This window comes from Chionomys nivalis, chromosome 6 (genome assembly GCF_950005125.1).
Source record: "Chionomys nivalis chromosome 6, mChiNiv1.1, whole genome shotgun sequence".
Classification (NCBI taxonomy): Eukaryota; Metazoa; Chordata; class Mammalia; order Rodentia; family Cricetidae; genus Chionomys; species Chionomys nivalis.
Window position 1 is genome coordinate 10,818,530 of NC_080091.1, and position 121,264 is coordinate 10,939,793.

The window sequence follows — 121,264 nt, forward strand, 5'->3', positions numbered from 1 at the left end:
GTGGAGCCCGTGTGGAGGTCAGAGGACCGCTTCAGTCAGTAGTCGGTCTCGCCTTCCACCATGTAAATCGCCAGGATCGAACTCATGTCTCCAAGCTCGGCTGTAAGCTCTTTACCCACAGCCATCTCGCGGAGCTCCTAAGGAAAGATTCTGTCAAAGTTCACGGCTATCCTGGCCCGCGGGAACTCATAATAAATAAAATAGAGAATAAAATGGAAACAAATCTCTAAGGGGCTAGAGGGATCCATGGCTTGCTGTCCTGGCCGACAACCGGAGTTGGGTTTCCAGCACCCACATCACAATCGCCTGTAACTCCAACTCCAGGTCCGCCCTCTCCTGGCCGCGAGGATCACAGGTATCCCCGTAACTTAAAAAGCTGGTTCCAGACAGGCTCCAAAGAGAACCCCTGTCTCGAAAAAAATAACAAAGAAAGGACATAAAATCGTGTTTTAAAGATAAAAATAAAATAACATTAAAAACTCAACCTTAGAGAGTCTCCAGTTTAGAAGGCGTCTTCATTTGTCTTCCCGTGACTGAGATTAAATGTTCTGACAACAAGAACAAAATCAAAATGCTTGGTCAAAAGCGACCGAAACAAGGAAGGGTGTCTGCGGCTGGAATGTCGCCTCCTTGATGAAACTTCCCCAGGTTGACACCCGCACCTCCCTCATATCAACTGCACTATAGATTTCAAAACGTATACAGAATATGCCAGGTGTGGCACCTTTAATCCCAGCACTTGAAAGCAGGACGCATGGGTCTTTGAGTCTGAGGCCGGCCGGGTTACATAACCAGTTACACACCTGTCTAGTAGCTTGGAGATTAATAGTAAGTGGGGGTGATGAGTAAATAGATCCTAAGTAGGAACAGGAAGATGTTTAGGGTGAAAGAATTTTAAAAATCTGGTGGTGAAATTGCTGACACGTTTGAATGATTTCACGAAGCCAAGGAGTTCTGGAAGGTTCCAAATGACTCAACAGAATGCAGTGCAGCAGAGCAAAAGAACACGTATGTGTCATCCTTATTGGGCATGATTAAACGAGCCTTTATAAATAGTTCGGATTAAGAGTCGTTTTGGTTTTTTTGAGACAGGGTCCCATATAGCACAAGTTGGTCTTGAACTCCTGATCATCTTGTCTCACCTCCCAGGTGCTACAATGACAGGCCTATGACAGCATGCCTGATTTCAAAAACCATGTGAGTGTGTGTGTGTGTGTGTGTGTGTGTGTGTGTGTGGAGGGGGGGCGGGACTGGAGACTGCAGCCAGATTCCTAGCATGCCAGCAACCCACAGATTCACACAAGGATGTTCTTTATTTTATATGGGTTGTGAGATGGAGTATTATGGAGCCCAGGCTAGCCTCAAACTTCAGCCTACTTTGGCCTTTATTCTGGGTCTTCCTGTCTTCACCTCCCAAGTGCAAGGTTGATAGGCATACAACAACAGGATCAGCTCCAAAAGATCTGCACAATTCAGTCAAATTCTGCTGCAGCCAGCCAAAGATGTGATGAGGTCCAAGCAGTTCATACAATTAGTTTATTAGTCAAATAACCCACTTACTAGCCACAACATCAAGAAAAAAACTGGTATGGGTTCTGAGCTCTTTCCTGGTGAAGGAGTGAAAGGCTTCTTCCTTCACCTAAATATTTTAGAAACTGTTGGTGTGTACCAAGCCAGCAAGGCTGCATTGTGAGACCCTGTCTCAAAATAAAATAAAATAAAAAAGGCAATTAATAATTTTTTGATGCAGTGTATCGCTGGTTGGTCTGAAACTGGCTATGCAGACTTGGATGTCTTCGAACTCACAGAGATCCACCTGCCTCTGCCTCCCAAGTACAAGGATTAAAAGCTCCCACCACCAAACTTAATGAATAATTTTTTCAATTAATATATCTTCAAAGTAATTCACACTAAAAAAGCAACTCACGATTTAAAAAGATAATTTATAATTTTACAACGGAAGATTCTACTTAAAAATAAAGCAAATCGTAATTTTTTTCAAAAGCGGTTCATCATTTCACAAAAGCAACTCACAATTTTAAAAACGTAGTTTATAGTTGAAAGGGAAGTAATTTACAAGTTAACAATGAAAGAAAGTAATCTCCAATTTTAACCGCAGTAGCTACTTTCAACCAATCACTAATTAGGATAAACTCACTTCATATTCCTGCTTTAATCCGTAATTTCAAGTTGTCACTGGCACCGATCGTGACGTACTGTCCCGCCTTTTTCCAAGAATATTACCCAATAAAAGGGAGGAGCCTTAGATTGACATTTCTTAGGGCCAGTAGAAACGCGGCTCTCCCCAGCCACTCAAGAACCGCCGGAAAGGAGCCCTCCTCCTTCCACCTCCCGCGGGATTTTCGGGCAAACAAGCCACAGTTCTCGCGAGTACACGCCGAGCGCACCTCTTTTCCTGAGGCAGGGCTGTCACGTGACGTGTTCTTGTCCAATCGGCGCGCGGGCCGCGGAGGTTGCCGCGGTTCCCGCCAAATACGAGCGCGGCGGCACCGGCGGCAGCAGTGGCGGCATCGGCGGGAGGCGGAGAGCACAGCGGGGCCGCCTAAGTGAAGCCTGAGCCGCCGCCGCCGCGATGCTGGAGGAGCCGGACGTCGCGACGCCGCGAGCCACTGGTGAGTGAAGCTGGGCCAGAAGGACCGGGTCCGCTCCCTGGTGGCCTGGGGGGCCGAGAGGCGGAGACGGGAGGGCTCCCAAAGGGGAAACTGAGGACCCCCGGGCGGGGGGGGGGGAAGAGTCATCTTTGCAAGTTCCCGAAGGCTCTGTGTCGCCCAAACATCTAGGTCCTAGTAGCAGACGAGGAAACAGGCTCTGGTCGTCTTTGATGAGTCCTGAATGCATCTGTGTCCTCTAGTAGAGGGTGGGGAAATTGAGGCCGAGGACGGAGTTGAGTCAGTTGAGCAAGTTATTAAATGCATTTGTGAATTCTCGAGTGAGTCGGACCTTTGCAGTGGATGGGGAAAAGGGCCTGTGGTCCCTTGAGCTCTGGACACCAGAGAATCCCGCAGCTGTGCGGGGCAGCGCAAGCCCAGGATGGTGGAGGCTTTGGGTGGCAAGCGTGACCAGGAAGCTCTCTTTTGTGAGTGTGGTTTGGCCCTACCGGGTACGTGTTAGGAGTCTTTGTAGCATGCGGCAGGCTTCACTAAATGTGGGGTGTCCAGTCTCGCTGCTTGACTCTGAATTGTACTCCCAGCGGTTGGCACTGAATCCCACCCTGTGTGGGTTGAAGGACTCGGGGACTGGAAGGGATGGGGGCCGTCCTGATGAAGATTTCACCAACTGAGCACCACTTGGACATTTTAGGACGGTACCAGAAGGGACCAGTCTGCCAGTTTGGATGTGTGTGGGGGTGGGTGGGCAGTTTGAGCGATGGAGAGCAGTGTCCTCGATCTCTATCCTCTTCTGGGATAATGCTGGCCCCCCTCTACGGTTCTGACCACCAAAGATGTGCACCGTCCCCTCTCCCCAGCCGGGTATCCCAGGAGGACTAGAACTGTTGCTCAGACTGGCTTGGAATTTTATGAAAACATAATTAATATTCATAAAACTACCTGGACTATCATAGAGCATTGCTTTTATTTAACCAAGGCAGAACGTTTAAAACCAGCGTTGTTAGTAATAAAGACAATTTGGGTATGGTAGTTTATATCTGCAGTTCCAGCATCCTAGAAGCTGAGGCAGGAGATGATGAGTTCCAGATTGACCTGGTTTCTCACCAACTGAATTGTATTGTAGGTAGGAGAGAATCAATTCCACAGGCCTCCCTCGCAACAAACTAATCAAAATAATAATAAAAGTTTTTAAGGGAAGGATATCTTTCAGGGGGGAAAATCTATATTTTTTGCTAATAGAAAACAGAGCAATGTTGCTTTTCTTCCGTTCAAATAGAAAAAAAGAAACATGGATGTTCTGGGTAGGGTCCAAGTCTCTAAGCTGGAATGAACAGGCTGTCCCGAGTGGAGTCTGAATTCCATGTAGCATTAGTAAAATGTATAAAAATGCTCCCCAAATTACTGAAGGAGGGTTTTTTTGTTTTGTTTTGTTTTGTTTGTTTTTTTGGCCAATTAAAACATACTGCCTAGCAGGTGTGAGTTTCTACGCCAGAACTTTCTGTTTAAAGGCATTTACCCAAGGACAAGTTCTAAGCTAGGCGTGGTGGTGCACGCCTTTATTCCCAGCCCTTGGGAAGCAGAGGCAGGTGGATCTCTGTGAGCTCTAGGCCAGCCTCGTCTACATATCGAGTTCCAGGACAGCCAGGGCATAACAAACAAAAAACAGGTTCTATTTATTGTCCAACATGCATATATTTTGATGTGTTTAGATAGTTCCTGAGGGTTTTTTTTTAATAATTTTATTTACTTTTAATTTTATGTGTATTGGTGCTTTGCCTGCATGTATGTCTGTGTGAGGGGGTCAGATCTTGGACTTAGAGTTGTGAGCTGCCATGTGGGTGCTGACACTTGAATCTGGGTCCTCTAGAAGAGCAGTTGGTGCTCTTAACCGCTACCCAGACTTGGAAAGCGCCCTAACCCACTGAACCACCTCACCAGCTCTCACTAGTTTTTTGAGATAGCCTTGGGCAGTTTAGCCATAACTGACTTAGAATTCTGTGTAGCCCAGGGTGGCTTTGAAGTTGAGGCAATCTTCCTACCTCTACCTCATTAGTCCTGGGGTGGCAGGCATCACTCCGTGACTGGCTCTCCCCTTGTCTGTTCTCTCATGCCCTTGCTTTTTGCTCACTGTTCATCAGTTCCCAGTATATTCAAGTGTTGAGGAAGGCATTCTGGGTACAGCGTCGATCAGGTCTGACATCCAGTAGGGGGTATAATACAACAGTTTCTGAGCGAGGCCCACAGAGAAACTCAAAAGCAGGGGACCGAGTCTAGGGTAGAATTGTTCAGTGTTAACATTTTGAACCTAGTAAGTCTTTGTTGTGGGGCTGGCCTATTCATTGCAGGCTGTTTAAGGGGAGTGCTCAGCTAGAAGTGAGCAACATCCCCAAAATCTTACCCCAACCATAAAAACTGTCTCCATGGGCTAATACTAGTGCTCAAGGGTCAGAGTACCTGCTGACAAACTCGACCGTTGGGTGCTGTCACGACTACCCACACGTAGACTGCGAGGGAGGAGAGATGCTCAGCAGTTACAGGGGACCAGAGTTCAGGTCAAGTCCCAGCACTTACATCCAGCACCTCACAGATGCCTGTATCGCCTCTGAGCTCAGACACCCATGCACACAGATACACGTGCATACGTAAATAAGAAAGGTAAATGACAGCTGAGTGTGGAGTAGCCTTCATTACCAGCATTTGAGAGGCAGGGGCTGGCCATCCATGACTACAGACTGAGACCCTAGATGGAAAGCAAACTAAGAATTTTTTTTAGTCTGTAAAAGTAGGCTGTGGTACTTTGTGCCTGGGATTCCAGCACTTGGGAGGCTTGCTGTGAGATCCTGTCTCAAGAAGAGACAGGTCAAATGAAACAGGCAGGGGCATGGGAACCTCAATGGGGGCTGCTTGTGTGTGACTGCTGTGGTCATTCGCTGGCCAGTGACCCTCACCTTTAGTAACTGCTGCTCTTCTTTTACCCACAGCTATGGACTGCAAAGACAGACCGGGGTTCCCATTGAAGAGGTTGATACAAGGTAAATCTGATTCCTGACTTTTCTCCATTAGCTGCTGTGGGGTCCTCAGTAGCCTGTTAAGGAGCTGAGGGGAGGGCAGCAGGTGCTCACTAACCTTTGGAGGTCTCAGGGGTTTCTTACATCTTACCTCTTCAGTTTTGATGCTGGAACCCAGCCCAGGGCCTCATATGACAGCCAAACCCTGCACCACTGAGCTACACCCACCCCAGACTTGTCTTTGGGATATGTGTATATATGGTGAGCCTAGGTGTGCATGGGGCTCACTGTGAGTTTAGAATTGAATTAGTTCCATGGATGCTGTATGTACATGAGCTGAAGGCAATTGTGTGTTCATTTAAGAGAAAAATTTGTTGCTTGTTTATTTATTATGAGACAAGATCTCACTATGTAGCCCAGGCTGGACACTAGAACTCCAAGAGAGCCATCTGTCTCTGTATGCTGGAACTAAAGGTATATGCCACCATGCCCATCTTCCAGTTTTAATTTTTTTATTGATTTATTTTTATCTGTCTCTCTGAATGTTTGGCCCTGTATTTTATTTTATTTTATTTTATTATTTTTTTTTTTTTTTGGTTTTTCGAGACAGGGTTTCTCTGTGGTTTTGGAACCTGTCCTGGAACTAGCTCTTGTAGACCAGGCTGGTCTCGAACTCCCAGAGATCCGCCTGCCTCTGCCTCCCGAGTGCTGGGATTAAAGGCGTGCGCCACCACCGCCCGGCTTGGCCCTGTATTTTAATGTGCCGTCTGTATGCAGTGCCCACTGCAGGTGGAAGGTCCTTGCTACAGATGTTTGTGAGCCACCAAATGGGTACAAGATCCATCAAATTTTCTTTAATTAGGTGTATATCTGTGGGTGATGTGTGCACCACTTGCTTGCAGAGGCCATGGGTAGTCAGATTCCCGGGAACAGGATTTATGGGCAACTGTGAGCCACCTCGTGTGCTGGGGGGACCCAGCTTTACAAGAGTAGGAAGTGCTCTCAAGCCTTGAGCCACTTCTCAAGCTGCTGGGCTTTGGTTTTTGAGATGGGGTCCTACTCTTTAGCCCAGCTTACCTACAGCTACAAAGTCCAGACTGGACCGGGAGGCAGAGCTGCACCCCGGGGCAGAGTTACCATTTGATTTGTGTGCGTGTGTACACATGTTGGATGTGTGTGTTCTGAGGTGTGCATGTGGCAACCAGAAGACTGCTTGTGCAAGTCTTTCCTCCTCCTCCTCATGTGGGTCTTTGCATCAGGCTTGGCAGCAAATGCCTTCTTTATTCACTGAAGCATCTTTCCGATGCTTTGGTGGTCTCTGTACTAGGGAGACGTGCTCTGCTTGCTGTCTCTGACGCCCTGGCCCCTTCCCAGTAAGTGCCAACAGCTGCCCCCAAACAAGCAGCCAGGCACTGCCTGACTACCTGTGTGCAGAGTGCTGCTGGGCAGCTTGAGTGTCTCTTATTCCCTACGTTCACAAGCCATGCCCTTGCCCTTGGCCCCAGTGGAGTGGGATTGTGTCAAGGATCAAGGCTCCCGTTGAAGAGCCCAACTGTCCACCTGGTTGGCCCCTAGCATCTCCCTCTTCCCTTAAGACTCCCTACCAGACTAGCTTTGGCGAGATGTGTCCCAGGTGGGAGGAATCAGCAGAGCCTGAAACCTCAGGGCAGCTGTGTTTCATGAGCCGACCAAACGTAGGGAAAAGGTTGGTTTGGGTTTTTACTTATGTAGAATTAACCAGTGATACTTGGCATTTAAATGTATAGAGTGGGCAGTGAGCCCTGGAGCTCAGGTAAAAGTGATGGCTGCCAAGCCTCCCTGCTTGAGTTTGATCTCTAGCCTCCAGCTGTGCCTACCCCTTTTAAAATTTTCTGGGTATGGGTGTTTTGCCTGCATGTATATTGGTGCATCATGTGCATGTTTGGCCCTCGAGATCAGAAGGAGGTGTCACATCCCTGGAACAGGTTGTTGTGAGCCACCACGCGGGTGTCGGGAATTGATCTCAGGTCCTCTGTAAGAGCAGTCATTGTTCTTTATAGCTGAAGCCGTCTCTCCAGCCCACAACAGCTCCATGTTTAGGCTTGAAATTTTCACCACAGACGTCCTGGCCATTAATGCCCAGGCACTCAGATTTTGAACACAGGTTTATGGTCTCCCTCTGCTGTCACTGAAGATGTTGTTTTTCTTCATTTCAGCCCGCCTGCCCTTCAAACCTCTGAACCTTGTTCCCAAGGAGAAAGCCGAGGACACATCACCGAAAGTGTCTGTGGAAGATAAAGTTCCGGATCTACAATTGTCCTTGGACACTTTGGAAAACCGCTGTCACACAGGTTCTCATGTAGGCTTGAGTCCGAAGCTGATCAGTGGCCGAGGCCCCATTGATAGCTTCTTGAGGGCCACAATAAAACCAGGGCCGAGTATGGTCATCATCGACCTGACTGAGAACTCCAGTGACATTCCAGACAACCCTGAGGGCCCCAGTGAACCAAGTCCTGATGCCCCAGCAGAAGGAGCCGACAAGCAGCAGGGACCCTCCACAGTGGAGCAGTGTCTCCCAGAGACCCCTGCAGACATTCCTTGCCTTGTGGAGGAGGAGCCTGGGAGCCCAGGAGGCCCAGAGAGGACGGGTGACTGTCAGGCTGGCTTATTACAGAGCTGTCCTGAGCTGACCACGGGTTCCAGGACATCCCCCATAAAGGAGCCATCAGGCTGGAGCAAGGCAGGGGGTCTCCTTTTTATAGAAAAGGTGCCCATGGTGGTGCTTGAGGACATTCTGGCCACTAAGCCTCTCCACACCTCTCTTCCCACGATGTCCCTGGACAGGAGTGTCACTTCAGAGAGTGAGGTGCTGGAGTCCTGCCCTGAGGATGACTCCACACTGAGCCACTCCCCCACCAGCTCTTCTTCTCCAACCAGCTCTCCTGAGGGACCATCTGAACCCCCAGCACAGCTCAGTAGGACCAGCCCCCCCTCCACACCCATCTGCAGAGTGAGTACCCACCTCACATAATCTCAGGGTATTGACAGGGCCTTGCAGTGGATAGAGCACTGGTCCTGCATGCTTGGAGCACTTGGCTCTATTCTAGGCACCTCAGAAACTTATTATCTCAGCACTGGGGAGGTAGAGAGAGGAGGTCAGGGTCAGCCTCAGCTAAATAGTGAATTTGAGGCCAACCTAGGCTACATGAGTACATGAGAGTCTCTCAAGCTAGTCATAAAACCGTTATTTGGCTGACTGGTGACATGCACACCTTTAATCCCAGCAACTCGGGAGGCAGAGGCAGGTGGACCTTCTCAGTTGAAGTCCGCATAGTGAGTTCTAGGACAGCCAGGGCTGCATAGTGAGAACCTGTCTAGAAAAAAAAAAAATGGTTCACAGAGTGGAAATTGATTATTTGGTTTTGGGGCCCCTCTGCATCTCAGATGACAAACATTTGCAACAGATGCTCCTGAGCATTTGGGACAAGGAGTGCCGAAGCATGTTGTGACCAGGCTCACCGTTGCCCTTGTCTTTGAAGCTGAGCCTTCCCACGCCTGCCACCTTCCTGCTTTGTTCATTATTAAAGAGTAGTCGTCTGTCCAGGGGTGCCTTCCCTGATGCAGCCCAGATGGACCACCAGAACCTGGCAGTGAGGTCACCACTAGCCAGGTGTCAACAAGGCCTGGAAGAGTAACTCAGAGCTGGGCTACCTGCCTTACACATAGAAACCTGGGACCCAAGCCGGGCGGTGGTGGCGCACGCCTTTAATCCCAGCACTAGGGAGGCAGAGGCAGGCGGATCTCTGTGAGTTCGAGGCCAGCCTGGTCTACAAAGGGAGTTCCAGGACAGGCTCCAAAGCTACAGAGAAACCCTGTCTCGAAAAACCAAAAAAAAAGAAAAGAAACCTGGGACCCTCGCACATGCTAGGCAAGCACTTTACCGCTGAGCTACATCCCAAGCTGTCTTCATATCTGGTCCTGGCTGGCCCTGAATGCAAAATCGTCTTGCCTCAGCCTCCCAGACATTGTGATTATATATAATGGGTTTTGGTTGTTGTGTGCTTGTGTGTCAGGGTTTTTTGTTTTGTTTTCAAGACGGTTTCTCTATGTATCCTTGGCTGGCCTGGAACTTGCTCTGTAGACCAGGCTGGCCACAAACACAGAGATCCACCTACCTCTACCTCCCTAGTGCTGGGTTTAAAGGCATGTGCCACCACACCCGGCTATGAGCCTCCTTTTAAACCTGATAAGCCTCCTTCATTCAGCTGTTTGTGTTCCCTCAGACAGAGCTGAAGTCAACCCTCTCTTGGGGTGTTGGTGGCAGCTGTCAGGAGAGTGAGGTCGGGTATGGGATTTTGTACTGGTGATCGTGTCTTGGTGTTCAGGGAGTCTTGTGTTTGGGAGGACTTGGCATTTCAAATGTCGTGGGTGTCTCACTTTGTTGGCTTTAAATCTGCACAGTGACAGATGTATCAATTCTCGGCTGTCCTTAAGATCTCAGATAAAACTGTATAAAAATTCATCCAAACCAGACATGATAGCACATGCCTATAATCCCAGCATTTGGGGTAAGGCAAGAGGATTGTCATGAGTGAGGCCATCTGGAGTGTATGGTTGGACAAGAAGCCTTAAACAGTCAGAATCCCGAGATACTGTGGTCGTGTGGCACTTTCCGTTTGTTCCCATTAGATCTTGGTTTGGTGTGGACGCTTGGCGTGGGTGATTTGTTCATCCCTTCTGTAAGGTCTGCTCTATCACCAGTCTGGGTGGCCTGCTGCCTTTGTGACTTTTGATGTGTGGAATTACTTCATTTACTGAGAGCAACAGTCATCCTAAGAGATGTGGTGACCTGCTGGCTTGACAAACAACTTGGAGCTGCTGCCTGCTCCTCCAGCCTCATTGGCCATCCTGTCTGTGCATCGCACCTCCTGAGTCCAGCTTCATCTTCAGCTTGTAGGATCTCCTTATCCCGTGATGCATCGAGGTGTTTGCTGTGTCCATTAATCTTGTTTTTTTCTGCCCCTAGCTAAATCATAGATCTACCTTGTGAAGTTTGACTTGATTCCTGACCCCAGTAAATCTAGAACTCAAGGCTGGTTTTGACATGGGGTCTTGCTGTGTAGACCAGGCTGACTGGAAGCCAGGTGATGGTCAATACAGCTGATACAGCTAGGTGTGGCTCCTGCCCCTGTAACTTCTTAATCCCTACTTGGTCCCTAATGCCTGCATGTCTCACTGCTTTGGAAGTCACTGTAGGATCCTCTATTTTCACAGCCAGCCTGCCCTCTCCTGATCAGGGACAGCCATTTTCTCAGCTTTTTAGACAGTTCTTGTCTTCGTTCATTTTGGTTTTTGAGGGTCTCCATGTAACCCTGGCTGTCCTAGAACTTGCTGTGTAAATCAGGCTGACCTCAAACTCACAAGGATCCACCTGCCTGTGCTTCCCAAGTGCTGGTATCTTGTCTATTTTGTGTTTGAGAATTCTATACATACTTAGGATGTGTTTAGATCAAATACATTTCTTTCCATTTCCCTCCAAACAAATTCTTCTCTCCCCCTCAAATTCATGAGTTGGTTTTTGTGTTTTGTTTTGGAGGGGGGGGGTTTGTTTTGTGTTTTTGGAGGGGGGGGTTGAGACGGGGTTTCTCTGTGTAGTCCTGGCTATCTTGGAACTTACTCTGTAGACCAGGCTGGCCTCAAACTCACAGAAATCCACCTGCCTTTGCCTCCCAAGTGCTGGGATTAAAGGCGTGCACCACCATTCCCAGCCTTATGAGCTCTTATTTTTAAAATATATTTTTAATTAAAATGGGATTATATCACTTCTTCCTCTAATCCTTGCCATGTCTTACATACTCAAATTGGTACCCTCTTTATTTGAGAGAGAGAGAGAGAGAGAGAGAGAGAGAGAGAGGTGCGCATATGCACAAAGATATGTATGAATACATCCTATGGAGTTTTTGTTGTTTGTGTGGACGATCTCAGGTCTGACCACTCTGCACTGAACGATAAGAGGGCTCATTTCTGGGAGAGGCTAATTCTCTTTCTCTCAGCTGTCACTATTTGCCTGGAGCTGTTTGTCTAGAGGTAGGGCCCCTTGAGATTTTCCACGTTCTGTGTTAGCCTGTCCATTGGTGCTGCTGTTGTTCAGGTCTTGTCTATGCAGCTTTTTCTAGGAGACTCCGTCACAGCGACTCTCTGATCCTCTGGCTCTTACCATCTTTCCGCCCACTCTCCTACTGTGTTCCCTGAGCCACAGATGCAGGGGCTGCGTTGTAGATTATCCCAGGCTGGGATCCCCATGATCTGATGTCTGTGTTGTGCCCAGTTGTGGTTGCTGTGAGAATCGGCATCTTTGAGGAGAGGTGGCTATGCTTACCCAGGAAAGAAGGCTTGTACACAGAAAGACTTGGCATCTAGGGGTTTGGAACTAGGTCTGTGGGGTTTCAGGTGGCAAACAGTTGCCTGCTCTTGTTTTTTAAACCTACTGAGTTCAGTTAGTGCTCCCGTGCATGCATCACAGGGACCATCTACTGGCCTGAAGTGACCTCTCAGACCACATCCCTTAGAAGGCTTATCCTCCCCTTCCCTAAACTACAGGTGGAGATTCATGACTGTTCCCCATCTGTGCTGGAATTTTGTGTGGCTAGATCTGTGTGGGTCTTGTGCTTGCAGTCACAGCTGCTGTGCGTTCACGTGCACAACAGTGTTTCACTGCAGGTGTCTTCCCTAAGATCCCTGCGCCTTGATGGCAGGAGGTGATATAACCATCCCACGCAGAGCAGAGTGCCTCTGTCTGTCTTGCATGTAGAGGTTGTGAGGCTATCTGGCGGCATCTCAAAAAAGAAGCCTCTGGGGTGAGAGCTGACTTGTCTGTGGGTGTAAAGATAAGGACACAGCATACTGAAGGCTCAGGCCTGGAGACTACTTGCTCCTTAAGAGGACACAAGGCACATACATGGTGACAGACACGTGAAGACAAAACTTTCAAGTATAAACGTGTCTTTAAAAGAAGAACCTGAGGGGAATTAATTACCACAGCCAATTAGGGCAGCTCCGTTTAAATCCCGTGCGTGCATGAGCTAGGATGCTTCTGTATCACGTAGTCAAAGGCCTTGAGTGTTATTTACCACACCCCATTTAAGCCTCCTCTTGCTCCATATCCCTTCAATTGCTCTGCTGCTTTTCTGCCTTCTGTGAGTGTTCCAGTGTGGGCCTACCAGACTGAGGATTCAGGAATGGCATCCACAGATGGGAGACTGGTGGCATTTGTCTTTCTGGGTCTGGTTTCTCACCCAGGATGAATTTCCTGCAAATTGCATAATTTCTTTTTTTTTTTTTTTTTTCTTTTTCAGTTTTCCCAGGCTGGCCTGGAACTCACAGAGATCTACCTGTCTCTGAGTGCTGGGAAATTATGATGCTACCAGTGCCCAACATCATAGTTTCATTTTTCTTAGCAGCTGAATAATATTCCATTGTGTCAATGAATTGCATTTTCATGATCCATTCAGCAGTTAATGAAGAGCTAAGCTGATTCCATTTCCTTCTGGTATCCTAACCCAGGGTGCAGCTGGATCACAGCAAGGCAGAATAACCAATGTTAAGAGGCCCCAGGTGGGTGAGAACACCTCAGCCACGTGCTGCGTCTTTTACCCTCCTTCTCAAGAGGCCTGCTCACCATTTCCTATGTAACACCTTTTAATTTTGTGTGTGTGTGTATGCGCACACACACACATCAGGGTAGCATCAGGGAGTTAGCTTGAACGAACTCTGATGTTAGGCTTGCTCACAAGCACTTTGACATGCTGAACTGACTCCTTGGCCTTAATTTATTTTGTTTTAAGACTGGCTATTGTAGTAATATGAGCGGCGGGGCTGCATTGCATTCCCGGCGCCCTGCCGCCCGCATGGCTATCTTATGCCCCGAAATAATTACACGGAAACTGTATTCTTTTTTTTTTTTTTTTTTGGTTTTTTTTTTTTTTTTTTGGGTTTTTTGAGACAGGGTTTCTCTGTGGTTTTGGAGCCTGTCCTGGAACTAGCTCTTGTAGACCAGGCTGGTCTCGAACTCACAGAGATCCGCCTGCCTCTGCCTCCCAAGTGCTGGGATTAAAGGCGTGCGCCACTACCGCCCGGCCCGAAACTGTATTCTTTTAAACACTGCCTGGCCCACTAGTTCCAGCCTCTTATTGGCTAGCTCTTAAATATTGATCTAACCCATTTCTAATATTCTGTGTAGCACCACGAGCTGGCTTACCAGGAAAGATCTTAACCTGCGTCTGTCTGGAGTGGGAGAATCATGGCGACTGCCTGACTCGGCTTCTTTCTCCCAGCATTCTGTTCTGTCTACTCCACCCACCTAAGGGTTGGCCTATCAAATGGGCCTAGGCAGTTTCTTTATTAATTAACCAATGAAAGCAACAGATTAGAAAGAAATCACCCCCACATCATTTCCCCTTTTTCTGTTTAAACAAAAAAAGGCTTTCATTTTAGCATAGTAAGATTACATATAGCAAAACAGCTATCAAGCAAGAATTACAGTTACAATATTTATATCTATTTTATGTTTTGTTTTGGTTTGGTTTTTGGTTTTTCGAGACAGGGTTTCTCTGTGGTTTTGGAGCCTGTCCTGGAACTAGCTCTTGTAGACCAGGCTGGTCTCGAACTCACAGAGATCCGCCTGCCTCTGCCTCCCAAGTGCTGGGATTAAAGGCGTGCGCCACCACCGCCCGGCCTATTTTATCTTTTATCATAACTAAGAAAAACTACAACTATGTATCCATTTTTCAACTCCATCAAAGACTCCAGAAGTATATAATATTACCTAAGCAAACAAGAAATCCAAAATTCTAGAAATGACAGACATCTCGCTGCCTGGATAGTCACCCAAAGTTCCTCTGTACCATTGGGGCATCCATATTTGGCCTTCAGGCCCATAGTGTTCAGAAGACATTTCCATGAAGCAGGAAATTTCAAAGACAGTCAGTCACTATCTGCTGTGTCCTGTAGAATGTCTCGCAGACTCTTTTATGAATCAGGAACCCTGAAAGACCATCTCACCTTTAGGCAAGTTTAGCAGTCCTCTTTTTGCGGGTTCTTTGTGTCCAGTTTATGCAACACACCAGGCAAGTGCAGTTTTTTACCCAAATGGCTAACCAACTCCATAAGGAGCCTCTTCAATGCCCATCTTCCTCTTGAAGTAGATCGAAACAATATTTGGGAACATGGGCTCAGATTTTTCTCTCCAAACTGCTTCCTGTTGATTGGGTGCGCTGTTATTTAGGTCTTTTATGGTACAACTTGGCTGTTAGGTTTATCTCAGTCGGCAGTTGAGCAAAGTAATTTTTTGAGGGTGTTAACAGCAACCTTTCAGGAGGGCGTGGTCTATCATACCATATTGGGATAGAAGTAATCCACAGGGTCTCATCCTCTGTGAAAACAAAAGAAGACCCTCTCCAAAGCATTATATCCTTAGACCCAAATTGTGAAATCATAATACCCTTATGATATCCATTCTTGGCAGCCCATATAATGAAATGTCTCTCTGTACTTAGCTCCTTTACAGTCAAAAACTTTAAAGAAAACACAATAATACAAAAAATCCAGATTTTTCTGAGAATTTTTATTTTTACATGGCTTATTTTTACTCTATCACTTTATTTTGTCTCTTTAAAGACTTTACCCTTTTTTTTTAAAGGCATTAACTTTATTATTTATATTCTTTTTCTTCTCTCTCTCAAGCCTACGTACACTCATCCAACTTTGTGATCCCTTTACAGGTCTGAATCTGTCCTATTGTGGATCTGTAATTCTTTACTATCCAGGAGCTCTTTGTTTTGCGCTTTTAAATCCTTAAGTGCTTAAGAATCTAAGCTGTGACATTCCTATGTCAAAAACAGGTACTGCCAGCTTGCCCCGCCCAGTCCAACATGGTGGAGCCGCTCGTGCCTCTGAGCCGCAGCACGCAGTGACTTCCTTTTAGGCACACAGCGAGTCTAGTTGACATCAAACAAATCGTAGCACTTTACTCCAAATACTCCATTCAAAGACTCTGTCTACTGCAGGAGCCAGACAGAGATTGCAATGGCAGCACAGCCCAGAAGGCCGGCATTTTAAAACAGCCAGTTTTTTCCTGCTGCTGAGTCAGGACAATTTCTTTGCGGCATGCAACCCACAAACAGAAAAAAGCTGTCTTAAATTCTCTCTGTCCTTTTTAAGCCCTCCCAGGTTTTACGTGGAGTTCATTAGCACGTTGGGTGCCACTCTGTAGTAATATGAGCAGCGGGGCTGCATTCCTGGCGCCCTGGCGCCCGCATGGCTATCTTATGCCCCGAAATAATTACACGGAAACTGTATTCTTTTAAACACTGCCTGGCCCATTAGTTCCAGCCTCTTATTGGCTAGCTCTTAAATATTCATCTAACCCATTTCTAATATTCTGTGTAGCACCACGAGCTGGCTTACTAGGAAAGATCTTAACCTGCGTCTGTCTGGAGTGGGAGAATCATGGCGACTGCCTGACTCAGCTTCTTTCTCCCAGCATTCTGTTCTGTCTACTCCACCCACCTAAGGGTTGGCCTATCAAATGGGCCTAGGCAGTTTCTTTATTAATTAACCAATGAAAGCAACAGATTAAAAAGAAATCACTCCCCACATCAGGCTATCACTGTATAACCCCAGCCTTCCTTGAACTCACAGAGATCCTCCTGCTTCTGTGGCGCAGATGCTGGGATTTCTACTCATCCTGACAAGGCACGATTAGACCATCTGGTATCTTCTACATCAGGGAAGGTTCTTAGCATAGTTTCTCCACTGGCAGAGATCAGGTTTCTATGCTGTGAGACCAAGGTCTGGGCAGGAAAAATTCCAGAAGAAAACTTGGATCTGGAAACATCACATATTGGCTGTGAACATGTCCAAGCAGCTTCCCTTGTCATTCTGCCCAGAGCAGGAAGTGGTGCCCATCATGGTATGTGTCTGCAGGAGGGCACGCCAGGTGCTGTGTAGAGCTGTTGAGCTGTGTGGACAGGGAAGCAGGGTTACTCTGCTCCGCTTGCACTGGTGCTGAGGTACTGTGGCAGGAGGATCTTTTGAATCCAGGACTCGAGCCCAATATGGAAGCACAGGTGATTTTACCTCACACAAGTGCTTCAAAGCTCACCCAGAGCAGAAAGCCCTGGTGGGTTCCATCCCCAGCACCACAGAAACCAGGCCCCTTACTGGTAATGTTTCCCTGTAGCTACAAGGTCCCAATGAGCCTGACCTTGTAGGAAAGACAGGATTGCAGGCCAGCTCCTGTGAACACAGTGGGGTGGGATTGGAGGAGTTGGCTTCCTGCTTAGTGCTGCCCACTGCTGGCTTCTCTCTGTTCACTGACATCTTACCTGTGTTCAACTTATCTGAATAAGGCCTTTGTGTGCTGGTCCTGTTGTAACCTTTACTACTGTTGCTGGAAAAGACTTTTGCAACAAGGTTTTTTTGGTGCGGGGCGGGGGGGTTGATTTTTGGTTTTTTGGTTTGGTTTGGTTTTTCGAAACAGGGTTTCTTTAGCTTTGGAGCCTGTCCTGGAACTAGCTCTGTGGACCAGACTGGACTTGAACTCACAGAGATCTTCCTGCCTCCGCCTCCTGAGTGCTGTGATTAAAGGCATGTACCACCACTGCCCTGGCTTCCACAGTATTTTTGTTTCTGCTGTGTCTCAATAATACAGAAGGGGGGCGCTCCACCTCTGAGCACACTCTCAGCTCTTCTGGGTGATTGTACCTATGAACTATATCATCCTTGACAAACAGCCTTTGTGGGTTGGTTCCTGTGTGAGAGTGGAGGCCAGAAGACAACCTTCATCATTGATCATCAGGCACTATTCATCCTTTGTAGGGAGCAGGGCACGGGGTCTTACTTTGTCTCCCTGGCTGGCCTAGGTCTTGCCATATACACCACGCTGGCTGGCTGCTTCTGCCTCTCCAGTGCTGAAACTAAAGGCATGGCCACCACACTGAATATCTTGTCCCCTTTTTAGTCTGTGTCCACCACTTGGGCCTGGGCCAGTTAATTGAGGTAGGGATCCTCCTGTCTTTTGGTCCCTGGTGCAAGGGTTAAAAGTGTCTGTCATTGCACCTGGCTCTTTCTGTGTTTGTGCTTAATCAGGTCCTTGTGCTCCAAAAATCAACTGCTAATCACTTGGCTCTCCTGGGGCTTATATACGACACCCACGATGTTCCCTGCAGGCTCCAAGTCCTGCTGCCCTTCCCATGGGGTGGGATGGAGTCCCTCCGGAATATGATCTAAGTTCTTCTGTCTTTCTTTTCAGGATGACAAGAAACTCGTCAGAGGCTCCATGGAGAAGGGCAGGAGCAAACTGCACAGAGTAAGGCCCTCCTGGCTCTCCGAGCTTTGCACTTCTGCGCTCTGCTGCTTGTGCTACCACTGCACGACAGTGGTGATGGTCTGGGTGTCCTGAGTATGCAGGCCTTGCTTGGGCCTCTGCTAGCGCAATGTGGGTAGTGGGTATTGAGTTCAAGTGCTGCCGGGGCTATATACTGAGTCAAAAAAAAAAAGAAACAGAATCAAGCAAAATGCCTTTGTCATAGTCTCATTCTCCTTAGAAGGGTGTGAGTTAGGTTCACATGGAAGTGGCCCCAGACAGTGCAGAGGTGACAGCTGCTTATGGCTTTTCGATCTCTGGGTCATCATGTGGCCCATGGGGGAAGGGGACACTAATATGGAAAAGTTTAGGCCCTGCTATGCCAGCTAGTACTCCGTAGGCATTTGGTATTGGAGGGTTAGTATGGGAAAGGCAGGCTGTTTGCATGCTGAATGTGCTGGGCCTCTGAGGTACACCCCAGTCCCATCTGTCGTATCTCTCAGAGGCTCGCTGTGTAACCCAGGCTAGCCCCGGTCTCCCAGTGACAGATAACATGCCTGCAGCGCTAGGTAAAATTCAGCCTTTGTGACAGCACACGTGAAGGTGCAACAGCCAGACTAAGTCTCAGGGCTCTGTCTCCTTAGTAATGGCCAGGAACAGGCCAGTTCCCACAGTGCGGCCAGGCCTGTACTCCTGCCTAGTCCAGACTGCCTCTTTTGGCCACAAAGTAGAACTTGAGGGCTATGGCTCAGCACACAATTGCAAAACATGCTGGAGTCCCTGGTATCAAGAACCCATATAATATAGACCTGCTGCAGCAGTGCCCCCATCCACAGGCTCCAGTGTGGAGAGACCTGCTGGACTAGAGCTTAATTCCGGAAGGATCTCTGCTGGACATTAGGGTCCAACCCAGGACTCTGTTTAATACTCATCCACCAGGCTCCTGTTGAAATCAAGCCGTGCTTGAGTGTATGTAGGGGATCTGAGTCAACTTGGGCTATGTGGAGCACTTAAGTGGGACACCTTTGCCACTATCTTCACAGGACAGAGAACAGCAGAGGGAGGAGAAGGAGAAGCTAAGAGAAGAAACACGACGAGCCAAGGAAGAGGCTCGGAGGAGGAAGGAGGAGGAGAAGGAGCTGAAGGAGAAGGAGCGGAGGGAGAAGCGGGAGAAGGATGAGAAGGAGAAGGCAGAGAAGCAGCGGCTCAAGGAGGAACGACGCAAGGAGCGGCAGGAGGCTCTGGAGTGAGTGGTGGGGGCCCCCAGAGGCTCTCCCCAGCAGTATTCTGTGCCAAATCCTTTCTGTCTGACTGGAGAGGGTGCAGTTGACCTGTGTTCTTTCTGTGTGGCTGCAGGCTTTGTCTGGCAATGGTTCCCAGATTTCTGGGGGTTTTGGTTTTAGATGCTCTGGTCCCATCAGGATTTCTTACTCAGTTTCCTAGCTGGGCTGTTGCTTCAGTTAATGACTACTGCATCCTGTGAGGGTTTGACATGGAAAGCTCACAGCCACTCTTGTGCTGTGAGACATTTTTTTTGTGGTAGCACCGTTTGTTCTGTGTTTTTGAGACAGGGTTTCTCTGTGTAGCCCTGGCTGTCTTGGAGCTCACTCTGTAGACCAGGTCTGCCTCTGCCTCCTGAGTGCTGGGGTTAAAAGATGAGCGCCTCCATGCCTGCCCACTAGAAATCATTCTTTGTGCCATGCATGTAGGTGGTTGAGACTAATAAATGGCAAGTGAGTCATGTTGCTGAGGATGACCTTGGGGTTTTGATTCTCCTGCCTCCACCTAGTGCTGGAATGGTCAGCAGGCACCACCACATCTGGCTTTTGACTTGTTGAGGCTGGAACCCAGGGCCTCATGTGTAGCAAGCTTTCACTCTACCTCCTGAGCCCCCAAACCGTCAAGAATTTTATATTGTTGGGCGGATGCAGTGCAGCCTTTAATCTGTACTCACACCGGGGGATCAGCAGATCAGTTTTGTTTTATTTTTTTTTTTTTTTTTTTTTTTTTTTTTTTTTTTTTTTTTTGGTTTTTCGAGACAGGGTTTCTCTGTGGCTTTGGAGCCTGTCCTGGAACTAGCTCTGTATACCAGGCTGGTCTCGAACTCACAGAGATCTGCCTGCCTCTGCCTCCCGAGTGCTGGGATTAAAGGCGTGCACCACCATCGCCCGGCAGCAGATCAGTTTTGAATGTATAGTGAGACCCTATCTCAAAATAATAATTTCTTAAAAAGATTTATGTACACAGTGTTCTTCCTGTATGTACACCTGCATGCCAAAGAGGACAGCAGAGCTCATAGGTGGTTGTGAGCCACCATGTGATTGCTGGGAATTGAACTCAGGACCTCTGGAAGAGCAAGCAATGCTCTTAACCATCTGATCAGCCCCTCAAAATAATAATTTTATATGGAGATTTGGGATACCTGTAATGTTAGCACCTAGTCTGAGGCAGGGGGATTGCAGTTGCCAAACTAGGGTTGCCTAGGAAGACCGTCTCAGAAGCAAAGGGAAGAATTTTGTGATGCTGTGCATTTTGCTTTGTTGGTACCAGGGCCATAGCCTTGTCACAGCACAACAGGACGGTGGGCGGCTGACTTCTGGCTTACACAGCTTGTGTGTCCTGTCTCCCAGGGCTAAACTGGAGGAGAAGAGGAAGAAAGAGGAGGAGAAGAGGTTACGAGAAGAAGAGAAGGTAGCCTGGCTGCCTCCCTTACCCCTCTGGACACTGAGGCATCAGGGTGCTTTCTGTGTCTCAGTGTTGGGGCAGCGGGCCCCAAGGGGACTTGCTTCCTTGACTGCTGTCAGCACCGGTTCCTCACTGGGCGGATGTCTCATGGCTTGGGGTTTGGAGAGCCTGAAGCATAGTACTCCCTTTCCAGAGTGCCCTGGAGTAACTGCTGTCGCGTTCTCTCCATACCACAGCGCATCAAGGCAGAGAAGGCAGAGATCACTAGGTTCTTCCAGAAGCCAAAGACCCCGCAGGCCCCCAAGGTGAGCACCACCTCAGCTCTAAGTACAGCTGACTGTGTGTGTGTGCGTGCGTGTGAGCCAGATGCTGGTTTCTTCTGTTGTTCTCCACTTTATTTTCAAATTTATTTTATTTCTAATTATGTAAATTTGTCACCATTCGCCTATTTTGAGACCATCTCTTGGAACCTGTCGCCTAATTACCTAGATTGATTGGATCTAATCTGTGGCTGGCATCAAGGCCCTAAGTACAGAGAGGATCGGGGTGCTGGAGAATTGGGTGGCCTGATGCCGACCTTTCACCTAGCCAGCTCCCCTCACTGCCCACTCTCATGTCCCCTCTCCTGACACACTGTGGCATCTACTGCTCAAGCACTGGTCTCACAGTGGCTTGGGTGGCTTGGGTGTTTGAGGCCCTGGCCCTGGCATGTTAAGATCTAGTTGAGTGTCATTTCCCAGGCCATGCTAGAGTTGGCTGTGTAGGCTAGGTTAGGCTTGAGCTCACCATCCTCAGCCTCTGGCTGCTGGGATCGTAGGACTGAGCATGCGCCAGGGGACTGAGCGTGGTCTTACATTTGCATGCAATGTGTCATCTTGGTCATCTGGCCGGCATGAGACCAGGTTCCGTGGCAATTCCCTAAGGCTACTTGGAAATGGCCTTGCTTATTGGGAAAGCTGTGGTGACCCTGACCAGCACATGTGGGAACTGAGGCTGAAGGCGGCCCCCTCCCACCCTTCCAGGTATGGCAGCTGCTCTGTTACCTTAGCCTGTGAGTAACAGACATGTTATGACCTTGTCAGCTCATTGGAGCATCCTGTGTCCAGATGTGAGTCTGCTTTTGTCTCTACATCAAGTCCACAGCTAGTTAACCTGTAAATCGGGAGGCTTGGCTCAGCTGCAGCTTGTTGGCCTGTGGCTAGAGCCAGTGATAAAACTCTCTCACTTTATGATAGAAAGACCCTCACTGTGTTAGTGTCTTGCCATCTCCTCTATGCTTTGTCCCTTCCTGTTCTGCTGACTGTTGTTTTGATTTTTGCTTGGAAAGTCTTGTGTTCTGTGGTTTCGAGCTATGTGTTGTGGCATCCAAACTCAGGTCCTCTGTAAAGCAAACATACACACTTAACCCATGAGCCATCTCCTCTGACCTTGGTTTATGATTACTGGGTGCGGATGTGAGTGTGCACACATCACACACGTGGAGCTAAGAACACAATTTAAAGGGATCAGTTCTCCACTGTGTGTCCTGGGATTAAACTTGGATTTCTTTATTATTGTATATGTGTGTGCATGGACAGAAGTCAGAGGACAATTGTCTGTAGTTTTCCTCTTCCCATCATGGAGAGGTTCTCAGTCTCAAACTCTGGTCGCCAGGCAGGGGTGATGAGCTGTTAACCTGTTGAGCCAACCTGCCAGCCCTTCTTAGTATATTAGATCTGCATTCTACCCAGTGGCCCAGCTCTCAGCTTGGTTGAGCACTTGGATCACTGGTTTCCTGTCTTCTCTTGCTGCATGAGGCTCCTGGCCCTAGAGGAACAGCTGTTGGTTCTCTGCCCCAAGGCTTTGGGAAGTCTCAGGGACCACTGGGACAACATGCTGGGGCCTGACTGCCCTCTAAGGTCCCAAGGCCGAGCTTGGGTGGCATGTTTTTTAGGGATTCTAGGGCTCTCCACCAGCTAAGCAGACTGGCCCTGGTGTGGGCTGACAGTGGCATTCAGAGAACTTGAATTCACAGCAATGGCAGGATGACCAGTCCAGCCATCAGGTCACATGGCTGGATGTGGACCCTGTTGGGGACTCTTGTGTTTTCATTTTTGTTTGTTTGTTGTTTTGGTGTTTTAGTTTTGTTTTCAAGACAGGGTTTCTCTGTGAGTGCCCTAGCTGTCCTGGAACTCAGTCTAGACCAGGCTGGCCTCGAACTCACAGAGATCCATCTGCGTCTGCTTCCCCAGTGCTGGGATGAAAGGCGTGCACCACCACTGCCCAGCTGACTCTTGTATTTTCAATGTCAGACTCTTGTATTTCTGGGGGCAGAGGGTGAGTCAGGGCTTCCCTGTGTAACAGTCCTGTCTGTCTTGGAATTCACTTTGTAGACAAGGCTGGCCTTAAACTCACAGAGATCTGCCTGCCTTTGCCTCCTGAGTGCTGGGATTAAAGGCCTACACACCACTGTGGGGCGTTGTGAGACTTTTTTTTTTTTTTTTTGATTTTTCGAGACAGGGTTTCTCTGTAGCTTTTGGTTCCTGTCCTGGAACTAGCTCTCGTAGACCAGGCTGGCCTCGAACTTCCAGAGATCCGCCTGCCTCTGCCTCCCGAGTACTGGGATTAAAGGCGTGCGCCACCACTGCCCGGCCCGTTGTGAGACTCTTGATGAACCTGTCCATCATCCACCAGCCCACTGTCCCTATCCCCAGCGTTTTCAGAAGGAGGTGGTTCTGAGCTCTGCCATGTGCTCCCCTCCCCCCAAGCCTGAGCCACTGCTTGTCTATGGTCACATTCATTCGTTCTGGTCATCCAGGTTCACACATTAAAGTGGTTTTTTGGGATTGGAGAGAAGGCTCAGAAGTTAAGAGCACTAGCTACTCTTCCAGAGGTCCTGGTTCACAACCATCTATTACAGGATCTGATGCCCTCTTCTGGTATGCAGAGCACTCATAAATAAAATATAAATAAATAAAGCAAACACTGGTTTTTCAGAACTCTGTGACTTTTGACAGAAGTTGGAGGCCAAAAGGCCCTCACCATGATTTAGATCTGAAAGCTAGGATTAGGGGAGGCAGCTTGCATGACATGTAGAAACTCACATAACAAAATGACTGGAGACTTTGTGTGGATGTTTTGCCTGCATGTATGCCTATGCAACACATGCATGCAGTATCCACAGAGAACACAAGGACAGCATCCTCTGGAACTGGGATTTCAGACAGTTGTAAGCTACCATGTTGGTACTGAGATTTGAACCTGAGTCCTCTGAAAGAGCAGCCTGTGGTCTTAACTGCTAAGCTATCTCTCTAGCCCCTAAATAAATAAGAGACTATGGAAACCAGGTTTGTTAGCCCAGGTTCCAGCAAGGCTGTGTCTCCACAGGTGGGGTTGAAGTGCCCACAGGGTAGCGGTAACTCAAGTGGGCTTCTGAGATCCAGCCCCATCCCTGAAGACCCAGAGTCTTCCAGCACCCAAGTAGCTCCCTTTGGCCACTCTAGCCCTGTGGCCACCAAGTAGCAGTGCCCACAGCCGTGTACCTGAGCACCTGGACTTTCCATGGTGCACTCACCTGCCAGCATAGCATTGGATTGTTCCTGTTGCAGACCCTGGCCGGCTCCTGTGGTAAGTTTGCACCCTTTGAAATCAAAGAACACATGGTGCTGGCTCCGCGGTGCCGGGCTGCCTTGGACCAGGACCTGTGCGATCGGTTGGACCAACTCCTACAGCAGCAGACTGGGAACAGCTCCTTCCTCAGCGACCTGAAAGATCGGTTGCCCCTGAAGTCGGGACCCACCCAGGTCTGCAGCCGCAACACCAACATAATGAACAGGTGAGACCTGGCATGCCAGGTCCCAGGACCTGGAAAGTGGTCCCATGCTGCCCATGCTGCTGTCCCCTAGAGTCACCATCTCCCTGGGTGTCTTTCTTGGTTGCTAGAGTATGTTACAAGGGGCCTCTTGGGCACAGCATGGCACCTCCTATGCCCTGGGTGCAACAGGAAGGGCAGTCAGTCCTGAGCAGTTCCTGGACAGGCAGGTCCCATGGTGACCAGCCATGAGCACAGTACCAAGAATGGTCTGACCGCCACCCAGGGACGTGGTCATTGTGGAGAACAAGGTGGACGGTGTACCTGAAAGGAGGAAGTTTGGCCGCATGAAGCTCCTGCAGTTCTCAGAGAACCACCGGCCAGCATACTGGGGGACGTGGAACAAGAAGACGGCAGTCATCCGCCCCCGTGACCCCTGGGCCCAGGACAAGGTGAGCCCTGGGGTTGTCGTGCCCATCCCTGGAGTTGGGGTGGGGGTATGGCTCTGTGCTAGCTACTTTTGTGCCATGATGCTCATGTGCATTCTCCTTCCAGAACCTTCTTGACTATGAGGTGGACAGTGATGATGAATGGGAAGAGGAGGAACCTGGGGAGTCTTTGTCCCACAGCGAGGGGGTGAGTAACCCCGGTGGGGATGTGCGGCCTCTGCACCAACTGTGGGAGCCACTGTGCAGTTGGCTGCTGATGATGACAGACTGGGGGATCTGAAGTTTTGGTTTTGCATAGACTAGTAAGTGCTTGTTCGCCTAGCTTCCCCAGTCACACGGACAAACTATTGGAGCCACACTGGGCCCTACCAATCCCTTCCTCCTAGCTGCCCAGCCTCCTGTGACTTAATGGGGTTCTGACACCAACAGTTTTACCCATATGTATTGTGGCGCCAGAGATACGCTAGGGCCTGTGAAAGGCCAGTGCTGGCCCCTAGGCAGGCTCTGTAAACCCCTTAGTTCCTGCATGGGTACATGTATGTGAGACCAGGCTGTGTTTTGTGTGCGTGAGCTCTTCTTTCTCTTCAAGGACGAGGATGATGACATGGGGGAAGATGAAGACGAGGACGACGGCTTCTTTGTGCCCCATGGGTACCTGTCTGAGGATGAAGGCGTGACGGAGGTGAGGGCTCCTGCCCAGGCTGGTTGTGGGGTATTGGGGTGATCAGCTGCTGTGGTACCTGTCTGAGGATGAAGGCGTGACGGAGGTGAGGGCTCCTGCCCAGGCTGGTTGTGGGGTATTGGGGTGATCAGCTGCTATGGCTTGGGCTGTAGTGAGCAGGCATAGAACTTTCTCTGCTGCAGAGTGATTGACATGCAGCCCAGCCTATAATTCCCACCTTCACCTAGAGTTCTAACAAACTCCCCAAAGAAAGCACAGATTGCCCCACAGCTCCAGGAGGTCCCCATGCCCCTGCACGCTCTCCCATAAGAGGCCATGTTGAGTTTGAATGGTGTCCTTAGGCCCTGAACTCCAGGTTGTAGTTTTAGGAAGCCTGAACAGGGTGGCTGGGGTCAGACTGGCTGTGCCTTCTCGTGGTGATTTGGTCACCTGTTTACCACATCATAGAAGCCGTGAGGCTAGACAAGCAAAGCCACTGAAATATCCTGACTCATCATACAGCTCAGGGTGTGAACTGACCCCTCTGGTGTTGCTCTCAAAAGCTCAGTGCCAGTGCTGGGTCACCAGAGAGCATGAACATTAAACGAGGTCTGCTCCTTGTCCTGCTAGGAGTGTGCAGACCCCGAGAACCACAAAGTGCGCCAGAAGCTGAAGGCCAAGGAGTGGGATGAGCTCCTAGCCAAGGGCAAGCGTTTCCGCGTACTGCAGCCTGTACAGGTGGGATGCGTGTGGGCAGCTGAGGCAGCCAACTGCGCAGGCTCTGACTTGAAGCTGCTGCAGCAGTTCACCGCATGCCTGCTGGATGCAGCACCCCCTGAAGAGCCAGAGCCAAAGGCCTCCAGGCGGGAGAAGAGGGACCAGCATAGTAAGTGGGGTGCCAGTACATTGGGCCACGGTGCTTGTCAGAGTGTCCTTGTGGAGGTCACACGTCAGCAGACTGATAGGTTGTCTGCATGTACAGCAGGGCCTTCTCATCTATGTAGCAGCTCGTTGCCCTTTTGTTAAGTTTTGCTACCGGGTACAAAACCCAGGATTCGCATGTGCCTCCCAAGTGCTCACCACTGAGCCACACCCCAGTCCTGTTGTCCATGACTGTTTTAACTTTTAAAAGTTTTGTGTCAGTGTCTTGAGTTGTAACCCAGACAGGTTATGAAGTTATCAAGTGGCTTACAGTGTTCTTGCTTCCGCCCCCTGAGAGTTTGGATTTGCAGCCCAGGCCTGCCTAGCTCCTTGGTGATTATAAAAGTAGAGCTCACAGCAGAATTGAGACCTGGACCAGAGTGCTGTGCCACTCCCTCTATGCTAAACCCCGGGATACTGATGACGCAGAGAGCAGCCATTCTCAGAAGGAATGTGAGGGCACACAAGCTGACCACATGGCATTGCTCAGTGCCTCTAGGGAGCAGGCGTGTGGCGTGGCTTTCTTTGAAGCATGCCTTGGATGGGTCTCTCTCGGTGCTTATTCTCCAACCCCTGTCTCATCCCACAGTCCTGGCTCAGCTGCTTCCACTGCTGCATGGCAATGTGAATGGGAGCAAGGTCATCATCCGCGAATTCCAAGAGCGATGCCGCCGCGGCCTGCTGAGCCCCCCAACCCCCACTCCACACCCCCATATACCCAACTCAAAGGATACTGTGGTCGTGCCATCCAAGGCCAGGCTGAAGCGCCTCATCTCTGAGAACTCGGCCTACGAGAAGCGGCCTGACTTCCGTATGTGCTGGTATGTGCACCCACAGGTGCTCAGGAGCTTCGGCCAGGAGTGCCTGCCTGTGCCCTGCCAGTGGACCTACGTCACCGCCGTGCCCTCAACACCTAGGGAAGACACTGGCAACACTTCCGAGGGGCCTGACCAGGGCACACCCATGTCAATCAAGCGGAAGCCAGCAGCCACCATGTGCATTACGCAGTTCATGAAGAAAAGGCGGTATGATGGACAGGTGAGCTGCAGAGGGTATGGGCCTTGCTCACCTATGCCTATAGCAGACTGTGCACCTGCACACAGCTTGTGCCAGGTTAGAGGACAGCTTTGTGACACTGGTTCCCTCCCTCCATCACGTGGGATTTTGGGGTGGAACTCAAGTTGCCAGGTTTGTGCAGCAATCGCCTTTACCCACTGGGCCATCTCACTGCCCTGCTACAAGAGTTACGGTCGCAGCAGTGAGTGGGTGCATCTGTACACACAGCTGTATCTCAACTCCTCATGCTGATGTCACCCAGAGGCCACTGTTGGCTGAGGAGCTGGTTCTTAGTGACCCAGCATCTGTGACTGCCATCACAGTTACCTGGAGTTGCTTCCTTCCCCAAAAGCCTATGCCCCACCTGCCCCTCCTACACTAGCAGCCATGTGTTTGTTCATGTCCCTGAATGTCATAATCAGGGTCACACAGCAAGCAATCTCTGAGCCTTCTACTGCTTAGCTCATCCTTGCTTGATGGCCCCTTCTAACGCCAAACGGTACTTTGTGCACATGAACAGCCAAAGCACTGTCTACTGGGCTGCGTGGGCACAAGTGTGTGGCAGCATCAGAGCCCCGTGCAGCCCTGCCCCCTGAGGCAGTACAGCATTTTTTTTCTTTGAGATGTCCTTTCTGTCACTGGAAGTCCAGCTCGCTTACCACGTGTTGGCATTTCAGATTCTCTTCTGCAACTTTAGAGGGCTCTAAGTGTTCCTGGCGCTGGCACCACTGTGGATAGACACAGGGCTTGGTATCCATGGCACTGCCCCAGACCACAGCAGGGAGCCCTGAGAGCATTGCGTCTGGAGTCATTGATGGGATCATTCCCCTGTGGCCCCTAATGTCACTATCATTGATGGCACAGGTCCCCTCAACCTGGGATGTGGTTTAGTGTCATGGGGATGTGCCTAGAGCATTGTGCTCCAGCGAGTCAAGCTACTCTGCTGCTTTTCCTGTCCCCCTCCTAACGATCTTTGCCTTACTTTACATGAGCAGGGAGTGAGCCTCAAAGGCACACTTTGCTGTCAGCCTTAGCCCCGAGGAACCCCATGTGCCCACAGCGGTAGGTTTTTGGATTTCATGGCTGGAGGTGCTGCCTCCAGAAGACACAGGCCTAGGTGGTGCTCACACAGCGCCCTAGCCTGCCTGGGTGTGTTCCTTAGCAGCCCTGCCGCCCAGTGTTCCATCAGACTCTTCTAGAACTGCTATGAGGAGCAGGGGCTAGGTCTAGCCTTCCCAGGTGTCTGTGCCCCACCCCCCTTGGGGAGGGCTAGCTGTGCTCTTGAATGTTCTGTATTCATCTAGAGTGCAGCGTAGTTTAAACTTGAGCTGGAGCTGTGGTCACACCAAATCACACTGCATCACTAGCCCAGCATGCTCTAGTCTTGAGACTTGGTTTTCCCTGTTATAAGGGTTTTTCATGTTTTATGGGTGTGTGCATATGTAAGCATTGTACCCATGGAATCTCTCCGCAGCTGGGGATAAAAAAGCATGTGTGAGCAGCCATAATGGGTGCTGGGAACCAATTCTGGTCTCTTGATGGAGCAGCCAGGGCTCTTAACCATAAAACAACCCAGGCTGCCTTCAACTCTTGATCCTCCTGCCTCAGCTTCTGAAGCCACCATGCATGGATGTAGGCAAACATCTGCATAAGAGGCATTCAGACTTGTGGAGAAGCAGCTGCCTTCCCTGGGTCAAAGGCCAGTTAGCTATTTCCTCATCATGTGGGCTTACATCTATCTGGGATCCTCACGTCTTCAGGAGCCACCAACTCTAGACACCCATAAAAAGAAATGCCAAGAAAGTGGGTGCTCGGTTGGTTCTTTGAAACCAAGTTGAAAAGCCACTCAGTCCAGGTGTGGATGGCACACACACACCTATAATTCCAGCACTCGGGAAGCAGAGGCAGAAGCAGGCTAAACTTGGTCTACACAGTGAGTTCCAGGATAACCAAAGATACACAGAAAAGCCCTGTCTTGAAAAGAAGCAAAAGAAGCCACTCAGGTTGTGGTGGGGTGCTGCTGTTGGCAGTTTTTAGATGGGCGTGTAGCTCAGCACAGGGATTATAGCCATTGATCTGTGTGGACACTGTCACTGAGAATTGTCCAGGACTATGTGTGTTGGGAGTGCGTGGGTCAAGACGCTGACAGGCTGTATTCTGTGCAGGTTGGCTCTGGGGACATGGATGGCTTCCAGGCAGACACAGAAGAGGATGAGGAGGACGACACAGACTGTATGATCGTGGATGTACCAGGTGTTGCGGGTGACGTGTCAGAGGCTCCTGTGCCTGCGCCCACGCTTTGCAAATGATAGATGTCAAGTTCAAAGACCCAGGGACTCCTGGATAAAAGCAACCTGTGCTGCAGGGAGTGGAGTGTAAGCCATGACCTGGGCAGTGGTGGCCGCACCTTCCCTCGGCCTTGTAGAGCTGCTGAGGGGAGAGGGGATGAGCACCTGAGCAGCTGCCACCGGACTTGAGCTTCCTGCCGACTCCCATGTAAAGAGCACTTTGTCCCACACCCCAGGGTGTGGAGTCTGGAGGAGGCCAGAGCAGTTATTCTAAACTATAAAGCTGATATACCCTTCTTAGTTAAGCATTATTGACAGCTGATTGACAGGTGCCTGCTGTGGTCAAACACTTGCTAATGAATTGTGCCAGGGACACTGAAGCTGCTCTGCGGGCCCTGAGCAGACGTGGACATGTATAAACGTACTCTACCTGAGCCTGTCTGTCTTCTGTCACAACTACCATGTTACACTGATGTGTGTCCTACCTGTCCCTGCAAAGGTGGATGTCTCCCTCAAAAAGGAGCCCCTAGGCCCAGACTGCCCTAGTGTCATCTCCAGGGGAAGTGCTATTGCTGGCCTGTTCCGCCAGTGCCTCGAGAGGCTGCTTAGCCTGGACCTGGGTGGCTACAGGGTTTTCCACTGCCACGGTACTGCCTTGTGTGGCTTTGATGAAACACAGGGAGGCTGGGTTAAATAGCATGTTTATTTGGGCTCATTACTTCGGAATTACAACTCCATGCTGCCAGGCACCTGCCCCCTACTGTTGCCTCCATCCACAGATGCTATAAGCTCACTCTGCCACAGAGATGCCCATCCCACCTGTGCTGGGCTCCCAGGGGCTCCACACTCCTCGGGCAGATGTAAGCCTGTCCCTGCAGCCCAGAGGATTCAACTCTTGAGGCGGGACCCTGTTCCCAACTCTACTGTCACTAGTGTCTCTTCTATTGCCAGGGGCTCAGAAAGGAATGGGTTTGGGGACATGGGCATGAGACAGCCACACTGGGCCAAGTCTGCTTTTATTCAGGAGAGCTGCTCCATGGCTGCAAGCAGCTCAGGTCTCAAGACAGATGTGGCTGGTTCCACTCCTGCAGCCCTCATGTCCTCCAACACAGAAGCATCCCAGGAGAAGGTCAGCAGGGCAGACGGTACCTGCACACAGGCAAAATGTCACCCAGGGTATGATATCATCCATCCCCACACCACCTTCTCCATAGGATCCCTGCAGTCCGCTCTTTAGAGGTACCCTCCCCCGCACTGAGATGCCCCTGGCAGTAGGAAAGTGATCCAAAATGCTAAAACCTGTGAAGTACACCCCAGCTCACCAGCCCACATTCATTCAGGGCCAGGGCTTGGTCTTCCACCAGCCTCTGACCTCCTGAGGCCCGCAGCTCAAAAGGCAACCAGTCGTTCTGCAGTGCCTCGCGCACGAACTGGAAGAGCACAGGCAGCCGCTCCCTGGCGTAGAAGGTCCCTGTGGGGTACAAAGCATGAGCTAAATAGTACAGCCAACCCGCCGCCCGCCCTGAGCCAGCCCCAGGCCACACACCCTGCAGCAGGCAGCCGTCTGGCAGGCGCACACGCAGTAGGGCATAGGTGTATTTGCGCAGCTCCCGCTGCTCCTCCTTCTCCCGCATGGCCTTGGTTCTCAGCGAGCTCAGTCGCTCCACAGCCTCGGTTCTGTGTGGAGTCAAGCATGGTCAGGCTGCCACCTCGGGAAATGCACCCCTTCTTCCCCTCCTGACATGGGTCTACCTGAGCCTCTGTTCGCGCTTTGCCTCCTCGGCAGTGAGGCAAAAGAAGTCGGCAGGGAGCTCGAAGTGTGAGGCCAGAGCCGAGGGACGGAAGACGCGGCGCTGCCGGTCCAGTGTAGCACGCACTGGCTCCGCATTCAGCAGCTGCTGCTTATGCTGCTCCAGGCTCTCCGGCTGCGCCCGTGCGGCCTCACCCAGCACATAGAAGTCTTCGGAGCTCTCTGCAGAGGGGTCACAGCTGTCCCCATGTTCTGTGCACCACCCTTGCCCCCTCCCACCTGCCTGGCTGCCCGCTCACCCTGATCTGGAACCGGCAGTGTCACCTTCCTGAAGCCAATGGCTTCAAAGAACTCATGGGTGCCTTCCAAGCAGTTGATGCGCTCCTGGGGACAAGGCACTCATGTCAACCTGGCCGCAGGCCGGGACCACCTGAACCGCTGTAATTGATACCAAGCAGCTCCCATTGGCACCAGGCTAAAGACCCATAGCTGGTGAAGGGTAAGTAGCTCTTGGCTTTATGGCTGTATTTAAGACACTGCTATAGGCACAGGCTGGGATGGCTGCACCTATAAGCCTCATATGTGCGTTTGTAGGACAAGTATTCAGTTGAGAGAGGCTGCTCCAGGGAGACAGGTCCCCAACCCCAGGGACTCTCTCAATCATAGAACCTACATCCCAGGACACACGTGGTGGAAGGAGAGAGCCAGCTCCCAGTTCTTTTTGCTCCACACTCGTGCTATGACTCATGCACCCATACGTAAATTAAATACATGTGTGAGAAGAAAAATGGTGGTGTACTGCATGCCTATATCCTAACACTTTGGAAGCTGAGGCAGGAACATTTCCCCTAGTAGGTTAGGTTGGACTGCATACTGACATCTGATGTCAACAAAAGTAAAATGACCACAGACAAAACCAAGCAACACTGCCAACTGTGAGGTGCCTACCCCATGCCCAGTGACCCCGGGACAGCCTGTGGCTGCAGCGCACCTGGAACACCTTGTTCTGCAGTTTGATTTTCTGGTACCTTTCCTCCTCTGGATGCAAATGAATGTTGTCCAGGTACCTGTGGGGGGCAGAGGTGTACACAAGTCATACCTCATGCTCCTTCCACCCCTGGGCCTCACACTGAGAGCCTGGTACCCATAACACAGGGAGGACCACCCCCAATGCTCAGACCCCGTGGGTAAAACTGAGACTCACCCCAGCACTTGGGAGGCAGAGGCAGGCAGATCTCTGTGAGTTCGAGACCAGCCTGGTCTACAAGAGCTAGTTCCAGGACAGGCTCCAAAACCACAGAGAAACCCTGTCTCGAAAAACCAAAAAAAAAAAAAAAAAAAAACTGAGACTCACTTGGCAATGGTATCCACTCCCAGCTTCACCCGGTCCCGATCTCTGTTAAATGTATGTATCTTCATGATAGAGGCAGCCACAGGGTCTGTGGAGAAGTGCTGGGGGAGGGGAGGGAGGACATGCTGAGAGCCCCACAACACTGCAGGGGAATGGGCAGAGGGGCAGCAACTGCAGTTCATTGGTTCTCAGGTCACTGCAGTGTAAACTGAGGCCAGCTGTGAGTGCTTGATAGATGGCAAGGAGCATGCCTTCAGTGGAGGCCACTGTGCCTTTTACAATGATGAAAAAGCCAAGCAGGAAGAGGAGACAACATATCCCTTGTGGCCATACAGCTGTGTCTTGTGAACCATAATGGTACCTAGTAGAAGTTCCCATAGCTGCCAATCATGTAACTCCCAGATGCCGGACCTGTAACTGTGAGAAGCCAGGACCATGGTGGCTACAGTGGATGTCAGGTAGCAGAGAGGGACACGAGCCTGCCATTAACACCAGCAAATCCAAGAGGCCGGTATGATGCTGGAACCCAGGAATACACTGTGGTGGGCTGTGGGGTAAGGCAGTATTGGGGTTGCTAATCATGAGCAATCATCAGAAGACCCACAAATGGGGGAAGTCAGACAGCTGCCAGGAAGAGAAAGCCACAAGCCAAGGATGAGAAGCCTCTAGTTGCTGGGGAAGGCAAATCTGGAGCCTTCCCAACCTGGGTTTACCCCAGCAAGTCTGCTGGATTCCTGACACCACAGTTCAGGACAGAAATGCACACTGAAGCTACCAGATACTGTCAAAGCTGGTTGCAGGTATGTGGATGTCCCCTTATTCCCAGGTTTTTGTTTTTTTTTTTATTTACTTATTGTGTGTGTGTGTTTATGTGTGTGTGTGTGTGTTGCACAGGGTGACCCAAAATTCACAATCCTCCTTCCTCAGCCTCCTGAGTCATAGGACAACAGGAATGTATCACCACATCTGACTTCCCTCTATTTTCTGAATCTTCTATACTCTATGCCTCATGTGTGGATGGGGCAAAAACATGGGGTCAGATCATTGGCCCTCAGAGCACTCGCCAGGTGCAGTACTTAGAAAAAGAACGGCCACCACAGGCACGTACATTTGAAGGCTTAGTCACCAGGGAGCACTGCTATCTGAAAGGATTAGAAGGATGCAGAGGTATGTCACTGGAGGTGAGTGTGGAGGCATAAAAATCCCTTTACAGAGCTGGTGGCACACACCTTCAATCCCAGCACTCAGGAGGCAGGTGGATCTCTGAGTTGGAGTCCAGCCTGGTCTACAGAGTGAGTTCCAAGAATACACAGATAACCTCTGGAAAACAATAACAAAAAAAGCTCACAGCAGGCCCTGTCTCTGTCTCTTCCTGCATATCAGGACATGCAGTGCTCAGCTACTTCTCAAACACTGTGCCTGCCGCCACGCTCCCTGCCAGCCTGTGAACAGACTGAGCCTCTGGAACTGTAAGCCAGCCCCAATTAAATGCTTTCCTTTTTAAAAGTGGCCTTGGCCACTGTGTCTCTAAGACACCAGGCTTGATGGGCACCTGTGGTACTATGTGTCCAGGGGTTCAGGCCACTCACCGACAGGATAGCCTCCTTGATGTGCGCATCTCGCTGGTCCCTCTTTAAGGTGACGCCTGTGAGTGGGCAGATGAAATACACACCAGGCACTGCCAGGTGGGGAGAGATTTCCTCTTTGGGTTCAGGTACCTGAAGACAGACAGGATGGGGGCTCTCGCAGCTGACTATATAGACCCATGGCAGTCACCTCCTTCCAGGGTCCTTCGCCCCGCTGCCACAAGGGCTGCTCATGCCAGGCTCTGCAAGAGGCTCTCCCTCCCCAGGCAGTACCTGCCTCCACACTGCCCCAGCTAATCCCCAACAGATACCGTACCACGTTGGTCCCGGGAGCCCCTGGGCTGTTGCTGGAGGTGGCTTCGGCCTGAAGTTCCTTTCTCACTGGGAGTTAGAGTTGCAATGGGACAAATGTGAGAGCCCCAACCTGAACCCAGCGGCTGAGCCATACCCATCGCCCTCTCTGTAAACCTAGTCCTGGTCTCCTCAGTCTTCCTCAAGCCCACTGCTGCCTTTGTGAGCCTCTTCCCGTTAACACACTCTCACCCTGGTTCCGGATGGAGTCCTGAGATGTGGGCCCGCGGGCCCGAGGCTGCTTCTGTTCCAGCCGGGCCAGGGCAGCAGCGGCTGCCATCTGCGCCTCATCAGTGGGGCCCTGGCGGGGCTGCCGGAGGCCCAGCTGTGGTGACTTTTCTTTGGGATTCTTCTCTCTGGACAGACATGGGGACCCGAAGAGCGTACTGGGACTCCCACCTTGCAAAGAGGTGCATAAATCACAGACACCGGACCTCCAGTCACCATCCCCTCCCCTATCATCAACCTCCATCATGGGAGCTGCCCCACTATTTGTAGCTGGACCTCCCTTCTAGCCCTGGCCTACAGGCCCCTCCTCCTCCAGACCACTAGCCCCTGGTTGTCAAAGGCCCGCCTTCTCTACCTCCCTGCACAGTCCTACAGACTTCTTTCTGGTAGCCTAGAGCTGTCTCCAGCCTCAACCCCACCCCTTCTGGGCAGCTCCAGCAGCCCACTTGCCCACTTGCCATGCACCCATGCCTCACCTTCCTCTTCAGCACGCACAGCTCTCCAGGACCTCCAATGCTCCTGCGAGTACCCCAGCTGCCAGGGTCCCCAAAGACATCCCGCCCCTTCCTCCCAGGGCCTTCTAGGAGCATGCACCCCAACCCTACTCATCAACAGTCTGGAGTTCTCTGACCTCCACACTCCTCCAAGACCCTCCAATAACATCTCCCTCCCCAACAGCACCCAGAGTAGCACACTAAAGCCCTCCCACAATCCACACCCCCTACAAAGGAGGCAATATCTCATAGTCACCTCCCTTCGGTCCCTCCTAGGCCCCGCCCCCAGGGGGGGGATCCTTCCACCAAATCCCTGACATCGCACCGCTCCTCCCCACAAGCCAGGACCAGGAGTCTCCAGGCCCAGACCACCGCCCATTGCCCACCAGCCGGGCCCACCCCCACTGCACCACGCCCCGCCCCTCTCGGGCTACGCCCACGCCCCGGCGCTCCTAGGCCACGCCCATCTCCGAACCTCGCCCTCCCATAGGCTCCCCTGTGCACCGCTTGGAGGGGTCTCGGGCACCCCGCCGGCTCCCCACGGTCCCTAAGTTGTTCCCGCCGCCCAGCCGACGTCACGCACCCTGCGGAATCCGTGAGCTTCTGGCCGGGCCCCGCGCTCTTGAATTTGATGTCAGCCTTGATCTCCTGGAAGAACTTCTTCATGGCGGCGGCGGCCCGGCGGCGAGGGCCGCGGGGCGGGGGCGCAGGGCCCGGGTAGGGAGGAGCGGGCGGCCAAGCACCGGAAAGAAAATATCACGGCGCCGGAAGTCCCGCCCGCACACGTGACAATCGCCTCGCAAGCACCTAGTTTGCGAGGCGTCGCCTTCCTGTCTGCCGACGCTGTTGCCAGGGCGACGGACCCGCCTCCCTCAGGACCGCGGCGTGCTGCCAGGGGGCGCTAGAGAACATCGCAGCCACCGCGCGGCCTCCAAGTGTACCCTGTGAAAACTAGGCTGTACATGATGATTTCAAGACCAGCCTGGGCTAAAGAGAAAACTAGCCTGATGGGAGAACGGAATCTCTTTTGGGAGGAACAAGACAGAAAAAAAGGAGTTGACAGAGGGATTGGTGCAAGTGTAAGACTTTAAGACAATCCTGAAGCCATTTTTGACAATTCTGAATCCTCTCAGCCTCCGTGCCATAGTGCTTCCCCTCCTCCCCTGGGAACCAAGGACCTAACAGCTACACTCGCACGTACTCAGTTCCTGAACAATTACCCATATACGTATGTTTTGGTTCAGTCCCCTGGGAAACGGGGTCAAAATGACCTCTTACTTCACCTGATCTGTCAATTATTGGTAATAGCCCTTTCAAATAAGCCAATCATAATAGTCAAAGAACAACCCCCCTTGCTTCTGTGGCCCCTTTAAAAGTAGACTGTACCAGCTATTCGAGGTCCCTCGGCTTCCCAAATGCTGGGGGACCCTGTCATGACAGAATTAATAAAATCCTCATGTTTTTGCATGGGCTGTGGTGTATGAAGTGGTCTCTGGGGGCAACTCCTCCTCGGTGTTTGGACGCTAGAGTCCAATACAAGCAAGGTCAAAGCTGGTCCTGGACTACTCTGCTGGGGAGGTAGGTGAAAAAAAAAAAGGTGAATATTTTACTTAATTTGTGAACTTAAGATGGCATAAACAAAATATAGGTCTCAAAATACAGGTCTTTGCTTCCAGCAGAGGACCTCACGTAGCCTAGGCTGGCCTTGAAACTCTGATCCTCCTGCCTCTGCCTCCCAAGTGTTGAGATGATGGTTTTTTTTTTTGGGGGGGGGGGGGAGGTTGGTTTTTCGAGACAGGGTTTCTCTGTGGCTTTGGAGCCTGTCCTGGAACTAGCTCTGTAGACCAGGCTGGTCTCGAACTCACAGAGATCTGCCTGCCTCTGCCTCCCTAGTGCTGGGATTAAAGGCGTGCGCCACCATCGCCCAGCTGAGATGACGATTTTGTGTCACCTTGACAGGACAAAAGTGTGTGTGTGTGTGTGTGCAGTGTATGCACACATGTGGTATGTGAGGGTATGCATGTATGTTGTCTGTACAGAGACCAGAGGAGGACGATGGGCGACCTCACCCTTCAGCTTATTCCTGGGAGACAGGGTCTCTCACTGAACCTGGCGCTTGGCTGGCAAAAAGCCACAGCCATCCTCTGGTCGCTGTCTCACACAGTCTGGGTAACCCTGAGCACTGGGATGTCAGGCGTAACTGACCAGCTCTCTGTCAACCTTTTAGGTCCTGAGAGGTCCATGCAGCATAGACAGCCCACAGCTGTTAGGCTGTTTTCCTTTGAGATTGTACATAGAACTGTTAGGCCCAAATCCCTGGGTCCCCACAAAAGCCAACAAAGGAGATCGAGTCCCATATGTAAAAGCAAAGAGACTTTATTTTAATCAAGGAGGTCGGGTAATCTCGGCCTGCCAGGCATTGTCTCAGGGTAAATTATTGAGACTCTAGACTCCATTTAAATTCATCGGTGACCAGCGTCCGAGGTAATAATGGTTGGAAGAACTTCCTTTCTGCCCAGACTTAGATTATCATGGCTGGCCCTCACAAGAAGCTAAATAAATAAATAAGTAAATAAATAAAAACAGAAACAGCTTTTTTGTTTTATTTATTTATTTATTTTTCTTTTGCTTTGTTTTTTTGTTTTTCAAGATAGGGTTTCTCTGTGTAACAACTCCAGCTGTCATGGAACTAGCTCTTGTAGACCAGGCTGGCATTGAACTCACACAGTGTTAGGTTGGGAGTCTAGGCCCCAGTCCCTGGCTTGTTTTGATTTGGCTTGATTGGGAATTTTTGCGTTGTCAGAGAGCTCGCTTAGGAAATATTCCTAACACAGAGATCTGTCTCTCTCTGCCTCCCAAGTACTAGAATTAAAGGCGTGTACCGCCACTGTATGACAGAAACACTTCTTTATGGTGAGTCAGGATTCTGTAGTGGAAGATCCAGAAATCCCAAGGATCAAATAGTTCAGGTTAGGGAGGTCACTAACACTCACTAACTCCATGGGATTTTTGCGACGGCAGAGAGCTCGCGTTAGCAAATATTCCTAACAGGGACATGTTACATCGCAGACCCTCTTTTACAGCTGGAGAGACTGAGACACTGGGCACATTGTGGTTTTTGTTCATCATGGTATTGCATAGTTCGTGGCATGACATATAGTAGGTGCTCAATTACTGCTTTGTAAATAAAATAAGCGCTGGGATGGGGTTTAGCGAGTGGAGCACTCACCAAACATGCAGGACACCTGGGTTCCATCCCCAGCACCGCAAAAGCACTTGGGATAGAGTCAGAAGAGTCAGTTCAAGGTCAGCCTTAGCTACATACTATTCAGAAACTAGCCTGGTCTAAATAAGATCTGATCAAAAAATAAAATCAATGGAGAGCTGGAGAGATGGCTCAGAGGTTAAGGACACTGGCTGTTCTTCCAGAGGTCCTTAGTTCAATTCCCAGCAATCACATGATGGTTCACAACCATCAATAATGAGATCTGGAGCCCTCTTCTGACTTGTAAGCATACATGCAGGAAGAACACTGTACACATAATAAATCTTAATAAAGAAATAAATAGACAATGAATAAAACTAAAATACAGTATGAAGAACTGGAGAGATGGCACAGTACTTAAGAGCTGCTCTTCCAAGCTGGGTGGTGGCACACACCTTTAATCCCAGCACTCGGGAGGCAGAGGCAGGCGGATCTCTGTGAGTTCGAGACCAGCCTGGTCTACAAGAGCTAGTTCCAGGACAGGCTCCAAAACCACAGAGAAACCCTGTCTCGAAAAACCAAAAAAAAAAAAAGAGAGAGAGAGAGAGAGAGCTGCTCTTCCAGAGGACCTGAGTTCAATTCCCAGCAACCACATGGTACCTCACAACTGTCTGTGACTCCAATTCCAGGGGATCCAGCTCCCTCTTCTGGCCTCCTCAGGCACCAGACATGTAGGTGCATACATTCAAGCAGAACATCCATACACATAAAAGGATTTTTTTTTAATTTAAAAAAGTTGGGGGCTGGAGAGATGGCTCAGAGGGTAAGAGGATGGGCTGCTCTTCCAGAGGTCCTGAGTTCAATTCCCAGCAACCACATGGTGGCTCACAACCATCTATGAGGTCTGGTGCCCTCTTCTGGCGGGAAGGCATACATGCAGACAGAACATTGTATACATAATAAAAAAATTAATTAATTAAAAAAAAAAAGTTGGGTGGAGAGATGGCTCAGCGGTTAAGAGCACTAACTGCTCTTCCAGAGGACCCACATGGCAGCTAACAACTGTCTGAAGATCCAGTTCCAGGTGATCAATGCACATAAAATAAAGTTAAATAAACCATAAGAAGTATTAAAAAAAAAAAAAACAAGGTACAGTATAAAAGAAAATGGAAACCAGGCGGTGTTGGCCCAAGCCTTTAATCCCAGCACTCAGGAGGCAGGGGCAGGTGGATCCCTATGAGTTTGAGGTCAGCCTGGTCTATATAGCGAGTTCCAGGACAGGCTTCTGGCTCCTCACAGCTATCTTTGGACTTCTACACATGTTTTGTGGCATGTGTTTGCTTGCCCACACATATCACAGGTTTTTTTCTTTTTAATCTAAGAAATAAAAATAAACCGGGCAGTGGTGGTACACGGTTTTAATCCCAGCACTTGGGAAGCAGAGGCAGGTGGATCTCTGTGAGTTCGAAACCAGCCTGGTTTACAAAGTGAGTTTCAGAACAAAAGCTGTTACACAGAGAAATTCTGCCTCAAAAAACAAAAACAAGGCCGGGCGATGGTGGCGCACGCCTTTAATCCCAGCACTTGGGAGGCAGAGGCAGGCGGATCTCTGTGAGTTCGAGACCAGCCTGGTCTACAGAGCTAGTTCCAGGACAGGCTCCAAAGCCACAGAGAAACCCTGTCTCGAAAAAAACAAAAAAAAAACAAAAAAAAAAAAAAAAAAACCAAAAAAGTTATAAAGGTTCCACGTATAAAGGTTCTATAAATATAAAATAGAAATATGTTGCGTATTATAAACAAAAAATAAACATACAATTTAAAAATAAAGCTAGCATCTGCCCGCCCCTTTGTCAGCCCCGCCCTCTCGCGCTCCGCCCCTTATCCCACCAACTATTGGCGGGAGTTTGCTGCGCACCTTTGAACCTGTTCTCTTGTCATCCATTGGTCAAGCTGTAGCCAATGGGCTTCATTCTGGAAGGTCAATAATCCATCTTCTACGCTGACTGCGTACATGTCATCTGGTGGCCTCCAATGGCCTGTCCAGTACGGTTGTGTACGTCCCGCCCTCCTAGGCCCCGCTCCATCGCTTCTGGTTTCCGTCTTCCTTCAACCAAAAAAAAAAAAAAAAAGAGAGAGAGAGCGAGCTGCCCAGTGACCCGGAGGCCCCGCCCCCGCTCCCATCGAAGCCCCGCCCCGCCCCCGCCTAATTTATCTAAGCCTCGCCCCACACGCTGAACGCGTCCCACCCTAAGCCCCGCCCCATCATTCCTCTTTAGGCTCCGCCCTATAGCCCCTTAGGCCTCTGGTCCGACAGCCTCCAACCCGCCCACTGGTCCTTAGGCCACGCCCTTAGCTTCTGCTCCGTTATCCAATCCCGTTAGCTAACTCTGTTCCAACCCCTCCCTTTATTGGTCCTCGAGCTTCTCTGTGGGGATGAGCGACAGCATCGTCGGCCCATGGCGGAGGAAGGGTGGGACTTCCTGTCACACTGAACCCAATAAGTAGGCGCCGGCCGGCGACCCGTGCGGACGCCTCCGCCCCTCAGGCGTCCGACTCCCGCCTCCGGCCTCGTCTTCCAGCCGCCGTTGCTGCTTCCCGCGGCCTGGGCCTCCGCAGTCAGCATGCCGCACGCCTTCAAGCCCGGGGACTTGGTGTTCGCCAAGATGAAGGGCTACCCGCACTGGCCGGCCCGGGTGAGGCCGCGCGTGGACGGGCCCGACGGAGTTGGCCGCCCCGAGAAGAGGGGCGGCGGGCGCGCGCGGGGAGGCTGGAATGGAGGCGGAGGGGAGGCTGAGGAGGGGTTGGGACTGCGGGTTGAGGCGGATGCACTGTGGTTCTATGGGAGCTGAGGACCGACTTGCTCAGGAACCACAGCGCCTGCTTTCTGGAGGGTCTTCGGGGCGGTCCCTCAGGGCTGGGGTATGGCAGTGTTTGGTCTGAGTGACCTGCATGGTTAGGTCCTGAGCCTCAGAGACGCACGGTCCCGCAGGCAATGTTTCGGCTGTGGCCGCTATCTTTGACCTCAGAAACCTGTTTCCCTAGTCTGGGGTCCAAGACCTGAGAGATCAATATACAAGGGTCTAAAAGTGCTTTTAGGGATCCCAAGATCGTGGAGCCTGCGGGGTGTAGTCGGGCTTCGTGGGGCCTGAAGGTGTAGTGAAGTCCAAGGGATGCATGGGATTGGAGTGGAAGGGTCAAATGATGGGAAGAGCCTGTCTCCCAGGAGTTGAAGAGGCTTCGTGTGGTGGTTGGGGAGCAAGGTGCAGCCCCAGAGGAGGGGACCTCATCTCCATTTAGGTCATGGTGAGGGGAATGGGGGCAGAGGTTAGAAATCTTCTCTGGGGACCTGGAGCCAGGCCCTTCAAGGGATTTAGTGGAGTGGCTCACCTGGGAACAGACAGCTTCAGGCTGGGGACAGGGACTTTAGGGTTTCCTATTAGAGGAAGCTGGGGCCCTGGCGTGTAGGTTGTTTGGGGTTCACGGGTGATAGAATTCTGTCCCTGGCAAGGGAGGGCACATACACAGCGGCTTCTGTTGCCCCCAGAACTTAGGGCAGGGACCACTCCAAGGCTGCAGTTGGCGTCCATGTGGCAGGACTGAAAGAATTTTGAGTTGTGTAAATGTCGGCTGGTGTTCCAGGCCCTGATGCACAAGTCCAGTTGCGTAAAGACAGAGTTTTGTTGCCTTCAGTTTTTAGTTCAGAAGCCTGTGTTAGTTGTGTCTGCATGGGGGGGGGGGCGACTTCAAGGCTGGACATCGGAGTTGCCATGGGGATGCCCCAAGATCAAGCTGAACGGGAACCAGCTCAGGAGGTGGCCCCCTAATCAGAGGGCTGTTGTTGACTTTCTGAGCTGTGGGACCAGTGGGATGGGCACCCTAGCCAGCCTGGATGCTTGTGCATATGGCGTCTTGCATCCAGCCACCAGGGACCAGAAAATGAACTAGTAGGACCAAAGAGAAGTGAGGGATGATACAGGGTGCTGGCCAGGGAGGGAGACCCAGCAGTGCCCCAGGTGTTAGATGGGTGGGTGGGTAAAGCATCACCCAGCCCTGGGAATCCCACTGTGTGGGGAGACTGGGGGAGGGGTCAAAACTTTGCAGTGGCCACTGCCCTCTCTAGCTTAGCTCTTTGCGAAGCTCTTGTGCCCTCCCCCTTCCCAGCCTTTTTCCGCACAGAGAGAACATTTCCAAGCACCTGATTGGAAGGGAAGGGGCTGCTAGCCTCCTGTGGGAAAGTGACTGGCAGCTGCCGGAGCCCATGGCTTGCATGAAGAGGGTGGGACTTCCGGGATGCTCTGGATCTGGCTGCTGCAGCCCACCCCCCATCTTCAGCGTCCCTGGAGCTGCCAGCTCCACCTCTGGGGCGAGAGCAAACCTGACCTTTGTGCAGGAGTGTCGGTCGTGGGGGTGTGGGAGAAGCTGAGCCTAGTCGCACCCCGTGGGGGTTCCAAGTGGCCATACTGGGCCTGGCTCAGGTTAAGTACCTGTATGGGATCTCAGCTTTCATCTAGGTGTAGAAAGAGAGGCTAGCAGTGGGTATGCACCTTTAATCCCAGTGCCCTCTGCTTGGGAGGCAGAGACAAATCCGAGGCAAGCTTGGTCTCCATAGTACCAGGACAGCAAGGGCTACGTAGTGAGACTGTGTCCAAAAAAAAAAAAAAAAAAAAAAAGCCAAATTAAGGGACTAAGGAGCAGGCTTAGTGGACTTGAGTTGGGCCCTCCAGATTTGTGTTTGGAAGGTGCTATATATCTCCAGAATGTGCTTTTCCCCAAAGTAACCAGCCCTCACTTGAAGCCTCCTAACCATCCGCCTCTCACTACAGATCGATGATATTGCTGACGGTGCTGTGAAGCCCCCACCCAACAAGTACCCCATCTTTTTCTTTGGAACACACGAAACGTAAGTGTCTATTGCACAGACTGGCTTCTTTCCCAGGGTGCCCTGGCTCACCTGGAACTGGCCTGTGGTTCCTTCCTCCAGGGCCTTCCTGGGACCCAAGGACCTATTCCCCTATGACAAGTGCAAGGACAAGTACGGGAAGCCCAACAAGAGGAAAGGTTTTAATGAGGGACTCTGGGAGATCCAGAACAATCCCCACGCCAGCTACAGCGCACCACCGGTGAGTGCCTAGCGCCAGTGGGCAGTGGAGTATTTGAGGGCTCCTGGAGGTGGGCTTCCTCAGAAGCTTCCAGGCTGCTTTCTCATACCCTGCAGCACTGTGGGTGCTGTGGATTGGGTCTTTCTTTGGGGTGGGTGTGCTGGGCTCTCCAGGGTGTGGATCAGCATCCTGGGTCTCTGCTTACTCTACTTCAGGAGCTCCCAGGTCATTACCACAGGTGTGTCTAAATATTACCCAGTGTTCCCTGGGTACAGACTCATGCTTGGTGGAGACCACCATCTTGGGATGAGCCTGGAATTCAGAGCAGAGTGTTAACAGGTCTGATAGACACTTCTCTGACGTGAACTGCTTCCTTTGGCTAGCACTCTCCTCTGTCCCCGACTCCCTTTGTGGATTGAGTAGGGTAAGCCGTAGTTTGTGAATGTGAGAGCTCCTGGTCAGGGAGGAGAGGTAGCGCCAAGAGTCACAGAGACAGCATCTCCGGGCAGTCTGTCTGGAGAGCAGGATTCAGCAGCTGCTCATCGCCAACCTGATGACTGAGTTCCATCCCCACATAGCGGGGAAGGGGGCTGGTTCCTGCTTGTTACCCTCTGGCCTCCTAAACAAATACAATTTCTCTAAAATTGAAACTTAGAAGTTAAAACCAATAGAAAGCCGCTGTGGAAGACTGGGGGGGGGGCGGCCCATGTGGGCATTCTAGAGTGAGATGAGGGGAGAGGGTGTTGTGCTGCCTGGGGTCCATCACACTGCTGTCTGTTACTGCTGCTTTGGGTTGCTGATGTTGTTTCTATGCACGTGTGTGCATATCTGAGGCCAGAGGTTGACATCAGTGTCTTCCTGATCACTCTCCACCTTACATACTGAGCCACAGCTTCTCATGAGTACCTAGCTCACTCAGTTGGCTGAATAAGTTCCAGGGATCCCCTGATTGTGTCCTATGCACCTGGGCATACGATTGGGCTGCCTAACATCTCTGGGGATACCGAGAACCTGAATTCCAATGCTTTTGCTTGTACAGTAGGTGCTTTGCTGACTGAGCTATCGCCTCAGCCCCTGCTCTGGAGGTTTCCATGAGAAGTAGCTGGGTAGCGTCAGCTTGAGGAGGCTGGTTGTCTACTTGGGAGGTGGCCAAAGGGAGTGATCAAGCCAAAACTCCCTGTTGGTGAAGAAGGACCACCTGGGTTTGCTGATAGCGTGCAAAGCAGGACTTGATGAGGGTCAATCCCGGCCTTCCATTTTTTGGTAGAAACCCATAGAGTCTGTTGTGGTTGGACCTTGAGATCTTGAGGTGCTCGGGTGCCCCTCCTTCTCTAACTGGCTCATGCTGGAGGGATTCTCCCCAAGGAGTACTGGACATGGTTGTGTTGATACCTGCCAAGACCAGGATCACGCACTAAGTTGGACCGAGTCCTGGCTTCAAGGAGCGCGTAGTCAAAATTGTGGGATTCCCACTGCAGGTGTCTCCTAAGAACTTCTGCCTTGACCACCTTTTTCAAGGGGCTGGGGACATTTTACTTCTCTTGTGTATGGAGAGTGGAGTCGCTCTTTGTGTGTCCCTCCGTACTCAAGGCAGGGGATCTTGAAGTCGATCCTGTCATGATCTCTCCTGGCGCTGGTTTGAGCGTGCTCTAGTTACACATACTGAGCCCGTTGCCTGCCGGTGAATCATCACCGTATTTAATATTTATTGGACACCCACGACTTGCAGGCACCATGCAGACAGATGCCAGTCCTCGAGGAAACGCAACTTGAACATGAAGTGCTAGGACCATCCAATTTTTCACATGCCCCCGAAGCAGAGTAGCTGGAACTTTGAGAACCCCTGGCTGCCCTGTGGTTCCGTGTCCCAGGTGTGCTCTCAAGGAGGACATGAGTGTGGAATGTAGGTGCCTATAGGCCTGTCATCCCAGCATTCAGAGATGCTGAGGCAGAAGAATCACAAGCTTAAGGTTCGTTTGAGTTACAGGGTGAGTACAGGGTCAGCCTAGGCTATACACAGTGATACCTTGAATTAAACAAAAAGAAAGGAAGAGTTCTTGAGCCACTCTTAGAGTGGCCCTTCCAGACTTTGTTGAGATACTTTCGGCATGACATTGTGTATACAAGCCTTCAAACAGAAGCGTGATTTTGTTGTTTTTGTTTTGTTTTGTTTTTGAGACAGACTTTCTCTGTGTAGCCCTAACTGCCCTGGAACTAGCTCTGTAGACCAGGCTGGCCTCAAACTCACAGAGATCTGCCTGTCTCTGCCTCCCAAGTGCTGGAATTAAAGGTGTATGCCACCATCACCCGGCATGATTTTATGGGAAACTGAGCTGTCTCTTTTCCCTAAATTAGTCAGACAGGAATTCAAACTTGACATTCAAAAAGAACACTGTTCTCTGAGGAGCTGTTCTGCCTCCTCACCTCCGGTTACTTTGTGTTGTTTTCTTTCCCAGATAGCCCTGCCGCAGCGCCTTCCTACTTCACAGAAAATCATACAAAGCTTTCTTTTCTCTTCTTAAGATGTCTTTATTTTTATTTTATGTGTATGGGTGTTTGCCTACAAGTATACAAGTGCACTGTGTGTGCCTGGTCCCTGAGGCCAAAAAAAAGCTGCCAGATCCCTGGCACTGGAGTGAACAGACAGCTTATGGGTGCTAGAGGTTTCTTTTTTTTCTTTCTTCTTTTTTTTTTTTTTTCTTTTTCCCTCACTTTTCTTTGACACATATTCCCCAGTTTCTTCTGGTCAAAGTTCTTTGAGAACATTCCACCAGCTTTAGTCAGTCAGAGAGTAGACAGACCTGACTCAGCCGTCCTGTGATTAGCCCCGCAGATAGCATAGGTTTTAAATAGCATAGGTTTTAAACTGGCTGTTAAAGCTTCCACTGACCTTGTCAAGTCTCGACTACATTCATCTGGATACACATGTGGTCCTTGGCACCGATGATGTGTTTGCTTGAGGAGCGTTTCCATGGAATGTACAGGTCTACGAACTCATTAGCATTGTTCTGTATGTTGAGGTCTCAAGTGCCCGTCCAGATCCAGCAAAAGCACGGAATGGAAGTGGCTCATCCCCTGGCAACAGTACTGGGTCAGATGCTGGGGACTGAACCCAGGCCTTCTGCAAGAGCCAGTGCTCATAACCATTTCTTTTTTTTTTTGGGGGGGGGGGGGTTCAAGACAGGGTTTCTCTGTGGTTTTTGGAGCCTGTCCTGGAACTAGCTCTTGTAGACCAGGCTGGTCGCCACCACCGCCCGGCTCATAACCATTTCTTAAGCCCCAGCTTTCTTTCTTTCTTTTTTAAAGATTTATTCATTATGTATACAACATTCTGCCTCCATGTATGCCTGCATGCTAGAAGATGGCACCAGATCTTCTTATAGATGGTTGTGAGTCACCATGTGGTTGCTGGAAATTGAACTCAGGACCTTTGGAAGAACAGCCAGTGCTCTTAACCTCTGAGCCATCTCTCCAGCCCCAGCTTTCTTAAGTGTTGGTTCCAAGCTTTGCAAGCTCAGCTGGGATCCTGGCAGTTGGTCCATGCTGACAGACCAGCCTCCAACTTTTGGGGTAGTTGTTTGTGTGTGATATATGCACGTATGGAGGCCAGGGCAAGAACATGGGGAATCATTCTATGTGACTCTCTGCTATATTGCTCTGAGACAGAGGCTTTCTGCACTGGAGGCTTACAGTCTCGACTGGATTGGCTGCTTGGTGAGCTGGGAGACACCTGTCTCAGCCACAGACCCTCACAGCTGTGGCTTCTTATGTGGACACAGGTCCTCATGGTTACTAAAGGAAAACCTTTTATCCATGGAGCCCTCTGTTTCAAACCATCTTGGGTTTTTTGTTGTGTTTTTTTTTCGGGGGGAGGGGTGTTGTTGAGATAAGATCTTACCATGTAGCCCAGCCTTACTTCAAACTCACTAAAGAGGATGGCCTTGAACTCCTGATCCTCCCATCTCCACCTCCTAAGGGCTGAAATGACAGGCGTGTGTCACCATCTTACCCTCAACATTAATCTTGGTCTCTCCCCTCTTCTGGCCAGGATGCCAGATGGTAGCAGCACACTTAGGACCACAATGCCTTTCAGCCCTGCTGTGGTCCTCAAGTGGGTAGACCTTTATTTTATGCTTGATACCCAGACAGTTTGCTTGGGCACCAAAAGGGGTCCAGCTGGGTTCTGAGGCCACTCAGACTTAAACAAAACTATTCAACCACAGCGCATTTTTTTCCTTTTAGTTTTTTGTTGTTGTTGTTGTTGTTGGTTGGTTGGTTTTGGTTTTTTCTGAGACAAGGTTTCTCTGTAGCTTTGGTGCCTGTCCTGGAACTAGCTCTTGTAGACTAAGCTGGCCTTGAACTCACAGAGATCAGCCTACCTCTGAGTGCTGGGGTTAAAGGCCTGCACCACCACTGCTTGACTTCCTTTTAGTTTTTAGTTATGCGCATGTATGCCTTGTGGCACTTTTGAAGGTCAGAAACAACTTGTGATAGTTTATGTTCTCCTTCCGCGTAAGGGTTCTGGTGATCAAACTCGGGTTGCCAGGCGTGACAGCAAGCGCCTTTATCCACTGAGCCCTTTGACTGGCCCTGATACAGTTTTTCAGGTGGGGCAGACTGACTCTCTGGTAGAGTAGACTTTGTATATCAGAAAGCCAGGCCCAGCAGCACCCTGGCCTGGCTTGAGCTTGAGTTTGTGCCTGTCCTACATCAGCCTTGCAAGTACAAGATTACGGGTATGGGACTCATTGTCATTCGTGGCTGTGAGCCAGTTACCTTAAAGGGGTCCCACTGAGTTGGAGAGACAGCTCATTTGGTAAAGTAGTTGTCATGAATCAAGAGGACCTGAATCCCAGGCAGGTGTAGGGCATGTTTGGTCTCCACACTGGGGAGACAAGCGGTGGGGGCCTTTGAGCTCCCACCAGCTGACCTCACCACCTCAGTAAGTTCCAGCCCAGCGCACACAGCCTTGCCTCAGAAAGCAAAGTAGCCAGCTCCTACGTAGCAACAGACAAGCTTGGCCCATTCTAGGCACAACCATTTTTCATCGTTCTTGTTTGTTATGTTTTGGCTATGATTTATGTAAACACGCACACGCGTTGAGGTCAAAGGACAGCTTGTAGTAGTTGGTTCTCTCTTTCTACCATGTGGGTCCTGACGATCAACTTCAGGGCATTAGACTTGGTGGCAGGCAGCTTTACACACTGAGCCCTGTCACCAGCCCTGTAATATTTATGGTTTTTTTACCATGTAACCCAGGCTGAATTCAATCAGGACCTCTGCTCCGCCTCTCTCGATGATGGGATGAGGAATAGAAGCCCCAGACCTGGTTTCTGTTCAGGGCTCTCAAGCTAGTTAGCAACACAGTGGGCTGGGTGCACAGTGCGGACTCCTGATGCTAGGCATGTTCCTTCCCTGTCAGCTGGCACCTGTGCCCACAGGCTGCTGAAAAGGGAGCAGTTGGTATAGAGCCCGACTCCAGAGGCACTCAAGCCCTGGGTCTCTGTACCACACCTACATGCTGTTTGCCTCTCTGTCCTACCTGGCCCCCAAGGTTAGGGACAGTGAGGGCAGCACTCAGTGAACACTGGGCATAGCTACTGTCTTAGGGTTTCTTTTGCTGTGATGAGACACCATGACCAAAAACAGCTTAGAGACAGAGGGTTTATTTGGCTTACACTTACATCACTTCTCCTCTTGAAAGAAGTCAAGACAGGAACCCAAACAGAGCAGGAACCTGGAGGCAGGTGGATCTCTGTGACTTTGAGGGCAGCCTGGTCTATAGAGTGAGTTCCAGAGCAGCTAGATTTGTTATGCAGAGAAATCCTGTCTCAAAATACCAAAGCAAAACAAACTAGCTATCACACCATCCTCCAGGGCACACAGCTGGGCTGGACTGCCCTGCTGTGGTCACTTCTTAATTCATCCAGGCAAACACTGAACACTGTCTATTTTTATTTTTGAAATTTTGAAACAAGGTTTTATGGAGCCCAAGCTGGCCTGGAACTCATGATTCTGCTGCCAGTCTCTTGAGTACCAGGAAGACAGTTATGTACCGTGATGCTCAGCTTTGAGGTGCAATGTTTTGGAGATAGGGTCTTGTGACACCTGTAGCCGTTGTGCAAGTGTGAGGTTAGAAGACAGCCTCTGTGTCAGTCCTCTCTGCCCTACATGAGGTAGGGGCTCCTCTGCAGTGACCAGGCTGCCTGCCAGCTCCCAGGGATTCTCCTGTCTTCATCACAGTAGGAAGGCCTTGATTGCAGCTGCACACCACATCCAGCTTTCATGTGTGCTCTGGGGGTTTGAACTCCAGTCCTCACGCTTGTACAGCAATGCTTTTCTCCCCCACCATGGCATCTATCCATTGCCCAGGTTTCAAGGCGACAGTGGGCCTGGGCTGCAGGTCTCGTACTCACCTTGAGTTGTAACTGATGCACAGCCTCTCTGTGCCCTTGTCCTGCAAGATCAGGACACCCTACACTCGTCATCCATGAACCGCAGAGACTCTCCATGGTATGATACTGCCCTATCCTTCCATGAGAGTCACTCAGCATTGTCATTTCTTGGGAATGAGAGGAAGGGAGAAGATAGAGTCCCGTGCCCTCCATGGGGAAGGTGTGTCTCGCAGTCCACACAGGCCCTCATTTTCCCTCTCCAGGTGTTTGGGTTAGGGTTCACCCTACTTGAGCATCACACAGTTCAAAATGGTTCAGGCAGGGCTGTGTCGCAGCACTTTGGCTACATGTGAAGCTCTTTGGCCCTGGGAAGGTAAATGCTCTTTGCATGGAACAGCTCGGTCAGGCCAGCGCCTGGCTTTCCTTTGGTGGGGTCATTAGCCTGGGCTAGGTCTGTGCTGAGGACTCAACCTCTGCTCTCAGCTGGGGAAGACGGCTGGAGAGCCATTGCAATCCCCCACCCTCACTGCCATCTCCCTCCTTCCTTTGCTTTAACTCCCTTTGTGGCTGAAGGTGACTTTAGGCTGTTGATCCTCCTTTCTTTCCTCGCACGTACTAAGTGATGAATCTGACCTGTGTTTCCATGCTATGGTGTGAGTTTCCACATCTGGGCTCATGCTAAAGCACCTGGGAGACCTGAACTACTTTATCTCCCATTCTGGTCACCTGTCTCCAGCTGTAGCTCATTTCTGCTCTCATCTGTGTGTGCCCATCATGGCTCCTGGAATCTTCTCTATAGCTTTTTCTCTCAGCCTCTGCAAGACTCCATCTGCCATCCCTGTTCTTCAGGCCCACTGCAGTGCTACAACACTTATGAAGGTCAGGTGACAGACAACTTTTGGAATAGGTTCTCTCCTTCCACCATATGCACCCTGAGGCCCAAGCTCAGGTCACAGCAAGTGCCTTTACCAGCCGAGTTTCTCCCTAACCCTAACCCTAACCCCTAGATTCTTGGATGTATAAGCACTCTGGAAGCAAAGGCAGGTGGATCTCTCTGAGTTCAAGGTCAGCCTGGTATAGATAGTGAATTCCAAGACACCAGGGCTACATAGTGAGACCCTGTCTCAAAAAAAAAAAAAAAAAAAAAAAGGATGGTCAGGGTTGTCCATGAGGTCCAGGTCTGCAATCTCACCCGAGGGTAGCAAGGGCACACCATTTAGCTACCCCTAAAGCATCAGGTAAACTGTATCCTCTTCAGTTCAGTTCCTCTTTAACAGGCTTTCACCACAATGTGACTGCAGCACCCTCCGCTCTGCAGCAGTGTGGCACTTGCCCTGCCCTTGGCACTTTGTTTTTCCACCCAGATTCACCCACTGTAGACAGAGACCCACACTGCAACACCGTCATCCTAAGTAGCCCAGGCTGACCTGGAACTACAATGTAATTGGGATTTTAGGCCTGTGATGTACTCCAGTGGCTTGCTATCTCTGGCTGTACCACATCTTTCTCATTCCTTACTTGATGCAAGTTTGAGTTTCTAGACATGGTTCTAGAAAAATGAACAACTGCCCCCACCTCTACCCTTAGGCAGCAGTTATATAAAATGACAGTGACGGGCTCAAGTGGCTGTGCCGGGGGAGGTCCAGTACTGTTACTGCTTTTACCTGTTGTCTCCTCTTAGATTGAACTCCCTGAGGTCCAGACCAAGTCTGACTTCTGGCACATAGTAGGTGCCCCAAGTGTATATTGGATGAATGAGTGTGGGCTGAACACAACTGGGGCTCACACATTCTCCCTGTACCCTGAGACTTCTTGTGCCACCTGACCAATGGTTTCAGAGCCTCAGTAAATCCATGCACGAGCTGACCACAGCCTCATCCTCAATCTCATTGCCATCGGTGCCTTCTGTCTGTACCCTGACATCCCAGCCTCTTCCTTTTGCTGAGAGGATCCTCACTCCATCATGCCCCTGTGAACTGCATCTTGCCCATCCTGCTCTATCTCTTGATGGCCCTTCCTGAGTGCCCAGTGCAAATCCTTCACTTCTTGGTACTCACAGCTACACAATGTTTCTGTCTTCCTAGTCACTGTTTAGGAGCCTTGTGTGGTCCGCTTGTCCCTAGGTCCTCAGCTCCTTGGTGGGACAGGAGACCAAGCTGCAATCATTGTTCTATACAGAGCCTGTGGTGTAGTTGGCCTGTGGCTGCTGCCTGAGCAGGCATTGTGAGGTGACGAGTTCAGTAGTGCCCCCGAGGCTGGCTTTCTTCTCACAGTACTAGGGTAGCTTGAAAGAGAGCCAAACCAAGCCTGTTTGGGCAGGTCTGTCATCCAGCGTAATGTCAGGGCCAGCCCAGGATGAAGAGTATGTCCCAGGACACAGCCTGGGCTTCATAGTCCCTGTCTAACATGGAAAGTAAAAAGAGTGCAAATTGTAGGGTTTTTTGTGTGTATGTGTGCCGCTGGGGACACAACAACAGGATAGTGCCTAGCATGCATGAAGACCTGTGTTGTGTCCCCAGCGGCACACATACACACAAAAAACCCTACAATTTGTATGATCTCTTGCTGTGGTTTACACACTACCCTGACTTCATGTGATGGCTCTGTGTTACCTTCAACAGCCTTATGGAGTCAAAGCTGTGATCTCCCTTTCTCAGATGGAAACTGAGGCACAGAACTAAAGCACTTACACTGCATCCTACCACCTGACTGTCATGTCCACCATAGATGTCTCCATCTTGACTCTCCTGCCTCAGTTCCCCAACTCATGAGTGAGGTGGCCATACCCTGAACCTGGATTCCCTACATTAGATGCTGTCTACCTAGTTACCAGGGGGCTAGGAAGTCTACCTGGCCCCTTGATGCATGTGTGTCACCCCAATCACAGCCCGTGAGCTCCTCTGACAGTGAGGCCCCCGAAGCTGATCTGGGTGGTGGCAGCGACGGGGACAAGGATGAAGAGGCCCGAGGAGTCATGACCGTGACAGCTGTGACCACCACAGCCACCAGTGACAGGATGGAGAGCGACTCTGACTCTGATAAGAGCAGTGACCACAGTGGCCTGAAGCGGAAGACACCAGTCATGAAGGTAGTGTGAGACGGGCGGTCACTTGGGGCCTGACCTCTTGTGACCCTTCATCTTCTCCTGCCCCTCACCATAGCCATTGTTTTTGTTTTGTTTTGTGGTAAGGTCTCCCTGTATAATAGCCCAGTTGGGCCTGAAACTTGTAATCCTTCTGCCTCAGTACTCATTTTTGACAAGAACTGAGATGAAATTCAGATTTCAGATACCTTGAAATTAATCCCTAGGGAGGCAGGATATGACTCTCAGTAATGTTCTGGATCTCTCTGTGTGTGATATGTACACATTTCTGTCCCTGTGTGTAGAGAGAGGCCAGAGGTTGGCATCAGGTACCTTCCTCAGTTTCTCTCAGTCTTGTATTTTGAAACAGTCTCTCCCTGCACTTGGGAGCTCATCATTTCCACTAGGCAGCCAGTGAGCCTGGGGACCTTGTCTCTGCCTCCCCAGGTCTGGATTACAGATGTGGGTTTGCTTTTTTGTTTTTCTCTCTTTTTTTTTTTTTTTTTTTTTTTTGGTTTTTCGAGACAGGGTTTCTCTGTGGTTTTGGAGCCTGTCCTGGAACTAGCTCTGTAGACCAGGCTGGTCTCGAACTCACAGAGATCCACCTGCCTCTGCCTCCCAAGTGCTGGGATTAAAGGCGTGCGCCACCACCGCCCGGCTGTTTTTCTTATTTTCTGCATATGGATCTTTTACCTGCACGTCTGTCTGCATACCTCATTTGTGTTTGATGCCTAAAACTAGAGATACTGTTGGATCTCCTGGGACAGAGTTGTAAATGTTTTGTTTCTTCGAGACAGGGTCTCACTATGTAGCTCTGGCTTCCCTGAAACTCACTATGTAGAACAGGATGACCTTTAACTCAGAGATTCCCCTGCCTGCCCTGAGTGCTGAATTAGAGGTGGGCATTACCACTCCTAGCTTTGTGGTTACTGATAGCTGTGAGCAGCCTTGTGCATGCTGAGAACCAAGCCTGGATCCTCTGGAGAGCAACTAGTGATCTTAAGTGCTGAGCCATCGCTCAAGCCACAACCTCTTTTTAAAGTCTATTTTTCATCATGTCTGTGATTTGTGCCTTGGGGGAGGGTGCACATGCATGCAGGTGCCTATGGAGTCTAGCGGTGTCTAATCCCCTAAGACTGGATTACAGATGGTTGTGAGCCTCCATGTGGGTGCTGGTGACCAAGCTTGGGGCCTCTGTGAAAGCAGCTGGTGCTCTAACCATGGAGCTCTTGCTCCAGCCAGAGATGGGACATTTCTGTGTGAGTGCAAGGGATGGACTCAGGTCCTTGGGCTTACACAGTAGGTGTTGTCGCTGCTGAACTGCCACCCCTGTTCTTTACATACTGTTTGTGTGTGTTGGCGTACTTCTCTTGGCCACAGTGAGCTGCACTGCCTCCCTCACAGTTCCTACCGAGGATCTACCTCTCCACTACCATGTGTGAGTGTGTGTGTGTGTGTGTGTGTGTGTGTGTGGTTCTCCTTTTGGGTTTTTTTTTTTTTTTTTTTTTTTTGGATTTTTTTCGAGACAGGGTTTCTCTGTGGCTTTAGAGCCTATCCTGGAACTAGCTCTGTAGACCATGCTGGTCTCGAACTCACAGAGATCCACCTGCCTCTGCCTCCCGAGTGCTGGGATTAAAGGTGTGCGCCACCATCGCCCGGCTTGATTCTCCTTTTAATACAGAACTTGTGTCTATCCAACCTCATCAGAAACTGTCCTCGTCAAGCCCCTGGAACCCACCGTTACACACACACACACACACACACCACACACCACACACACACACTTCTCTCTCTGGTTCTGATAACTGAAGGGATAAGAAGCTCCTAGGAGTGAGACCGGCAATACTGCAATAAGTGTGTCTCTGTATGTGGCTCGCATCACCATCCCAGAATTCAGGAGCACCAAGGCACATAGGAGGGTCCCATCTGGAACCAGGACTGTCCAGCTGCTGACCCAGCCTGGCCCTGCCTTCCAGATGTCAGTCTCTAAACGAGCTCGGAAAGCCTCCAGTGACCTGGATCAGGCCAGTGTGTCCCCATCGGAAGAGGATTCTGAGAGCCCATCTGAGTCAGAGAAGACCAGCGACCAGGTGAGTGGACAATAGCCCCTAGGACAGCCTGGCATGCCAACCAGTACCCCTGACGTTTCTGTCTCTTTACCCAGGACTTTACCCCAGAGAAGAAGACAGTGGCCCGGGCACCACGGCGGGGTCCTCCAGGAGGACGCAAGAAGAAGGTAAGGGTGCTGTGCCTAGGTCCTGAGAAGTCACTAGCAGCCTGAGGGGCCATCTATGGCAGTGGCACCTGGGACCCAGGTATGCAGTGATACCCCTGGGGCTTGCAGGTCATTGCTGCCCCTCTCAGGGGATCCTACTACCAGGATTGAAAAATCAGGTCCTGTATGCCAGAATGTTGTGGCATCAAAGTTCACGTGTGCTACGTGCATGTGGGGGTGTGAGGACTTGGGCTCACAAGGTTGCTCGTGCATGTACAGGTGTGTTCATGTGTCTGTGGCCATGTGTGTGATGTGGACGTTGCATGTTGTACTGTGGCATGCATGCTGTGGAAGGACAGCTGGGCAGTAGGAGGCAGGGCTGGCCTATGCAGGTTTTCAGTGCACACCTGCAGTTGAAAGCCCCTGGGCTTGGCCCTGATCCTGTTCCCAGGAGCTATCCAGGGTGTCCAGGACCCATGTTCCTTCTGTGGGTGAGGCACAGAAACTGTGTCCCTTGAGGACTGGAGCTGCCTCTGCCCCCTTACTCTCACCCTATGCGATTCCCCTCTGGCTCTGCCTGTCCCCAGAAGGTGCCTTCAGCCTCGGATTCAGACTCCAAAGCCGACTCAGATGGGACCAAGGAGGAGCCTGTGGCTGCAGCACGGCCATCCCCATCCTCCTCCTCGTCCTCTTCATCTTCCTCCTCCGACTCAGATGTATCTGTCAAAAAACCCTCTCGAAGCAGAAAGCCAGGTAAGGCCTGAGCCAGCCTCGATGCAGCCCTGTGAGGCCATGGAGAGAAGGTCACCCCTCATTTTTCACAGCCGAGAAGCCACCCCCCAAGCCTCGAGGGCGGAGACCAAAGCCAGAACGGCCGCCTTCCACGTCCAGCAGTGACAGGTGGGTATCTGCTGGTGATGTGGGGGCTACAGGGTATGCTGGGGTCCCTGCTGATGGACTTTCCATCCTAGTGACAGTGATAGTGGTGAGGTGGACCGCATCAGCGAGTGGAAGCGGCGAGATGAGGAACGGAGGCGTGAGCTGGAGGCGAGGAGGCGACGGGAGCAGGAGGAGGAACTCCGGCGACTTCGCGAACAGGAAAGGGAGGAAAAGGAGCGTCGCAAGGAGCGGGCAGAGCGTGGGGGCAGCAGTGGGGAAGAGCTGGAGGATGAGGAGCCTATGAAGAAACGCAGCCGCAAGGCCCGGGGTCGGGCCACACCATCCTCCTCTGACTCAGAACCCGAGGGGGAGATGGGGAAAGAGGTATGTGGTGCCCCCTATTGACGTGAGGCCCCAGGCACTGGCCCTGAACTCCACTCCTTTATTGAGCACCTATTGTGTATTGGGGCTCATCCTGGGTCTTGGAGATATGTCAGTAACACAGAGCCCAGGGCCCTAGCCATGGAAGATAGAGATAGCCATTCGATTATAAGGCTTGCCTGTCAAATGGAACATTGGATTCCATACATCTATATAAGACCCGGGAAGCCATAGCCCACATGTGCTGGGTGGGAGTGGGACAGGCTGCTTTTGAAGCAGCAACCCTGTCCTCTGGCTGCTGTAGGGGAAGAAGTTGGCCAAGAAGTCCCAACTGCCAAGCTCAGAATCTGCAAGGAAGTCTGGGCAGAAGGAGAAGAGAGGGCGGCCAGATGAGAAGCCACGAGCCAGGTTAGCACCTGTCCTGAGCCCTGGACTTAGTCCCTTTCCCCTCAGCCTGGCTGTTGAGTTCAACCTTGAAGCCGCGTTCATCCGAGGGTCCCAGCTCTTGGGTACACGTCTCCCCTGGGGCCATGTGTGACTGTCTGACAAGGACCTATAAAGGGTAGAGGCCAGCAGCACTGCCCAGCACCCTGCAGGGCCCAGGACCTAAAGAGCCATCCAACCAGTGTCCACAGCACCCAGGGGACACCATGCCCAGCACAGTGGCTTTAACTCTGAGAGGTGCAGCTCCTCTGTGCTTTCTAAGTATCCCAACTATTGCTGATCAGAGCTGCCCATGGGGATCAGCAGTGCGGCTTGGTGGCCACACAGCACAAGATGTGATATGCTCACTGGGCTTCTCATGGTTAGCCTGGTTCACAGAAGCAGAGAAGGGTCCCAGGCCCCTGGCCTCGCTGTCTGTCTTTACCTTGGGCCTCCTGAGGTGACCTATCTGATGGGAGCCTCTCCATAGGCCTGTGAAGGTGGAGCGGACGCGGAAGCGGTCAGAGGGCCTCTCACTGGACAGGAAGGGGGAGAAGAAGAAAGGTGAGCACTAGTGTGGTACAGGATTCCATGGCTGTAGTGTGGGCCTGTGGTGGTGGGAGGTTCTGGGCCACCTTGTAGCCAGGGCCAGAGCACCCTGTGCAAGCCAGCATCTCTCCTGCCCAGAACCTTCCGTAGAGGAGAGACTGCAGAAGCTTCACAGCGAGATCAAATTTGCACTGAAGGTCGACAACCCAGTAAGATGCCTGCTGCGCAGCCACAGAGTCACAACCCCACGCTGTCCTGAGATGGGTGCTTTCCTTAGCCACCTCCTTTCAGGCTTCTTGAAAGTCTTGGGAAACTGAGGCAGGGTCCCCCAGATGGGGGAGTGGTTCATAGTGGCCCAGGAGACCCCACCCCCACTCCCATACCCTGCAATCTCCTCTGGGGACAGCAGGCAGCACCCTAGGAGACAGCCAGAGATGCCTCCCCAATCTTCCTGCCCTGCAGGATGTGAGGAGGTGTCTGAGTGCACTGGAAGAGCTGGGGACCCTGCAGGTGACCTCTCAGATCCTTCAGAAGAACACAGATGTGGTAGCCACACTGAAGAAGGTATGGCATGGGGCACCAGGACAGAGTACCTGGAAGGTGATATTGGTGTCCAGTGGGAGGACTTAGGGGCACAGCCAGCAGCCCAGCTAAGATTGACCTCCTGGTGGCCAGATTCGCCGGTACAAAGCCAACAAGGATGTGATGGCGAAGGCAGCAGAGGTCTACACCCGGCTCAAGTCTCGGGTCCTGGGGCCAAAGGTTGAGGCTCTCCAGAAGGTGAACAAGGCTGGAGCCGAGAAGGAACGGGCTGACGGCGAGAAGGTGGAGGAGCAGCCTGGGGAGCAGGCTCCCAGAGAGCTGGTGGAGGATGAGCCCAATGCCGGTGAGGGCTGCCTGCACCCGGCCAGAGGGATAGGCAGGAACTGCCCCAGTAAGCTTACTAGACCCAACCATATTCTGAGATAGTTGGCATAAGGTTTGCCAGCTCCACTGGGTGCCAGCAGTTGGATGTTGGCAGTGCTCTTTAGGCCACACACCTACATGTACCTGCCCTGCTTGTCAGCCTGACTACAACTGGGCAAGGAGGGTCCTGGTGAGAGCAAGCAGTGTGCTCATGACAACCCTGTTACCCTAGATCTCTCAGCGCCTGTGAACGGGGAGGCCGCATCCCAGAAAGGGGAAAGCACAGAAGACAGAGCACAGGAAGACGGGCAGGACTCAGAGGATGGCCCTCGGGGCGGCTCCTCAGAAGAGCTGCATGAGTGAGTGTCCCTGGGGCATCAGGCACACTCCCTCTCCCCGCCCCTGCCATGTGCTAGGCTAGCCAGCACACTGATTGTGGCCCACACCACGCCACCCAGGCTTCCAGCTACTTTTGCTGTGGGAAGGGCTTCCTGATGACTGTCCAGGGGTGGCGCAGGTAGCCACCATGAGCACCAGCCACTGGACTGAGCTACAGTTGACCACACCAGGCACTTGTGCCAACAGCAAGGGCATTACCCTTCTTTGGCTGCCCACTTATCCAATGGCTCTGTGGTAACACCAGGTAACTGCATCCTGATCAACCTTTACTGTGCCCCCAGCAGCCCACGGGAGAGCTCTGACCCCGTCAGGCCTGGGACTGAGCATCAGGAGCATGAGAGGGTGCAGCTGGCCTCCGAGTCTGCCGATGATGATGATGACAGCTGAGCTCCAGCTGCTGTGGCCATGGTGTCATGTCCGTCCCCAGCCTCCCAGGGAAGTGCTGCGCTGTTTGTATTTGTCGCCTGGGCCTTTCTGCCTAGTTCTGTGATTTCGATTGACATGAAATGGTTATAAAGGGTTTTGTAATGAAAAAGAAACAGTTTTTATTGGCTTGGTGTCCTGATATGAAATGTAGCTGGGCTAAGGCCAGAGCACTGTGCCTGACACAGGGCTGAGGCACCAGCCACTGTGAGCAGCATGGAGAGCCAGGCCTGGTACAGGGCAGGGTTAACACTTACAGGGCAGCAGAGCTCTTCTTACATTGAGTAGCCTGTTCCACCATCATGAGAGTAACAGACATTAAGGACGGGCCAACAGGAGACTCAACCACCATTCCATTCCCCAGCTATGCAGGGACCCCAGCATAATGCCTCTGGGGCAGCTCAGCATTTGGGCTGGAGTGTTGGAGTCCACACCATCCCAGCCTGCTCTCGCTATGTGGTTTTTCTGCTCTGCTTGTGTTCTGTGGACTCAGGTAGGGTACATGCCTTTCGGTGTATTCCACCTGCCTCCATGGCCACCATGGAGCATGATGTAGTGAGGCTCATCTAGAGGCATAGCTGCAGGCCCTGGGCCCAGTCTAGTGTTGTATCCTGATGCTGAGAGAGAAAGGGAAAGGCTCAAGAAGGCTCCTGTCCTCTCTGTCATGGCCTCTCCGCCATGTCCTCTCCTAGGCCACAGCTAGCCCAACCTTAGAACTCAAGGACATTGTTACTTTCTAAGAGTGCACAAAAAAAGGAACTGGAAGATTGGGAGTTGCTAGCACTGCTGGGGTTCAGGTAGAGCTGGACTGTGGCCTTGGATGGCCAGTCCATAGGGGATTGCCTTGTACCCCATCATCTTCTGTGCTTTTGTCTTGGATGCATAGGACGAGGGAGAAGGGCCATCACCTGCCCGTGTCTCTAGTCAGTACTTCAACCCTAGGCAGGCATATCCTCATGCAGACCACAGTTTCAGCAGTGACGGCCCTGTCAAGTGGTCCCTGTCTCTGTGCAGTGATACATGTGTGACCCTCCTTTCCCAATAGAGCTGGTCAGACTCAGGCCCACAGCATGCTGGGATATAAGTGTGGTTTTGAGTGGCTTTATACCCCACTATGTATCAGAAGGGGCTGTGGGAGCTTGCCTTAGGGTGGCTGTGCATTCTAGTACATTCTAGTGCTGGGGAACAAGTTGCCTAATACGTTAGCTAAGACCTCTGGATACACTGCTCAAGGTGGGGTTGAGTGACACCACCCATAGAAGAGAGCTGTGGGCCCCTGAAGGTAGGGTCAGAGCCCAGAGGCTGGAAGGCTTGTCAGTGAGGATAGCTGGAGGACCTCCTAGATTTGACTCTGCTTCCGCTTTGCTCTGTCATCGGGACCAGTGTGCTGCTCTCTGAACAGACTTGGTGGCTAGTTTGGAAGAGGGGCTATCAGTTACTGGAAATAGCAAGAGCCATGACTGGTTTCAAATTGACTTTCCGAGGACCCTCTGCTCTCCCTTAGTCCAGAACTTTGGGGTTGTGAAGCCCTCAGGTATCTATAGCTGGTCACCAGGCATCAAAGCAAATGGTCCTACCAGCCAGCTGAGTGGGGGGCTCTGCTGCAGCCTGTCCAGCAGCACCTCCAGACCCTGCCATGCCTGTACCACACCAGCACTGCTCTGGGCCAGGTGCTCTGCCTGCAGCTCGCCGCTTCTCTCAGAGGACACAAGACCATACAGTTTGCAGAGGCTGTGCCGTGCCAGCCCTGCCTGCTGCTGCACCTCTGGCAGGCCCTGCAAACTGGCTGCCAGGCCGCTGTAAGCTGCATGGAGCTGGCAGGCTAGCGTACACAGCCTGTCCTGAGCCCTGGAAGCACACACCTGCAGAGGAAGAACAAGGTAAGTACCTTGGGATGGGACATGTGCTAGGTGCTGGGGAGGGGCCCATGCCACACACACCTCATGGGTACCAGCAGCCTCCGCCGTGGAGCCCAAGCTCTGGTTCCTGCACAGCTGCCCACCTGAAGCCTCCATGGTCATGTCTGTCTGGAAAGAGAGCCACAGGAGAGGTGGTGGCTCTAGTGGAGGTAGGAACACTCAGTGCTGTCCCTAGATCTTGAGTCTAAACCTCTTCATACATGGTGCAGCCAAAACACAAATTCCACCTGAGGGCATCTGGAAGGCCAGATGCTAGTTCCTCTGTGTCCACTCATCTCCTACCCCACTGTTCCCCTTTGCACGTCCACACAGGTTCCCTTCTGTCCCCCGGGATCTACCTCCCGTGTATACCTCACCACGCCTGATCTGTCCCTCCCATGTTTCTAGTGTTCACTTAGGAGAGGGGCTTCATGATCAGGGAGGGGTGGGCAGATGACAGGAATACCACCCAGCCCCCAGAATACCAGGCCTGGGTGTCCATAATGCCCAGCCTGGAGACAGGACTAGGGGTGAAGAACCCTTGCTAGGGCCCTGTCACCCTCACTACCCTCTCTCTGTCTTGGGTTCACAGCCACACACCCAGCTCACTAGATAAGGCTAGTACATGCCGCAGCTCCCTCTGTATGCAGGTGGCTTGACCCGTGAACAGTTGGAGGTACACAGGGTGGGAACTGGAGATGCTCTTACCACCTGGAAGACCTCCTGGAGTTGGGCCAGTGTAGCTCTGGCTTGGAACTGCTTGTGCTGTATATGGCTCAGGGCATGTTCAAAAGCCCGCTGGCGGAAGCTGGGGGCCAGGTCACCTAGGCGGACAAAGTAGCTTCCCTGGTCAGCAGAGAACACCCGAGGCCCTGACTCTGAGGCCGCCAGCTGGGCTGGAAGGAAGGCAGTGAGACTTAGTCTGAGAGGTCTAAGAGCTGGGGCTGGGGACCTGCGATGGTGACAGACAGGCACTCACCTTGTTCCTCAGCTGTCATGGGCTGGAAGATGTCCCCGAGCCCTTCCAACTCATCATGAAGTGCAGCAAAGCTTGTCGCAGCCAGCTGACCATACTCCTCCTCAGTCTTGTTAGCTGCATGGACAGATGAAGCCACACTAGACACAAGGCCTTTGGTGGCAGCTATGGGTTCTGTGACAAGCCCCAAGCCACAGGTGTCTGCAAGGTTGCTGATCTCAGAGCACAAGGATTCTGCAGAAGTCAGGGTAACATGTTCCACCCCATGGGTGGTGGCGTGAGAGCCAGAGAGTGAACGTAGGATTGTGTTGACACCTGTGTGGGTGGCGTTAATAGCCACATTATCTGCCTGAGACCGCACGGCAGACCATGTGTCCTTGGGAGTGTGCAGGCCCTTCTGAAAGACACCTTTGGCCATGTTCATGGCCCCAGTGATCCCAGCACAGACAGTATCCTTCGTACCTGTGAGCATGCTCTTGCTCGTGTCCAGGCCTGTCTTCATTGTCTCAGTGGCCATATTCATGGTGCCTGAGAGGCCAGCCAACATTGTAGTCTTGGTATCTGTAAGGACTGCTTTAGAAGTATCTAGGCCCCCCTGGGCAGCCCCTTTGGCCACATTAATGGCACCTGTGACCCCAGCACAAACGGTGTCCTTTGTGCCCGTCAGCACACTCTTGCTGGAGTCCAGCCCTGTCTGTACTGTCCCTTTGGCCACGTTCATAGCCCCAGTGAGTCCTGTGGTCACCGTGTCCTTGGTGCCCATGACCACAGACTTGGTGGTGTCCAGGCCTCCCTGGGCAGCCACTTTGGCTACATTCACGGCCCCTGTGAGTCCTGTGGTCACCGTGTCCTTGGTGCCCATGACCACGGATTTGGTGGTGTCCAGACCAGTCTGCACTGTCCCTTTGGCCACATTCACGGCCCCTGTGAGTCCTGTGGTCACCGTGTCCTTGGTGCCCATGACCATGGACTTGGCTGTGTCCAGACCTCCCTGGGCAGCCCCTTTGGCAACATTAATGGCACCTGTGAGCCCTGTGGTCACCGTGTCCTTGGTGCCTGTCAGCACTTTCTTGCTGGTGTCCAGACCCGTCTGTACTGTCCCTTTTGCCACGTTCACGGCCCCGGTGAGTCCTGTGGTCACCGTGTCCTTGGTGCCCATGACCACAGACTTGGTGGTGTCCAGGCCTCCCTGGGCAGCCACTTTGGCCACGTTCACGGCCCCGGTGAGTCCTGTGGTCACCGTGTCCTTGGTGCCCATGGCCACGGATTTGGTGGTGTCCAGACCAGTCTGCACTGTCCCTTTGGCCATGTTCACGGCCCCTGTGAGTCCTGTGGTAACCGTGTCCTTGGTGCCCATGACCACGGATTTGGTGGTATCCAGACCAGTCTGCACTGTCCCTTTGGCCACGTTCATGGCCCCTGTGAGTCCTGTGGCCACCGTGTCCTTGGTGCCCATGACCACAGATTTGGCTGTGTCCAGGCCTCCCTGGGCAGCCCCTTTGGCAACATTAATGGCACCTGTGAGCCCTGTGGTCACCGTGTCCTTGGTGCCTGTCAGCACTTTCTTGCTGGTGTCCAGACCCGTCTGTACTGTCCCTTTTGCCACGTTCACGGCCCCGGTGAGTCCTGTGGTCACCGTGTCCTTGGTGCCCATGACCACAGACTTGGTGGTGTCCAGGCCTCCCTGGGCAGCCACTTTGGCCACGTTCACGGCCCCGGTGAGTCCTGTGGTCACCGTGTCCTTGGTGCCCATGGCCACGGATTTGGTGGTGTCCAGACCAGTCTGCACTGTCCCTTTGGCCATGTTCACGGCCCCTGTGAGTCCTGTGGTAACCGTGTCCTTGGTGCCCATGACCACGGATTTGGTGGTATCCAGACCAGTCTGCACTGTCCCTTTGGCCACGTTCATGGCCCCTGTGAGTCCTGTGGCCACCGTGTCCTTGGTGCCCATGACCACAGATTTGGCTGTGTCCAGGCCTCCCTGGGCAGCCCCTTTGGCAACATTAATGGCACCTGTGAGCCCTGTGGTCACCGTGTCCTTGGTGCCTGTCAGCACTTTCTTGCTGGTGTCCAGACCCGTCTGTACTGTCCCTTTTGCCACGTTCACGGCCCCGGTGAGTCCTGTGGTCACCGTGTCCTTGGTGCCCATGACCACAGACTTGGTGGTGTCCAGGCCTCCCTGGGCAGCCACTTTGGCCACGTTCACGGCCCCGGTGAGTCCTGTGGTCACCGTGTCCTTGGTGCCCATGGCCACGGATTTGGTGGTGTCCAGACCAGTCTGCACTGTCCCTTTGGCCATGTTCACGGCCCCTGTGAGTCCTGTGGTAACCGTGTCCTTGGTGCCCATGACCACGGATTTGGTGGTATCCAGACCAGTCTGCACTGTCCCTTTGGCCACGTTCATGGCCCCTGTGAGTCCTGTGGCCACCGTGTCCTTGGTGCCCATGACCACAGATTTGGCTGTGTCCAGGCCTCCCTGGGCAGCCCCTTTGGCAACATTAATGGCACCTGTGAGCCCTGTGGTCACCGTGTCCTTGGTGCCTGTCAGCACTTTCTTGCTGGTGTCCAGACCCGTCTGTACTGTCCCTTTTGCCACGTTCACGGCCCCGGTGAGTCCTGTGGTCACCGTGTCCTTGGTGCCCATGACCACAGACTTGGTGGTGTCCAGGCCTCCCTGGGCAGCCACTTTGGCCACGTTCACGGCCCCGGTGAGTCCTGTGGTCACCGTGTCCTTGGTGCCCATGACCACGGATTTGGTGGTATCCAGACCAGTCTGCACTGTCCCTTTGGCCACATTCACGGCCCCTGTGAGTCCTGTGGCCACCGTGTCCTTGGTGCCCATGACCACAGATTTGGCTGTGTCCAGGCCTCCCTGGGCAGCCCCTTTGGCAACATTAATGGCACCTGTGAGCCCTGTGGTCACCGTGTCCTTGGTGCCTGTCAGCACTTTCTTGCTGGTATCCAGACCCGTCTGTACTGTCCCTTTTGCCACGTTCACGGCCCCGGTGAGTCCTGTGGTCACCGTGTCCTTGGTGCCCATGACCACGGATTTGGTGGTGTCCAGACCAGACTGCACTGTCCCTTTGGCCATGTTCACGGCCCCTGTGAGTCCTGTGGTAACCGTGTCCTTGGTGCCCATGACCACGGATTTGGTGGTATCCAGACCAGTCTGCACTGTCCCTTTGGCCACGTTCATGGCCCCTGTGAGTCCTGTGGCCACCGTGTCCTTGGTGCCCATGACCACAGATTTGGCTGTGTCCAGGCCTCCCTGGGCAGCCCCTTTGGCAACATTAATGGCACCTGTGAGCCCTGTGGTCACCGTGTCCTTGGTGCCTGTCAGCACTTTCTTGCTGGTGTCCAGACCCGTCTGTACTGTCCCTTTTGCCACGTTCACGGCCCCGGTGAGTCCTGTGGTCACCGTGTCCTTGGTGCCCATGGCCACGGATTTGGTGGTGTCCAGACCAGACTGCACTGTCCCTTTGGCTATGTTCACGGCCCCTGTGAGTCCTGTGGTAACCGTGTCCTTGGTGCCCATGACCACGGATTTGGTGGTATCCAGACCAGTCTGCACTGTCCCTTTGGCCACGTTCATGGCCCCTGTGAGTCCTGTGGCCACCGTGTCCTTGGTGCCCATGACCACAGATTTGGCTGTGTCCAGGCCTCCCTGGGCAGCCCCTTTGGCAACATTAATGGCACCTGTGAGCCCTGTGGTCACCGTGTCCTTGGTGCCTGTCAGCACTTTCTTGCTGGTGTCCAGACCCGTCTGTACTGTCCCTTTTGCCACGTTCACGGCCCCGGTGAGTCCTGTGGTCACCGTGTCCTTGGTGCCCATGACCACAGACTTGGTGGTGTCCAGGCCTCCCTGGGCAGCCACTTTTGCCACGTTCACGGCCCCGGTGAGTCCTGTGGTCACCGTGTCCTTGGTGCCCATGACCACGGATTTGGTGGTGTCCAGACCAGACTGCACTGTCCCTTTGGCCATGTTCACGGCCCCTGTGAGTCCTGTGGTAACCGTGTCTTTGGTGCCCATGACCACGGATTTGGTGGTATCCAGACCAGTCTGCACTGTCCCTTTGGCCACGTTCACGGCCCCTGTGAGTCCTGTGGTCACCGTGTCCTTGGTGCCCATGACCACAGATTTGGCTGTGTCCAGGCCTCCCTGGGCAGCCCCTTTGGCAACATTAATGGCACCTGTGAGCCCTGTGGTCACCGTGTCCTTGGTGCCCATGACCACGGATTTGGTGGTGTCCAGACCCGTCTGTACTGTCCCTTTTGCCATGTTCATGGCCCCTGTGAGTCCTGTGGTCACCGTGTCCTTGGTGCCCATGACCACAGACTTAGTAGTGTCCAGGCCTCCCTGGGCAGCCACTTTGGCCACATTCACGGCCCCGGTGAGTCCTGTGGTCACCATGTCCTTGGTGCCCATGACCACGGACTTGGTGGTGTCCAGACCAGTCTGCACTGTCCCTTTGGCCACGTTCACCGCCCCTGTGAGTCCTGTGGTCACCGTGTCTCTGGTGGTGCTAAGGACAGTCTTTGAGGTGTCCAGGCCTCCGTGGACAAGACCTTTGGCCATTCCTACTGCTTCTGTCGCACCTCCAGACACTGCCTCCTTGGTGCCCACAAGGGCTGACTGGGTGGCACCCAGGCCACCCTGGATCATTCCTTTGGCCATGTCTATGAAGCCGGCACCCCCAGAGGAGAAGGCGTCTTTCCCAGCAGTCACCCTGGAGCTTCCCACATCCTTGTTCCCAGCCGTGGTCTAATGAAAAAGGACACAGGTCAACACTTCACAAAAGACCCTTTAGGGTGACTGCTGTCCACACTCTGTGCAGGTTCCAGGGACTTCCCACCTCCCTTAGCCAAACATCCCACTGTCATCCAGCTGCAAAGTAATGTCTGGGGACTAGCTATAAAGATACTTTTCAAGTTGGGCAGGTGATCCTGCCACGAAAGAAGCTGAGGCCAGAGGACTCAAGTCAAGGGCTGCCTGGCTATACTATGAGACCTTGTCTCAACTAAAATGCAAGTTGGCAGAGACCCTATCAGTATCCAGTGTCCTCTGGGCACCATCTCCATGGGCCCGCGGCTGTTGTCACTTTGCTGCTGTTTTTTTGTTTTGTTTTGTTTTGGTTTGGTTTGGTTTTGGTTTTTCGAGACAGGGTTTCTCTGTAGCTTTGGTGCCTGTCCTGGAACTAGCTCTTGTAGACCAGGCTGGTCTCGAACTCACAGAGATTCACCTGCCTCTGCCTCCCAAGTGCTGGGATTAAAGGCGTGCCCACCCCCGCCCGGCTCACTTTGCTGCTGTTTGATACCAGTCTCATATAAACCCAAAATTAGCTATGTAGGAGGACTTGCTGGTATGTCAGCAACACGCTGCCTGAGCAGCCTAGGGGCCTCTGAGCACACCTGGAGACACTGTAGCTGTGCCAACAGGAGAGGGTAGAGGCCCAGCCCTGCATGCAACCCACAGTATAGCCCAGTTAGCTCAGTGCTCACCTAGCATTCTGTAGTGGCTTGAGTCCCCAGCGCTTCCTGCGCTTGTGTGATGGAAGACACCAATGGTGTCTTACCTCCCCACTAGCCTGCTGCCCCCTAGAAAATACACTGCTGCCTGCTGGGGCTGACGCTGCAGCTCATGGTGGAGGACACAGCCTTCAATCCAACCTTTGGAAGGCTGAGGGAGGGAGGTCGGGTGCTCAAGGGCAGCCTCAGCTGTAGAATGAGGTACCAGCTAGCCTGGGCTACACGAGACCCTGTTTCAGATACAAAAGTCCACCTCCTTCAAGGTCAGGCTAGTGGATGAAAGATTCAGAGGGACTGGCAGGAGGCCTTGGCTACCAGGAATGTATTTTGATTGAATCTACAAGGTTCAGTCCCACCATTTCTGGCCCAGGTGGTGCTTTAAGGCAGTCACGGGAGTAGGGGTGGGGTTTCTCAGTACCTGCCTTGTGGTTTTGTGGGGTACAGCCCTGTCTCCTTGAGGGGGAAGGGGAAGGCTAACATCTAAGTGCTAAGCATCAAGCCGCAGGACTGTTGAGATCTTGTGCTCATTTTCCAGATGTAGAAACTGAGGCCCAGGGTAGAGACTGTGCTAAGGGCACCACCTTCTCTTTGTCCTTTGAATCCCCATTTCACGGAAGGAGCTAGAGCCCTCTAGACCTTCCTGTCCAAGGCCTACCAATCCTGCTCACCTGTAGAGACTGGAGCAGCCCCGCCGCACCACTTGCCATCTGCTGCAGGTCGGTGGCCACTGCAGAAATAGAAGCAGTTCGGGAGTGAGGGGCGGGTCTCCAGCTGGAGCTTGCTGCTGTTGTGCAATTCCAGGCATGGCCCCAAAGGACAGGAATGTCCCAGCCTCAGGCCGGGGACTGCAGAAGATGGCATCCACAGGCAGGAGCCAGGCCTGGCCTCCTTCCCCCTCCCTGCCAAAGATGGCTCTGGCCGCTGTGACACAGGGCTGTGGGAGGACTTTCTGTGCTGGACATCCACCCTGCAGCCTTGGGGCCCATGGAGCCTGCAGTTGGTGAGTGGTGCCTTCCTGTCTGCACCATAGCCCCCAGCAGCCTGACACAGCTGTGTGGTCTTCAAGGCAGACAGTGGCCTGCTGCAAGCACCCCAGCTGAGTCCTAGGATGCTGTGTGACCCCAGGGCAGCTGCTGACTCTCTCTTGAGACTTTATCGTTGACACTCAGACAAGCACAACACTCAGCCAGGTATCCGGTGCAAAGAGCAGAGGGGCTGAGGCGTATGCTGCCCGGTATCTGTGCCTCGGTCTCCTCATCAAATGAGATAATGCAGACACAAGGTCAGCAGGATTGCCGCAGGTCCCTCCTGGGCAGTCTGCATGGCTGCTCCGTTCCCACCACCTCCCTTGTGCCCCTCACCTGGCGACGGGGGGGCAGGAGTCCCTGCAGGGTCTGGGACTGGTCCCATATCCTTTGTGGGGCTGTGACTGTGGGACACCAGGTTCCGGGCAGAGCTGAAGCCAGGCAGAGACCCGAAGAAACTGCTCAAGGTCTGTACGGGGTGGGTGGAGGCAGCGTGAGTGGACACTGGGGTCACCTTCCCTGGGTCCCTGGTGGGGCCCCCTCTCTGTTCTCTTACCTTGCCTTTGGATTTGGGGGGACCCCTGGTTCCATCTCCTGAAGCTGACATGATGGTAACCTTTGGGGGTAGAAGTGGGCAGACAGTGTTACATGGTGGGGATCCCTCCTGAACTGTTCCCACTCTGGGCCCCATAAGCACCCCCCTTCACCCACCTGGAGGCAGCAGTCGCTGAGTGACACAGCTGGACTCACCTGGATCGTGCAAGGTCCCTCAGAGCAGGGCCGCTGCTGGCAGTGCCTCAGCTCCTGGTTCCCAGGCCTTATAGGGTCTGGGAGGGTGCAGGCTTGGCCGGCCCAGGCAGTCAGCCAGAGAACTGGGCGGGGGGGGGGGGGGCAGTCACATGCCTGCTCTCCTGGGCCAATATGGACCCGGCCCAGCACCTTTTCCCTGCTCTCCACCTCGGCCCAAGTCACCTCTGCCCACGGTGCCCGCCTGTAGGCCCAGTGACTAACAGCCCAGCTGGGCTCCCTGAGGGACCACATGCACTCTGCCTCTACTTTTCTGAGATGGAACGCCTGATCAGGCACCACCTTTGGGGCTGAGTTCCTCCTTCCAGAGTCATCAGTGGACTTCCTTGCCTCTGTCCTCACACTGTGCTCTTGGATCCGCCTTTAACACAGGAGGACCCTTTCTTGTCCCAGGGCCTTTGCACAGGCCATGCCCCTGCCTGCTACACCTCTCTCTAGGTTCCCACACAGCCTAACCTGCCATCCTGTTTATCTCCTGCACCCAGGATAGTGCCCGGCACACATCAGACACTTAAGAAACATTTGTCCATAAATGGGGACTGTTAAAGGTCCGAACACGTTTAAAATGAGGTTATACATGATTATTAGTCAACAAACACTACCTTACATTACCAGGCAGAAACAGGGTCTCCAAGGGAAGAGTGTCCTAAGGAGGGCAGTGACATGTCCCCCTACTGAAGGGACATGGCTGAAATGTAGAGCAGGAGGCACCCTGGGGGTGAGAACCCAACCGTGGTGGGCCCAGCCTAACCAGCGTGTGCCCTATGGGCAGGACTCAGATCCTGAACTTCGTGTCTGCCAAGTGGGCAGAGTGACCACCCCCCCCCCTGGGCCCTGTCCCAGACTTTTACCCTAGGAACAAGGATCCCGACCTCAGCAACTCTGGCACTGAGTGAGGGAAGGGTTCCAGGCAGGGTGGGATGAGGGGCTGGCACCCCTGGGTCATTTCCTTGGAGCCTTGGTTGTGTTGAGCTACAGTTCTGGAGTAGAAGTTGGTCTCCCCAGCTATTGCTCCTGAGGGCATGGGTGGGGGCGTTGCAGCCAGCTCCCTCTTGGGTCTCCAGCTAGCGCCTGCTCCTCCCCCAGTCCACAAGGCTCCCTGGAGAAGGCGGCCTTGGGCACAGGGGAGGGTGTTCCTTTTGGACAAGATGGGCACTGGCAGGTAGGCAGGAAGGCAGGTAGAGAGCACTAGGGAGCTCTGGGGTTTCTGCAAGTAAAGTCCAGAAATACAGCCCAGACTGGGTTTCAGGGAGGTCGGGGGGCTGCCCTGACCCGGGAGCCAGAGGTTCAGGCAAGAATGCAGTGAGAAGCCAGGAGGGCCCTGTGGGACCATCTCGGCCTCTGCCCTGCTTCTGTTTCCCGCAATCCTACGCCAGTGTAGCCTGCCAGGTCCAGGGCGGAGGGGGAAGAGAGGACATCTCTTGGCAACCCTCCCCCACCCCGGTCACGCACATGCTTCCTCTCCTGCTGCCAAGAGGGTCCAAAAACTGATTTATACTACAGTATGAGTGGCTTCCACGTAGGTGTACTGAGGGGCAACAGTTAACCTAAGCTCCTCCATGCGGCTCCCTAAGAAATGCGTTGACCCTGAACACTAGCTGGAAATTTCATCCTCACACCCCAAAAAGTCATACCTGAGTATAAACCCCAGCACCTGAGTTACAAGACCCACCTCAGACCACACCAAACATGTTTATTCTGGACCATGAACAGCAAAGCAAGTGGGTCTCTGGCCCAGGAGGCCTGGATGGACATCTTGACACATTCCTACCCCTCCCCCAACACACACACACAATGATGTCCCAGGACACCACGTGTTCCTCAGAGGCCAGGGCTGCATTTTTCTAACAGTCTTGCTAAGGCGACAGCTCAAGCTTGCCTCAAATCTCAATCCTTTTGTCTCAGCTTCTCGAATGCTGGCGTGATAGCTGTGTGCCAACTTTGAAGGCGGGGGACAGGGTCACAAGAGAGGGAGAGTGGCCTCCGCGTCGAGTCCACGGCCCGTCAGGGTAAATGCGGTCACGTAACCACCAGGGGGCAGCAGGGGCCTCGTTGGTCAGAAGTCCAGCTCCGGCATCAGTCTGTGCCTGGGCGGGCCACTCGGGGGTTCGGCCTGTTCCCGCGAGTCTGCGTGCTCGGCCTCCCAGGCCCTCTGCTGGGCCGGCCAGTCCATGTGCGCCCAGCGCGGGTCGGGGCCGCCCACCACCTCGTCCACGCAGGCGGCCAGGTCGGCCAGGGGCTCGGGCCGCTCCACCAGGACCGGTGCAAAGGGTCCCACAAGCCAGGGCAGGGGCACGGCTCGCAGGACCAAGTCCAGCAGCTCGTCCACGCAGGCGTGCGCCCGTGCCACGCGGCCCCGACCCTCGGCTAGAGCGGCGGGCGCCACGTCCCGCAAGCAGCGCGCATCGGCAAAGGCGGCCTGCAGGGCATCCACGCTTCGCTGCACCTCGGCCACCTTGGCCCGGGCACCGGGTGGCAGGCCCCGCACGCAGCCCGCCAGCGCGTCCACTGCGCTCTGAAGCTCCAGGGTCAGGCTGCGCGACAGGGCCAGCGTCTCCAGCTCCACCTGCAAGGGCCCCGCCTAAGTTTTCGCATGCATCTAATGCGGGGTTCTCAACCTGTAGGTCGCAATCCCATGGCTGTTGAAGGACCCTTTCACAGGGGTCCCGTATCAGATATTTACATTGCGATTATTAACAGTAGCAAAATTACAGCTATGAAGTAGCAGTGAAATAATTTTACGGTGGGGGTCACCACAACATGTATCAAACAGTCGCTGCATTAGGAAGGCTGAGAACTAGACTTAGTGGAAGCTTTGACCTGCTTCAGCTTCCCCATGAGATCTAATGTGAGGGCCTTGCTTGCCTCAGTTTCCCCTATGAACAACAATGGAGGCTGCAGCTCTACCGTACTTTACCTCATTGGATACAAGAGTATGTGCTTTACCTCAGTTTCCCTCATGGACACCCAACCTGAGAGCACTTGAGTCGGGGTCTCTGTCTGGTACCTAAAGTAGGCCCCACCTTCCCGTGGCCCCTCACCTGGCTGTGTCTGCGCCCATTCTCCGGCCATGGAGTCCAGTCCTCCGACAGCTCCCGCACCTTTGGGGGATGGCGAGTGGGGATGGGGCTCACCCCACTCTGCATATGGTGGATCTGCGGGACGGACACCGGGAGTCAGAGTCAGGCTGGAGGTCTGGGGCGAGTGGGCCCACCCTAGCCTGCAGCAGCCCTTAGTGAGCACTGTCTGAACACAGCCAGCCGTTCATTCTATTGGCCAGCAGGTCCCTCCCCCCTGCTCCTCTTGTCTGCCCAGTGTCACAGCCCAGTCCACAGCGGTCCCTGCTTTGCCGAGCATAGTCTCCCTCCCTCGCCTGCCAAAGGTGAATGGCCACGCGGTGTGGGATATCAGTATTCAGTATGCAGCCAGGAAGAGGGGAGCTGATGACTGCTCCCCTGTGGGTGGTCCTTGAGATGGGGCTCAGTGCGGACAAGGCGGGGCACACAGCACAGATCCCACACCCACAGAGACAGGAAGTAGGAGGGCGGGAAGGGGTGATGGGTGGACATGGAGTCAATATTGACAGGGCCAGAGCTTCACTGCGGCAACAGCTGCAGGACTGCCTGAGTGCTGGGGCGACGAGGCCTGAGCCCCCACACCCCGGTGATGCCATACAGCGGGGGCTTGAAAGCGGGGTGATAATGCAAGATCCCGTGGCCCCACTCGGCTGGTGAAACACGCAACTGTGGCCAGGTACACAGTGAGCTTTCTCAATAAGCATTTAGTAACCCGATGATGTCCAAACCGCCCACCCGCCCCTGTGGGCATGGCTCACTGCTGAGCACCTCCTGCCCAGCGTGTGTGAAGTACCCATCCCATCCCAGCACTGGCAATGGGGAGAATCTGGAGCACAGGAAGTAAGGACCACACGGGCACAAGGCGCGATATATATAGTATAGGACCCACTGCAAAGGCAGGGCAATCTAAGTGGGTACAAATACAGGATATGTGTTTTGTGGAATACTATTCAGGCAGGAAGAGGAGGGAGACTAACACCTGCTCCCACACTGATGCAAAAGCACAAACTTTGGGGTCAAGGGCCCTGGGGCAGGGTAGGGCCTACTGTGAAGCTGTAGGAGGCAGGGGGGAGGGGGTGGCAGGAACAGGAGGACAAAGACTGCTCACAGGTGCCCTCTGGTGCGTCCTCTATGAGAAGCACACGTGTGTGTGTGCGTGCGTGCGTGCGTGCGTGTGTGTGTGTGTGTGTGTAAAGAAGCGGGTGAGTGAACTGGGCAAGAGTTTTGGCGGCAGAGGCCCTATTAGCCTCGAGGAATGCAGGAGGGGGTTGGGGCAGAAAATGCAGAGGGAGACAGTTTGGGGTGAAGGCTGAGGTGAGATTTGGGACCTGGGGTTATGTGTCAGGATGGGGTCTCCTCCTGAGCCTAGTAGACTCAGATCCCTGGGAGCCTCCGCACCCACCACCGGCCCCCTGCACCCACCCCGCCAGCAGGAACCCCGCCCCACCCCAGCGGGAACTCCCATGCCTCCGACTACCATCCCTGCCTGCTCACCAATTCCAGGGTCTCCTGCAGCTGGGCCAGCGTGTCCTGCGTGCGGTGTTTGCTCTGCCTCAGTTTCCCCAGAGAGTGTTCATAGGCCAGATGGCGTAGGCGTGCTGACAGGGATCCCAGTCGCACAAAGTAGCCCTGTTGTCGCCTCTGCTCCTCCAAAGAGACCACTTCTGGGCCCTCGGCCTCGGCTGCCAGGGCCGCTGGGGATGGGGACACCGGGGACTCTGCTCACCCACCGTCCAGAGCACCCAGGTCCCCAGCTGTACAGCATCCCCGTGTCACCATTACCCCTCTAACTGCCCAAACCCTACAGAGTGAACATGTAGTCCAGGCTAGCTTCCAACTCACTATGTAGCCGAGGCTGACCTTGAGAGCTGGGGTGACAGGTGAGTGCTGCCACGGCGGTTCATGGGGTGCTGGGGATGGGAGCCGAGCTGGGCTTTGTGTCCCAGCCCTGGCACCTGCGCTGTACATTCGAGGAAACTGAGGTAGGTCAGTGGGGTGGCTCAGTGATGGTAGAAGGACTCCTGGAGGTATCCTCCAACCTCCTGTGCCTGCCGTGGCACACTTGCTTGCACACGTGCACACACACTGTTGTGTGTGTGTGTGTGTTTGTGGTTTTGGTTTATCAAGACAGGGTTTCTCTGTTTTACTTTAGAGCCTGTCCTGGAACTCGCTCTGTAGTCCAGGCTGTCCTCGAACTCACAGAGATCTGCCTGTCTCTGCCTCCTGAGTGCTGGGATTAAACGTGTGCACCACCACCGCCCAGAGCACATACACTTTTAGGCTGAAGTATTTTAGCAGTCCTGAGGCAGACCCAAGACTTGAACCCAGGTTTTCTACCAAACAGCCAGGTCCAGTGGTGCACGCCTGTCATTCCAGCACTTGGAATGCAGAGGCAGGGTGGCCATGAGTTCAGGGCCAGCCTCGGCTACAGAGTGGAACCCTGTCTCAAAACAACAGCAACAGACGACATGAAATGAATCCACACATCCGCAAGCCAGATAAAGCCGTTTTCAGGGCCACTACATGCAAAAGCCCTGTGTGTCCTTGGGGTGTCCAGGTGTCTGATTTTCTGGGTGCAGAGTGGAGGGAGCGATCCGACCTGGGCTCGAGTTCCAGGTTTCCCTGTGCGGAGTGTTGCAACCTCGGGCAAGCCCCAGCCCTCTCCGGTCAGTACCTAGCTCGTCCTCAGTCATGGGCAGGAAGTGGTCCACCAGTTCCTCCGACTTGCCCAGCACCATGTCCATGGCCTGGCTCATGGAACGCCTCAGCTCCCCGCTCCAGCGCCGGCCTCGCTGGGCCAGGCCCACCACACCTGTGACGCCGTGGGCCACTGCGTCCTTGGCTGAGCTCACCACCTGTGGGGAAGGTGTCACTCTGGGCACCGTGGGCTTGCAGCTCCATTTACTCCCTGGGAACGGAGATCTTCCTAGTTCTGTACCTCAGTTAGGTGGCCCTGAAGTGGGGTGTACCTCCTACACATCTGTTTCCCCAAGGTCTCTCTCTCCCCCTTCTTGACCCTCAGGGTCCCCTAGGCCTGGTCATTTCTAGTACCGTGTCCGACGGTTGCTGCAGGAACGGTAGCTTCTCTTCCAGTTTGTCCAGTCCCCTGCAGGCAAGATTGTTCACAGTGGCCACTGAAGAGAGAGGGGAGCCATGGAGAACTGAAGGGCTGTGGCAGAAGTGCCTGCCCCCCACCCCATAGGTACAAGAGAGGCCACAGAGGGGCCCTGGCTAGGGGGACATGGCAGACGCAGGGAAGAGGACCTAAGGCATTCAAGCCATTGACCCCTGTCTCCTAGTCCCCTGCTGGGTATCTCAGCGAGCTGGGCTCAGAGTCTTGGGAACAACAGAGGAGTTGGGGACCCTCTTCAGTCACACAGTCGGCCAAGGGGCTCTTGTCCCCCTGGTCAGGTGGGTGCCCTGAGCTGGCGACCCAGCCTTTGGAGACAAGGAAGGTGTAGGAAGGTGGGAACGAACAGAGGGGACAGAGTTAGGGACCAAGAGGGGACCCAAGAGGGAGTCTAGACTGACTACATGTGGATTTGATCCCAGCCCTTGCAAAATCTGGGAGTGCTGGCGCATGCCTATCATCCCATCACTCAGGAGACTGAGGCAGGAGGATTGCTGTGCATTCTAGACCAACCTGGTGGGCCACAGAGCAAAACTCTGAGTCAGAAAAATGAAAAAAAAAAAAAAAAACAAGGGGGGGAGGAGGTGGCGTACACGGAGGGACACCTGGTTCTGGGGTGGTAAAGACTCCTCAGACTCACACTGAGGCTGCAGGTGCTCCAGCAGCGGCTGTGCGTGGTCCAGGGCGCAGGTGGTCACACTGCACACGCAGTGCTCAGCAAGGCGGCATGCTGATCCCAGCAGCGGGTGCTTGTCCTTGGCCGCATTGTAAGCATCAGACACGGCCGTGCACGTGGCCCTCACGAGGGGTAAGGCCACCACACGCCTCACCACGTTCTGCAGGCACCAGTGACATCAGGGCTCGGTCCCACCAGGGGGCACCTCCCGGTGCTCCTGGGATCAGCTGGGTGATGACCTCCAGGACAGAAACCTGACCACCGAGGCCTCAGTTTCCCCATAGGTTGTAATGTGGGTGGTGTGTACCCTGAGTTTGGCGACACCAGCTACGAGAAGAGAGCTGGACCTGGTGTCTCATTGCTAGTGCCTCCCACAAGGGATGTGAGGGAACCCAGCCCTGAATCCCCCCTCAAAGGCACTCCCCCTCTCCCAGCCCCTCACCTGATGGTCCGTCTCCTCGTGAACTGTCTCATCGGACATCCTGGGAAGACAGGACACACAAAGAGAGGACCCCTGAGAGTTAGCCCTGTGGAATGTCCTGAGGTGCATAAGTAAGGCATGCATAGGGCATGCACAGTATATAATGAAGCTCTATGGTTTTGTGGGGGACAGGGCGTGGGCCCGGACGAGACGTGGATGAGTTCAGATTCCATCATTACCTGCGGTGTGGCGTTGGACTGGAGCCTTCATCTCTCTGGTCCATTTCCAGACCTACACACCAACTCCACTTGCTGAGTGGAGGCAGCGGCCGCAGAATCAGGTGCCTTTGACAGGCAGGTAAATTGAGGCACAAGCTGCACGTGGAGCTCCGAGGTCACCCTCAGCTGTCCAGGGTGACAGGGACGCTGACATTAGGGCTTGCATGCGCCCTGCGCCTCCCCATCATGGCCGTCCCACTGTCCTCTGCGCCTGGGCCCCGCCCAACTGGGTCCTGGGCCCGGGGCCCACTGGGCCAAGGGTCCCGCCACCTGCCACGCCTGTGGCTCTGGGCATGCGCGCCCCGCCCCCTCTGGCTCCGCCGGCAAGGTCCGGGTGTTCGGGGTCAGTGCCTAGTGCGCCCTCACCTGGGTACAGAGCAGACCCCGCTGGTGTCCCCGAAGCCCCCACCCGAGTCAGTCCGTCGCGCCCTTATAGCAGCTCTGGGCGGGGCCTCCGGGAGCAGGCCAATGAGGCGCCGGGGTGTGTCTCGTCCCCGTCCCCACCCCCACCACCCCACCCCCGTGGCCATAGCGACCAGGAACGCTGGTGTCCCTGTCCGGTCACCATATCTGACCTCCGACTAGGACCGAGGTCTTTCTTACTCTTGACTTTCGTATGTACGCTTGTTTTTCTGAGTCAGAGTCTCACTCTGTAGCCCAGGATAGCCTGGGCTCCCTGAGGCTCCCCAGACCTGCTTCATTATTATTATTATTATTATTATTATTATTATTATTATTATTATATTTATGTGTGCGGGTGTTTGTATGTCGGTCCCTCATTGTGCTTCGCCGGGTCCTGAGGCCAGAGAGGGCTACGGCCGCCTGTGACTGCAGTGACAGGTGACTGAGCCATCGTGTGGTCGCTGGCACTCGAACCCTGTCTGGAGCCCTTCGCCACTCTACGGGGGTCTCTGCTGTTTAATCCTGAGAGGAGCGGATCCTGTCAGCTCTGACCCCACTTTACAGATCAGCGAACCGAGGCTCCAAACTTAACCCACTCTCCTCAGCTTCCTCTGCAGGACTGTCACCCCCGCGCCAGGCGGCAGAAGCAGGAGAATCATGAGCTCAGAGCATCCTAACATAACAAGTTTGAGGCCAGCCTGAGGAACATGAGACCTTGTCTTGAAAGAAAGATGGGTGGTGGTGGCGCACGCCTTTAATCCCAGCAGAGGCAACCCCCCCCACCCCCCGCCAGGAGGCAACGGCAGGAGGATCTCTGAGTTCGAGGCCAGCCTGGTCTACAGAGCTAGTTCCGGTCAAGCCTGGGCTACACAGTGAAAAGGGTCTGGAGAGCAGCCTAAGTCAGTAAAGTGCTTGCCACGGAAGCCTGAAGACCTGAGTCAGAATCCCCAGCAGACACACTGTGGGCGAAGGAAACCGGCTCCTGCAAGTTGTCCTCTGACCTCCACAAGCTCGCTGCGGTGCATGCGCATAAAATAAATCTAAAACAACAGGGAACTGTTGAGCCGGTTTTACTAACTGCTTTGGTGACTGGTGACCCCTAACAGGGTGGCCTGGGGTGTGGCAGAGAGAGAGTGCGGACAGCGAAGAGCTCGGAAGGGGTCAGGGAACCTCAGTCCCTGAGATAATGGGGAGCCCGTGCCCCAGTCACCAGCCTACGGGGACCCCAGCTCCTCCACATCCAGCAACCGCCGTCCCCTCAGGGCCTCGGGCCCCGCGCAGCGCGTGTCGTTCTGCGAGAACATCTTATGTCTGTTGGCGTGCAGCCAGCGACACAGGTCCCGCAGGTCCTCGTCGCAGACCCAGGGGTTGTGCGACACGTCGAAGCCGTCCTGCATGTCGCGGGCCGGTCTCCCCAGCGACGCCAACAGGCCGGGGGGCGTACTGGATAGAGAGTTGTTGGACAGATCCAACATGTCCAGTCGCCGGAGGCCCCGGAAGGCGCCGGCCGCCACCGAGGCCAGCCGGTTGTCGCTCAGGAACAGGACGCGCAGAAAGGGCTGGGGCGCGAGCAGGTCGTCCCCAAGCCTCCGCAGCCGGTTCCCTTCCAAGTGCAGGCGCTGCAACCGCCTGGGGCCCCGCAGGAGGCCGGCGGGCAGAGTCTCCAGCAGGTTGTGGCCCAGGTCCAGGGTGCTCAGGGCGCGCAGGCCAGTGAGGAACCCGGCGGGCAGCGCGCGCAGCTGGTTCCCCGCCAGGTCCAGGTGGCCCAGGGCGCGCAGGCCCCACAGCCACCGCGCGCTCGCGTCCCGCAGCCGGTTGTCCCGCAGGACCAGGGTGCGCAGGGCGACCGAGGTGAGGAAGAGCCCCAGGGGCAGGCGGCGAAGCTCGTTGCGCGTCAGGTCCAGGACGCGCAGACCGGGCACGGGCGCCAGCAGCCCCGGGGACAGCGCCTGGAGGCGGTTGCTGGAGAGGTGCAGCTCCCGCAGGCGCCGACACGCTCGCAGGGCGGCGGCGGGCAGCTGCGTCAAGTTGGAGAATTCTACAGACAGATGGACAGTATCAGCCGGGAGGGGACTCGGGAACTCGGTGGCACCGTGGCACGTGACGGTGGTGCCCTCAGCCGACGGCAGTACCACGCAATCCTTGAGGCTGGACGCAATGCCCTGGGCTGAAGTCACCAACAGGACCAGGAGGAGCAAGATTCTGGGTAGGCAGGTGTTGAGGTCCTGGGGGCTGCGGTCAGGGAACCATGGTGAAAATATATCCCCTTATCCCCCGTGGCCACCATGCTAGACTGAGACGATAAAGGCCTCACGGTTTGTTTCCTGCGTCTATTTTTGTCCTTTAGCTAGGCTGAGCTCATTGGCAGAGCTAGTGAACTCCTATTCATCCGGCAAAGCCTCAGACACACTGTTTTCATTATCACCTACTGCCTCCCCTCTGCTTCCAGAAGCAGCCCTTGTCCAACAGCAAATCTCACCTCATGCTTAAGTTGCTTGAGTTCCTGGGTCTGACCCTACACACTTCCAACCCACCCCTGGCCCTAACAGATGATCAGTTATTAATTATTCCCAGCCCAACTACCTTGTTAATTCTAATCTGGTATGTATCCTGGGTCTATTCCTATCTCCCTCATTATGAGTTTGGAAGGGAGAGTCAGTGGACTTCTGCTCATCCTGCAAAGCCCCAGTCGCAATGTCCGGCTTTCATTAACCCTTCTCTGTCATTCTCAGGAAAGCAGAAGCTCCCAAATTGGGCTCCTCCTTTCTGTCCAGCCCCGGTTTGGGTTGTGGCCATCACTGGGTACTTCAGGAGAACTCAGGGTCCAGGTGAACAGAGTCCATCTGTAGTCAGGCCTGGCTAAGTCCTACCACAGCCCTGGAGCTCTGGGTCTTCCCTACTACACCCCCCCATGCCTGCTCGCGGGGCCTCTGGGTGTCTGTGTCTTCAATAACAGCCTGCAAGCTTCTGTCCTGGCGACGTCCCCAGGGCTCTGCCTGGCCTGCTGCCAGGTCTGTCCAGCACAGGCCAGGGGAGACCTACCTCCTTCCTTGCCAAGAGGCCATGACGGCTCTTCTGTGTCCCTCCTCCTCTGTTCCTGTGGCCCCAGGCAGGTGGCTTTATACAGTCCCCACCCCACCTCAGTGCACAGCAGAAAAGAGCCTGGGGACAGGTCAGCATTGCTACACCCCTTCCTGGCAGTGACCGCTGCTTCCTGCCCCTTCCCAGAAGGCCTTTCTCCAGCTTTAACTTCCTGGTCTAGGGACTGGGCCTCCAGGGCTAAGCCTGGCACGCGTTTTCTTTCTATGCTTCTTCTTCTTTTTTTTTTTTTTTTGGTTTTTCGAGACAGGGTTTCTCTGTGGTTTTGGAGCCTGTCCTGGAACTAGCTCTTGTAGACCAGGCTGGTCTCGAACTCACAGAGATCCACCTGCCTCTGCCTCCCGAGTGCTGGGATTAAAGGCCTTTCTATGCTTCTTTAAGGCACTGAGCAAGGAGCAGGGCCTGGTTCTGAATTCCAGCTCCTACACAACGTCCTAAAGCAGGTGGTTAGGGTCCCAGGACTCAGTTTCCCCACCTGCACAGCTGACAGTCTTCAAGAGAGCCTCTGATGACTGCATGTATCCGAAGCTCAGCACGTACAGGTGTCTGCTGTGAAGACTGTGTCAAACACAAAAACTACAACAGCGAAATCCATTTCGAGGCTATGAATTTGCCTTTGAGGACAACTCTGGCTGTGTGACAGGCACACACACACTTGCAGTGGCCACGGGTCAATGCTGCCTTTCTCTTAGCTCGCTCTCACCGACCCGAGATTGAACTAGGCTGACAGAGTCCCAGAGATCTTCTTGTCTCATCCTACCCAACACTACAATTACAATTACTGGGTGTGCACACCACCATGGCCGGGTTTTTCTGAGAGCTAAGGGATTCAAACTCAGGTCCTCACGCTGCCACAGGAGGTGTTTTACCCACGCAGCCATATCTCCAGCGCTTAGCAAGTTCCTCGGTGTTATTAGAGTTTCCCAGGTCTTCACAGGTCTCCCTGACCTCTCCTCCCAGCCTGGGCTCTGAGAGGCTTAAACCCCCATTTGTCTGTGAGCCTGACTAAGAGCAGGTATTCCCAGTCACCCAAGAAAACAGAGCTGACCCAGAGTCGAGGGGGCCGGTGGATGTAAACAGAGTTTTATTGACGGGGATAGGGCTGGGAAGGGTCCTGGACTCAGCTGGCCACGTGGCATGCACGGTCAGCTGGTGGTCAAAGAGGGGACGTCACAAGGGGGGGGCGGGTGGCATGGGCCTCTCTGACCACCCCAGGGCTGTATTTACAGGGGGTCTGCCCACCTCCACCCCCCTAAGACCCCCACAAGCCCTTTAGAAGCAGGTTCCCCCATCTCCCAGCCTGGACCGCAGGTCCCCTCTGCAGAAGCAGGATTTGAACTCCAAACCGGCACCTCGGAGGCCCCCTCCCCCCGGATTTTCTCCAGAAGTCCCAGCATTGGCTCAGCCAACGCCAGGGTCTCTGAGGGCGCCACCACCCACATTCTGAGTCGCACACACGCACACCCACGGCGGCCCTGTCTCACACACACGCACACACACACTTCTGTCCCGGGCCCTTGCACACGAACAGACCATGCACACAGACACACACCCACACACGCAAGGACCCGGGACCGGGGAGGGGGTCCCTTCTGCGGAGAATGAGTTGAGGCGGGAAGGCTCATATCTGCAGCTCTGCCTCCCCTCACCCCACGTCCTCACCCCCCACCCCGGCTGCCACCCCAAGAACGGGGCTGTGCAATTTCTTAGAAAAAAAAAAAAACTCAAAATAAACAAAAAAAAAAAAAAATCAAAGTCTATGGGCAGAAGGTCAAAGGTCGGCCTCCTCCCGCCCACCCCGGGGCTTCGTGTCCTGAATCCTCCGAGATGGAGGGGGCTCTTGTGCTTCCCTGTGGCGAGGGGACCCCCACACATGTGGGTGGGGGACGGACGCACCCCACTCGGAGCCGGTGGGGCCCGGTGACCTGAGCTCGCGCCCCTCCCCGCCCCGGTCGCTGTGGTTGGCACCATTGAGGCGTCCACCCGGCCTAGGGCACGGGAGGTGCAGTCCGCTCACCTGCCCCGCAGGGCAGCAGGTGCGTCGAGTCCGCGGGTGGGTGGCGGCGGGGACGGTGACCTCCGGGCCGGGCCTCGCCACTGTTGAACGTGTGCGTGCGCCTCAGGGCTGCTGCGGGGGGCCCGTGGGGACCCGGCCTCCGCAGGCTGCTGGTCGCGGGTGGGCTCCAGGGCCCGGGCAGGCCGTCGCCCGATGGGTCCAAGGGGCCCGTGGGTGCGGACACCACCCGCCGGCGGTCCGGGCTGGGGTGCGGCGTGAGCGGGAAGTCGCCGGGGTGTGAGGCCCGGCCGGGTCTAGGGGCGCAGAGGCGACCATCGGGGCCCGGCTCCGCCGGCACCGGGGGCTGCTCAGGGGCGCGGGCGGGCGCCAGCAACAGCAAGGAGGTGGAGGCCGAGGCCGACAGCAGAGCATGGCTGTGGTCCCAGGCTCGCGGCCCCAGGGCGTGGGCGTGCGGGTGCGGCGTGGGCAAGCGCTTCTGGGGCAGAGGCGTCTGCTCCGGGGTGGGCAGTAGCCCCGAGTCCAGGTCGTGAGGGCCACCATGCAGCAGTGCTGCCTTCGTCCAGCCGTTCTGCATGAGCGGGGCGAGCAGGGCCTCCGGGGGACCCCCGGGTCCGCCGCCGGCTCCTCCGCGGCCCCCGGGCCCTGTCCCCCTGCGCTCGCCCAGCCGGCTCACGCTCAGCACTGCCTCGCCGCCGCCGTGCGCCAGGATGGCCTCCTTGTCCTTGCGCCGGGCCAGCTCCCGCCGCTCGCGGAGACCCACGAACCAGCCCACGCTGAAGCCAGACACCACGGCGCCCACCACGAACGCCGCCACCGAGGACGTCACCAGCAGGTTCACTGACACCAGTCCTGCACGCTCATCTGAGAGGCTGGCGCGCAAGAGTCCTGGGGACAGAAGGTGGCAGTGGGGTCCCAGCCTGAAAGTCAGTCTGTCTGCGCTAGACAGGTACTGAGTCACACGCCCATTTTTTTTGGGGGGGGGGGCTCCACCCTGACCAAGCCCCCAGTTTATCTCTGGGGGTTCTAGACCCTGGCTCTACTCCGACCACACCCCCAGGCATGAGCTTTAAGTCTGAGCCACGCCCCTTGTCCGTGTTTTTTCTGGAGTCCGTACCTTTTCCTCATCTCCCAATCAGGCGGGTCTCATTTTCATCCCTCCCTGCAGTCGCCACCAGAGGGCGCCCAGGAGCACAGAGTCACTGTAACTGCCCAAAGCCTTCCAAGCGCACCTACCCCCAGACACAAGTCCTCAGCTTGTGTCAAAACACACAGGGGAGTCCCTTTCCCAGCTTACCTGAGCAGTCCCCTAAACCTGAGGTGCTGGCCCCGGACACATCTTGCTCAAACGTGGCACTGAGGTGGGGGAAGGGGACAGAAGTAGACTTAGCAGAGAACCTTTTGCATCCAGCATGGCACAGGGAGGGGGAACGTGGACCATGGATCCTAAGATGAGCCCCCCCCCCCCCATGTCCTCCTTTCCCGTACCTGGTTCCTGGTCTGAGGAAAATGCAGGAGCCATCGGGGGCCCACCCGCAGTATGGATCCTGGCTACCAATACAGTTCCTATGATAGAGCATGGAACAGCTGCTCAGGGGACCTGGACCATGTGTCCTCCCGGTCACCACAGCTGTATGGCACTGGGCTGGGCTGAGCCCACACAGTCTGTCCTCCCTGCAACAGCCACACAGTCTGCCTACTGCTCCTCCAACACGGGCTCCATCCTGCCCCAGGGCCTTTGCACAGCTGTGTGCGCAGACCAGTTCACCTCTCCATAAACCAAAGCTTTTCAGTGACATCTGGCTGTCTTCTCTGCCATCCCCTCCCACCCTGTACCAATCTTGGGGGGGGGGAGGCACTTACTTCATGCACCCCGAGTGGAGCTGGCAGCGGGCGACAGGCACACGGACCACGCAGCGGGGGAAGGCCGCCAGCAGGCCACCTGAGGCTGTGTCCAGCTCCAGGCTCAGCAGTCGCTGCCCCCACTCACCACCGCTGCCGGATCGTCCACACCTGGGCACACAGGGTGGTGAGTGAGGCTGGTGTGCCCACCCTGGCGTCCAGCCGGCCGCTCCCACCTCCCTGGTTATCCCCAGACCTGTCAGGTCGGTAGGTTTCAAACTCCTCCAGGAAGACACTGGGCCCGGTGGTCCCTGAGACACTGGCATTGGGCCTCACGAGGAATTTGAGGACGGTGCCCACCTCGGAGCCAAGGAAGACTATTGTCTGATTGCCCCATGGGCCCGCACCCACGTCCACAGCCACTCGGGTCAGCTGGTGCCTAGAACACAAGATGGAGTTGGAGGTCAGGTTGGCCCTGAAGCCCTGCAGGCCTCCCACCCCAGGTATCAGGCATCTCCTAAATTGAGGGGTGTAGGAGTAGTTACACAGATACACACCGACAGTTACACAATGATGCACACAACACTTAGAAGCCATGCTCGGTCCTGCCTTGGGCCCTCTGCATAGGCTGTGCCCCCGACTCCCTACCCCTGGGCATTTGCGTGAGCTGCCCTTGCCCAGCATATCCTTCAATCAATGAAGGTCCTTGACGGAGACCCATGCCCCCCCACGCCATCCTGAACTACCCCCTCCCCAGCACTGACCGCATCAGAGTCCTCACGATCCAGGGAGCATGGCCCAGAGAAGGTACCGCTTCGTCCATCAGTGGGTGAGTCTTCACAAAGTTGAGGATCTCATCAGGCAGGGCGCTGGAGGCGTTGTACTGCATACCAGGAGCTGCACAGCACCCAGGCCTGGGGGAGGACAGAAGAAGGGGAGTCAAGGAGGGTTCGGAGCACCTGGGGTCCAGCTTGAATGGCTCCCCACTCTGACTCTAACCCTCTAAACTCTTTGGAGCTTCAGGACCTCTGCTTTCTGATCTGATTTGCCCCGAGGCCTCACACAGGCCATGCCCTCCTCCCCAGGGCCTTTGCCTGGCTTATCCCTTGACAAATGAAGGTCGGTGATGTTGACTAAGGCCCAGCAGACCCTCTGGTGTTGCTTCCTCCATCATCTCCTCTCCCAAGCTGGCCGTCACTGTCACCTGGGCCGTGGCACTTGGTCTTCAGGTACTGGTGTCCAGATGGACTCCGGTGACTTCTGCTCTCGGAAGCGGCCTTCAAACACAGCAGCCACTTGGTTCATGTCGAAGGCGCAGACAGCTGAGCCAGGGATGCTGCGGAGGAGGGGAGAGACATTGCTGAGCCAGGTGGGGATGGAGCAACATAAGCCTCTCTACCTCCCGAACACCACCAGGGCCTTTGCATCTGTTCAGTTCCCACCATGGCTTGCTTGACTGTCTAGTGTTCCTCGTCTGCTGACCTCTCTCTATGGATCGTCATTTGCCTGTGGCTCCCTTGTGCTCTGAGACCCAAGTCTGAGTCTTGCCCCATGTGGGATCCTCCATCATTCCAGCATATTTCTTGATCCCTCTGGCTCCTGCGACAACTGACATATGAGCCTCCTTCGCAGACCACCACATAGCCTCTGAATCTTCATCTATGCTGTTCCCTCTTCCATGCCCCAATGTCCCTTCTTCAGGAGCCCTTCCCGCCATGTCCGGTGGGACCACAGGACTCTGGGTGTCTCTTTTTTTTCCTTGGCCCTGGCTTGGCATGGAGGTCTCCTGGAACCGATGCCACCCAACACAGGACTCAGAATGTTTGCTGGGTGAATGTGCAAACCCGGGGATTCTGCTCACCAAACACCCCTAGTGGGTGCCCTGTGGCATTGGCTGACCTGTTGCTGGGGGTGGAGAAGACAGCGAGGATCACCGGCCGGCCGCCCAGGCTCACTACACCTGTCACAGCCTGCAGTACGTTGAAGTAGAAGTGCGAGTCCCCAGGCACAGAGCAGTTGAGCCGGGCCTTCAGGAAAGAAGTCCACTGCTTCTCCAGCACCCGTGGGGAGCCACCCACGTCATTCTTGCACACACGGGCCACGCGGGATACCACCACCTGGACAAGCATCAGGAACAACGTGAGTCAGCGTGATGTAGAAACAGCTGCTGCAGGGCTGGAGAGATGGCTCAGAGGTTAAGAGCATTGCCTCCTCTTCCAAAGGTCCTGAGTTCAATTCCCAGCAATTGCATGGTGGCTCACAACCATCCATAATGAGGTCTGGTGCCCTCTTCTGGTGTGCAGTATACACACAGACAGAATATTGTATACATAATAAATAAATATTTTTTTTAAAAAAGAAATAGCTGCTGAATAGCTGCTGCAAGCCATGCAGGACAGAGGGAACCTCTGTTATAAGAACTAGAGGGGACCTGCCACATGGGATGCCAGACACCAGGGATATTGATGGCACAGGTGACAAAGCAAGAGATAAATTGATGGGTGGGTGAAAGGGTGGGTGGATGGGTGGGTGGATGGGTTGGATGGGTGGGTGGGTGGACTGATGGATGGATGGATGGACAGATGGTGGGAGGGAGGGAGGGAGGGAGGGAGGGAGGGAGGGTGGATAGACAGACGGACGGATGGATGGACGGACGGATGGACGGATGGGTGGACGGAGGAGTGGATGGGTGGACGGACGGGTGGATGGATGGGTGGACGGACGGGCGGGTGGGTGGGTGGACGGACGGGTGGGTGGGTGGACGGACGGACGGGTGGGTGGGTGGACGGACGGGTGGGTGGGTGGACAGACGGGTGGATGGGTGGGTGGACGGATGGATGAGTGGGTGGATGAGTGGATGGATGGACGGGTAGATTGTAGCCGACTCAGGTTACTGCTTCCTTGAAGGACTGAAGAATAAATAGTATGGTTTGTGGTGTTGAGGGATGGATGGCAGCCGAAGCTGTGGGGTCTCATGACATCCTCTCTACAAAGATTTCAAACTCTACAGTTACTCACTAAGTGTCTTCCAGTCTCAGAGGCCTGGGCCTTGCTGGAGGGGAGACTATAAAGACTGAGCCCTCTGACCCAGGTGGATTCCATGGTTAGATCTCTTGTCCACCTTCCCTGATGTGAGCTTCTCAACTCAGTGTCCCCTGCCCAGGCATCCCAGGGGTATTTTTGTCACCTTTTCCAGGTAGTTAAACTCCATGGCGATTTCCCGGAAGAAGAAATAGACATGACTTCCCCACTCCACAGCATGGACAAAGGAGGGCTCTGTGGAGAAGAATCGGGGTCCAGCCTGAGTCGTCAGGAAGGGGCTCTGGGGTCAGAATGTCACCAGCGCACACTGTGAGCTGTGCCTTTTATTATGAAGAGGGGGCTTAGAGTTGCCACTTAGTCAATATGACTTCACTTTAACTCTTTTTGGGTGAGTGGGGTCATAACTCAAAAAAAATCACTGAGTCTATGCCCCCTAAGCTAACTGTGCTGTTTTATGACCTATGTCCTCCCTATTTGGTGGAGAACTAGGCCCCGGGGTCTGCTCTCCTGTCCTTCCTTGAGGATCCTCAGCCACCCACTTCTAGCATGTTCTGCTTTACATGAAAATCTTCATCTAGTTTCATCTTTAAAAAGATCAACAGACTCCAAAACGGAGATCCCAGTCCCTCTGCTCCTGATCTCCTCCGGGGCTCTTCCTTGTTAGGGAATGTCAGGTAAATGCCACATCTACAAGGCTTACACTCTGTTCTTAAGGGTCTCACCTTTGAACCACTTGGAGTCATGCTTTACTGTGCGCAGGGTGGGCCGGTCCCCGAGGCTGCGGTAGATGACAGCATCGATGGCTAAGAAGTCAGTCACCGTGGCTGTGAAGAGCATCCCATCTGGATACAGGGGACCAGAGTGCGAGAGGAGCAGATGGGGAGTTAGACTGAGAAGGACCAGAGAGAAGGCAGGCATGGTGGCACACCCCTGAATCCCAGCACACGGGAGCCAGAGGCAGGTGAATCTGTGAGTTCAGGGCTAGCCTGGTCTACAGAGCGAGTTCCAGGCCAGCCAGGGCTACACAGTGAGCCCCTGTCTTGAAAAACAAGAAGGAGGAGAAAAGGAGAAGGAGGAGAGAAGGAGGAGAAGGGGAGGAGGAGGGGAGGAGGAGGAGGAAGAGGAAGAAGAAGAGGAGAGGAGGAGGAGGAGAAGGAGGAGGAGAAGAAGAAGAAGAGGAGGAGGAGGAGGAGGAGGAGAGGAGGAGGAGGAGGAGGAGGGGAGGAGGAGGGGAGGAGGAGGAGGAGAAGAAGAAGAAGAAGAGGAGGAGGAGGAGGAGGAGGAGGAGGAGGAGGAGAAGAAGAAGAAGAAGAAGAAGAAGAGGAGGAGGAGGAGGAGGAGGAGGAGGAGGAGGAGGAGGAAGAGGAGAAGGAGGAGAGGAGGAGGAGGGGGAGGAGGAGGAAGAGGAAGAAGAGGAGGGGAGGAGGAGGAGGAGAAGAAGAAGAAGAAGAAGAAGAGGAGGAGGAGGAGGAGGAGGAGGAGGAGGAGGGGAGGAGGAGAAGGAAGAGGAAGAAGAAGAAGAAGAAGAGGAGGAGGAGGAGGAGGGGGAGGAGGAGGGGAGGAGGAGAAGGAAGAGGAAGAGGAAGAAGAAGAAGAAGAAGAAGAAGAAGAAGAAGAAGAAGAAGAAGAAGAAGAAGAAGAAGAAGAAGAAGAAGAAGAGGAGGAGGAGGAGGAGGAGGAGGCCCAGAGGGGGGTGGGGCAACAACTGGAACGTCAGCCTAATGTGGCCTGTCACCAGACTGAGCCTGGAACCCATCATGATCCCAGGCTGAGTCTCGGCCCCAGGTTCAGTTTCTTCCCCTATGCTCAGCCTAGCCACCATCCTGACCTTGACTCTGACTGTGTCTAGAGTCTGTCCATTTCCCAGCTGCCTCCGAGTGACCAAGACTTTAGGAAAGGAAAATGCCTCTCTTCGGGCTGGATGGGCCAACGCAGGAATTGCTCACCTGAGAAGAGGGCGACATTGGCATGCTTGGGGTCGTAGGGGCAGCGGGCCATGCCGCTGATGTTGTCCCCGAGAGGCTGCAGCGTGTCCATCTGCATGGAGGATGGAGTCTGAGCAATGGCTGTCACCCTGCCTGGCAGCTCCTGGCTTCCCCACTCCCCCACTCCAGAAAAACCATAGCTTCATCCTGGATTACTGTGTGACACTGGCCAGTCAATTAACTTCTCTGGGCCTTAGTTTCCTGGTGTGTGAACGGCCCGAGCCTATTATAGTCAGTCTTACAGGAAGAGGGGGAAATGCCGGCAGGCCTAGCATAAGGGTACGTGTGGCTGGGAGGAAACCCTGGGCACATGGAGGCGAAGCAGACCTCTTAGGGGCTCAGAAGGGCTGAGACTCACACTGTAATTGGCGCAGATAGGGTTGAACGCATTGGAGCCACACACAAAGAGCGTGGACTCGTCACGAAGCAGGAGCACCTTGACGAAGTTCCGACACTCACCCTGGGGTGGAGAGGGAGGAAGGAGGCATGAAGGGTGTCGTCCGGTCCCTGTGAATATGGCGAAGGCTGGGAAGTCAGCCGAGGCTGACCTAAGGTTTGGGGTTACGTGATGGGATGAAGCTTGGGCATGTCCTGGGTAGACGGGGAGAGGCAACTGAAACGTCCCGCCTTCGGGGAAACCATCAGGAGGTGGGAAGAACCTCCCTGAGCCTGGCCAGGAGAGGATGGGGCCCGGGAGGGCAGGGTGGGCTAGGCCACGGCCGGGCCAGGTCCCTCTAACCTCTTGCTTGCCCTTCATCCGACACACGTTGATGTCACTGGGATTGGAGCGCCAGGTCAGCTTCTGCCGACACAAAGAAAGTGGGGTGAGGTGAGTGTGGTCCTCAGCACCCCTCAGATCCCTCCTCTCAGCCGAGTTCCACCTCCCCGCTTGCAGCCCCGGTACTGGCGCCTTCCTCACCCTCTGGTACCGCAGCTCTGTGGATGTGGACGGTTCCAGCTCTACCTGGTACAGGTTGTCTCTATAGGAAGAGCATGGTCTGTGAGATTGGGGGACCCCACCACCGTCAGTCCTACCACAATACACATGGGGCCCATCCGGCACCCTCGCCATCCCTGGCCCGATCTGCGGTTTCTGCCTTTGAAATCTATGCCATATCCACCCCTTTCTCACTCCCAGCACGCTGCCACCTCCTCCGGCCCCTAAACCTGACAGCTTGGTCACATCCAGGGCTCAGTGCCAACCTGCCACCAGGAGGCGCCTGTGAGCCCCGAGTCCACTCCTTTGCCGCCCGCAGCCCCTGTCACTCCCTCTGCCAAGCCTGAGTTCCCCTCTATCACTCTCTCTAGGCACCCAGTAAATTGTGCCCAGACATTGTCCCCAACCGTCATACCCAAGTCAACTGTAGGCTCTACTGCAGAATCCAATGCCCTTAAAACTCAGACTTGAGGGGCTGGAGAGATGCCTCAGGGGTTAAGAGCACTGGCTGCTCTTTCAGAAGACCTGAGTTCAATTCCCAGCACCCACACGGCAGCTCACAACTGTCTGTAGCTCCAGTTCCAGGGGCAAAACACGCCTTTAGTTCCAGCACTCGGGAGGCAGAGGCAAGAGGATCTCTGTGAGTTCGAGGTCAGCCTAGTCTACAAGAGCTAGTTACAGGACAGGTTCCAAAGCTACAGAAAAACCCTGTCTTGAAAAACCAAAATTAATAATTAATTTTAAAAAAGAACTCAGACTTAAAGCAAGCGATCCCTGTGAGTTCGAGGCAGCACAGAACAAGTTCCAGAACAGACAGGAGTACACTGAGAAACCCTGTCTTAAAAAATGACAGCAAGAACAAAACCAAACAAAAATCTCAGGCTCAGGCGTAAGCGCCTTCAAACAGCACTCGGTACCCTGAACGCTGGCGTTTGCTCCGGAGATGGCTCAGGGGGTAAAGTCACCAGCTGCAAAGCTAATCCCTGGCCCCGAGCAGAGGGGAGGAGACCCGCCCCGACAGGTCGTCCTCAGCACCGTGCGTGCACCTTAATACATTTCCTATGTCACACATTACGTACGTCACACAGACACAAGCACGAAATGTAAACCGGGTGATGGTGGCGCACGCCTTTTATCCCAGCACTCAAGAGGCAGAGGCAGGCGGATCTCTGTGAGTTCCAGGACAGCCAGAGCTACCCAGAGAAACCCCCGTCTCAAACAAACAAAGCCACCCAGCATTCAGCACCCTTAAACTCAGTGCTCAATAGTCTTACAACTCAGTTCAGCACCCTTGAAACTCAGCATTCAGCACCACAGGTCGCGCATTCCAGCCAGGTAACAAGCCCATCACGTAGACGCCCAAACACTTGCGTACCTGTCCCCGATGAACAGTGTCCGGTTAACGCGTAGCACCCGCTGGATGTTGAGGTCCTCGGCACCCTCCGCAGGGCTCAGACGACCAGGCCCGCTGCCCACGAACACGGGGTAGTGGCTCAGGTCTAGGGGAGGGCGTGAAAGGAGGACGTATTTGGGAACAAGATCCCGCCCACCTGGGACCCCGACACTCCCCACCCGTCGATTTCCTAGACTCACAGTCCCTGGGGGCCACGCTGAGTGGAGGTGGTTCTTCCGGGAAGAGACCTTGAGCGACCCCCAGGAGCAGCAGCAGGAGCAGCAGCAGGGCTGGGCGGGGAGGGGGCGCTCGCGGGGTCCGCATGGCGAGGACCAGGTGGCCGCAGGTGACACCTGCAAGTCAGGACTGGGGTGAGTGGCGCGGTCTGCAGTTCCAGCAGCAGCCGGCAGGGGGCGCGCGAGCCCCTTCCTCTCAGACTAAAAGTAAAAACATTGATAATAATAAGGACGCTCAGACGTTGTTTAATTAACAAGCGACTTTACGACCACATGTGAGTAAAAATCTCAGGAAACAGCTGCAAACGAAAATGCATTAGGTAATTAAAAATTAATCACGAGAATTACAATAATGGATATTATCTTAAAACATGCGCTTTAGAATCCAATTTCAAAAAGCATTTAAAAATATCATTCAAATTAAAACACGAAAAGGCTGTGAGCCTGGCGTCGTTGCGCAGGCCTGTCACATCAACCCCGGAGAGGCTGAGGCAGGAGCATCATTAGGTCTAGGCCAGCCTGGGCTTAAGAGCAAAACCCCACGATAAAACCAAATCGCCACAAAATTAAAACAAAGAGGGACATGATTTTAAATGCAAAGGCTGAACAAAACATAAGAGAATTAAAAGCCCATGGTGCTTTATAAACCACAGTATAAGCGATGGGGTCCCGGAACATCCCACGAGACAGGGCCTGGTGTCCCTGGTGAACTTGACTTTCTGTTCCCTTGGGCCAATTCCTCTTGCTCTCATCCATAACTGAGGAATCCTGAGGTATGTGAGTTCACACAAGGGACCCCAGCCCTCCAAAACTGGGGATCCCGGGGCATGGCGGCACCTCCCTACCAGAAAGGGGTGCAGTCCAGGTCCCAGGCACCCCTCATGGGACTCTCAGCAGCTTCGTCAATCTTCAACCAGCTCTGGGCCTCAGTTTTCCTCATCCAGGCAGCAGAGATTTCTCCCAGCCCTCCCTCCCCTCGCGATCTTGCGTCTTGGGGATCTGGAGCCCCAGTAGGTGGGGGCTATGGAGGGAACATCAGTCCCAGAACACAAGGCTCTAACGTTCAGGGCCAAAAAACAGGAAGACCTTGCGTGGCTTCCTCTCCCTGACCCTGGCTTCCAGGATTTGTGACTCAGAGGACGCGTGTCCTCGGACACGGCCTACTTCCTCATGAGCTTCCTACAGGGCTCCTCCCTGCGCTGCCCCCTCTACCCACCCATGACCCCAGACTGCAGGAGGCTTATCTCAGCACTTTGGTCGCCCTGACCCCTGGCTATGGGCCCCCAGCCCATCACTGGGGATTCTAGGCGGGGCTCCACCATGACCACGCCCCCAGCACGCTCACTAGGGGATTCTAGGCGGGGCTCCACCATGACCACGCCCCCACCCCCTCACTGGCGAATTCTAGGTCTGATTCTGTAGCTCTGGACTCAGAGTTCAGGGAACACAACCACAGGAGTCGCAATGGGGAGCTCTGTTTTCAACAAAAGTCCCTGTCCCCCAAAATAAGATGTAACATTAAATTTAATTTTTTTTTTGAGACTGGTTCTTACTATGTAGACCAGGCTGGCCTGACCCTCCCTGAGATTCACCCCTCATCCCTGAATCTGGGTCTTCAAGGCAACACTATTGAATCGGGGTTCCAACCATTCTCTGACACACTGCAGCCTCCTTGTACCCCAAGGCTCCTCCACACCATCCAGGATGCCTCCCCTCCCCGCTCCCTCCACTCAGCTCAGGGTCACCCACACTTGTGACACATTTTCCACTCATCCACGAAGTTCTTCAGCACACGGGAGCAAAAGACACTGTGGGTCTATCTCCTCCAGGCTCCCAGCACCTCCCCCGACCTCAGCCCACTTTCCCCCGCCCCATCCCCCTCCTCCCTCTCTGTGCCCCTCCCCACTGCTCCTCCAACTGCACTAGGTGCCCACAGGACTCTCCTACGGTCAGGTATACCTTTGGCACTCAATAGTCACTGTGTGTGAACACATGATCACCACCAAGAGCTGTGCCCTGCTGCCTCAGGGTCCCCTAGTCCCCTGACATACACCCACGGTCACCCCATCACCAAACCTGTCCTAGTGTGAGTGACCACCCACACGTTTCAAATGTGTCCCTGGGTGCACCGCCACCCCCGGCACCTGCCTGTGTGCCTCCCCCACGTGGCTTCCAGGGACTCTGGTTCATGTGACAGCCCAGTCTCACTGGCTGTGTGGAGAAACTGAGGCCCGGCACATGGGATGGGCAGGCCCAGCCAGAGGCCAAGGACCATCATTTCCCGGACTCTGCCTTCAGAGACACAACTGCAAATGTCCCAGAGGTCCCAATTGAGCCTGGGGGCAGAACACCTCCAGCTGGTGGTAGTATCTGGCTGCCCAGCGGTCTTGGCTGACCCCCAACCCAAACTCCCATCCCCACCCTCACCCAACCCCATCCCCCTCCCTCAGTTTATCTTACACCTCCTCTCCTCACCCACCACCCAAAACTCCTCACTCCCTCACCCCTGAATCTCCATAAACAAGTTCTAAATTCAGTCCCTCTTGATTTCAGGGGGACTGGGATGCTGTGGAAGGGTCCCCCCACCTTCCTGCCTCCCCATTCCTCATGACCACCAAGCAAGTAACAGCTGGGCTCTCCAGACTCTGCCTCTCACCTGGCTGAGACTCTGACAGACCCTCAACTGACAGCAATCCCCTGCCTCCTCCTGCCTCCTGCTTCCCCAGTGGCACTGGCTTCCCCAGGGGGATCAGATGACTGGCGGCAGCCAGAGCTGGGCAGGTCCGGTTACTGGCTCCCCTTACAGCTACCCCCAGCTGCTTTGTGCCCCACTTGGCAAAGGCAGGGGGGGACTCAACCTCGTCCCCTCAATTTGAACCCGCTTCCTGACTCCTTAGTTCCCTCACCCATGAGGCGAGTGACAAGCTGACGGCCTACACCGTCTCCAGTAAGTTATCCACGTGTATGCGAGTGGTGCACAATGGTTGCTTAACTGTAAGGATATCTGCCGGGCAGTGGTGGCGCACGCCTTTAATCCCAGCACTCGGGAGGCAGAGGCAGGCGGATCTCTGTGAGTTCGAGACCAGCCTGGTCTACAAGAGCTAGTTCCAGGACAGGCTCCAAAGCTACAGAGAAACCCTGTCTCGAAAAACCAAAAAAAAAAAAAGAAAAACCAAAAACAAAACCAAAACCAAAACAAAACAAAACCAAAAAACAAAACAAAACAAACAAAAAAAAAACTGTAAGGATATCTGAGCTTGCTGTGTCCTCCCTCTGGGAAGTGAGGTCTGGCCTGGCAGCCACTGCTGTGTCCCCACAACACGAAGCCAGCATACAGTAGTTGCTCAATAAATACCAAGTGAATCGGTGCCCTGAGAAGAGCATTCCGGCAAAGGCAAGCTCACTCCGGAGTTTCTGAGCACCGACTCTACACCAGCACGGTCAAGGATCCAGCCATGATCCAAATCACACATGCCCTTGGCACCATGGCGGGTATACAGAAAGTGGTCAATAAAGGACATGCAAAGCCCCTCCCACGTGTGACCCCAGAGCTCAGAGAGGTTGCATCACTTGGCCTAGGTCACGCGGCCTAGGTCACACATCCCAGTGGACAGTGGGGCAGAGAGCAGAGTGAGGGAACCTGTGAGTCCACTCCCGATGGACACCTGAGATAAGCACGGGTGGGGACAGGCTCCAGGGCCTCACAAGGACTGCTGCGAACAGGAAGTGAGGAAGACAGGCAGAAATGGTCCCCGGGGAAGACCCAAGTGACCGCCCATGGTGGGAGTCAAAGCCAGGGTCACCCCTGGGTGACCCCAGGACCGCGGCACCCCAGTCCCAGTTTTGTGTCTTCCCAGCACCTGGGAGCCAGCCCCTCTGAAGGGGTCCACACAAACACTTATGGAGACCCACGGGTTCCCCACTCGCATCTGGAGACCTACTGTGTTCAGAACTCACATGATGAAGACCCACTGTGTTCAGGATCACATGATGGAGACCCACTGTGTTCAGGATCACATAATGGAGACCCACTGTGTTCCCAGCTCACATCTGGAGACCCACTGTGTTCAGAACTCACATGATGGAGCATCTACTGTGTTCAGGATCACATGATGGAGACCCACTGTGCTCCCAGCTCACATGTAGAGACCCATTGTGTTCAGGGATCACATGATAGAGCACCTACTGTGTTCCCAGCTCACATGTGGAGACCCACTGTGTTCAGAACTCACATGATGGAGACCTACTGTGCTTCCAGTTCACATGTAGAGACCTACTGTGTTCAGAGATCACATGATAGAGCACCTACTGTGTTCCCAGCTCACATGTGGAGACCTACTGTGTTCAGAATCACATGATGGAGACCCACTGTGTTCCAAGCTCACATGTGGAGACCTACTGTGTTCAGAATCACATGATGGAGACCCACTGTGTTCCAAGCTCACATGTGGAGACCCACTGTGTTCAGAATCACATGATGGAGACCCACTGTGCTCCCAGCTCACATCTGGAGACCTACTGTGTTCAGAATCACATGAATGGAGACCCACTGTGTTCCAAGCTTACATGTAGAGACCTACTGTGTTCAGGGATCACATGATAGAGCACCTACTGTGTTCCCAGCTCACATGTGGAGACCCACTGTGTTCCCAGCTCACATGATGGAGCACCTACTGTGTTCCCAGCTCACATGTGAAGACCCACTGTGTTCAGGATCACATGATGGAGCACCCACTGGGTTCCCAGCTCACATGTGGAGACCTACTGTGTTCCCAGCTCACATCTGGAGACCCACTGTGTTCAGAACTCACATGATGGAGCACCCACTGTGTTCCCAGCTCACATGTGGAGACCTACTGTGTTTAGAGCCCTGTGGTGGTGTGTCAGAGAATGTCTACCTCAGTTCCTAGAGTAGGGATTGCCCGGACTTTTCACCTGGGAGAAGACTAAAGCCCAGAGTGGGCATAAGGAGCCTGCGATTGAACAGCCACAACTACTGCCCACGAGGACCTACCTAGGGGTGAAGCTGTCCCCAGTTTCTGGGATCCCCAGAGTCTGTCCGTACTCCCCACAGCCTGTGCCCTCTATGCTGCTCCCTTCTCCCTCCGCGCCATCACAGAGGCCCTCCTCCATCACACCAGACTACATCATGCAACCGGTTCCCTTCTACTGCAGCAACCCCTGCCCTGGGACTTAGCAAGGCCCTCTGTCCCCTGCCCTGGGGCCTGTCCACAGCTGTGTTTCCCGCCCTGGGCCTCTGCACTGTCAGCCCGAGGGCTGAGGGCCACATCCTGGGAAGGGATCTCTGCTGCCTCTAGTGTGACTCTCAGAAAATACGTGACCACCACCACCACCCCAGGCGGACTTCCAAACAGCCGGGGCAGCTCCAGCTGCAAGGCCCTTCTCCATGCACCTTCCCTGATCCACAATGCGAATTCAACCTTCCCTAGCTTCAGTTGCTCCCTCCACTCCAGCTCCAACCGCACAGTAGAGTGAGCCAGTATCTGCCTCAGTTTCCCCTCTCATGGTCTGGAAGAGTTCTAAGACACAAACAGAAAAGCTGGGGTGGTTGTCGGCCACTGGGAATGTTCGGTGACTGACTGAATGACTTCCCTAATCATTCAAGGTACCTCTAGAAGGAAGTTCCTTGGGGCTGAGCCAAGTGCATCCTGGGAAATGAGGTCTTCAGCCCGTCCAGCCTGCCTCTCACCTGAGTTAAGAGTCACCCACCCACCACGACCCCCCTCCAGAAGGAACAGCACTGTGTCAGCCCATCGACTCCCAGCGACCCTGAAATCTCGCCATGTCCCCCATTTCTTAACAATCCCGCGTGACCCCGGGAATGACGCTCCCACTTCAAAAAGTTCAGGCACCCTGGAAGTTCTCCCACTCCCCAGCCCAGTCCTCCCAGCTGCCCCTCCAGGACCACACCCAGGGTCAGCTCGGGACACCAGCTTTCCCTGGAGGCGCCGGTCACCTTTCTGTCTGGCTCACCTGTCCGCAGTTTGACGTCACCTCTTCCAGGACAGCCACCTGCCTGCCCTCTGCCACAGACAGACAGATGGACGGGGGGGGGGGGGGGCGGTCGGGGGAGGACTGGAAGCCCCAGAGGATCTGAGGCCCCGGGAAACGCAGTGGGGGAAGAAGCGGGCAGAGCTGGTCGCACAGGAGGGCGCACAAAGACTGACCTCCTAGCCCAGGACACACAGCGAAGCTAAAAGTTCAAACCGACTTCCCTCCGGGGCCCAAGACATCCAGGGCCACCTCGGAAGAGAGGAACTTGAGAGCGCTTGGTTTCCAGTGGGTAGAGAGAGTAGGCTCCCTCACTTGCTGCCTGAGAAACCCAGGGCCCCACAGAACAAGGCGTTCAGGACCTCAATTTCCCCACTTCCTTTTGGTCCCCAGGCTGCCAGCTACCCAGTCTGAGGCTCCCCAGCACAGAACAGTGACCTCCATTCTGCCAGCCAGTAGGCTATGTGGCATCAGGCCCTCCCAGGTCCAGGCCTTGAACCCTAGACCTCCCCACCTCTAACCTCTCAATAATCTGAAAGCAATCGTGCACCCTGAAAACCTGCCAGAAAACTCGAGTCCAGGGGCCGAGAAAGGGAACCAGGCAGAAGCCGCCTGGCCAGGCCCTCCAGTCATCTGTCCTCAGAGCATCCTTGCTGGGCTGCAATATTGGGGTTCCCAACTCGGTTACACTCAGCTTGGGGCGGGGGTGTCCAGAGGCTAAAAGAATATGGGGGTGACACAGACCTCAGGCAGGTTACAGAACCTGGGGGGGAGGACGACAGAGAGCTCAGGCGCCGGGGGTGGGGGGAACGACACAGATCTCAGATGGGGATGAAACACACAGACCTCAGGCAGAGTGACAGCGACCTGGGAAGCTCAGTGACACAGACCTGGGGTAGCAGGCACACGGACCTCATGGGGGCACACAGAGACCTCAAGCGTTGGTGACACAGAACAGACCCCAGGCGGGGGTGACATAGACCTCAGGTGGGGGTGACAGACCCCTAGCCGAGAGAAACTGGGATCCGTGGGTCCCTCCTGACCTCAGAGCTGTCGCAGGCCTAGAATTCGCCATCTGAGGCCGAGGTGGGGGTTCGGCCTGGCAGCGGCTCTGGGGAGGCGCCCCAAAGTCGGCGGTGGAGAGCAGGATGGGGCACGTGACCCCCGCCCCAGGGACCAATCAGCGCCGCGGTCGGCCGGGGGGCCACGGTGGCACCCACCCTGTGCGGCTGCTAGAGATGCTCCTTTGTCCCATTGTCGGGCTTTGGGGGGCCTTGGCCGCCCCCCTCAGGGCCCCGCTGCAGCGGGGGCGTTGGCCGCGATCTGTGTGCACCCCCCCTCCAGCTGCGTGGCCGGAGGGGACCTGCAGGTTCCCGAGAGCTCGGGGAGCAGCCGGTGCACGGGGCCGCGTGGGGACCCACGGGAGGTCGCGGCTGTGTGTCCCGCCCCCTCCCCCACCCCCACCCGCAGGCCGTCGCCTCAACAATTCAAAGCCACCGTCTCTGCCCGGACGCGGCGAGCCCCGGCCTTGGCTGCAATCCCCGCCCGCTGCGCAGCCCGTTAGCCCCGCCCAGGGCGCTGGAGCCGCGACCGCACGCGGGGGCCCGGGCCAGTGTCGCTGCACGAGGCGCCCGCGGCCTGTGCGTGCCCGGTGCGTGAGTCCCCAGTGCATCTGTCTCCGCATCTGTCCCCGCGTCCGTCCCCGTGTCCGTCCCCGCATCTGTCCCCGCTGCATCTGTCCCCGCAGCATCTGTCCAAGGTGCGTCCCCGCGTCGGTCGCCGCGTCTGTCCCCGCGTCCGTTCCCGCTCTCACCTCGCAGCGCAGGCCGAGCACTTGCCCGTCTCGGCCCCGGCCCCGTAGCGCCTCAGCCCGGGCTCCCACGCGCGGGCGGCTCCCGCGGGGGCGCAGCGCGGTGTCCGGGCCGGGGCCGCATCTCCGCCGCCGCCGCTGCGACTCCCGGCTCCGCCACCTCCGCCCCCAGCGCCCGAGCCCGGAGCCCCGCAAAACCCGGCGCGGATCGACGCGGAGCGGAACGCGGTCGGGAGGAGGGGGGGTGCCTCGGCCTTACCCGGCCTCAGTTTCCCTCTGTGCTTCTCACCTTTCACCACGGGAGTGACGCTGAAGGCCACGGGGCCCCGCACTGAGCGGGGTATCTCCAGTATACAGTATGCATAGACGCTTTGCTATTGGTTGTTTTACATACAATTATTATGACCCTTCCCCCACTTATTCCCCCACCCCGTCCACAGGGTTAGCTCCCACGGCCCCCGTGGCTCATGGCATCATTGAGTCAAACCAGCAGGATCTCTTTTACTTGCTTATATTGTTTGACTGACTAAGGCGGGCTCGCCTACGGAGCCCAGGCTAGCCGGGAACCCAGAGTGCAGACTAAAGGCCTGCGCCCGCAACACTCACTGTCTGAGGGACATTGGACGGCAAGACATGTCTTCCCATGCTTCAGTTTCCCGCTGTCGGAAGCCATCCTCATCCCAGACGTGACCTAATCCTGAATGCAAGTCTCTCTCCCACGGAGCTAGCGGCCTCTTTACCTCAGGGCATCCAGGATACAGAACACTCCGCGACCGCTTTCGCTGTTGTATGGAGTAATAAATCCTGCACACACCGCAGCTGGGCACCCCGTCCCACCCAGCTGAGGACCCCAACCCCAGGGACAGCCCGGGTGTTAGGATTTGAACTCTGACCCGAGGTTACATGGACTTCTGGACTTCCTGAGGGGTTGGGCAGGCTCCCTGTGGTCCCCAGGCTGAGACCCACCCGTGACCTATGCAGCCTCTTTGCTGTCCCCCGCAAATCAGTGAAGACACATTTTCTGTGGAGAAACTGAGGCCTGCGAGGCAGGGGACAGGGACAGACCCGGGTCTACTCCTTGACCTATAATCCGTTCATCCGACAAACACTGAGCGCCAACTGTCTGTGTCCTTGGTCCCGGAGGCCTGCCAAGGTGACCAATGGCTGCAGAATCAAGGGCTCTGTGACCGCCTGGGGCGGGAGGGCGCGGGGAAGATGCAGGGCCCGGTGCGGTGCGGGGAAGGCCGGTCCCCAGGGAGACCTGTCTGAACAAAGGCCCCTGGCCATGAATGCCGCCTCTTTCACAGACAGGACAGGGAGGTCAAGTGGCCCTCCCCCACCGGCTCCGGCCGGTCTCGGCGCTGACCTGATGGCCATGGGGACTCAGGGAGGAGGGACCTCGCCTGGAGCCTCCAGAGCCAGCAACAGCAACCCTTCCCTCAGCTGTGGGGCAGACCCTGCTCCCGGGGCCTCAGTTTCCCCCGCCTAGGCAGCGCTGCGCTCCCGCCCTACTCCGGGCTCTGAGATTCCAGTGCGGATTTTGGGGACGCCCGAGGCTGCCGACACCTTCTTTCCAGCTTTCCTGGTTGCGGCCCAGGGGTGCGAGGGGTCCGGAGAGACCCTAAGAGGGACAGTCGGCCTCGGAGACACTGAATCGGAAGGCTGGGTCCAGGGACAGCGAGGACCCGCTCCGAACTCCGTGCGCCCCCACTCACTCCTCTCCTCCCCAGTTTGCTGTGTGACGCCAAGCAGCTCCCTGACCCTCTCTGGGTCCATTTGGAACTGGACAACCAACTTGCAACGGACCACCTGGGTCCCTATCCAGGAAGTCCCCTGCCTCAGTTTCCCCCTCTATGAGAGGCACACTTGGAGCCCAAGGTTGGGGTGGTGGGAGGGTCATAGTTGGTCCACCGCACTCGGTGTCACCCCGGATCTGGGCTGTGACCAGGGAATCCCCCCGGGGCTGTTCAAAGGCCAGCTGCGATTGGCTGAGGCCTCTCGTGACGTCAGGCCCTCCCTGACGCCCCCTCCCCCAGAAGGCACGTGGGGGGCGACGGCCGCGGGGGAGGGGCTCGGGTCGGGGAGATTGGGGTGTCCCCCCCCAGCCTGAGGTAGCAGCTGAGAGGCGCAGACGCGAGTGTGCGCGTCCTTCAGTCCCCTCGGCCCCCCCACCCGGGGCTGCAGCTGCTCGGGCGACAGATGCACCGCTCAGTCCTCCCAGCTGGTCCCAGAACTCACGCGGCCCGGGTGGGGGAGGGTTGCGGCTGGTTCTGACCCTTCCTTGCCCCTGTCCTTTGACCCCTGGGACGGGGGTCCTCTCGAAGACCCTCCCTTAAACTCCAGGCTCCCCCTGGGCTTCTTTCAGTATTGGGTGACCGGTTGGGGTGGGGGCATGCGAGGCCACCAGCAACCTCAGGAAAGGCACAAAATGCGGCCAAGAAATAACAAGACAATCCCCTGGGGTGGACAACGTCCTGATGAAGACAGAGGTCTGCATTAGGCACCTGCTGCATGCAGCTCCAGGAACCCCCGAGTGCAGCTATTGCTACACCCTGAGTGAGGAAATTGAGGCCCGGACCCTGGGGTGCGGATTCGAACCCTGTCTGTTGAGAGTGGTGTTCTTGGGGCTCTGTTTGGCACGTGGGCTGGCCCCCTCTGTACCCCTTCTTCCCTGCAGACCCAGCTCCTGCCCCCCTCTCCTCTGCCCTCTGCTGGGCCAAGGGTGAGGCTCAGGTCTACCCTGCCCCTGGTAAACAGGTGAGTTATGAATGCTGTCAGGACCTGCCTCCTTGCATTGAGGGGAAACTGAGGCCCAGTTGGCTCTGGAGTGAACTCCAAACTTCCGACTTTCCCCACCATTAAAGCAAAGCAACCAAGGGGACTTTCTTACCAAAAACCGAGGAGAGGTATCCAGTGAGACAGCGATTTCAGGAGCACTTACTGAATGCCTACTGTGTGCACGTGTGAATAACGTTAAGATGTATCTTATTGAGCACCTTCGGTGTACACCACAGGCCAGGTGCTTTGTTCTCTCTGAAAACCCCAGGACACTGACTGAATGTCCCCAGTGTGCACGGTAACCCAGCTACTTTGTGGATTCCGATAGCCTTGTGTGCACCTCTTGAACAACTACTGTGGCAACACAGCTCAGGCTTTTGCACACTGGGGTGATTGATTCTGGAGTCCCTACTGTATACGTGGCACAAAACCCTGGGTGCTTTGCACAGTTGTAACGGCAGGATTTGAACTCAGGACAGAGGCCCTGGTTAGTCTGAGTCTTCCCCTGGTTCGGAGGGAGGATGTGTGTGAGGCTGGGCTGTATGGAGCCAGAACTGCCCTGTCAGAGCCCCAAGACCCTCCTCCTCCTCCCCCATATCTCTTCATCTCACCAGTTCCTGCCCTCCAGCACCTCTGCAGAGCTCTGCAGAAGAAAGTGATCACTGCATTTCCTACCCTAACCAGCAAAGTCCCCAGAAAGGCCTAGCACTGCCCTGGGTGGTCCTCACCGTCCAGACCCTCATTTGCATATGCAAATGAGGCCAGGGGCATTCTGGTCCCCAGTTCTGAAAAGGGACATCCTGATAAAGCCACCCTCAAACTCTCCAGGACACAGGACCCATTTTCGCTCTGCTCTGGGAGGTACAATCACCACCATTCGTGTGGCTGCATCCTGCCTCAAGGCCTTGGCACACGTGGTGCTGAGTGGTTAGAAGCAAGCAAGGCAGAGTCTGCAGCTCGCAGAGACTGCAATGCAAACTCAGCCTTTGCCTCCAGGGGAGCTGATTGACAAGAAGTCATTGCTGAAGATGCCCAGCACACAGTAGGTGCTCAATTTGAGATTCAGTTTTCCACCTCTTTATTTCTCTGGGGCTGGAGGAGGAGCTCAGCCACAGAAATATTACATAGTCAGGAAAAACACGGGATGCTGACATGGCCCTGACATGGATGGCCTGGCAGGATCCTGCTCCCGGGGAGTCGACAGCGGGAGGGGCTAGCAGCAGGCTGGAGAAGGCAAGATGTGGGGAAATGGAACATTCTGGAGATGGTGGTAGGTACTGCCACACGGGTGTGGATGAGCTAGGCGCTGAGAAGTGAGTAACTGGGTAAGATCCGTGTGATGGATGGGGGGGGCTGCTTCGAACAGGGTGCAGGTGCTAATGACCTCACCGTGTGGCACCTGCCACCAGGCCCGCGTGGGTCACACTGACATCAGCGTGTGTCAGGCTCGTGTACCTCTGCACACCCCAGTTACCAGCTAACTTGAGTGTGCACCTACTGTGTGCTGGGCACATGCTGTCCCGGCAGAGCTCAGGCACCATCTGCTCCATGTACATTTATTGAGCACCTTCTGGATGCAGCAGAGGACACAGGGTGAAGATCTCCAGCTTCAAGGTCCTGACATTCCAGGGAGACAGACAGGAGGAAACAAGAGGTCCATCCTGGGCTGTGTAGCAGAGTGGGGAGGAGGAGGAAGAGGAAGAGGGATGGGCAGGGAGGGGCAGGGTGGACAGACTTTAGGTGGTCCCAGCAGGTCACACCGAGGGAATAAATAAGCGGAGACAAATAAGAACTGAAAGTGGCTGAGACAGGGTGCAACCCTGCAAAGGCCTGGGGCATGAGGAGCCTCTGACCCGCTCACAGCAGGCGCTACTCCCTCATCCCTCCCAGGCCTCACCATCCGGAACCTCAGGAAAGACCTGACCCCACACTGCAGTCTCATGGCCCTGGGCCGGCCTGGTCCAGGTCGAGAAGGATTTAGCACACACTAGGAACAGGTGGGGTAACCCTCCGCCATGGGCTGCTGGAGCCTGGAGAGTCACCCCCAATGTGGCAGATCCTGGACTTGTAGGAATAAGGGGGAGAAGCTGGAATCCTCAACATGCCCCCAGTCACCACCACAGTCAGCAGGTCCCCAGGGCCCTCGGCCTGCGGCAGACTGAGGCCTGGGAGGCCTGGGTCCCCTAGGCACACAATTGTGCCCCCAAACACATGTGGCTAATTTGCATTAAACTGGCATAATTAGCATATTTATTACATGGGTCCACAGGAGGGGGAGGAGCCTACATGCCAACCCGAGTCTGCAGGCTGGAAAACTGAGGCTCAAGATAGGGAGAAAGACGCAGGACATATGAGAAAGACTGGTAAGGATCACTCCTTCTGGAGAAGAGTGCAGCCTCTGTGCATCTCAAGAAACCCCCGGGGAGGGAGGAGGAGGTCATTCCAGGCAGAAGGCGTCACAAAGGCCTGGGGTCAGGAGAGGAGGCTGTGCGAAGGCCCCAGGGCAGGGGACCACTGGGGCAGGGGACACACACGGCTGTGTAAAGGTGAGGGAAGATTCCAGAGGACTGAAGATTTTTTGTCCTCATAGGCGGCCAGCAGGAGGAGGAAAAGGCAGAGGAGGGGGTGTGCTCTTAGGGGAAACTGAGCCACTGTCCATTGCCTGCTCTGCAGCAGGGATCCCTGGGGCAGGGGTGCGGAGCTGGGAGCCCAGGAGGCTGGAGGGGGGAGTCGGCTCCTCCACCGTTGTATTTATAGATTCCGTTTGATGTCCCCACCGTTCAGGGCTGACCTGGTTCTCGGCAGCTGCAGGAAGGAGGGAAGGAGGAAGGTTCTGGAATGGAAACTACTGCTCAGAGGAGAGGAGGAGACAAGACAGGGAGGGAGGCCGGGAGCACCCAAGGGAGGGGTGTGAGACCAGCCTCAGTTTCCCCCTGTAGACCAGCCAGGGATGTCCTGGAATTCACAGTGTAGACCACACTGGCCTTGAACTCAGAGATCCTCCTGCCTCTGCCTCCTGAGGGTTGGGTTAAAGGCCTGTGCTACAGCCTCGATTTTAATGAGGTTCTTGTGCATGTGCCGTCCTGAGTGGCCATCAGGAGCCATGTCTGTCCAGGAGTCAGCTGCCTTCTTCCCAGTGGGCTGAACTCAGGTCTGGGGCTTCTCGGAAAGTGCCCTCACCAGCCCAGGATTAACCCCAGGGTGAACTCTGCCTCCCCATGGCATGGGAGGGGACCCAGAGCCTTGTACACACTGGCTCTGCCTACTGTGCCCCACTTCCGCCCTTAGCTTCACATCTTAGCTGTGACGTCAGCCTTTGATGTCATCAGAAAGGACCACATCACCACCAGGAAGCTTTTGTTGCCCCCAGCAGCCCCTGAAGTGCTGTGTGACCTTGGGTCAATTGCTCAACCTTTCTGGGCTCTGATTTCCTCCGGCTATGATTTTCTTATAAAAAGGGACTTCTATATCCCTTGACCTCACTTGGCTCTCAGGCAGGGAATTCAATGATTCAGGCCTTGGGTTCCCAGCATGGGGGAGGTGGAGGCAGAGGGACGGCCCTGTCCTGTGCTTTAGTCACTGCAGCAGTAGAGAAAAACTCAGCTTAAAAGAAGGAGTTTATAGGGGAATCAGGGAGCGTCTCACCCCATCCTTGCCCATCACTGATGACACACTTTTGCTAGTATACCATGGGCGACCAGAGAGGTCCAGTCCATTTCTCAGGGACACACAGCCGGGAAGGCCTAAAGGCTAGGAGCTCAAGCCAGGTTCTGCGAGCACCAGGAATGAAGTTGGGCACTCTGTGGGGTCAAGTGGCCGGCGTCGGGCCTCTGAGGACCTGGCTGGCGCCAGGCTCCAGGGTTAAGCCCCTGTGGCAGCTGAACTTCCGTGGACTTGTAACTCCCAAATCCCTGGAAGTGCAGCACCAGGTGTTCCGGAACAGTCTCTCAGGCTTGACAGGCCGCCGCACACGCGGAGGGACAGCTGCTGGGTAGGGCGCCCCAGAGAGCCGGCACTGCAGGCGAAACGCGGGCCAGAAAACCAGGCCACAAGGCCCCTCGAACAACTGCCCCCAGACTCCTTGTCCCTAGTCACCCCTGGAAAGTCAGTTCTGGTGTCAACATTTGGGGAGCATTTATGGAGCGCCTAATGTATGCCTGGTACCCAGCAGAGCCCCCCCCCTTTTCTAATGCATCATGGGTGAGAGAGTGTGTGTGTGTCTGTGTGAGGCTTGGAATTCACCATGTAGGCCAGGCTGGGTTGCAAGCCGGATCTCTCTGTCTGTATCCCCGCTCCCCCCACACCCTCCCGGCCATGAGATTCCAGTCTCCACTGCACTCAGAATGTGTTCCGGGGCTAGGACTGGGGTCCTCAGGCTTGCACCGCCTTTTACCAGCAGAGCTACTTCCCTAGCTCTCCGTGGACACTTCTGCTGTGCTGAACCCCCATTTGCACGTGGAGCTAAGTAAGGCCTAGAGAACAGCAAACAGCAAAGTCAGAACGGAGCTGGGCTTCTCCTGCCCCAGGGCCTTCGCTCTGCCGTTCTTTGCAGGTCCCTGACGCTTTGAGCCCTCAGGTTAGGTAGGAAGATTTGTGGGGCCCACCAGCTCCCCCATGGTGTTCCTGTCCTTCCAGGTCCCATTTCCTCCATCCCCATCAAGAGGCACAGACCCCAAGTAACCGTCAGAGGATGAGGACAAGGGGTCCCTGAAGAGGTTGGCTGGGTCATGCCCCACTCCGCAGAAGCAATGTTGTAGGGGCTCCCCAAAGCTTTGACTGTTCACAAAGCAGTCACCTGCGGAACGGTGATGTGGGAGGGGCCTCCGCCAAGGCGGGTCTGTTAAAAGAGGCGAAGTCCCTGAGGGCATGGAAGGAGGAACTTCTTGGAGGCCTGCCCGGGACGGGGTTCTGAGGAGGGGTGGCGGTGGGGGTGGGGCTCCCCAGAGACGGATGGAGGAATGGGAGACCGTAGCGCACCACGTCACCCTCGCTGTAACCACGTCCCAGGCCTCAGGGTCTCCCCAGCCCGTGCCTCTCCCCACCGTGCAGGTCAGCTGCGGCCGTATTTATAGTGTGTGTCCCTTCCGATCACCGGGGACCCACCGCACCTGTCCCCGCACGCGGGGTGGGGGGAGAGGAACGGCCGGGCTCCTCCCGCCCCTCCTCCCTCGCTCACCAGCCCTGGGACTTTTCCCAGGCCCCCTGAGGCCCCCTAGTGTCGCCAGTCTCCCCCCCCCTTCCGGACCTAACACATTGTCCCCAACCCGGGGTCCCGGAGTCTGGGCGGGGTGGGGGCTGCAGCCTGTGGTGGGGGCTGCCTGCTGCTCGCGGTCTCTGGGCAACGCTGGCTCGCAACGAGCCGGCACACAGAGACTGCGCTGTTCCCGGGGAGGGGACAGAAAGCTGGAGGTGACGGGGTGACAGCCTGGGAGGGGTATCGCATGCAGGGGTGCCAGAGTAGAGTCTGAGTGCTCCAGGTTGTGGATAGGTTGGTGATGAGGCCATGGGAATCCTCCCCCATGCCCAGCTGTCCCCACTGAGTCCCTAGCTCTGACAACTTCCTGTCCTCCAGGCCAGCTTTGTCTCAGCACCACTGCCAAGCAGTCTGCGTCTCAACCCACTTCACGGATCTGAAAACCAAGGCCCAGGAGTGGTGGCACACACCCATCATCCCAGCTTTCAGGGGACACGGGCAAGAGCGTCGAGTCAGAAGTCACCCTGGGCTGGGTTGCATGCATATTGAAGGAGTAAGAGGCCACATTTTGGGGACCCCGGCTAGACACTGACCTCTGCTGCTTTCTCATGGTGTTATCCAATCGCCCCTGAGCCTCGGTTTCCTCTGGTATAGCAGGAGCTATGGTTCCCACAGGAGGTGCAGTCAAGAAAGTCAGGTTGGCTGGGGCAGACTCTGAGTAGGGCGTCTCCACTCTGTGCCCACAAAACCCTGGGTTCTGTTCCCCAGCTTCATGGACAAGCATGGTGACCCAGGCCTCTCATCCCAGCACTCTGGAGGCAACGGTCACCCCTAGCTGCAGAGTGAGGGGAGGCCACCCCGAACTCCGTGAGATCCTGTCTGAGAAAGCCGTAGAGCTATAGAGGACATTAGGGTGAAGACTCTGGTGTCTCAGCTGGCAGCTGGCCAGGCTGGATGGATTCTCTGCCTCAGTTTCCCTGTCATTAAAATGCATGCTAGAACTGTCTCTGTTTGGACAGGCCATGGTGGTGGCAGAGGAGCAAGGCCTCCAGCCACTCTCCACCAGGCAGAGTCGCCTTCCCAAAGCACCTCTTTCTTCCACTCTTGACATAGTCCTAGCCTCATGCCCCTAGGTATGAAAGGCCAGGATGAAGTGAGGTCACTGACTGCCTGGCTCACCCATGTACCTTTGAGGGTCCCCCAGCTGTCAGCAAGAATACAGAGCAGTGGGGCTGGAGAGATGGCTCAGAGGTTAAGAGCACTGGCTGCTCTTCCAAAGGTCCTGAGTTCAATTCCCAGCAACCACATGGTGGCTCACAACCATCTGTAATGAGATCTGGTGCCCTCTTCTGGCCTGCAGACATCCATGCAGACAGAATGCTGTATACATAATAAATAAATAAATCTTAAAAGGGGGGGGGGCTGCTCACTGGGCACCCAGAGGCTCTGAGGACCCCATGCCTCAAGACTCAGTAAGGACTCAGTGTAATGACGTCTGCTTGACCACCTCCTTCCTGAGAATGGCACAGTGGGCCCCTTACCTGTCCCTTCTCTTAAGTTCTCACTGCGTGGACCACTACAGAAGCCAGCGATGGGGTTCCAGACCCACTGGAACCCCTCTCCCGACTCACACTGGGGGTAAGAGCAGGTTTCACACGCAGGTTGGACTCCAATGGCTACTCTTCCTGCCTTAGAAACGGCAGATGGTTAACAGGATCTGAACTGGGCTCAGCTCCTCCACTGAGGCCAGGAATTGGGGACCATCAGACTGGACAGGGTCAAGGTCACACAGCAAGCAAGAAGGATGGGCATGGGGTCATCTGCTTCTGAGGGAGAAGACAAGGGTGTGAGGAGAGCTGTAGGTGGGTGGACACAAGAAAGGGTAGAAGGGCGGGCGGGTGGGTGCGTGGATGGTAAGGAGGGCGGGTGGATGGATGGTAAGGAGGGTGGGTGGATGGGTGCATGGGTTGATGGATGGGTGGATGGGTGGTTGTGGATATCTTTGTGTGTTTTCATGTAAGGGTATTTCACTGTGTTGGTTTCCATTCCGTGTAGGGTGCATTTAATTTGGTGCGGTGTCTCAGGAGGTTCGCTGAAGCTGGTACAGCCCCCACATACTGTCCTCATGATGATGGTTTCTTCCAGACAAAGCTGTCTGGATTGGGCCTTGAGCAGAGTTCCCCACAGCCCCCAGTAGCTTCTCTTTAACGAGTGCTCGTCTTAAATCTGTCTCCCCAGTGCCACCCTGGCTCAGGGACCTGACTGAGTTCACAGGAGATGCAAACTCTCTCCGCTTGGCTGAAGCTTGCAAGTCAGGGCCTCTAGGACATGGTGGGGACCAGTGTGCACTGGCCTGCGGTGGATGCTGCTAAGGTGTGGTTACCGTGTCAGAGACAACCCCTAGTGACTTCTGCAATGGACTCAGGTGGTAAGGGCCATTTCTCTGGATCAGCATATGAACCTCATTCAAGTGGATTCTAGAAACAGGAGATGAGGGAGCCCATGCTTGGTGTCAACCTGCTACAAGTCAAAGTCATGTGGGAAATGGGGGACATCAATGAAGTGAATGCTTCCAGCAGATTGGCTTGCGTAGCAATTCCTTGATTGATGATTGACAGGGATGGTCTAGCTATTGTGGGTGGTGCCATCCCTGGGCTGGTGGTCCTGGGTTCTAAAAGAAAGCAGGCTGAACAAGCCAAGGGGAGCAAGCCAGCGTCTGCACGGGCTCCCTCCTCCAGGTTCCTGCCCTGTGAGTTCCTGTCCTGACTTCCCTCAGTGACGGTGTGACTGCAGAGCTGTAAGGTAAAATAAACTCTTTCCTCCTCACATTGCTTTAGTCATGATGTTTACTACGTCAACAGAAAGCCATTGAGATCAGAACAGCCGGTGTGGACATGTAACTTAGCACTTACACACGAAGTCGATTCCTGGGCGTGGCCACTGCGGATGATCCAGGACTGATAGAAGACTTTTAAAGAAAGAAGAACGTCCCTGAATACCATGCTCACTCCTGAGATTTAGGCTTATAAAGATACTTTTATTAGATAATAATTAAGATCGTTATCCTAATGACGGTTATTGTCAGCTCCTGATGGTTTGGGGCAAAGCTCAAGCAGCTGCAGAGCCTGGCAGTTCTAATGGGAAAGCAGGCAGTGCAGAGCTCACCGCCCAAGGCCTGCTCAGGCCCAGGTAGCAGGAGGGAATAATTTGGTTTTGTGTGTGTGTTTGTGCGTGTCCACGTGCATGTTTGCACATGTGTGCATGTTTGCACATGTGTGTACACGTGCATGTTTGCGCATGTGTGTACGTGTGCGTGTTTGTGCATGCACGTACACATGTATGTTTGTACACGTGTGTTTGCGCATGTGAGTATACATGTGTGCTTGTGCATGTGTACATGTGTGTTTGTGCGCGTGTGCACGTGTATGTTTGTGCATTGTGTATGTGTGTGTGCTTGTGTGTGTACACGTGCATGTTTGCACATGTGCGTACATGTGTATGTACGCACATGTGTGTACACGTGTATGTTTGCACGTGTGTGTACATGTCTATATTTGTGCATGCGTACACATGTATGCTTGTGCATGTGTGTGCATGTGTATGTTTGCACATATGTGTACACGTGTAGGTGGCATCCAGACATCCTTACCAGGTATGCTCCTCAACACATAACCACCTTCACTTTTCAGATTTATTTTTATGTGTGCTTGTGCTTATATGTGTGTGTGCCTGCATACATGCATGTGAGCACACATGTGCACAGGTACACATTGAGGCCGTGAACTACCTGTGTGGGCACGGGAACTGAACTGAAGCCAGGTCCTCTGCAGGAGCAGCCACTGCTCTCGACCATTGAGCCGTCTCTCCAGCCATTCCTCTTTTTATTTATTTATTTTATATTTTTTAAGTTTTTCAAGACAGGGTTTCTCTGTGTGGCCCTAGCTGTCCTGGAACTCACTCTGTAGACAAGGCTGATCTGGAACTCAGAGTTCTGCCTGCCTCTGCCTCCGAGTGCAGCACCGCCTTGCTGCCGTTCCTTTTTTTTTTTTTTGGTTTTTCGAGACAGGGTTTCTCTGTGGTTTTGGAGCCTGTCCTGGAACTAGCTTTTGTAGACCAGGCTGGTCTCGAACTCACAGAGATCCGCCTGCCTCTGCCTTCCAAGTGCTGGGATTAAAGGCGTGCGCCACCACCGCCCGGCTTGCCATTCCTCTTTTTAAAAAAGAATTTAAGTTCCAGCACTCAGGATACAGGGGCAGATGGAGCTCAGTATGTTTCTTGTCAGCCTGGTCTACATACTAAGACCTCGTGTGAAAAAAAGAATCATTAATTTTATTATTCCATCTTATTTTGGGAGGCCAGGGACTCTCATGAACTTAGAGCTCCCCAGATCAGCTGTACTGGCCTTGTCTGCTCAACTCCAAGCCCAGAGCTACAGAATCAGAAAAAGTAAATGGTCTGGGTGGAGCCCCGCCTAGAATCCCCCAGTGAGGGGGTCGGGGGCGTGGTCAGGATGGAGCCCTGCCTCATATATGTGATCTGTTGATAACAGATCTGTTGCCTGTCTTATGATCCCAGGAATTTTACAGATGGGGAAACTGAGACACAGAGCAGTTCCATACCTAGTGGTATTTGAGTACCTGCATCTAGCCACACTGAGTCTTGGCCTGTCCACATGGACCTGTGGGCTCTGTGAGTGCATGTTCATACATGCATGTATGCATGTGTGGCCAGCCAGGCAGGTAGTCTTGATTTGCAAGGAGGCTTCTAGGGAGACCCAGTCCCTACGGTGAATGGGGTGGTAAGGCTACCTGGCAATCATCTCTGAGCCAGGTTTCCATTCCTGAAGCCTGCTCCCCTCCCACACTTGTGCTGGCCAGGGGCCAGCTACTGACCTCGAGCACAGAGTCCCCTGGGGCCTGGGCAATCAATTAGTGCTGGTCCTGGTGTCTGAGGAAAAAGCTGCCGGGAAGAGTTGAGGGCAGCGCCTGGGGTGCAGCGCCTTCAATGCCCGTGAGGCCAGGCCAGTGCTGCCTGCCCTTTGCAGCATCAGGGCTCAGAAGCATGTACTGAACACCAACTGTATGCAGCATAGCAGTCCTGGCCAGTCTTATCCAGCTCTGTCCCTCCAGGCTTCCAGTGACGGATGGCGGGGACAGGAGCGGTCCAAGTTTCCTCTGTGGTTTGATATCTGGGCAGCAACCGGTTGGGGAAGAAGCGTAGGGGTGGGCCCTCTGGAGAAGGGACCAGACACGTGGCTCACTTGGTGGCCATGCCTTCAGGAGGGTCTGGGTTTAATCTTGAGACCACACAAATCTATGACCATTCCCTTTCCGTGCAAATGACACTCGCAGATGTCACAAAATGACAAACCATTCATCTGTCACAAAGATAGACGGTGTCACCCGGGATCCTCAGAGGGCGCCAGGAGGGTACAGATTCTAGGCTGTACTGTGAGATCTTTTGATAACTGGCATCGTCACCATCTGGCTGGTCCAAGCTGGATCATCCCAGACATGGGAGTGAGACCTCCACACACGCTTGAGCTGAAACGAGCAAGCTGCATTCAGATGTTAAAACCCAGGGCACACTCTTTCTCTTCGATGTAGGGTACATGATCCCTGCACCCTGAAATAGCACTCTTCCAGTATCTGAGTCCCCAGGGTGGAGAGCCAACTGCTTGAGAGTCTCAGACCTGAACTTGCTGCCAGCCTGTTTCTCTGTGGCCACATCTAAGACATAGAACTCGTAAGGCCACTGGGTGGGCAGGAAAGGCAGCCACGGAGGACCTGGGTAGGCCACAGGCCATCAGATGTGAGTGGTGATTTCACACACGGATTGCACATGGGGGCCTGGTCACCGGAGGGATTTATGGGGTCAGTCTTCGGGAACCAAAGTCGGAGCTGATGAACTCTGAGAGACACAGGTCTCTGCCTGGGAGTTTGGAAGTGAGAAGCCACAAAATCCTTCACCACCCCCTCCCAAGAGGTGGTAAGTGGGGGCCAGAGTAGGGAAGCTGGGTCTGGCCAAAGAGAGGCAGAGGCAGGTGGATCTCGAGTTCAAGGCCAGTGTGGTCTACAGAATGAGTTCTACCACAGCCAGGGCTACAAGGAGAAACCCTGTCTCAAAAACTCAAAAAAACAGACAAAGCCAAGCAAAAAGGTCAAAGGCAAACTCCCTGCCCCTTCCTACCCTCCTCTTTCTACACCAGCCACAGGTCAGCCTGCCTGCTTCTCCCACAGGCCAGGCTCCATCTTGCCCTCGGAGGCAGAGGCTGGAGTGGCTGGAGGTGGAACAGGGGAGCTGGTGAGAGATGGAGCCTCACCAGGCTGCAAAGCCAGAGGGCAGAGCATTTCAGCCGCCTTCTGCTCTATCAGGTAACGGGGTGTGGGTCACTTGGGGGAGCAGTGGGAATCTGGGTGCAGGTTGAAATGGAATGAGTCAACTGAGTGAGAGAAAATGATGATGGCCTGGACATTGGATGCTTTGAGGGAGAGGAGATCAGCTAGAGAGACTTACAGACCCATTAGAGTGGCTTGTCCGGCAGCTGTGGGTATTGAGGGTCAAACGTACAGATGTTGGGCTTCAGGGGAGCCCCTGATTGACGGAGGGGCCATGACAAATGGACGGAATCATCAGATTCTTTACATTACATCTTTACCGAGAAACAATTTTACCAAAATCCCCCTTTCGTATGTAATGGCAGCATAGTATTCCCCAGAGCACGGTTCTCCACACATCTCCTGTCCCTCCCTGGGCAGTCAGGCTGTTTGTAGCTTCAGCTCCTCACTCCACAGAGGGTCAAACATCCTTGAAAGTGTCTTCTAGGCAGGATGCAGGCAGAAGCTAGAAGGCTCCAAGAGTCCCCACCTCCTGGGGTCTCGGCACAAAAACCCTGCAACTGAGACGGGATCCAGGAGGCTGAGGACCCTGGAGAGGAGGATGGGAAGGAGCGTGTGTTCCGTGTCTGGGTGTAGGGCGACACATTCCGCCCAACTCTAGGGACTCTTTCCTCAAGAATTTCCTCAGGATTTAAGACAAGATGGACGGCAAAGACTGGGAGGCACTCAGACACAGAATGAAGGCCCACCCTGGTGCCAGCTGCATGGGGACAGAGCTATCAGAGGCAGGGCAGGAAGACAGAGTGCCAGAGTGGTCCTGGGCTGATCCCCACCCCCATCCCGTCGTCCCTCCCACCCCCATCGTCGCCGCCTTCCCAGCTCCTCTCCCCACTGCCTGCGATGCAGAATAGAATTATGTTTTTATAACTTCTCTTCCCCCAGTGCCGACTCCATGTGCAGAGTTATATTTAAAAAACAGAGAGTGGCGGAGAACTGCTGGGGCTCACAGCCGCACCCTTGATGAAATAGGGGGAAAAACCTCCGGGAGGCCAGAGGGTGGCATTTGGGCTCAGAGGTGAGCTGGGGGGTGGGGGGCGCGTGAGTGGCTGGAATCATTGACTGATTCGGTGAGATAGCCACTGACATCACTAACATTGTCCTTGCTATCTGGCTGGGCAGGTGTGCCACTCAGCATAGGGTGAGTCTCAGTGGACTTCCAGGGTCTGGTCACCGGGGTTAGGAACATCTATGTACCAGATCGTTACCTCCCGAGGGCGTCTTTGCTCCCATGCCTAGGGAACAGTTGAACACATGGTCAGAGCCAAGCCCTTCAGAACCTCAGAACCGAGCCCTTCTCCAGATGGGGTGCAGTGGAACAGGCCTGGAAACAGAGAACCGAAGAAACTGAGCCAGGAGAACTGGGATTTAAGACCTGCACTGACTACAAAGAACTCTTCCAAGCCGGGCGATGGTGGCGCACGCCTTTAATCCCAGCACTTGGGAGGCAGAGGCAGGCGGATCTCTGTGAGTTCGAGACCAACCTGGTCTACAAGAGCTAGTTCCAGGACAGGCTCCAAAACCACAGAGAAACCCTGTCTCGAAAAACCGAAAAAAAAAAAAAAAAAAAAAAAAAAAGAGAACTCTTCCTCAGAAACCAAAACACCTCCTACAGAAAGACCTCCCTGATCCCACCCTGATAATGGCCCAAGGGACTGGGATTTGGTCAGGATGGAGCCCCGCCTAGAATCCCCCAGTGAGGGGCTGGGGCGTGGTCATTTGAACAGAGTCCTTGGAAGTGTAGCTGCTCCACGTCTAGGCCCTGTCATGGGCACCCACCCTGGTGGCTGTGCTTTCTGGTTTGATACACAGCCTAGCCAAGGCTGACCTGGGACTCACTATGTAGCCCTGGATGTCCTTAAACCCTCTTGCCTCTGACTCCCGAGTGCTGGGGGGACAGGTGTACACTTCTACACCTGGTTTATCTGGCGCTGGGGACTGCACCCATGGCCTATTATGGTCTAAAAAACCCAGCCCAACCCCCAAAGTATTCACTGATTTGACCTTTGAAACAGTGACAGGCATCTGAGAAAGGTTATCTGCTTTGGAGAGGGGGAAACTGAGGCCTGGCAAAGAAAGAAATCTCCATGACTTAAACCAGGAGGTCAGACAAGGTTTTCTCCCAGGCAAACCACTGAGAAGACAGGGCCCCCTCCCTGCCCCCACACGTACCCTCCGCAGCTTGGGCAGTAGTTTCTGCTCCTTCCTCAATGAGGGACCCGTATTGCAGGCGCAGGGAACAGCAGGCACGTACAAAGGCCCTAGGGCAGACAGAGGGCACAGCCCACAGGACAGTCCTGGAGCAGGGCGAAGCCTGGTGCTGGGGAAGCAGGAGAGGCAGGAGGGGGGCAGGGGCTGGTGGGCTGCAAGGAAGACTTGGGTTTTGTTTTGGGACCAGCTCTACATCGCTCTGGCTGTCCTGGAACTTGCTGGCCTTGAACTCACAGCAGCACCCTCCTGCCCTCGCCTCTCAGTGTTGTGCTGGGAGGATTTGGTTTGCCTGAGCAAGGAGGAGGTGAGCCTGCAGTGGATCAGCTGAGACGTAGGTGTGCACAGGGTAGACCCAGCCCTGCCTGCGTGCATCTCAGAGGAGGCAAACGCCATCTCTGGGCTCGTTCTCCATACTGACTGGGTGGATACCATCACAGCGAGACTCCTCAGGCCACACGGGCACCAAGGCCAAACATTAGCTGATGTTTATTGCCCCAGATTCTGAGCAGTGTGGGGGCCACTGGATGACCCCCTTATCAGGTTGCCCTGTTGTTTACACACACATCGCTGAGGTGAGAAGATGAGGCCAGCAGCAGCCCTGGAGATGTCACCTATGACGGCAGTGTGCACACAACTTCCTTTATTTATTTATTTATTCATTTATTTTTTGGTTTTTCGAGACAGGGTTTCTCTGTGGATTTGGAGCCTGTCCTGGAACTAGCTCTTGTAGACCAGGCTGGTCTCGAACTCACAGAGATCTGCCTGCTTCTGCCTCCCAAGTGCTGGAATTAAAGGCGTGCGCCACCAACGCCCGGCACAACTTCCTTTATTTATGCCTGCTGAGATCCAGGAGTAAACACAGGACCCAGGCTTCATCCGGGTCCTCACAGTGACACCCAGGACCTCTGAGGACACGGTGACAGTGACCCTGGTACCCAGATTAGGAGAGGAAGGGGGGGTGCAGGAGTGAGGGGTGTGGTGGGTTCTGTGGTCCCGCCTACTGACTCATTCTGGACAGAAACCCCATTTGACTGGCTGAGGAGCATTTAGTGAGCGCCTACTGTGTACCAAACCAACAGAGACATAGGAGAGTGGTCAAACCAGCTGTGTCCTCTACAGACTGATTCCAGAAGCTGAGACAGGGGGATGATGAATTTGACACCATATGGGGTTGAAGTCACAGGATGAATGGGGTATAGCGGGTGAGGTGGTGTGATAACTCCCATCTCAGCACTGGAGAATTGAAGCAGGAGTTCAAGGTCATCCTCAGCTACACAGCAAGTGTGAGACCAGTCCGGACTGCAGAGACCCTGTCAAAGAAGGAGGGAGGGAGGGAGGGAGGGAGGGAGGGAGGGAGGGAGGGAGGGAGGGAGGGAGATAAAAGGTGACAGTTTTGATTGTTTTATTTTATTCATTGTTTGTTTGTTTTATTTTATTTTATTTTTGAGATGGGATCTCATGTAGCCCAGGTTAGCTACCACTTTGCTATATATTGAAGACATTGAACTCCTGCCTCCCCCTCCCCAGGGCCTGCGCATGCCCTGCCCTCACTGTGTCCATTGAGCCCATTCCTGCCCTGTTCAAAAAGTCTCAGGAATTGTGGCCCTTGATCTTGCCCAGTCCAAGGTGGTAGGGAGTCAGCACCCTCAGAGACAGAAGCCTGGTAGCACCCCCAGACATGCACACCCCACTTTCTGCTCACACCTGTCATTTTACTGTCAGCCGCCTCCTCCCACACGCAGCCTGCGGACTGGCGCAGCCTGCGGACTGGCGACTGCACTCCTGCAGGCTGGTGGTGGGCCAGCAGGGCAGACAGCCTCACCCGAGACCCTAGGGAGGGAACAGGAGCCCCGTGCAGTGTACCGGGAACCCGCTGATCAGACCCACAGTAGGAGACCCCAGCAAGGTTCCCCTCTTGCTCCCCACCCCTCCTTGTAGGTCGTCCCTAGTGCCTGGAGACAGATGGATCCTGCTGTGTGGGTGTCACTCGCAGAGCCAGACAGGCTGAGGAGTGAGGGAGCTCTGAGAACCAGGGACTACACCCCAGTGTAGCATCCCAACGTGGGGGGATCTTAGCGGGCAGTGCCGACCGAGCCTCTGCCTCACATGCTGTCCCAACCTCGTCCCCGCTCTGTCTCATCTCTCAAGACCCAGGAGAGGTTCAGGGAAAGGGGTCGCTCGATCGGGGTCACACAGCCATGAGAGGTGCAAGGCGGCCTGTCGGGATGCTGGGGAGCTAGTGGTGTGGCGTCTGGAGAGACTTGGCTCGCGACCCTTCCTCCCGGTGCAGGCCCCGCCCACCTTGGTGCCGGGAGCTCCGGGACGTGTGCAGAGCGCGCCTCCTGCCGGGCGACTGGAATCTCTGCAGCCCTGACCCGGGACCAGGACCCAGGAGAGACCTCCCAAACCACAGAGATGTCCCGGCGTGCAGGTCCAAGCTATGGTGGACCTCCCTCCTGAGCTAATCTTTTCATCTATATGCTCCCCATTCCAAGCTGAGCCCGGATCCCTTCTGAATTCCCAACTTTCCATCTCTGCGCTCTGAAGCTCCGTCCCCATTCAACACTAATTCCATCCTCTTCCAGTCACCTGCGCCCACCACCCTATTTTCTGGCTCTGTGGCTCTGATTACTGCAAGGAACCCCGAACTCCTGGGAGTGGGACCCTGCGGAGAGTGTCCTTCTGTGTCTGGCTCAAGTCGGTGAGTATCATCCATGGTGGAGCAGGTGTCTGAATAACGTCCCTCTGCCAGGCTGAGCAATAGTCCTTTATACACGCAGAGCACAGCTCATCTCTCTCCCCACTGACCGACACTAAGGTTCCCTCCATCCTTTGGCTCCTGTGAATAATTGAATTAAAACTGCCGTGCACACACATCAGAATCTGTGTTTCCTACCTGAATGTACCTACCTGGGGAATACCTGCAGAATCACCTGGGGGCCATGGTGATCTTCCGTAAACTTAAGAAATTTCAAACTGTTTTCTGAAGGCTGTAGCCATTTTACATCTCCCCCCAGGGGCGTCCTCATCCTCACGGACGATTTGTAAGATGATGATGATGATTATTAAACTGGATATGGACCTGGGGCTTCCTGCACACTGGGCAGACACTCCACTCCTGAGCCGCCAATACCCTCCGCCCTTCACTTGGGGATTCGAGGTAGGGGCTCCACCTCTGACCATGCCCCAGCGCCTCATTTGCTCCACTTGAGCCACACCCCCAGCCAACACAGCCGCGTTTGAGCCCTACTTCGTCACACCCAGACTGTCTGTGGGTTTTCCAGACTGAGACTTGCTAAATCACGGCTCTCTGGCAACCAGGTGCCAAAATACTGCTTCAATGACCACCCCCACACTAGCTGCTCTGGTTCGTACTTGGAGGTCTGGGCTATGAAAATCTAGAGCAAGCTGGGCTGTAGTGAAGCACGCCTTTAATCCCAGCACCTGGAAAGCAGAGACAGGTAGATAGATCTCTGTGAGTTTGAGGCCAGCCTGGTCTACAGAGCTAGTTCTAGGACAGGCTCCAAAGCTACAGAGAAACCATGTCTCGAAAAAATGACAAATAAATAAATAAATGGAAAAGGAAAAGGAAAGAAAGAAAAGAAAATCTAGAGCAGTGGTCTCTAGTGGGTACACTGAGCGTATTTGGGGTTGTCTGTGGCTGTCACACAGCGGGAGCTCCCTACAGGGAGTGAGTGAAGGCTCTGCTCGACGTCCCTGTACAGCCCCCTGCAGAGCCCGGATGACTACTGAAAACAAGTTCTTGGCCCACACATCGGAGAGCACAGACAATCTGAAATCAGGGGGACCACTTGGGTCAGTGCTGCTCCAGGCAAGTCGCTTGCCCTCTCTGGGCCTCAGTTTCTATCTCTCATAATATAAAGACTGAATTTATTTTTGGGTCTTAAGGCCTGTGCCAGGGGAGGTCAGGATGCAGACAGCAAGCATCTACGAGGCTTCCTGGAGAGGCGATGGCGCTGAGACCTTTCCAGTGCTGACTGGGCCGTCCAGGCACAGGAAGTGCAGACCGGGGATGCGGATTTGGGGGGAGGGTGGGAGGTGATAGGGGTGTGGGAACCATTCCCAGGTTGAGTTCCCAGGACTAACAGCTGCGTCCTCCAGGGAAGGTACCAGAAGCGAGACTATTGGAGTGTCCCCCTTACCCCAGCGACACCCACCGAAGGGGGTTCTTCACAAGACTCGTGAATCCCAAAGATGTCCCAAGACAAATGTCGGGGTTCATTTATCACGGGGGTCCCAGATGGCATCCTAACTACTCAGTGGGTAAACTGAGACCAGCCCGGAAGGGTCCATGTGTCTTTTGGTGCCTCGCGGGAGCGCGTCTCTTTGCTGTGTCCGGTCGGATCTCTGGCGGGGTGCACACGTACCCCGTTTTTCTCTGCCTGAGTCTCCTTCCTCTCACCACCAACCCCCCCCCTCGCCCCGTTCCCGCCACGGAACCCCCCTGCGCCGCCCTCGCCTCGGTCAGCGTCCGGTGCTGCTGCTGCGCTATTCCGGAGGAATCCCCCCAGCCACAAGCCACGCCCCCACCA

At 54.4% G+C, this 121,264-nt stretch overlaps 7 protein-coding genes across 19 annotated transcripts; 2 read left to right on the top strand and 5 right to left on the bottom strand.

The window, feature by feature from the left end:
• Window positions 1-2,412: 2,412 nt before the first annotated feature.
• Chaf1a (chromatin assembly factor 1 subunit A) lies at window positions 2,413-30,246 on the top strand. The gene is made up of 14 exons (XM_057772151.1): window positions 2,413-2,633; window positions 5,612-5,662; window positions 7,834-8,627; window positions 17,928-17,984; window positions 19,025-19,227; window positions 20,612-20,672; window positions 20,903-20,971; window positions 24,254-24,480; window positions 24,743-24,908; window positions 25,012-25,092; window positions 25,495-25,587; window positions 26,197-26,452; window positions 27,077-27,525; window positions 29,709-30,246. Exons 1-14 carry the CDS (start codon window positions 2,594-2,596, stop codon window positions 29,850-29,852), a joined length of 2,691 nt encoding a protein of 896 aa, XP_057628134.1. The 5' UTR covers window positions 2,413-2,593; the 3' UTR covers window positions 29,853-30,246.
• Window positions 30,247-30,500: 254 nt separating this feature from the next.
• On the bottom strand, window positions 30,501-36,362 carry Ubxn6 (UBX domain protein 6). 3 transcript variants are annotated; one of them, XM_057773215.1, is made up of 11 exons: window positions 36,175-36,362; window positions 35,062-35,225; window positions 34,835-34,899; window positions 34,522-34,650; window positions 32,936-33,033; window positions 32,573-32,648; window positions 31,881-31,965; window positions 31,584-31,803; window positions 31,378-31,508; window positions 31,154-31,302; window positions 30,502-30,980 (listed from the first exon to the last, which is right to left on the bottom strand). In XM_057773215.1, the coding sequence occupies exons 1-11, from the start codon at window positions 36,255-36,257 to the stop codon at window positions 30,852-30,854; spliced, it is 1,329 nt and encodes a 442-aa protein (XP_057629198.1). In that variant the 5' UTR covers window positions 36,258-36,362; the 3' UTR covers window positions 30,502-30,851. The 3 variants fall into 3 exon arrangements, with proteins under 3 accessions (XP_057629197.1, XP_057629198.1, XP_057629199.1); XM_057773216.1 differs by having other exon boundaries at window positions 35,062-35,268; window positions 36,175-36,280; XM_057773214.1 differs by lacking the exon at window positions 36,175-36,362 and having other exon boundaries at window positions 30,501-30,980; window positions 31,204-31,302; window positions 35,062-35,244.
• Window positions 36,363-41,300: 4,938 nt separating this feature from the next.
• On the top strand, window positions 41,301-59,656 carry Hdgfl2 (HDGF like 2). Of its 4 annotated transcripts, none has more exons than XM_057771374.1 (16): window positions 41,301-41,489; window positions 43,620-43,696; window positions 43,778-43,916; window positions 53,178-53,378; window positions 55,349-55,462; window positions 55,537-55,607; window positions 56,147-56,340; window positions 56,412-56,487; window positions 56,559-56,850; window positions 57,152-57,255; window positions 57,761-57,834; window positions 57,958-58,028; window positions 58,282-58,383; window positions 58,495-58,705; window positions 58,958-59,084; window positions 59,409-59,656. In XM_057771374.1, exons 1-16 carry the CDS (start codon window positions 41,418-41,420, stop codon window positions 59,509-59,511), a joined length of 2,028 nt encoding a protein of 675 aa, XP_057627357.1. In that variant the 5' UTR covers window positions 41,301-41,417; the 3' UTR covers window positions 59,512-59,656. The 4 variants fall into 4 exon arrangements, with proteins under 4 accessions (XP_057627357.1, XP_057627356.1, XP_057627354.1 ...); XM_057771373.1 differs by having other exon boundaries at window positions 41,302-41,489; window positions 59,406-59,656; XM_057771371.1 differs by having other exon boundaries at window positions 41,302-41,489; window positions 55,537-55,608; window positions 56,175-56,340; window positions 59,409-59,655.
• On the bottom strand, window positions 59,512-69,778 carry Plin4 (perilipin 4). Of its 5 annotated transcripts, XM_057771369.1 has the most exons (9): window positions 69,723-69,773; window positions 69,529-69,588; window positions 69,309-69,441; window positions 68,616-68,674; window positions 62,884-67,183; window positions 62,425-62,538; window positions 62,154-62,341; window positions 61,488-61,574; window positions 59,512-61,409 (listed from the first exon to the last, which is right to left on the bottom strand). In XM_057771369.1, the coding sequence occupies exons 2-9, from the start codon at window positions 69,577-69,579 to the stop codon at window positions 61,086-61,088; spliced, it is 5,256 nt and encodes a 1,751-aa protein (XP_057627352.1). In that variant the 5' UTR covers window positions 69,580-69,588; window positions 69,723-69,773; the 3' UTR covers window positions 59,512-61,085. The 5 variants fall into 5 exon arrangements, with proteins under 5 accessions (XP_057627352.1, XP_057627350.1, XP_057627349.1 ...); XM_057771367.1 differs by having other exon boundaries at window positions 62,425-67,183; XM_057771366.1 differs by having other exon boundaries at window positions 59,512-61,574; window positions 62,425-67,183; window positions 69,684-69,778.
• A 1,704-nt stretch (window positions 69,779-71,482) lies between these two features.
• Plin5 (perilipin 5) lies at window positions 71,483-77,790 on the bottom strand. Of its 2 annotated transcripts, XM_057772440.1 has the most exons (9): window positions 77,728-77,790; window positions 77,323-77,487; window positions 77,105-77,144; window positions 76,627-76,822; window positions 75,908-75,990; window positions 75,531-75,711; window positions 74,351-74,550; window positions 72,821-72,934; window positions 71,483-72,345 (listed from the first exon to the last, which is right to left on the bottom strand). In XM_057772440.1, exons 2-9 carry the CDS (start codon window positions 77,364-77,366, stop codon window positions 71,836-71,838), a joined length of 1,368 nt encoding a protein of 455 aa, XP_057628423.1. In that variant the 5' UTR covers window positions 77,367-77,487; window positions 77,728-77,790; the 3' UTR covers window positions 71,483-71,835. The 2 variants fall into 2 exon arrangements, with proteins under 2 accessions (XP_057628423.1, XP_057628422.1); XM_057772439.1 differs by lacking the exon at window positions 77,728-77,790 and having other exon boundaries at window positions 77,323-77,542.
• Window positions 77,791-78,905: 1,115 nt separating this feature from the next.
• Window positions 78,906-80,864, bottom strand: Lrg1 (leucine rich alpha-2-glycoprotein 1). Its single transcript, XM_057772922.1, has 2 exons — window positions 80,806-80,864; window positions 78,906-79,995 (listed from the first exon to the last, which is right to left on the bottom strand). Exons 1-2 carry the CDS (start codon window positions 80,826-80,828, stop codon window positions 78,978-78,980), a joined length of 1,041 nt encoding a protein of 346 aa, XP_057628905.1. The 5' UTR covers window positions 80,829-80,864; the 3' UTR covers window positions 78,906-78,977.
• Window positions 80,865-81,933: 1,069 nt separating this feature from the next.
• On the bottom strand, window positions 81,934-100,304 carry Sema6b (semaphorin 6B). 3 transcript variants are annotated; one of them, XM_057772404.1, is made up of 17 exons: window positions 100,137-100,304; window positions 92,276-92,428; window positions 92,058-92,181; window positions 90,665-90,725; window positions 90,485-90,547; window positions 90,104-90,205; window positions 89,707-89,797; window positions 88,483-88,602; window positions 87,906-87,994; window positions 86,618-86,835; window positions 85,923-86,054; window positions 85,483-85,632; window positions 84,975-85,157; window positions 84,740-84,889; window positions 84,365-84,442; window positions 84,174-84,232; window positions 81,934-83,764 (listed from the first exon to the last, which is right to left on the bottom strand). In XM_057772404.1, the coding sequence occupies exons 2-17, from the start codon at window positions 92,397-92,399 to the stop codon at window positions 82,851-82,853; spliced, it is 2,658 nt and encodes an 885-aa protein (XP_057628387.1). In that variant the 5' UTR covers window positions 92,400-92,428; window positions 100,137-100,304; the 3' UTR covers window positions 81,934-82,850. The 3 variants fall into 3 exon arrangements, with proteins under 3 accessions (XP_057628387.1, XP_057628388.1, XP_057628389.1); XM_057772405.1 differs by having other exon boundaries at window positions 92,276-92,512; XM_057772406.1 differs by lacking the exon at window positions 100,137-100,304 and adding an exon at window positions 99,544-99,692.
• Window positions 100,305-121,264: the final 20,960 nt, after the last annotated feature.

Coding starts and splice junctions, on each gene's coding strand:
- Sema6b (XM_057772404.1), bottom strand. CDS start 92,399: ATGCGGACCCCGCGAGCGCCCCCTCCCCGCCCAGCCCTGCTGCTGCTC. Junction 90,726..92,057: donor ACACTGTTCATCGGGGACAG/GTACGCAAGTGT, acceptor CTCTTCCTATAG/AGACAACCTGTACCAGGTAG. Junction 84,890..84,974: donor GAAACCTACCGACCTGACAG/GTCTGGGGATAA, acceptor CTGTGTGCCCAG/GTGTGGACGATCCGGCAGCG.
- Plin4 (XM_057771366.1), bottom strand. CDS start 69,579: ATGTCAGCTTCAGGAGATGGAACCAGGGGTCCCCCCAAATCCAAAGGC. Junction 69,442..69,528: donor CCCCCAAATCCAAAGGCAAG/GTAAGAGAACAG, acceptor CACCCCGTACAG/ACCTTGAGCAGTTTCTTCGG. Junction 61,575..62,153: donor TCCAGGAGGTCTTCCAGGTG/GTAAGAGCATCT, acceptor CTCTCTTTCCAG/ACAGACATGACCATGGAGGC.
- Chaf1a (XM_057772151.1), top strand. CDS start 2,594: ATGCTGGAGGAGCCGGACGTCGCGACGCCGCGAGCCACTG. Junction 25,588..26,196: donor AGGATGAAGGCGTGACGGAG/GTGAGGGCTCCT, acceptor TTGTCCTGCTAG/GAGTGTGCAGACCCCGAGAA. Junction 27,526..29,708: donor AAAGGCGGTATGATGGACAG/GTGAGCTGCAGA, acceptor TATTCTGTGCAG/GTTGGCTCTGGGGACATGGA.
- Lrg1 (XM_057772922.1), bottom strand. CDS start 80,828: ATGGCCTCTTGGCAAGGAAGGAG. Junction 79,996..80,805: donor GCCTCTTGGCAAGGAAGGAG/GTAGGTCTCCCC, acceptor CCCTGACCGCAG/CCCCCAGGACCTCAACACCT.
- Ubxn6 (XM_057773215.1), bottom strand. CDS start 36,257: ATGAAGAAGTTCTTCCAGGAGATCAAGGCTGACATCAAATTCAAGAGC. Junction 35,226..36,174: donor AAGCTCACGGATTCCGCAGG/GTGCGTGACGTC, acceptor ATGTCTGTCCAG/AGAGAAGAATCCCAAAGAAA. Junction 31,303..31,377: donor AGACGGCTGCCTGCTGCAGG/GTGTGTGGCCTG, acceptor TGTACCCCACAG/GGACCTTCTACGCCAGGGAG.
- Hdgfl2 (XM_057771373.1), top strand. CDS start 41,418: ATGCCGCACGCCTTCAAGCCCGGGGACTTGGTGTTCGCCAAGATGAAG. Junction 58,029..58,281: donor CACTGAAGGTCGACAACCCA/GTAAGATGCCTG, acceptor CCTGCCCTGCAG/GATGTGAGGAGGTGTCTGAG. Junction 59,085..59,405: donor TCCTCAGAAGAGCTGCATGA/GTGAGTGTCCCT, acceptor CTGTGCCCCCAG/CAGCCCACGGGAGAGCTCTG.
- Plin5 (XM_057772440.1), bottom strand. CDS start 77,366: ATGGACCAGAGAGATGAAGGCTCCAGTCCAACGCCACACCGCAG. Junction 76,823..77,104: donor ACGAGGAGACGGACCATCAG/GTGAGGGGCTGG, acceptor TGGTGCCTGCAG/AACGTGGTGAGGCGTGTGGT. Junction 75,712..75,907: donor TGCAGCAACCGTCGGACACG/GTACTAGAAATG, acceptor CCTTCCCCACAG/GTGGTGAGCTCAGCCAAGGA.